Below are 144,179 nucleotides of genomic sequence, written 5' to 3' on the forward strand. Positions count from 1 at the left end.
CATAGGAAGAAACAGATACGGAAAAGTGCAAAGAAAGCGTTGTATGATGTAGAAGCAAGAATTAAGCAGTGGCAATATCACCGCATTTTGGTGAATTCATAAAAAACACTAGGGTATCATAACTCATACTAAGAAAAAAGAAAAGGGCGAAACCATTCACCTCAGAAGTCAAAAAAATCTAATGACTTACACCAAACATTGGTTAACAGTGAATGAAACAACTGACGGACAATTTTACATAATTTATTAAAGAAAAAACTATACTAAGAAAATTGCATAGTGATCTTTCAAAGTGCTCCAGCCATAGACTCATCGTTCTCTGAAAAAAGAAAAAGAAGCTGAATGAGTTAATAGCTCATAAAGTATAATGTAATTGTTTTTTCCAGAATATTTAAAGCTACAAAACATACATCAAAACTGATTTCTTTCAACTAAAGCTCCTTTACATGCTGTACAACCATGCTTTTCAATAGTTTCACGTAGAAAAGCTTCATCATCAGAATCAAAATCTGCGATATTCGGTGGCCATCTGCAAAATCAGGAGGGAATTTCCTAATTAATTGGAGTAATTGTTTGCATTGAGAAGGAATAGGCTTTATCCATCTTTCATATCTAAAAATTCATCTTTTTTAATCTTTTAATTGATTGTACTTCAATTTCAAGAACTATTATCTTTAATTAAAAAGAAACTAATAGTAAATCTTCAGACAAGGTGTCAAACAAAGGAAAGTGCATACAAAAGCGACATCTTAAAAGAAAATGCATTTAACAAGAGTTTAAAAATGAAACTGAATATAGCTGTAGATTAGTAGTAGTGTAGTGTACCTGGAGGATTCCTTGATGAAGAGCTTGAAATCAGCATTTTGATAATATTCAACTTGTGTTTCTCGGATATCCCTGGCCGACCTTTCAACAGATTCGTTGCAATATTCCACCTCAATGGACTTCAGAGAAGAGAATTCTCCGAAATTAGAAGGGATCTCCTCAAGAAGATCGCATCCACACAAAACCGAGTATTCAAGGTTAGGAAATGCATCATCGGAAACAGTCCACTCTTTGAAACTGCTACAATATGTCAGTTTCAAGGCTTTGAGTTGAGGGAACTTGTCACTGCTCACTTCCCATCTTTCATCGTCAAATTCAATGGCTAGCAGTTCTAACAGCCGAAGGTTCTGAAGCTGAGCAATGTTTGATAAGTGCTCCTGAATCGGCGCATCCTTTGAGCTTACCACAAATGTGTAGCGTCTCAAACTGAATCGGAAAATCCATTACTGGGAACTCATGACTGCTGCTAACACCCTCAAATTCGCATATGAGTTTCCGAATATTAGGAGTTTTTCTCAACATCAATTTCGCATCCTCCGCAGAAGAAAAATATGGAGTGCAAAGAGTTCGCAAATCATCAAGTTGTGAATCCTTGAGTGATTCTTCTGCATTTTCTACAATGAAGCTACAGTTTAGAAAAGTCATATATCTCAATTTAACCATCTTCGAGACTGTGATGGGTAGTGACAAACATTCTCCACGACATCCTAATATTAGAGTTTCAAGATTCTAAAGATTAGCTATGGATTATAGGATTGACTCCTGATCAACTCTTGCAAATCAATAACAATGCAGTATCATAAGAAAGAAAGTTGTGTCACAAGACCTACAACAACAACAACAACATCCCAGTATAATCCCACCAGTGGGGTCTGGGGAGGGTAGTATGTACGCAGACCTTACCCCTACACCGAGGGGCAGAGAGGTTGTTTCTAGAAGACCCTCGGCTCAAGAGAGCAACAAAAGACAATATATTAGTACTATCAATAGAGTCATAATAAATAACATAAAATACATAATATAAAATACCAGAATAACAACAATATAAGAAATATAGGAAATACAAAAATGATGGAGAAAAGGGTGTGAGGTATACTAATATCCAACCTACACAACCCTGCATCCGTTACCGATCAGTGGCATCCTAAGACTAACTCCTAAATAGCTATTGTTACTCCAGTGCGTTGTAGTAATACTCACAGACTTCCCCCTAATCTACAACCTTAATGTTCGACCTCCACAATTCCTTGTCAAGGGCCATGTCCTTAGAAATCCTAAGTCATGCTAGGTCCTGCCTAATCGCATCCCCCAATACTTCTTAGGTCTCCATCTACCTCTCCTCATGCCCACCACAGTCAGTCGCTCACACCTCCTCACTGGTGCATCAGTGCTCCTCCTCTGAATGTGTCCGAACCATCTGAGTCTTGCTTCCCACATCTTGTCCTCCATGGGGGCCACGCCCACCTTATCTCGAATAACTTCATTCCTAATCTTGTCCATCCTTGTATGTCTGCACATCCACCTCAGCATCCTCATCTCTGCTACTTTCATCTTCTGGATGTGTGAATTTTTAACCGGCCAACACTCAGTCTCATACAGCATAGCAGGCCTAACCACTGCTCTGTAAAAACTTACCTTTTAGTAACGGTGGCACTTTCTTGTCACACAAGACTCCCATTGCTAACCTTCACTTTATCCACCCTACCCATATACGATGTGTGACATCCTCGTCGATCTCCTCGGTCCCCTAAATAACTGACCCAAGGTACTTGAAACTACCCCTCTTAGGGATGACTTGTGATTCGAGCCTCACTTCCACTCTTGCTTCCATCGGCTCAGCCCCAAAGTTGCACTCGAGGTATTCCGTCTTCGTCCTGTTCAGCCTGAAACCTTTTGACTCAAGGGCATGTCTCCAAACCTCTAGCCTCTTGTTGACGCCGCGTCGTGTCTCGTCAATTAGGACTATGTCATCAGCAAATAGCATGCACCATGACACCTCCCCTTGAATATGATGCGTTATAGCATCCATCACCAGGGCAAATAGGAAAGGGTTGAACGCAGACCCTTATGCAACCCCGTAACAACCGGAAAATGGTCGGAGTCGCCTCCTGCTGTCCTAATTCGAGTCTTGGCTCCATCATACATGTCTTTAATCACCCTAATGTAGTCAACTGGGACCCCTTTAACCTCTAGGCATCTCCATAGGACCTCCCTAGGAACAATGTCGTATGCTTTCTCTAGATCAATAAATACCATGTGGAGATCCTTTTTCTTATCTCTGTATTGTTCCATCATCCTTCTAATAAGGTGGATAGCTTCTTGTAACGACCCGATCGGTCGTTTTGAGCTTTTGCACTTTTCTCACCAGTTCTTGGGCATTACTTGCCCCGTGTGGTGTATTATGACTTATGTAAATCATTGGTGTTGGGTTTCAGGTTAATCAGAATGAATTTGGAAGAATAGTCTCAGTTGAAAGCTTTGAATTTGAAAGGTTTGACCAAGAGTTGACTTATGTGTAAATGATCTCGGATCGGAATTTTTATGATTTGTCTAGATCCATTAGGTGATTTATGACTTAGGAGCGCGATTGGAATTGGTTTTGGAGGTCCGGTGTGGAATTTGGCTTGAATTGGCGAAAGTAGTATTTTAGCGATTTCCGGTTGATAGGTGAGATTTTGATCCAAGGGCCGGAATGGAATTCCGAGAGTTTCTGTAGCTTCATTATGTGATTTGGGATGTGTACAAAATTTCATGTCATTCGGAGGTGATTTGGTCGGGTTTCTGATCAAATGCGTGTTTCGGAAGTTTTTGGAAAACTTAGGCTTGAATTCGATGTGAATTGATGGTTTTGATGTTGTTTTAGGTATTTTGTTGATTGGAAAAAGTTTGAATGATGTTATGGGGTGTGTTGGCATGTTTGGTCGGGGTCACATGAGGCTCGGATAAGTTTTGGAAGAGTTTTTGGAAGATTTTTGCCGTTTTGAGCAGAAGCACGTAATGATCCAAAGGTCAATTTTTAATTCTCGAGATTGAAATTTGATTTCGAGACTTCCGAAATTTTGATAATGAATTATAGGACTGATCTGGAAAGTTTGGTCTAATTTCATCAAGTCGCGATTTGGGTTTTGACGCAAAACATCTGTTAATTGTTTAACGAGCGAAATGGATATCGCACTGAGCAAACGAGCTCCTAATTGAGTTTATACTGAAGCGATATGTTTGTATCATTATTTGTAACTCATAGGAACAAGAATCATCGAATTCCGAGGTCCCAGGCCCGAGAAATGAATTTTTGAGTAAAATTGTTTTTCGAAAATATTTAAGAAAAATGGAAATGAAATTTGATAATAAAGTGATGATATCGGGCCCGTATTTTAGTTACGGTGCCCGGTACAGGTTTTATATATAGTTTAAGCACTTTATGTAAAGTTTGGTTGAAAACGGACGTCATTTGACGTGTTTCGGATCAAAATGGAAAATTTGATGTTTTATGAAATTTGAAAGAATTCTTGAATTTTAAAGCTTAATTCATGGTATATGACATTATTTTGGCGATTTGATCACACGGTTAAGTTCGTAGGATGTTATTGAGTTAGTGCATATGTTTGGTTAGGAGCCCCGAGGGCTCGGGAGTGTTTTGGAGGTGTCTCGGTGTGATTTCGAACTTAGGAAAATTTGGAGAAAAATTGCAGAAATAGTACCCAGTGAACAGTAACCACATGGGGTGAACAGTGACCCATGAAAAGTGCCATGAACGGTAATCCGTGAACAGTACCGGACAGAATGTTAAGTTCGGGAGATTTTTCCATTTTTGACGATTTGGAGCTCGGGTGAGGCAATTTTTCGAGAGATTTTCATGGAGAACAACGGGGTAAGTATTCGTAACTCAATTTTGGTTAGATTACTCGAATCTATTACAAATGTTGGCATTAAATCCATGAATTTAGCGGGAAAAGTTAGAAACCCTCTCGGATAGAATTGAGGATTTGAGGGTTGAAATGTTATGGGAATTTGATAATTTTGGTATGGTTAGACTCGTGGGGAGACAAGGAACCCGTTGATGTCAAAATTTCTGAGTTTCGAGAAATGGGCCCGGGGCTCGGGTTTTGCCAAATTCATTAATTTTGATATTTTTCGAGTGTTTTCGATTGGGTATTGTCCCTTTAGCATAATGTGACATATTCGTTGTGATTTTGAGCAGATTCGTCGCACAAGGAGGCTAATTTGAGAGGCAAGGGCATAGCGAGCTAGAGCTTTGGCCGGTTTGAGGTGAGTAATGAGTGTAAATGATGTCCTGAGGGTTTGAAACCCCGGATTTGCAAATCATAGTGCTATATTGAGGTGAGACACGCGCTGGATGAAGAGCGCGAGGTCCTTTACTACTGAGGATTGTGACTTGGTCCATCCCGTATTGATGATTTTACTGCATATATGATTGAAACTGATTTGTTATCATCATGTTTTGGGTTGTTTGCCATATTTGGGCTTCGTGCCACTTATTTGAATCCTTCGGGAATTTTTGTCACTATTTCCTCACTGTTTTGACTTATATTTAAACTCAGTCCTGTTGATGATTATTGTTTTACAAACTCAGCCACTTTTATACAAATTTGAAACTTAAATGATATTTTGGGCTGAGAACTACTATTTTACAAATGCCCAAGGGGCTTGTGATGATTTTCGGACTGAGTGAGGCGAAGGGCTATATGTGAGGATATGATGAGTGATATGAGGCCGAGGGCCTGAGTTACTATTTATGTCACGCGGTGGCTTGAGTGATGTAAGGAGGCTTTCAGGCCTTATGAGTGATGTGAGGAGGCTTTCAGGCCTTATGAGTGAAGTGAGAAGGCTTTCAGGCCTTATGTTATTATTGCGCTTGGTTTGTAGGAGCCCCTCCGGAGTCTGCACACCCATAGTGAGCGCGGGTACCCATGTGATTTGAGACAGTGGTAACAATGACACTGTGTGATGCAATTTGGTCAGGTAACAATGACTGACCAGGACAATGGTAACAATGACACTGTATGATGCAATTTGGTCAGGTAACAATGACTGACCAGGAATAACACCGTGAGGTCAGGTAACAATGGCTGACCAGGAACTAATTTGTGCCCGAGGGGCTGGTACTATTCTATATGATTGCCCGAGGGGCGAGGTTTATATGTTCATTTTGCATACTCACTTGTCTTTTACTTGTTTAATTGTGGTATTTGTGCTCGAGGGGCGAATTGCTGTGCATAGTGGCACTAATTGTTTTGAAATTATTTCACAACTGTTGAAAAGATCATTTTCAAAAGAGGTTTAAAACTGAGCCAAGGTATTTTCTAAAGAATTCACAGTTTCACTGATTTTTCTCAAGGAGTTTTATACTGCTTCTATATAGCATGTTGGTTGCTTTACGTGATTTCTTGCTACTCAGTTATTATTTACCTTTATTACTCACTGAGTTGGAGTACTCACTTTACTCCCTGTACCTCGCGTGCAGTTGCAGGTATTTGTTCACCTGGTAGCGGGTATTGGCTGCGTGGAGGCAGAGTCGTAGAGGTTTTAGCGAGGTGACTGCCAGCGTTCGCAGCACCACTGTTTTTCTATGTTATTCATTATTCTTGTTCAGTGTATTTCTAGACTGTAAAGTGGAAATTTCATTCTTATAGATGCTCGTGACTTGTGACACCCCGGTTAGGACGGTGTCGGGCTGGACTTCCGCATTATTATCTATATTTGTGTTCATTAACTGCTTTAAAAGATGAATTGGGTTAGACTGGCTGGCCTTGTCTTCAAGAGAGGCGCCATCACGACCGGGTTCGGGGTTAGGGTCGTGACACTTCTATGGTAGATCGCCCCGGCATGAAACCGAACTGGTTATCTAAAATGGACACCGTCCTTCGCACTCTCATTTCTACCACTCTCTCCCAGACTTTCATGGTCTGACTCAGTAAGTTGATACCCTTATAGTTGTTACAGCTCTGAACATCGCCTTTGTTCTTATACAACGGAACCATTGTACTCCACCTCCACTCTTCAGGCATCTTATTAGTCTTGAATATAATATTAAACAACCTAGTAAGTCATTCCAAGCCTGCTCTACCCACACACCTCCAAAGTTCAATTGGAATTTCGTCTAGCCCGGTAGCTCTGCCCCTCCTCATCTTACGCATTACCTTTATGACCTCATCGACCTCAATGTCCCCACAATAACTTAGTTCATGTGGGCTGTTGGCATTCCTCAATTCACTTAGCACAATATCCTGATCCCTTTCTTCATTTAGAAGTTTATGAAAGTAGGTCTGCCATCTCCTCTTAATCTGGTCATCCCCCATCAAAACTTTTCCGTCATCATCTTTTATGCACCTCAATTGGTCCAGATCCCGAGTCGTCCTCTCTCTCACCTTAGCTAGTCGGAATAACTTCTTCTCCCCTCCTTTGTTCCCTAGTTCCTCATACAGACGAGCAAAAGATGTCGTCTTAGCCTCCATTACTGCCATCTTCGCCAAAAATTGCAACTTTCTCAAAGGATATTGTACCTCCCCAACAAAGTACAGAGCCAACAAGTGAGAAAGACAAGCTGCATTCTTTAAGAGTATCCATTTCAAAGAAGGCCAAGCGACGTTGAGCATACTGTTTGTGAGAGTAAATACAGGAAGAAGGATTGCCACTCTAATCCCTGAAAATAAAAATAAAATGAGCAACATCTTAACATTGATTTTCAAATATAACTTGAGTACTTTATAAGTATGAATATATAAGTTAGTATATCATAAAATTAAGGTGTAATGGCTTCCTGACCACTTAAACTTGTAGGGCTTTTGAAAGGCGATACACGAACTTTGGATTTTTTCATTTGAACACTCCAACTTGACAAAATGGGTAATGATAAACACTTTTGACTGTTGACCATGCCTATGTGGAAGCACTGCAACTGACATAGCTAAACTGTGGGAAAATCACTCTGCCAAGGCGCGTGAAAAGTATTATTTTTACTAAAAAAATTAGAATTAGAATAAAATATAAAGAAAAAAGAAAAATGAAAAAGAAAAAAAAAAGACTTTTCCCCTCCCCTTCCAATTCTTTCGTCTTCCTAGCATGTATTCATACAATTGCCTGAATTCATCTCTTAAAGAGCAGCAACAATTCTTCCAGCAACTTGGTCAAGATCACGTTGGCTATTGGATGTGATTCTCCTTCCACCCTTAGGATCAAAGTCAATGATGTTCATGTTCTGTACTTGCTGAAGTATGTTGCGTGCAACTGAACCACTGCTCTTACAGAAATGACGAGGGTGGCTGCCATTCCTCTGGTTACCACCATAGATTCTTCGGAATCCGCCAACACCAATACCACCCCTCAAATAGATCTTCCATTCCATAGAAGCAGCTCTAATGTAGTACCAATCAGGGTCATATGGAGCAAGCTCTTTGAGTTTACCAGTCTTGACGAGATCAGTCCACTCAGGAAGCTCCATCTTGCCGGAACGCTTGAGGTGAGCGGTATAAGCCTTCACAAATTCGTGAGGGGAAACATCTTTCACGGTTCTCGCTGCCTCCATCTTCACTTCTGCTACTATTACGGCACCGATGCAGATCTCTCTTCACGTTCCCTTTTTGTATTTGTAACTTTTTTTTTCTAATTTTGTATTTAAAAATAGGACCCACAAATAACACATGGCAAGTAATAAATGGCTTAGCATGATGTGTTGTACATATCAGTGCAATTGATATGCATGCTCTGATGGATGTGTTTATTAGTATTCATTTTGTCAAGTTGGAGTGTTCAATGAGAAAATCCAAAGTTCGTATATCGGCTTTCAAAAGCCCTACAAGTTTAAGTGGTCAGGAAGTCATTACGCCTAAAATTAATTTTCAAATACAGCTTGAAATACTTGATTGATTGAGCAAATAAAGTACCGCTAATTGGTATATTACCGTTTTATCCATGGTAGAAAATTCTTCTCTATCGCTCTTTTCTTGCAGAACTCGAGTAATATATCATGAATGTGACATGCATTGACCATACCATCTAAATCAGGTGTATGAGAAACCATCACTAGATTTCTTCCGAGAAGATTCTCCATGTAACCTTCTGCTATATCCTCCAAACTCTTGCCTTCACAACTTTTTACAAATGCTTCTGATATCCATAGCCTTATTAATAATGAAGTTTCAATTACTCTATCCTCTAAAAATGCTCCAAAATAAAGGAAGCGAGGCTTAAGATAATAGGGTAAATCCTGATAACTTTGTTCGATAATGCCCTTTGTATCACTATGAATGTGGGAACCTAAAGTTGTAGCCACTTCTTTCCAATTCTTTTCTTTTTTCTCCATCTTTGCCAGAATACAAGCCACCAAAACAATTGAAAGAGGAACCCCTCCACACTTTTTTGCTATTTGTTGGCCAACTTCTTCAAGAGGAAGGGGGCAACTTTCTTTGCCAAAATCCGCATCTTGTAGTAATTTCCAGCTTTCATCATCGTTAAGCATACGAAGATGAAGGGGATCACTAACAGATTTAGCATAATTGGCAACTCCAAGATATCGCGTTGTTAGAATGATTCTACTTCCGTTGTTTTTGTCATGGAAACAACATCTTAAATCATCCCAAGCACTAGCTTCCCACAAGTCATCAAAACAGATAAGATATCTTTTGGGCATCAAAGTTTTACGAAGCTTATCAGCTAATTGATCAGTAGCCACTTCCATATGTCTAGAGTTGTGACGACCCGACCCGTCGTCACGTGAGTTACCGCCCCGTTTCCCCCATTTTATGCTTCTTCATGTTTCGTTATCGGTATTCGGCGAGTTAGAGTTAAATCGGATTGGTTTTGATAGAAAATGAGACACTTAGTCTCTTTTAAGAAGGTTTAAGTTGGAAAAGTCAACCGGATGTTGACTTATGAGTTAGAGGGTTCGGATGTGAATTTCGATGATTCGGTAGCTTCAAGGGATGATTTGTGACTTAGGAGTATGATCGGAAGTAATTTTGGAGGTCCAGTGTAGAATTAGGCTTGAATTGGCGAAGTTAGTATTTTGGCGAATTCCGGTTGATAGGTGAGATTTTGATCCGAGAGTCGGAATGGAATTCCGAGAGTTGTTGTAGCTTTTTTAGGTGATTTGGGATATGTGCGCAAATTTTCAGGTCTTTCGGATGTGGTTTGGTTGCGTTATTGATCGAAAGTGTATTTCGGAAGTTTTTAGAAAATTAGGCTTGAATTCGATTAGTTTTGGGTAATTTGATGTTGTTTGAGGTATTTTTATGATTTGAAGAGGTTTGAATAATGTTATGAATTCTGTTGGCATGTTTGGTCGGGGTCCCATGAGGCTCGGATAAGTGTTGGAAGAGTTTTTGGAAGAATTTTGCCGTTTGAGCAAAAGCATGTAATGATCCAAAAGTCTATTTTTAGTTCTAAAGATCGAAATTTTATTTCAAGATTTCCAGAATTTAAATAATGAATTATAAGAGTGATTTGGATAGTTTGGTCTAATTTCATCAAGTTGCGGTTAGGTTTTTGACACGAAACATGGGTTAATTGTTTAACGAGAAATATGGATATCGCACTAAGCAAACAAGCTCCGAATTGAGTTTCGATTGAAGGATTATGTTCGTATCATTATTTGTGACTCATAGGAACAAGAATCATCGCATTCCGAGTTCGTATGATGGAGTTAGAGACATTTTAGTAAAAAGTAAAGTGGTGCAATTTCTGGCTGCTACTGTATGTTTAAGCAGCGTGAACAGTAACCGCGCGTGAACAGTAACTGCGTGGGTGAACAGTGACCACGCGTGAACAGTAACCGCGCGTGTGAACAGTACTTCCGAAAAACTTTTGTGCAGAATGTTTTAAATCATCTTGTACGCGTTTTTGGGTTTATTTTTACCCATGACTGCCCGTTTCTGGAGATTCTTGGAGGAAATGAAAGAGGGATTCAAGAGGAATTGACGTGAGGTAAGAATCTTGGTCTCAATACTCGATAATATTGTCAAATCATCCTTGAAATTCATGAAAATATAGCCAAATTGTAAGAAATTAGGGCTTAAAATTGAAATTCTAAATTTGGGATTTGAGGGGACATTTGTGGTCCGATTTGAGAGATTTTTATATGTATAGACTCGTGGCGAGATAAGGAACCCGATAATGTAAAGATTTCTGAGTTTCGAGACGTGGGCCCGGGGCTCGGGTTTTGCCAAATTCATGAATTTTGATATTTTTCGAGTGCTTTTGATTGGGTATTGTCTCTTTAGAATTATGTGACATATTTGTTGTGATTTTGGGCAGATTCGACGCACGTGGAGACCAATTCGAGGGGCAAAGGCGTCACGAATTAAAGAAATAGCCGGTTTGAGGTGAGTAATGAGTGTAAATGATGTCCTGAGGGTTTGATACCCCGGATTTGCACATCGTAGTGCTATATTTAGGCGAGACACGCGCTGGATGCGCGCGGGATCTTTTACTACTGGGGATTGTGACTTGATCCGTCTCGATTGATGATTTTACTGCGTATTTTACTGAAACTTATTTGTTATCATCATGATTTAGGTTGTTTTCCATATTTGGGCTTCGTGCCAATTATTTGAATCCTTTAGGAATTTTTATCACTAATTCCTCACTGCTTTGACTTGTATTTGAACTCAGTCCCATTGACAATTATTGTTTTACAGACTCAACCACTTTATACAGATTTGAAACTTAAATGATATGTTGGGCAGAGAACTACTATTTTACAAATGCCTGAGGGGCTTATGATGATTTCCGGACTGAGTGAGGCCGAGGGCCATATGTGAGGATATACTGAGTGATATGAGGTCGAGGGCCTGAGATACTTTTATATGCCACGAGGTGGCTTGAGTATTATGAGGCCGAGGGCCTAGATGAGTGATGTGAGGACGCTTTCATGCCTTATGAGTGATGTGAGAAGGCTTTGAGGCATTATGTTATTATTGTGCTTGGGCTGTAGGAGCCCCTCCGGAGTCTGCACACCCACAGTATGTGCGGGTACCCATTGTTCTGAGTGATTGATACTATGCTCGGGGGGATGATATGAGTGATTGTAAGGTAGCCCGAGGGGCTGATACTATATTGAGTGATTGATACTGTGCCCGCGGGGCTGATACTGTTTTGAGAGTGAGCCCGAGGGGTTGATAATGTACTGAGTGATTGATATTGTGCCCGAGGGGCAAATTTCTATTTGTTATTTACTGCCAAATTACCTGTTTTACTGGTTTTAAAAGAGATTTCATTGATATTTCACCGAATTACTATTTTAAGTGATTTTACTACTTCTGTATAGAATGTTTGTGCCTTTACGTGTTTTCTTGCTTTCAGCCATTATTTATATTTATTACTCACTAGATCGGAGTACTCACATTACTCCCTGCACCGTGTGTGCAGATTCAGGCATAGCAGATTTCCACTCCTGAGAGCTGATCCTTCCAGTCCAGGCGGTGTTTCGGAGACTACGAGGTAGTTGTTGGCATCCGCAGCCCCCGTGACTCCTTTATCTTATTATTTCTATGTTATTCGAACTATTGTATCATATTTCATATTTAGTATACTTGCGTTACGATTTCTTAGTTGCTCATGACTTGTGACACCCCGGTTAGGGCTGTATCGGACTGGGTTTCCGTATTTTATCTATATTTTCCGCTATTTGGTATTATTAAACCATGTTGTACTATAATTGTGTTAAATAACTGTTTAAAAGGATGAATTGGGTTAGACTGGTTGGCCTTGTCTTCATGAGAGGCGGCATCACGACCAGGTTTGAGATTTGGGTCATGACAAGTTGGTATCAGAGCGTAGGTTACTTGGTCTCGCGAGTCATGAGCCGGTTAGTAGAGTCTCGTGGATCAGTATAGAGACGTTTGTATTTATCCTCGAGAGGCTACAGAACCTTTAGCAAAATCTTCTTATTCTTGAAATTCTTGTCGTGCGACTTTGTTGATCCGAGAACTAAACTTTTGTACTCTATTTTCTCGCAGATGGCGAGGACTCGGGCTACTGGACGAGGTAGATGAACACCAGTGCCACCCACTAAGACCACTAGAGGCTGTGGACGCGGTCATAGTCGTGGCAAGGGAAGGGCAGCGAGAGCATCACCTATTAATCCGCCAGCTGCCCCAGCCCAGGATCAGGCACCAGCTGTGCCCATTGTTATTCCGGGTCTTCAGGAGGCCTTAGCTGAGATCTTATCAGTTTGCACTGGTCTGGCTCAGGCGGTTTCAGCCACTACAGCCGTAGCTATTTCATAGGCCATGGAAGGCACCCAGACTCTTGTTAATCGCGCACCTGAGCAGGTAGTGCAGGGACTTCAGACGCTAGAGGCACCTCCAGCCCAGCCAGTTGCACCAGCTCAAGGGTTCATAGTACCAGTTATGCTAGATGATGAGCAGCGCCGACTTGAGAGGTTTCGTAGACTTCAGCCCCCGTCATTCAGTGGTGCTGAGGGCGAGGATGCCCAGGGTTTTCTTGACAAGTGTCAGCGGATGCTCCATACAGCAAGGATACTTGAGACTAGTGGTGTAGCATTTACCACCTTCCAGTTTAATGGGGTTGCCTTCACTTGGTGGGAGGTGTATAAGAGGCGTAGGCCAGTTGATGCAGCACCTTTAACTTGGCAGAAGTTCTCCACTCTCTTCTTGGAGAAGTATGTACCGCAGTCCTGTAGGGAGGAGCTGCGTAGACAGTTTGAGTGGCTAAAGCAGGGAGATATGACTGTATCGCAGTATGAGGCGAGGTATTTTGAGTTAGCTCGTCATGCCGGGTGGATGATTCCGACAGATCGTGAGAGGATCAAGAGGTTCGTGGATTGCCTTAATTATCATCTCCGTATTCTGATGACTAGAGAGAGGGTATTGGGTATTTCATTTGAGGAGGTGGTAGACATCGCTCGGGAGATTGAGACAGCTCGCCGTTAGGATAGAGAGGAGAGGGAGGCTAAAAGGCCTCGAGGTTCTGGCAATTTTAGTGGTGCTCCTTCGAGGGGCTAATTCCAGCATGGTAGAGGTCGTTCATTTAGGCCTGCTTATTCGGCCCGTCCAGAGTACCGTGGGGGATCTTCAGGTCGTGGTTATCATGGTTCTCAGCATGGTCAGCCTTCACTAAGCGCCCTTCCAGCCCAGACTTCATCTCATGCTCCGTCAACTCAGGGTTCTTCTATGTCGAGCGCATTAGCTAGTCACTCCGGTGCGAGGGGTTTCCCTCAGTCCCCTTCTCTAGCACCTGGAAGTTGTTTTGAGTGTGGAGAGTTTGGGAATATATGGAGGTAGTGTCCTCATCGTGTTGCTACTTCATCCCAGCAGAGGGGTCAGCCCTCAACTTCTGCTCCAGTTACTACGCCACCAGCCCAGTCAGCTAGGGGTGGAGGTCAGGCATCCAGGGTCGCCCCAGAGGGGGAGGTCGATCAGGCGGTGGCCATGCTCATTTCTATTCTATTCCAGGCAAAACGGATGTTATTTCTTCAAACGCTGTCATTACAGGTATTGTTCCAGTTTGCCACAGAGATGCCTCTGTATTATTCGACCCCGGTTCCACCTATTTTTATGTGTCCTCATATTTTGCTCATTATTTGGGTACACCCCGGGAGTTTCTTTCTTTACCTGTCCATGTATCTACCCCGGTAGGGGACACTGTTGTTGTGGACCGTGTGTATCGGTCATGTGTTGTGACTATTGGGGGTCTGGAGACCCGAGTTGATCTATTGCTATTGAGCATGGTGGACTTTGATGTTATTTTGGGCATGGATTGGTTATCTCTGTGTCATGCTATTCTAGACTGTCATACCAAGACACAGATACTTTGGCTATGACGGGTGTACCGCGGATCGAGTGGCATGGTATGAATGATTATGTTCCTAGCAGAGTAATTTCCTTCTTGAAAGCCTAGCGTATGGTTGAGGGTTGTCAATCATATCTAGCTTTTGTGCGAGATGTTGGTGCTGAGACTCCTAGTATTGATTCTGTCCTAGTTGTGAGGGATTTTCCTGAGGTATTTCCTGCAGACCTGCTGGGCATGCTGCCGGACAGGGATATCGATTTTGGCATTGACTTGGTGCCGGGCACCCAGCTCATTTCTATTCTACCATATCGTATGGCACCAGCGGAGTTGCAAGAATTTAAGGAGCAGCTTCAGGAGCTCCTAGACAAGGGGTTCATTCGGCCTAGTATGTCACCGTGGGGTGCGCCAGTTTTGTTTGTAAAGAAGAAAGATGGCACAATGAGAATGTGTATTGACTATAGGCAGTTAAATAAGGTAACAGTGAAGAACAAGTATCCTTTGCCTCGCATTGATGACTTATTTGATCAACTTCAGGGAGTGAGGGTGTTTTCAAAAATTGATCTCCGTTCGGGCTATCACCAGTTAAAAATCAGGGACTCGGATATTCTTAAGACAACTTTTAGGACTAGATATGGTCACTATGAGTTTCTAGTCATATCTTTTGGGCTGACCAATGCCTCAGCAGCGTTCATGCATTTGATGAACAGTGTATTTCAGACTTATCTGGATTCTTTTGTTATTGCATTTATTGATGACATTCTGGTGTACTCGCGTAGCCAGGAGGAGCACGCCAAGCATTTGCGTGTAGTGTTGCAGAGATTGAGGGAGGAGACGCTTTATGCAAAATTCTCCAAGTGTGAATTTTGGCTAAGTTCTGTGGCATTCTTGGGACACATAGTGTCCAGCGAGGGTATTCAGGTTGATCCAAAGAAGATTGAAGCAGTGTAGAGTTGGTCTAGACCGTCCTCAGCCACAGAGATCTGTAGTTTTCTCGGATTAGCAGGCTATTATCGCCGATTTGTTTAGGGGTTTTCATCCATTGCGTCGCCCTTAACCAAGTTGACTCAGAAAGGTGCTCCATTTGTATGGTCAGACGAGTGAGGAGAGCTTTCAGAAGCTCAAGACAGTTTTGACCACAGCTCCAGTATTGGTTCTACCATCAGCTACAAGTACATATACTGTATATTCCGATGCTTCAAGAGTTGGGATTGGCTGTGTGTTGATGCAAGAGGGTAGAGTTATTGCTTATGCTTCTCGTCAGTTAAAGCCCCATGAGAAGAACTACCCTGTTCATGACTAAGAGTTGGCTGCTATAATTCATGCCTTGAAGATTTGGAGGCATTATTTATATGGCGTATCTTGCGAGGTATTCACTGATCATCGCAGTCTTCAGCATTTGTTTAAGCAGAAAGACCTTAATTTGAGGCAGCGGAGGTGGCTAGAGTTTCTAAAAGATTATGACATCACTATTTTGTATCATCCAGGAAAGGCCAATGTAGTGGCAGATGCCTTTAGCCGAAAGTCAGTCAGTATGGGGAGTTTGGCGTACATTCCAGTTGGGGAGAGGCCCTTTGCAGTTGATGTTCAAACCTTGGCTAATCGGTTTGTGAGACTGGATATTTCTGAGCCTAGTCGGGTGTTGGCTTGTGTGGTTTCTCGGTCTTCCTTATATGATTGCATCAGAGAACGCCAGTATGATGATCCGCATTTGCTTGTCCTTAAGGACAGAGTTCAGCATGATGATGCCAGGGATGTGACTATAGATGATGATGGCGTATTGAGGATGCAGGGCTGTATCTGTGTGCCCAATGTAGATGGGCTTAGAGAGTTAATTCTGGAGGAGGCCCACAGCTCGCGGTATTCTATTCATCCGAGTGCCGCGAAGATGTATCAGGACTTGAGATAGCACTATTGGTGGAGAAAATGAAGAAAGATATTGTATGTTATGTAACTCGGTGTCTCAACTGTCAGCAGGTGAAATATGAGCATCTGAAACCGGGTGGTTTGCTTCAGCGGATGATTATCCCAGAATGGAAGTGGGAGAGAGTTACCATGGATTTTGTGAGTGGTCTTCCTCGGACTTTGAAGAAATTTGATTCTATTTGGGTGATTGTGGATCGGCTGACCAAGTCCGCGCACTTTATTCCTGTATGTACTACCTATTCTTCAGAGCGGTTGGTAGGGGTTTATATCCGGGAGATTGTTCGGTTGCATGGTGTTCCAGTTTCCATCATCTCAGATAGAGGTACTCAGTTTACTTCACAGTTTTGGAGAGCCGTGCAGAGAGAGTTGGGTACTCAGGTGGAGTTGAGCACAGCATTTCATCCTCAGACGGACGGATAGTCCGATCGTACTATTCAAATATTGGAGGACATGTTGCGTGCTTATGTCATTGATTTTGGAGGTTCTTGGGATGAGTTTTTACCGCTTGCAGAGTTGCCTACAACAACAGCTATCGATCCAGCATTCAGATGGCACCGTATGAGGCTTTGTATGGGAGGCGGTGTAGATCTCTAGTTGGTTGGTTCGAGCCCGGCGAGGCTAGGCTATTGGGGACAGATTTGGTTCATGATGCCTTAGAGAAGGTGAAGGTGATTCAGGAGCGGCTTCACACAGCGCAGTCACATCAGAAGAGTTATGCGGACTGGAAAGTTCGAGATGTGTCCTACATGGTTGGTGAGAAGGTCTTGCTGAAGGTTTCACCCATGAAGGGTGTTATGAGATTTGGGAAGAAAGGGAAGTTGAGTCTGCGGTTCATTGGGCCTTTTGAGGTGCTTAGAAGGATTGGGGAGGTGGCTTATATGCTTGCTTTGCCGCCCAGCTTGTCGAGTGTACATCCGGTATTCCATGTTTCTATGCTCCGGAAGTATGTTGGGGACCCGTCCCATGTTTTGGACTTCAGTTCAGTTCAGTTGGATGGTGATTTGACCTTTGATGTGGAGCCAGTGGCTATTTTGGGTCGTCAGGTTCGGAAATTGAGGTCAAAGGATATATCTTCTGTAAAAGTGCAGTGGAGAGGTCGTTCCATGGAGGAAGTTACCTGGTTGACCGAGCGGGAAATGCGGAGCAGATATCCTCACATGTTTGAGGCTTCAGGTATGTTTCTTGACTCGCTCGAGGACGAGCGTTCGTTTAAGTTGGGGAGGATGTGACGACCCGACACGTCGTCACGTGAGTTACCTCCCCATTTCGCCCATTTTATGCTTCTTCATGTTTCGTTATCGGTATTCGGTGTGTTAGTGTTAAATCGGATTTGTTTTGATAGAAAATGAGACACTTAGTCTCTTTAAGAAGGTTTAAGTTGGAAAAGTCAACCGGATGTTAACTTATGAGTTAGAGGGCTTGGATGTGAATTCCGATAATTCGATTAGCTTTGGGGGATGATTTCTGACTTAGAAGTGTGATCGGAAGTAATTTTGGAGGTCCGGTGTAGAATTAGGCTTTAATTGGCGAAGTTAGTATTTTGGTGAATTCCGGTTGATAGGTGAGATTTTGATCCAAGAGTCATAATGGAATTCCGAGAGTTGCTGTAGCTTTGTTAGGTGATTTGGGATATGTGCGCAAAATTTCAGGTCATTCGGACGTGGTTTGGTTGGGTTTTTGATCGAAAGTGTATTTCGGAAGTTTTTAGAAAATTAGGCTTGAATTCAATGAGTTTTGGGTAATTTGATGTTGTTTGAGGTATTTTGATGATTTGAAGAGGTTTGAATAATGTTATGAATTATGTTGGCATGTTTGGTCGGGGTCCCATGAGGCTCGGATAAGTTTTGGAAGATTTTTGTCGTTTGAGCAAAAGCATGTAATGATCCAAAGGTCCATTTTTAGTTCTAGAGATCGAAATTTTATTTTGAAATTTCCAAAATTTAAATAATGAATTATAGGAGTGATATGGATAGTTTGGTCTAATTTCATCAAGTCGCGATTGGGTTTTTGACACGAAACATGGGTTAATTGTTTAACGAGCAAAATGGATATCGCACTGAGCAAACAAGCTTTGAATTGAGTTTCGATTGAAGTACTATGTTCTTATCATTATTTGTGACTCATAGGAACAAGAATCATCGAATTCCGAGTTCGTATGATGGAGTTAGAGCCATTTTAGTAAAAAGAAAAGTGCTGCAATTTCTGGCTACTGCTGTATTTTTTAGCAGCGTGAACAGTAACCGCGTGTGAACAGTAACTACGCGGGTGAATAGTGACCACGCGCGTGAACAGTAACCGCGCGTGTGAACAGTACTTCCGAAAAACTTTTGTGCAGAATGTTTTAAATCATCTTGTACGCGTTTTTGGGTCTATTTTTACCCATGACTGCCCGTTTCTGGAGATTCTTGGAGGAAATGAAAGAGGGATTCAAGAGGAATTGACTTGAGGTAAGAATCTTGGTCTCAATACTCGATTATATTGTGAAATCATCCTTGAAATTCTTGAAAATATAGCCAAATTGTAAGAAATTAGGGCTTAAAATTGAAATAGTAAATTTGGGATTTGAGGGTCCATTTGTGGTCCGATTTGAGTGATTTTTGTATGTATAGACTCGTGGCGAGATAAGGAACCCGATGATATAAAGATTTTTGAGTTTCGAGATGTGAACCCGGGGCTCGGGTTTTGCCAAATTCGTGAATTTTGATATTTTTCGAGTGCTTTCGATTGGGTATTGTATCTTTAGCATTATGTGACATATTCGTTGTGATTTTGGGCAGATTCGACGCACGTGGATGCCAATTCGAGGGGCAAAGGCATCAAGAATTAAAGAAATAGCCGGTTTGAGGTGAGTAATGAGTGTAAATAATGTCCTGAGGGTTTGAAACCCCAGATTTGCACATCGTAGTGCTATATTGAGGCGAGACACGCGCTAGATAATGCACGCGGGGTCTTTTACTTCCCGGGATTGTGACTTGATTCGTCCCAATTGATGATTTTACTGCGTATTTTACTGAAACTTATTTGTTATCATCATGATTTAGGTTGTTTGCCATATTTGGGCTTCGTGCCAATTATTTGAATCCTTCGGGAATTTTTATCACTAATTCCTCACTGCTTTGACTTGAATTTGAACTCAGTCCCATTGACAATTATTGTTTTACAGACTCAACCACTTTATATAGATTTGAAACTTAAATGATATTTCTAAATGATATGTTGGGCTGAGAACTACTGTTTTACAAATGTCCGAGGGGCTTATGATGATTTTAGGCTCTGATACCAACTTGTCACGACCCAAAATCCCAACCCGGTCGTGATGGCGCCTCTCGTGAGGACAAGGCCAGCCAATCAACAAAATAGTACATCTCTTTATAATTACTTAGCAGGAATAAGTCTAAATCATGGGCAATATAATCTTAAATGCGAAATAAACGTGATAGAACAACGAAAACCCTCCCAACTCAGCCCGAAATCGGGGTGTCACAAGTCATGAGCTACTACAGAGTTTACTAATATTTTACAAAGTCTGGAATTATCATAAATAACAAAGATAAGGAAGAAAACGGGGCTGCGGACGTCAACAGCTACCTCGTTACTCCTAGTCACTGCCTGGTCTGGAAAGAATCAGCGCTCAGGAGCGAACTCAGCTCTGCCTGTATCTGCACACATGGTGCAAGGAGTAATGTGAGTACTCCGACCCAGTGAGTAATAAAAATAAATAACGACTGAGAACATGAAATCTCACAACGGCACAATATAGCGCTATCCCAAGCAGTAAAATCAGTTATACAGTAAAATAGTGAGTATCACATAATTCTTCGTTTAAAACAGTAAAGACAAATAATTTCCACAGTAAGGATAAATCAAAAGCTTGTCCCTCGGTCTCAAAATGTAAATCTCAGTATAGTATCAGCCCCTCGGGCTCACTCCCAGCTAACCAGCACACAACATCAGGCCCTCGGGCTCACTCCCAACTCACCACACACAAGCAACGGCCTCTCGGGCCCACTCCCAACTCACCTGGGTACCCTGCGCTCACTGGGGGTGTGTACAGACTCCGAAGGGGCTCCTACAGCCCAAGCGCAATATCAATAGGCCTGAAAGCCTTCACACATCACACACGAGGCTTGAAAGCCTCCTCATATAACACTCGAGGCCTGAAAGCCTCCTCACATCACTCAACATATCCTCACGTATGGCCCTCGGCCTCAATCAGTCCAGAAAATAATCATAAGCCTCTTGGGCATCAGTAAAACAATAGTGTTCAGCTCAACAACATTATAAATATCATTAAATCTCGAGTTGAGTGTAAATATAGCTGAGTTCACAAAATAATATAATTTAATTGGACTGAGTTCAAATAATATTTCAATTCGTGAGGAAAATAGTGATGTAAATTCACAAAAAATTTCAGATAATTGGCACGAGCCCAAATATGGCAATAAGCCCAATCATAGTGAAAAACAATAAATCTTTATCAATTACGCGGTAAAAATATCAACTGGGATGGACCAAGTCACAATCCCCAATAGTAAATGACCCTGCGCTCGTCATACAATGCGTGTCTCATCTCAACATAGCAGTATGTTGTGCAATCCGGGGTTTCAAACCCTCAGTGCATCATTTAAAATCATTACTCACCTCAAGACGGACCAATATCTACTCCGCTATGCCCTTGCCTCTCGAATTTACCTCTTCGCGCGTCGAATCTGGTCAAAACTACAACGAATACATTACAATAGGCTAAGGGAATATAAACCAATCGAAAAGACTCGAAAAATATCGAAATTCACGAAATTCGCAAAACCCGAGCCCCGGGCCCACTTCTCAAAAAATTACGAAAGACACATCACCGGATTCCTCATCTCGTCAGGAGTCCGTACATATAAAATTTACCAAAATCGGAGTTCAAATGACCCCTCAAATCCCTAGGCCTAAATCTTCAATTTACTCCTCAAAAATATATAATCTAGTCGGATTATTCGATGATAATTCAATATTATGGAGTAGAAATAATCACAAGTGACTTACCTCAAGATTTTTCAAGATTTCTTGCTAAAAATCGCCCAAAATCCGAGCTTGGAAGTCAAAAAAAATGACCAAACTCGGACTGCTGGACACTAAATCTGTCCATAAATTTTCGATACTGTTCACGCGGGGCGCTGTTCATGCGTGTGAGGTCATTGTTCACTGTTCACCCGCGCGGTTACTGTTCACGCGCGGGTACTGTTCACTGCTGCAAAAAATACAGCAGCTTTTAAGAAATTTGCAGCACAGCCATTTTTCACTAAAATGGCTCTAACTCCATCATACGAACTCGGAATTAGATGATTCTTGTTACTATGAGTCACAAATAATAATACGAACACAACACTTCAATAGAAACTCAATTCGGAGCTCGTTTGCCCAGTTCAATACCCATTTCGCTCGTTAAACAATTAACTCACATTTCACGTCAAAAACCCAATCGCGACTTGATGAAATTAAACCAAAATTTTCAGATCAGTCCTATAATTCATGATTTAAATTCTGGAAGTCTTGAAATAAAATTTGGATATCTTGAACTAAAAATGAACCTTTAGATCATTACATTTATGCTCAAAACGGCAAAAATCTTTCAAAAATGACCCGTTGGGCATCCGAAACACACCTGAGGCCCCCGGGACCCCGACCAATAATACCAACCAGTCCCAAAATACATTACAGACTTGCTCGAGGCCTCAAATCACATCAAACAATGCTAAAATCATGAATCAACCTCCAATCCAAGTTTTATGAACTTTAGAATTTTCAACTTCTATTTCCGATGCCGAAACCTATCAAATCACGTCCGATTGACTTCAAATTTTGCACACAAGTCCAAAATGACATAACGAAGCTACAGAAATTCTCAGAATTCCATTTCAACCATCGGATCAAAATTTCACCTATCAACCGGAAATCGCCAAAATACTAACTTCGCCAAAATGAGCTAATTTCTTCACCGGACCTCCAAAATTAATTCTGATTGCGCTCCTAAGTCATAAATCACCCAACAAAGCTAACAAAATCATAAAAATTCCAATCTGAGCTCATATACAAATAAGCCAACTCTTGGTCAAACCTTTCAAATTCAAAGCTTTCAACTGAGACTGTTCTTTCAAATTCATTCCAAATTTTCCTGAAAACCAAAACCAACAATCTACATTAGTCATAATACATTACACGAGGCAAGGCATGCCCGAGAACTGGCGATCAAAGTGCAAAAGCTCAAAATGACCGGTCGGGTCGTTACATTCTCCCCCACTTAGACACACGTTCGTCCTCGAACGTACTCAGAGTTGTTTTAAAAGCCAACTCGTAGTTGAATGACCTTACCATGCATATACCCGGGGGTGATCCCATGTCACCCTATCTCATATAGGTCCGATAGTACAATGAAACTGCATTTCCATATTCCAACCTAGCCCATAAGTCTTTGAACCACATTCCACTGCTGAAATGATTCACAAGATCAGAATCTCACATCTATTTTCAGAATAAGCCTAAACAAGCTGTAATCACCCATACTTGCAGTCTTAGGTGCAATCACTTCATATTCCACATAACTCAAACACTCGTAATGATAACTTCTAATTATAGACGCTGCACACAACTCCCGAATACCGATAGAAAACTCTTCATCCCACGATAAATACTCTAAGATTTCCATGTGCCATACAAGCAACTCGAATATCAGAAGTCGATCTAGCCCTAAAGTGCCGCAATACTATTGAAGTGCCATCAACTTAATCACGTTGGCCTTTTTTCTGAAACATATACCCTCTACAAATCACTATGATTAGAAATACAATTTCCTTAATCATTTGAAGATCATTCAACCTAATCATCTGAAGCTCATTTCTCTAATTACCTAAAGCTGCCCGTACTGCCTATGAATGTTATGAATTTCCATTCAGAACTGAACCATAACCTTACACACGCAAATCTCAATCCTTCACCACATATCGCATATACCACATCATCCTAAGGTAACATGAGGACTTCAACTCCCTTCCGAACCATGAACGTTTACGTACTCCACTAGTCAAGAACTTCCATTGATCCCATCTAGAAGAAAAATCATTACACATCCCATGCTCTGCATGACATACATAGGTCTTGTTCAAATTCTTACAATACCGACACGACGGATGAGATCTGTATAAATTCATAACACCGCCGAATCAACAATTCATTGGGTCTATACTTCTGGCAAGAACTATCACCTTATTATGAACCAAACAATGGTCTTAGCCCCTTAATTTACTTCATATACTTAGATTGCGCTGATCTCGAATTCACTAAGTACACATATTGAAACATGAATAAGCATTTAACGGGGAATACGGGACGAAAATACAGGAAACGACGGTTCGGGTCGTTACATTCTCCCCAACTAAAACAAACGCTCGTCCTCGGGCGAGTTAAGAAACATACCTGGAGTTTCAAATAGGTGCGGGTACCTGCTCCGCATCTCCTGCTCGGTCTCCCAAGTAGCCTCCTCCACGGGCCGACCTCTCCACTGTACTTTCACTGATGCTATATCTTTTGTTAATATTTTTTTGTATACATTCCACTGCTATACACGTTACACAATCACTTAATCTTCCTGAGTCTAAACTCATACTGTAACATGAAATTTACTTCACTCCAAATAGGAGACATAAAATGATTCTTCACGCACCCATAACTTGGGACTACACATCCTATCACAATGGAAATCATACACTCAATAGTTCATCTATAATCCAGTAGACCTCCCTTGTCACTTCCAAGTCATATAGATATATCTCGCAGTACTATCATACTCCTCACGTAGCTATCCAGCCATGATTCCCACTAATAGGGACAATACCGAACATAAAGGTTCAAAACACTTGCTCGCACAATCAACACCTCAGTGTTCAAGCCATAGGCAAGATTCGGCCTCAAGTCCTTCAGACTGGCCCAACATCAATTTATAGAGATCGCATCTTGCCTCTCGATCGGGGAATCACAAGCCGTTATTGCACATCTGATACTGAGCGCTCATACGCGCATACGAACACGTGGAAGGAGTTTCAAGAGTTACTTTTCAAGCTGAATCAAGGACACACGATAAGAATTCAAGAATGTGAAGTTTTTTTTCCTAAAGGTTCTGCAACCTCTCAAGGATAAATACAGACGTCTCCATACCGATCCGCGAGACTCTACTAAACCTGCTCATGACTCGTGAGACCTAAGTAACCTAGGCTCTGATACCAAGTTGTCACGACCCAAAATCCCAACCCAGTCGTGATGGCGCCTCTCGGGAGGACAAGGCCAGTCAATCAACAAAACAGTACATCTCTTTATAATTATTTAGTAGGAATAAGTCTAAATCATGTTCAATATAATCTTAAATGCGAAATAAACGTGATAGAACAACGAAAACCCTCCCAACTTAGCCCGAAATCGGGGTGTCACAAGTCATGAGCTACTACAGAGTTTACTAATATTTTACAAAGTCTGGAATTATCATAAATAACAAAGATAAGGGAGAAAACGGGGCTGCGGACGTCAACAGCTACCTCGTTACTCCTAGTCACCGCCTAATCTGGAAAGAATCAGCGCTCAGGAGCGAACTCAGCTTTGCCTGTATCTACACACATGGTGCAGAGAGTAATGTGAGTACTCCGACCCAGTGAGTAATTAAAATAAATAACGACTGAAAACATGAAATCTCATAACGGCACAATATAGCGCTATCCCAAGCAGTAAAATCAGTTATACAGTAAAATAGTGAGTATCAGATAATTCTTCTTTTAAAACAGTAAAGACAAATAATTTCCAAAGTAAGGATAAATCAAAAGCTTGCCCCTCGAGCTCAATATGTAAGTATACTATCAGCCCCTCGGGCTCACTCCCAACTCACCAGCACACAACATCAGCCCCTCGGGCTCACTCCCAACTCACCACACACAAGCAACGGCCTATCGGGCCCACTCCCAACTCACCTAGGTACCTTGCGCTCACTGGGGTGTGTACAGACTCCGGAGGGGCTCCTACAGCCCAAGCGCAATATCAATAGGCCTGAAAGCCTTCACACATCACACACGAGGCCTGAAAGCCTCCTCATATAACACTCGAGGCTTGAAAGCCTCCTCACATCACTCAACATATCCTCACGTATGGCCCTCGGCCTCAATCAGTCCAGAAAATAATCATAAGCCTCTTGGGCATCAGTATAACAATAGTGCTCAGCCAACAACATTATAAATATCATTAAATCTCGAGTTGAGTGTAAATGTAGCTGAGTTCACAAAATAATATAATTCAACTAGACTGAGTTCAAATAATATTTCAATTCGTGATGAAAATAGTGATGTAAATTCACAAAAGATTTAAGATAATTGGCACGAAGCCCAAATATGGCAATAAGCCCAATCATAGTGAAAAACAATAAATCTTTATCAATTACGCGGTAAAAATATCAACTGGGATGGACCAAGTCACAATCCCCAATAGTAAATGACCCCGCGCTCGTCATACAACGCGTGTCTCATCTCAACATAGCAGTATGTTGTGCAATCCGGGGTTTCAAACCCTCAGTGCATCATTTAAAATCATTACTCACCTCAAGACGGTCCAATGTCTACTCCGCTATGCCCTTGCCTCTCGAATTTACCTCTTCGCGCGTCGAATCTGGTCAAAACCACAACGAATACATTACAATAGGCTAAGGGAATATAACCCAATCGAAAAGACTCGAAAATATCGAAATTCACAAAATTTGCAAAACCCGAGCCCCGGGCCCACTTCTTGAAAAATTATGAAAATCACATCACCAGATTCCTCGTCTCGCCACGAGTCCGTACATATAAAATTTACCAAATTCGGAGTTCAAATGACCCCTCAAATCTTCAAATCTTATTTTCAAATCCCTAGGCCTAAATCTTCAATTTACTCCTCAAAAATATGTAATCTAGTCGGATATTCGATGATAATTCAATATTATGGAATAAAAATAATCACAAGGGACTTACCTCAAGATTTTCCAAGATTTCTTACTAAAAATCGCCCAAAATCCGAGCTTGGAAGTCAAAAAAAATGACCAAACTCGGACTGCTGGACGTTAAATCTATCCAAAAAATTTCGGTATTGTTCACGTGGGGGCACTATTCATGCGCGTGAGGTCACTGTTCACTGTTCACCCTCACGGGTACTGTTCACTACTGCAGAAAATACAACAGCTTTTAAGAAATTTGCAGCACAGCCATTTTTCACTAAAATGGCTCTAACTCCATCATACAAATACGAAATTAGACGATTCTTGTTCCTATGAGTCACAAATAATAATACGAATACAACCCTTCAATTGAAACTCAATTCGGAGCTCGTTTGCCCAGTTCAATACCCATTTCGCTCGTTAAACAATTAACTCACATTTCACGTCAAAAACCTAATCGCGACTTGATGAAATTAAACCAAAATTTCTAGATCAGTCCTATAATTCATTATTTAAATTCTCGAAGTTTTGAAATCAAATTTGGATCTCTAGAACTAAAAATGAACCTTTAGATCATTACATTTATGCTCAAAACGGCAAAAATCTTCCAAAAATGACCCGTTGGGCATCCGAAACACACCCGAGGCCCTCGGGACCCCGACCAATAATACCAACCAGTCCCAAAATACATTATGGACTTGTTCGAGGCCTCAAATCACATCAAACAACGCTAAATACTATTTCCGATGCCGAAACCTATCAAATCACGTCCGATTGACTTCAAATTTTGCACACAAGTCCAAAATGACATAACGAAGCTACATAAATTCTTGGAATTCCATTTTGACCGTCGGATCAAAATTTGACCTATCAACCGGAAATCGCCAAAATACTAACTTCGCCAAAATGAGCTAATTTCTTCACCGGACCTCCAAAAGTAATTCCGATTGCGCTCCTAAGTCATAAATCACCCAAAGAAGCTAACCAAATCATAAAAATTCCAATCTGAGCTCATATACAAATAAGTCAACTCTTGGTCAAACCTTTCAAATTCAAAGCTTTCAACTGAGACTGTTCTTTCAAATTCATTCCAAATTTTCCTGAAAACCAAAACCAACAATCTACATTAGTCATAATACAGTACACGGGGCAAGTCATGCCCGAGAACTGACGATCAAACTGCAAAAGCTCAAAACGACCGGTCGGGTCGTTACAGAGGGCCATATGTGAGGATATGCTGAGTGATATGAGGACGAGGGCCTGAGTTACTATTTATGCCACGCGGGTAGCTAGGGAGGAGGCGAAGATGGCAGTGACAGAGGCTAAGACGATAGCTTTTGCTCGTCTGTATGAGGAACTAAGGAACAAAGGTGGGGAGAAGAAGTTATTCCGACTCGCTAAGGCGAGAGAGAGGACAACTCGGGAACTGGACCAAGTGAGGTGCATAAAAGATGATGACGGCAAAGTTTTGATGGGAGATGACCAGATTAAGAGGAGGTGGAAGACCTACTTTCATAAACTTCTAAGTGAAGAAGGGGATCAGGATATTATACTTGGGGAATCGAGGAATGCCGACAGTCACCATGAATTAAGTAATTGTAGGGATGTTGAGATCGATGAAGTCATGGAGGCAATGTGTAAGATGAGAAGGGGTAGAGCTACCGGGCCAGACAAAATTCCGGTTGAACTGTGGAGGTGTGTGGGTAGAGCAGGCTTGGAATGGCTTACTGCATTGTTTAGTGTTATATTCAAGACTAATAAGATGCTTGAAGAGTGGAGGTGGAGTGCAATGGTACCGTTGTATAAGAACAAAGGTGATGTCCAGAGCTGTAACAACTATAGGGGCATCAAATTACTAAGTCATACCATGAAAGTTTGGGAGAGAGTGGTAGAAATGAGAGTGCGAAGGACGGTGTCTATTTCAGACAACCAATTCGGGTTCATGCCGGGACGATCTACCACAGAAGCTATCCACCTTATTAGGAGGATGGTGGAACAGTACAGAGATAGGAAGAAGGATCTCCACATGGTGTTTATTGATCTGGAGAAAGCGTACGATAGGGTTCCTAGGGAGGTTTTATGGAGCTGCTTAGAGGATAAAGGGGTCCCGCTTGACTATATTATGGTGATTAAAGACATGTATGATGGAGTTAAGACTCGGGTTAGGACAGTAGGAGGCGACTCTGAACACTTTTCCAGTTATTATGGGGTTGCACCAAGGGTCTGCGCTCAGCCCATTCCTATTTGCCCTGGTGATGGATGCACTAACTCATCATATTCAAGGGGAGGTGCCATGGTGCATGCTATTTGCTGATGACATTATTCTAATTGACGAGACACGAGGCGGCATCAACGAGAGGCTAGAGATTTGGAGACATGCTGTTGAGTCTAAAGGTTTCAAGTTGAGCAGCACAAAGACGGAATACCTCGAGTGCAAATTTGGAGTTGAGCCGACAGAAGTTGGAGTTGAAGTGAGGCTTGACTCTCAAGTCATTCCCAAGAGGGGTAGTTTCAAGTACCTTGGATCGGTTATTCAGGGGATCGGGGAGATTGACGAGGATGTCACACACCGTATAGGGGTAGGGTAGATGAAGTGGAGGTTAGCGTCGGGAGTCTTGTGTGACAAGAAAGTGCCACCGTTACTAAAAGGTAAGTTTTATAGAGCAGTGGTTAGGCCTGTCATGTTATATGGAACTGAATGTTGGCCAGTAAAGAACTCACACATCCAGAAGATGAAAGTAGCAGAGATGAGGATGTTGAGGTGGATGTGCAGGCATACAAGGATGGATAAGATTAGGAATGAAGATATTCAAGAAAAGGTAGGCGTGGCCCCCATGGAGGACAAGATGCGGGAAGTAAGACTCAGATGGTTCGGGCACATTCAGAGGAGGAGCACTGATGCACCGGTGAGGAGGTGTGAACTACTGGATGTAGTGGGTACGCGGAGAGGTAGAGGGCGACCTAAGAAGTATTGGGGAGAGGTGATCAGACAGGACATGGCGCGACTTAGGATTATTGAGGACATGGCCCTTGACAGGGAATTATGGAGGTCGAGCATTAAGGTTGTAGGTTAGGGGAAAGTTGTGAATATTTCTACAGCACAATAGAGTAAGACTAGCCAGTTAGGAGTTGTGAGCACGTGATTTTTGCGTCTATTGATACAGGGCTTTACCTGCTAGTTTTACTATACCTGCCATCTATTTCGTATTTCGTATTCTGTATTTCATATCTCTTATATTGCTGTTATTTTATTATGCATTTTTATGGTACTAATATATCGGCTCTTGTTGCTTTTTTGATCCGAGGGTCTCCTGGAAACAGCCTTTTTACCCTTCGGGGTAGGGGTAAGGTCTGCATACATATTACCCTTCCCAGACCCCATTTGTGGGATTATACTGGGTTGTTGTTGTTGGTGGTGGTGGTGGTGGTGGTTTGAGTGATGTGAGGAGGCTTCCAGGCCTCATGAGTGATGTGAGGAGGCTTTCAGGCCTTATGAGTGATGTGAGAAGGCTTTTAGGCCTTATGTTATTATTGCGCTTGGGCTGTAGGAGCCCCTCCGGAGTCTGCACACCCATAGTGAGCGCGGGTACCCATTGTTCTGAGTGATTGATACTATGCCCGAGGGGCTGATATGAGTGATTGTGAGGTAGTCTGAGGGGCTGATACTATACTAAGTGATTGATACTGTGCCCTCGGGGCTGATACTGTTCTAAGAGTGAGCCCGAGGGGCTGATACTATCCTGAGTGATTGATACTATGCCCGAGGGGCTAATATGAGTGATTGTGAGGTAGCCCGAGGGGCTAATACTATACTAAGTGATTGATACTATGCCCTCGGGGCTGATACTGTTCTAAGAGTGAGCCCGAGGGGCTGATACTCTACTGAGTGATTGATACTGTGCCCGAGGGGCAGATTTCTACTTGTTATTTACTGCCAAATTACCTGTTTTACTGGTTTTAAAAGAGATTTCATTGATATTTCACTGAATTACTATTTTAAGTGATTTTACTACTTCTGTATAGAATGTTTTGTGCCTTTACGTGTTTTCTTGCTTTCAGCCATTATTTATATTTATTACCCACTGGGTCGGAGTACTCACATTACTCCCTATACTGTGTGTGCAGATTCAGGCATAGCAGATTTCCACTCCTGAGAGCTGATCCTTCCAGTCCAGGCGGTGTTCCGGAGACTACGAGGTAGCTGTTGGCATCCGCAGCCCCCGTGACTCCTTTATCTTATTATTTCTATGTTATTCGAACTATATTATCAGATTTCATATTTAGTATACTTGCGTTAGGATTTCTTAGTTGCTCATGACTTGTGACACCCCGGTTAGGGCTGCGTCGGGCTGGGTTTCCGTATTTTATCTATATTTTCCGCTATTTGGTATTATTAAACCATGTTGTACTATAATTGTGTTAAATAACTGTTTAAAAGGACGAATTAGGTTAGACTGGAGGATGAATTGGGTTAGACTGGCTGGACATGTCTTTACGAGAGGCGTCATCACGACCAGGTTCGGCATTTGGGCCGTAACAAGAGTCCTCGCCAATAGCATCATGTAGAATGGTAAGTAACAAATCTCGAAGCGTATATACTTGAGACATTCAACATTGTGCACGAATATCAAAGTGAGAGACAACTGACTCGTCAGAATAGAGTTTATAGGCCAAAGTCGTCTTATCCAAACCAGGTATTCCGATGATTGAGATAACATCCAGCTCTTTGGGTTCTTTGATTAATCTTCTTCTCAATTCTTCAGCCACGTCCTCAAATCCCACAAATTTTGCATTCATGCTTCGATTCCTCGTCAATTGTGTTGACATGTGAACTGTAGTGGAAGCATCAATGCTATCATGTACTTTATTTTCCGGAATCTCTACTACATTTGCCCTGATAACTGTAATCTCTTGTATGATGTTCAAGAGCCAATGCTCAAGACACCAGTCAGGAACTTCCTTCCTTGCACAGGCATCAACTATATATTCCACCTCATATACTTTGCTAATCAATTGTGTAGCACAATCTTGATGATGTGTCTTGAGCTTATTGTGTTGGTCTTCTGCAACATCCACTACTAGAATTCCGGAAAAAAGCGACCAAACTTTAGCGACCAAAGTTGGTCGCTAAATTGGCGAAAATAATAAAATAATTATTTGATATACATTAGCGACCAAGGTTGGTCGCTACTTGGTCGCTAATTTTGTCAAAATATTGACCGGACTGGTCAGACTTGCTTGGTCAAAGGTATACTGAGATTAGCGACCAACGTTGGTCGCTACAGGGGGACCCACTTATATAATTATATTAATTATAATATTATTTTTAAAAAATTATAAAATATAAATAAATATAACTTAAATTAGCGACCAAAGTTGGTCGCTAATTAAGGGGTAAGCAGATAGCGACCAACTTTGGTCGCTAAAATGGGACCCAATTATAAAATTTTAATAATTATATTTTTATTTAAAAAAATTTATAAAATATAAAAAAATATAATTCAAATTTAGCGACCAAAGTTGGTCGCTTACGAAAATAGAGACCAACTTTGGTCGCTAATCTGGGATCGAGTTCTAACGTTTAACAATTATATTATTATTTTAAATATTATATAAAATATAAATAAATTTGATTTAAATTTAGCGACCAACTTTGGTCGCTAATTTAAATTTATGTATATTTAGCGACCAAAGTTGGTCTCTTTTCAGGTCAACAATGGTCAAAATTAAAAATCACTTTTGTATTTACTATCTAAATAATATAAATATAACGGGGCTAACACTTTTGTAATACAAAGGATGAATAGACTAAAATATACTCTAACATGCTATATATGCAGTTAAGCAGTACTACGAAGCGTGTGTGTGTGTCTATATATAAATATATAAAAACATGAAACGCTCGGAACACTGGGACAGGTTCTTTTAGGTATTGATACACTTGTAATTTGATTCATCGACTTATAACCTATATATATATTAACAATAAATTAAAATGTCTCGACTTATATCAATTAATATATGTATGTATATATAAGAACATGAAACGCTCGGAACACAGGGACAGGTTCTTTTAGGTATTGATACACTTGTAATTTGATTCATCGACTTATAACCTATATATATTAACAATAAATTAAAATGTCTCGACTTATATCAATTAATATATGTATATATATATATATATATATATATATATATATATATATATATATATATATATATATATATATATATATATATATATATATATATATATATATATATATATATATATATAAGAACATGAAGCGCTCGGAACACAGGGACGGGTTCTTTTAGGTATTGATACACTTGTAAATTGATTCATCGACTTATAACCTACTCATATGCATGTATATATATTAACAATAAATTAAAACGTCTTGACTTATATCAATTAATATATATATATAAGCTATATTCGATATAATATTAGCTAATGCACTAATACTTAGTGCATAGTATAGTATAGTATATATATACTAAGTGTATTATATATACTAAGTGTATAGTATAGTGTATTATATAATACACTATACTATATATATAGTATAGTGTATATATATATATATATATATATATATATATATATATATATATATATATATAAGCTATATTCGATATAATATTAGCTAATGCACTAATACTTAATGCATAGTATAGTATAGTATAGTATATATACTAAGTGTATTATATATCAAGGTATATTCGATATATATAGTATAATATAGTATATAGTGTATATATATATATATATATATATATATATATATATATATATATATATATATATATATATATATATATATATATATAAGAACATGAAGCGCTCGGAACATAGGGACGGGTTCTTTTAGGTATTGATACACTTGTAAATTGATTCATCGACTTATAACATACTCATATGCATGTATATATATAAATAATAAATTAAAACATCTTGACTTATATCAATTACTCATATGCATGTATATATATTAACAATAAATTAAAACGTCTCGACTTATATCAATTATTATATATATATATAGCTTAAATTGAATTAAAATCCTAAATTTATACTACATATGTACATAATTTTAAATTGAATTAAAAGTAATTTAATTTTTCCATGTTAGGGTTCAAAGTTATATATTATTTGTTCAACCATGTTAGGGTTCAAAGTTAATTTCTCCATATTAGGGTTTAATTTCTCCATGTTAGGGTTCAAAGTTAGCTCAACCATATTAGGGTTCAAATTTATATATTATTTGCATTTTTAGGGTTCTTATTAATACATTTTGTCCAAAATATTTAGTTTTACCTACTAATTTGGGGAAGAAATTGTTTGAGGAGAAGAAACCCTAAGAGTTGCACCTTTAGGATTATGTATTGGAATTTTAGTTTATAAATTAAAATTTTAGGATATGACTTGAACTTTTGTGGATATGAGTTGAATCTTTAGGATATGAATTGAACCTTTAAGATATGATTTGAAATTTTTGGTTTATGTATTGGAAGTTTAGTTTATAAATTAAAATTTTAGGATATGAATTGAACTTTTTAGGATATGAGTTGAACCTTTAGGATATTAGTTTATGTATTGGAATTTTAGTTTATAAATTGAAATTTTAGGATATGAGTTGAACCTTTAGGATATGAATTGAATCTTTAGGATATGAATTAGACTTTTAGTTTATGTATTGGAATTTTAGTTTATAAATTGAAATTTTATGATATGACTTGAACTTTTGTGGATATGAGTTGAACCTTTAGGATATGAATTGAACCTTTAGGATATTAGTTTATGTATTGGAATTTTAGTTTATAAACTGAAATTTTAGGATATGACTTGAAATTTTGTGGATATGCGTTGAACCTTTAGGATATGAATTGAAATTTTTGGTTTATGTATTGGAATTTTAGTTTATAAATTGAAATTTTAGGATATAACTTGAACTTTTGTGGATATGAGTTGAACCTTTAGGATATGAATTGAAATTTTTGTGTATGAATTGAACTTTTAGGATATGAATTGAAATTTTTGTGTATGAATTGAACTTTTAGGATATGAATTGAGCCTTTAGGATATGAATTGAACTTTTGTGGATATGAATTGAAATTTAGGATTGCGGGAGGATTTTGTAGAAGGGGTTGATGATTTTATTAGACATGCAATGCAACTTCCACCAAGAATAACTTAGGCATAGTACCTGACATAGTGTGTCTTTAATTGTTGTTCTCATTAGCAACAATGATGATGAGAAGACAATGGCATGTGTTTCAAATAATGATGGTGTAGGTAGGAATTTAACATTTCCTAAATTGATAAAAGAAAAGGTTATAGAGGAATTCTCCACTTCATTTTCCAATAACCTCTTTTTTTATCTGCTTAGGAAATGTTAAATTCTTACCTACATCATCACTGTTTGAAACACATGTCATTGCCTTCTCATCATCATTGTCGCTAATGAGAACAACAATTGATCAAAGACACACCTTGTCGGGTATTGTATCCAAGTTACTCTCTGTATCTAAGTTCATCCCGAGTAATAGTATCACGAGGATAATCACCAAAGCCACCAGACAACTTTATGATGCCAATGAAGTAAGATGAGTTATTCAATGAGACTCGTATTGTAAAGAAGAAGAAAGAGACTGATCCAGAAAGGTGGGACGAGGGTTGAGCCTCGACTATACATGTAGGTTTTTTACTTTTTATTAAGTATTTTGATTTACTTTTATATAAATTTTGAAATACTAATTCAATATAATTTTTCTTATAGGTTCGCTTCAGAGCTGATGTGGGGGAATTCATACGCAGTCAGCCACCTAATGAGTCGGGCGAGGCAATCCAACTTTCGGATGAGGATGCTGAAAGAACACTCCTTGAGTACTTTATATACTTTGAACTAGACAATAGAACCAGTTTTCGAATGGGCTTGTAATAAGCGTTAACTTAGTTTTGTTAGCTTAATGTGTTAGTTCTATTGAACTTTATACTTTGTTGCTTTTTATTGTTGTTGTTGTTTATTGTTGTTGTTGTTGTTGGCATAAAATGCATGTTTAGGATTTTTGGTAAGCTGGCAGGTGGTGTAGCTTTCAAAACAGGCATTTTCTGGCAAAAATATACCAAGAAAAGCGACCAACTTTGGTCGCTAATTGATCACTTTTCCCTTTAAAAAAACAATTTTCTGGGCAATAGCGACCAACCTTGGTCGCTATTTAACCCAGATTTCTCAAAAGCGACCAACTTTGGTCGCTATTCTATTTAAAAATAATAATTTCTGGAAATATAGCGACCAAAGTTGGTCGCTTATAATTAAAAAAATTATTTCTTGAAGTTAGCGACCAACTATGGTCAAAAAAATTTAAAAAATTAATAAAAAAGGACCAATCTTGATCTCTATTTTCCAGATTTTAAAATATAATATTTGGATTAGAGACCAAAGTTGGTCGCTTTTTTATGATTAATAATAAATAAAAAAAATATGTTTTACATTTAGAGACCAACTTTGATCGCCAAAATTATATTATTAAAATAATAAAGCGACCAAAGTTGGTCGTTATAGTTTTTACCCGGAATATTTGGTCCTTTTACCTTAGAGACCAAAGTTGGTCGCTAATTACCGACCAACTTTGGTCCCTAAAATAAAGGGACCAGCAATATTGCGACCAAGCATGTTTGGTCACTTTTTGGTAGCGACCAACTTTGGTCGCTTTTTGTGGTCGTTTTTTCCCGGATTTCTAGTAGTGATCCCGAGAAAAGGTTGCAAGCTCTCAAATTCCTTTTCAATTATTTGAAGTTGATTCTTGAGAAAGCAAGCGAATCTGCATAACGGCCTTGAAACCCCTTCAGGACGGTTAAAAAGAAATCAATATAGCCTAGCCCATGAATCCTTGGCAAGTCATATTGAAACTCCTTTCGAATGATGAGGTAGATCATCACCTTGATAGGCTGAATGTTGCTCGGAAGGTCAAAACCAAGTGCTTGGTTCACGTCATCCAACCTAGCGTGTTCTTTCTCACCCTTGATATCATATAACGAGTAAATTAGAAGTCCGGCATCAACAATAACAGTGTCCATATCTTGAAGATGAAATCCATGCTCTAGAATTGGCAGATGGATTAGAGTGTCTCTTAAAAGGCTGATTATCTCCTGAAGGTTAGCCACTTGATCATAGAAAGAAACTATCCGACTAGGATTACTAATAGCTGGCGGTAGCTCCACCAAGTTGTGTGCAGGAGTCTCTACAAAGCCACCACTGTCAGCTGCATGCTTATCTTGAATATTGGGATGCCATCCTGATTGTATTGTCGGCTTCAAAGCTTGCAGAACACCAATAAAAATTTCGCGAATGCCCGGCTGAATGGGCTTAATCTTCATTTTCTGGAGATGAGAAAGCAAAGCATTCATATCACTTTGAGAGGAGTCTTGAATTTTGTTGCCATGGATGGGCAAACACAACCATGCAACCATTGCTGTCTGGCCGACTAAAACTAAAATGTGGCTGAAAAAAGAATGCCGGCTTTGCGGCTCCATGCATTTGTTTGAAACAAAGCTGACAAAAAATCGGAGTAATTTCATCTCCTTTGAAAGATCTTCTATTTGTTCCTTGAGTTCCGGAACATATAGTAGAGAGCATGGATCATTGATCTGCAATAGAACATTGAGATTTTGTGCAACAGCATCCATGAATTCCAGTATAAATTTTGGGGTAGGAATGTCTTCCTCCTTGGAATAAGGTGGTATTGGTATTTTGGGAAAGGAGTATTTTCCTCTGAATTCCAGCTTAGTCTTCCAAATTTCTGTTTGCAGGGAAAGGGTAATGGGACCGATATTTGGATTAATTAACTCGTCCAACATTTTCCAAATTTCGAACATTTTCTGTGTGAAATCTCGAATGCCGCATTCACCTGCGAAGGCGAAGCTCTGCAAGCCGAGAAAACTATCCAGGAAATTTAACTCCCATACACAGAAATTGAAAAGGTCCCTTGAAATACCTGCAGTGAGTTGCAGAAGTTGAAGGAGATCCTGCAGTGACTCTTTCAGTTCCGAAAAATCTTTGGCTAAAAACATCCCTAGATCTCCTCTTACAGATCAGAGAAGCAGTTTAGGTAAAACATGCCTAGACAAAAAGTTCGGAAAAAAAAAAACAGTTATCGATACTGCCTTTTATAAATTCTTTCTCCACTTTGGTTTCCACAAATATTTTTGTTGCGTCAATTAAAATAAACTTATTGTAAGTAAGTCCACATTATTAACACATGGGTAGATTCCTTTCCTTTCTTCTTTATCAATTTTCGTACTCCATTAAACAGAACCATTTGATCTATCACACAGATTTAGATCATCTTATTGTTGTTATTGTTGTTGTTGTTTCTTGTATAGTACTTCTGTGACGACCCAAAGGGTCATCACCGTAATTCTTCCTAGTTCCGTGCTTTCGAGGCCCTGAAAATCTCGCTTTAGTTGCCTCGATTGGCGTGCGCAATTCGGACGCGTAGCCGAAAAGTTTTTATGTTAGAATATGTGAATTATGTGAAAAATTTGATGAATTACGATATTAATATGCATAATATTGACTTCGGTCAATATTTTGGGTAAATGGACCCGGACCTGTGATTCGACGATCCCGGAGGGATCCGTAGAAAAATATGGGACTTGGGCGTGTGCCCGGAATTAAATTCCGAGGTCCCAAGCCCGAGAAATGAATTTTTGTGTGAAATTGTTTTCTGAAATTAATTAAGGAAAATGAAGAAGAAAATTGATCAGAAAACTGTGGTATCGGGCTCGTATTTTGGTTCCGACGCCCGGTACGAGTCTTAAATATGTTTTAAGCACTATCTGTAAAGTTTGGCTAAAAACGGACGTCATATGACATGTTTCGGACTTAAAATGGGGAATTTGTGTTTTTATGAAAGTTGAAAGAAAATCATGTATTTTGAGGTTTGATCCTATGTATATGATGTTATTTTGGTGATTTGATCGCACGAGTAAGTCCGTAAGGTATTTTCGAGATCATATGAATGTTTGGTTTGGAGCGCCAAGGGCTCGGGTGAGTTTTGAATGGGGCCCTGGAGGTCTTGGACTTAAGAAAATGCAGGTTCAGGCGTTGCAGACACCAGCGCGGCCGCGGTCATTTCCGCGCGGCCGCGATGCCTTTATGTGCGGTCCGCGTGGCTGAGTCTGAGGGCTAGGGTTTTAGGTTAACCAGTGTGGCCGCGCACCAAAACAGTGATGTCCACGCTGGAAGGGTTCAGAGAAGCCCCAATTTTTTCTCCCACTCGGCGCGGCCGCAACACATTTTTGTGCGGTCCGCGCCAGGTCCTCAGAAAGGTATACAAGTTCGGAAATCTCAGTCATTTTTCACTTTTCAAAACCCAAAACCTAAGAAGCGATTTTCCAAACAACTTTTTTTCTCCAAAACGATTGGTAAGTGATTTCTAACTTAATTTCTTTATCCCTTAACATCTTTTAACATAATTTCAATTTCAAATCAAAGATTTTCAGGGGTGAAATTGGGTGTTTTGGGTAGAACCTAGGTTTTCTACAAATTGAGAAGTTGGACCTCAATTTGGGGTCCGATTTCAAAACAAATCATATTTTTGGATTCATGGGGGAATGGGTAACCGAGTTTTGGTCCGAACCTCGAGTTTCGACCACGTGGGTTTGGGGGTATTTTTGACCTTTTTGGGAAAAACCTTGAAAAATCTATTTTCATGCATTGGGAATGATTCATTTAGTAATTATTAATGTGATTAAGTAACTTATGACTAGATTTGAGCGGATTTGTGGTGGAATCAAGAGGTAAAGCTATTCTAGAAGCGTGAGCTGAGTTTGGAGCATTCGAGGTAAGTGTTTGTTCTAACTTTGGCTTGAGGGAATAGGATTAGGATGTTAATTGCTTCTTGCTAATGTGGAGTACGGTGTATAGTCATGGTGACGGTTATCTATGCACCAGAGTCTAGCATGACCGTGAGTCTTAATTGTTTTTAATTCGAATAACGTGACACAACCTCCTTGTTTATTTGATGAGTTTCTTATAATGTGAACAGTTGAGGTGGAATTGTGATTGGTGTACTTTTGGAGCGTTGGCTCGAACATGAATGTGTTATTTGAGGAAGAATGTTTTAAAAAAAAAGAATGTGTTGTGAATACTCCTTTGCCGGGATGTGTAGACTGATATATATTCTCCCTTGTCGGGATATTTTGGGCTGTTAGTTGCACCCTTGCCAGGTTAAAGGTATTGAGTTGTTATTCTCCCCTGAAGGGGTCTACTATAAGAAGTCAGATATTATGGGATCCTGCGGCACGCCACCCACTTATATATGATATTATGGGATCGTGTGGCACGCCGTCCACTTGGTTATTGGCCTATGTTGCCGGTGACATATTGTGCACTGTGATAAAGATGAATTGGGATCGTGTGGCATGCCTTCCACTTATATATGATATTACGGGATCGTGTGGCACGCCTTCCACTTGGTTATTGGCCTCTGTTGTCGGTGACATATTGTGCACTGTGATAAAGATGAATTGGGATCTTGTGGCACGCCGTCCACCTATATATTATTAAAAGGGATCGTGTGGCACGCCGTCCACTTATATACTATATTATGGGATCGTGTGGCACGTCATCCACTTATATATGATATTATGGGATCGTGTGGCACGCCGTACACTATATATATATATATATATCATGGAAACCGGAGTTTCTTCTGTTTATTTCCGATATTTCATTTTTATCTGTTACTCCCTGATAGCATGTTCCCTCCCAGTTTTACTTTGTATTATGCTGTTATTGTTTTCTTGCACTTGTTGTATATATCTGTACAGGTTAATTGTGGTAGGTACTGTTTAGCCTCGTCACTACTTCGCCGGGGTTAGGCTAGGCACTTACCAGCACATGGGGTCGGTTGTGCTGATGCTACACTCTGTGCATTTTTGTGCACAGATTAGGGAGCAGCTTACGAACCGTAGCAGTAGGACTTCTGGGAGCTATCTTCAGTCCAGGGACTCTCGAGGTAGCCTAGCTGGCATTCGTAGGCCGAAGTCCCTTTCCATGTTTTTTCGTTTGTTTATCTTGTATCAGACAAACATGATGTATTTTCCTTTCAGACATTGATTGTAGTATTCCGTAGTAGTCCGTGAGCTAGTGACACCAGACTCTGGGTAGCATTTTGGTTCAAACTTCCGCACTTTTGGTTCTCAGTTGCTTTAGATTTAATGTCTTCCGCTTAAATTTTGTCTTTTTTATTATATTGTTTGGAAGAAAGTAGGAAAAATGTTTTATATATTTGGGTTGCCTAGCTCCGATAGTAGGCGCCATCACGACACTCGATGGTGGGAAATTCGGGTCGTGACAAGTTGGTATCAAAGCACTAGGTTACTTAGGTCTCACAACTCACGGACAAGCTCAGTAGAGTCTGAGGGATCGGTACGGAGACGTCTGTATTTATCCCGCAGAGGCTACTGAGTTAGGAAAACTTTACCTTGTTCATTCCTGTCGTGCGATTCTGTTTCTCAAGTACTGATTGTCTTTCTACTCTGTTCTTTCGCAGATGGCGAGGACACGTGCTTCCTCTTCAACCGCGCAACAGCCTGATCCCCCAGCAGCAGCCCCTATTAGGGGCAGAGGGCGAGGCCGAGGTCGTGCCAGAGGCCGAGGCCGGGGTAGAGCTCAGCCCCGAGCAGCATTTCCAGCGACGGAGCCTCAGGTCGATTTTAAGGAGGAGGTTCCGGCCCCAGTTGTTCCAGTAGGCTCAGGTCCCAGAGGGTTTCATAGCCACTCTAGTGCTTCAGGACGCTTTGGTCCGACTGGTAGGCTTTATGGAGGGCATTTCTAGAGCGGGTTTGCTTCCCGTAGCTCCAGCTACATCTCAGGCTGGGGGAGGAGTTCAGACTCCCGATACTCGTACTCCAGAGCCGGTAGCTCCTCAGGCTCAGGTTCCAGCAGTTCAGCCAGCCGTGGTAGTTCAGCCAGCTGTGGTAGCCCAGCCAGGTATTGTGCCTCAGTCCAGCGATGGTACGACTATGTCCGCAGATGCTTTGTGGAGGCTTGATCGTTTCACCAAGCTCTTCACTACCACATATAGTGGCACTCCCTCAGAGGATGCTTAGGATTTCATATGCAGCTGTCATGAGGTTCTTCGAACTATGGGTATTCTAGAGACCAGTGGGGTCGACTTCGCCACTTTTCGCCTAGCAGGATCTGCCAAGACTTGGTGGAGATATTTCTGTTTAGCCAGTCCAGCAGGGTCGCCATCATTGACCTGGGATCAGTTTTCAGAGTTATTTTTGGGGAAGTTTCTCCCAGTTACTCAGCGGGATGCCCTTCGCTGGCAGTTCGAGCGTCTCCAGCAGGGTTCTATGTTAGTTAGCCAGTATGAGACCCGGTTCATATATCTTGCTCGGCATGGCATTGTGATACTCCCCACCGAAAGAGAGAGGGTACGGAGGTTTGTTGATGGGTTGATTCAGCCGATCCGTATTCAGATGGCCATGAGTGCCGGGAGTGAGATTACATTTCAGAAGGCGGCAGATGGTGCCCGCCGGATAGAACTAGCACTTTCTCAAGGGCGTGGTCATGGGTCCAATAAGAGGCCCCGTCATTCTGGTAGATTCAGTGGTATCTCGTCTGGAGGTAGGGATTCTTATGGTAGAGGCCATCCTTCGAGGCCCTTTCAGTCAGCTCTCCAGGCTTTTCATGGTACACCAGGTGGTCGTGGTTCTCAGCCGCAGTATTCTGACCAGCATTTCTTCAGTTCACCATCAGTACCTATTAGTGCACCACCACTTCATTATTCTCAGCAGCCGAGGGCTTGTTATACTTGCGGCAATGTGAGTCACATTGCCAGATATTGCCCTCGAGCTTCCAGCAGCTCGCAGCAGCAGGGTCCTCGCCTGATGATCCAGGCACCAGTTGCCCCACAGCTTGCCCAGCCAGCTAGAGGCGGGGGTAGAGGACATAGAGGTGGAGGTAGAGGTATTAGAGGTGGAGCTCAGACCGCTAGAGGTAGGGGTTAGCTAGCAGCAGATCGTCCCAGGGATTTGGTTCAGGAAGGTGGGGCCCAACCCCGTTGTTATGCTTTGCCAGCCAGGCCAGAGGCTGAGTCATCAGATGTTGTGATTACAGATACTATTCTGGTCTGTGATAGGCATGCTTCTGTGCTATTTGATCCCGGATCTACGTATTCATATGTGTCGTCCTATTTTGCACCCTATTTGGTTATGCCTAGTGACTCGTTGAGTATTCCTGTTTATGTGTCAACACCGGTGGGTGATTCTATTGTGGTCGACCAAGTTCATCGTTCTTGTATCGTAGTGTTTGGGGGTCTTGAGACCCGTGTTGATTTGTTACTTTTGGACATGGTCGACTTCGATGATATATTGGGGATGGATTGGTTATCCCCGTACCATGCTATCTTGGATTGCCATGCCAAGACCGTGACCTTAGCCTTACCGGATTTACCCCGTTTAGAGTGGAGAGAGACTTCTGGTCATTGTACCTGCAATGTTATCTCGTATGTGAATGCTCGGCGTATGGTCGTGAACGGATGTTTGGCCTACTTGGCGTATGTTCGCGATTCTAGCGCGGAGGCCCCTTCTATTGATTATGTGCCCGTTGTTCGGGAGTTTCCTGAGGTTTTCCCTTTAGACTTGCCGGGTATGCCGCCCGACAGGGATATCGACTTTTGTATTGATTTGGCCCCGGGCACTCAGCCCATTTCTATCCCGCCATATCGTATGGCCCCGCCGGAGTTGAAAGAGTTAAAGGAACAGCTGCAGGATTTGCTTGAGAAAGGTTTCATTAGACCCAGTGTTTCGCCTTGGGGTGCGCCGGTGTTGTTTGTTAAGAAAAAGGATGGTTCGATGAGAATGTGCATCGATTACCGGCAATTGAACAAGGTTACAATTAAGAATAAGTATCCACTGCCGAGGATTGATGATTTATTCGACCAGCTTCAGGGTGAGAGGGTGTTCTCGAATAGATTTGAGATTTGGTTATCATCAGCCGAGGATTAGGGCATCTGATGTCCCTAAGACAGCATTTCGTACTCGGTATGGGCATTATGAGTTTTTGGTCATGTCATTTGGGTTGACCAATGCCCCAGCAGCATTTATGGAATTGATGAACCGAGTGTTCAGGCCCTATCTGGATTGGTTCGTGATTGTTTTGATTGACGATATTCTGATATACTCCCGCAGTCAGGAGGAGCATGAGCAATACCTCAGAGTGGTTCTTCAGACCCTGAAGGGTAGTCAGTTGTATGCTAAGTTCTCAAAGTGCGAGTTTAGGTTAAGTTCGGTCGCATTCCTGGGTCATGTCGTATCAGCATCAGGTATTCAGGTAGACCCGAAGAAGATAGAGGCAGTCAAGTACTGGCCTCGACCAGCTTCAGCTGCGGAGATTCGGAGTTTCTTGGGGTTAGCAGGTTACTACCGTCGGTTCGTGGAGGGGTTTTCATTCATTGCAGCCCTCAGTTCAGGTGGTCGAACGAGTGTGAGGTGAGCTTTCAGAAGCTCAAGACGGCTTTGACTACGGCACCGGTATTGGTTTTGCCCATAGGTTCAGGGCCATATACGGTCTATTGTGATGCGTCTCGTATTGGGCTTGGTGCAGTGTTGATGCAGGAAGGCAAAGTCATTGCCTATGCTTTGAGGCAGTTGAAGATCCACAAGAAGAATTATCCGATTCATGATCTCAGGTTGGCAGCCATTGTTCATGCCTTGAAGATCTGGAGGCATTACTTATATGGCGTGACGTGTGAGGTTTACACTGATCACAAGAGTCTTCAATATCTGTTCAAGCAGAAAGAGTTGAATTTGAGGCAGAGGAGGTGGTTAGAGTTGCTAAAGGATTATGATGTTACTATCTTATACCACCCGGGGAAGGCCAATGTGGTGGCCGATGCATTGAGCAGGAAGTCCGCCAGCATGGGTAGTCTTGCTTATATTCCAGTCAGCCAGAGATCGCTTGCTTTGGATGTTCAGGCCTTGGCCAATCATCTTGTGAGGTTGGATATTTCTGAGCCTAGCAGAGTGTTAGCTTGCACGGTTGCTCGTTCCTCACTATTAGAGCGTATCTGTGAGCGGCAGTTTGAGGATCCCCATTTGTGTGTCTTGAGAGACACGGTGCAGCGTAGAGGTGCCAAGAAAGTAACCTTAGATGATGATGGTTTATTGAGATTGCAGGGGGGCGTTTGTGTGCCCAATGTTGATGGGATTCGAGAGGTGATCTTAGCGGAGGCCCACAGTTCTTGGTATTCTATTCACCCGGACGCCGCGAAGATGTATCAGGATCTGAGGCAGCACTATTGGTGGCGTAAGATGAAGAAAGACATCGTTGTGCATGTGGCTCGGTGTTTGAATTGTCAGCAGGTTAAGTACGAGCATCAAAGACCTGGTGGTCTATTTCAGAGGATTGCACTTCCCGAGTGGAAGTGGGAGAGGATTACGATGGATTTCGTTACTGGACTTCCGATGACTCGGAAAAAGTTTGATGCAGTTTGGGTCATTGTTGATAGGTTGACCAAGTCAGCGCACTTTGTTCCTGTTGCAGCCACCTATTCGTCCGAAAGGTTAGCTGAGATTTATATCAGGGAGATTGTTCGCCTTCATGGGGTGCCGCTATCTATCATTTCGGATCGGGGTACGCAGTTTACCTCACATTTCTGGAGAGCGGTTCAGCGAAAGTTGGGCACCCAGGTTGAGTTGAGTACAACATTTCATCCCCAGACGGACGGGCAGTCCGAGAGGACTATTCAGATTCTTGAGGACATGCTCCGAGCCTGTGTCATTGATTTTGGAGGCTCGTGGGACCAGTTTTTGCCTTTAGCAGAGTTCGCCTACAACAATAGCTACCAGTCCAGCATTCAGATGGCTCCGTATGAGGCGTTGTATGGTAGGCGATGTTGGCCTCCAGTTGGATGGTTTGAGCCGGGAGAGGCTCAATTATTGGGTACGGATCTGGTTCAGGAGGCCTTGGACAAGGTCAGGATTATTCAGGATAGACTTCGTACAGCTCAGTCCAGACAAAAGAGTTATGCAGACCGCAAGGTCAGAGATGTTGCTTTCATGGTTGAGGAGCGGGTATTTCTCCGTGTATCGCCTATGAAGGGTGTGATGAGATTTGGGAAGAAGGGCAAGCTCAGCCCTAGGTTCATCGGTCCATTTGAGATTCTTGATCGTGTAGGAGAGGTGGTTTATAGACTTGCCTTGTCACCTAGCTTGTCAGCTGTGCATCCCGTGTTTCATGTATCTATGCTCCGAAAGTATCACGGAGATCCATCGCATGTGTTAGATTTCAGCACTGTCCAATTGGACAAAGATCTATCATACGAAGAGGAGTCGGTGGCTATTCTAGACCGGCAGGTTCGACAATTGAGGTCGAAGAGTTTTCCTTCGGTGCGTATTCAGTGGAGAGGTCAGCCTCCTGAGGCATCGACCTGGGAGTCCGAGTCCGATATGCGGAGTCGCTATCCTCATTTATTTCCCGACTCAGGTACTTCTTTCTTTTGTCTGTTCGAGGACGAACAGTTATTTTAGAGGTGGAGAATGTGACGACACAAAGGGTCATCACCGTAATTCTTCCTAGTTTCGTGCATTCGAGGCCTTGAAAACCTCGCTTTTAGTTTCCTCAATTGGCATGCGCAGTTCGGGCGCATAGCCGGAAAGTTTTTATGTTAGAATATGTGAATTATGTGAAAATTTTGATGAATTTCTATATTAATATGCATAATATTGACTTCGGTCAATATTTTGGGTAAACGGACCCGGACTTGTGATTCGACGGTCCCGGAGGGGTCCGTAGAAAAATATGGGACTTGGGCTTGTGCCCGGAATTAAATTCTGAGGTCCCAAGCCCGAGAAATGAATTTTTGTGTGAAATTGTTTTCTGAAATTAATTAAGGAAAATGAAGAAGAAAATTGATCAGAAAAATGTGGTATCGGGCTCGTATTTTGGTTCTGACGCCCGGTACGAGTCTTAAATATGTTTTAAGCACTATCTGTAAAGTTTGGCTAAAAACGGACGTCATATGATGTGTTTCGGACTTAAAATGGGAAATTTGAGTTTTTATAAAAGTTGAAAGAAAATCATATATTTTGAGGCTTGATCCTATGTATATGATGTTATTTTGGCGATTTGATCGCAAGAGTAAGTCCGTAAGGTGTTTTCGAGATCATATGAATGTTTGGTTTGGAGCCCCGAGGGCTCGGGTGAGTTTTGAATGGGGCCCGGGAGGTCTTGGACTTAAGAAAATGCAAGTTCAGGTGTTGCAGACACCAGCGCGGCCGCGGTCATTTCCGCGCGGCCGCGATGCCTTCCTGTGCGGTCCGTGTGGCTGAGTCTGAGGGCTAGGGTTTCAGGTTAACCAGTGCGGCCGTGCACCAAAACAGTGTGGTCCACGCTGGAAGGGTTCAGAGAAGCCCCAATTTTTTCTCCCACTCAGCGCGGCCGCAACACATTTTTGTGCGGTCCGCGCCAGGTCCTCAGAAAGGTATACAAGTTCGGAAAATCTCAGTCATTTTTCACTTTTCAAAAACCCAAAACCTAAGAGGCGATTTTCCAAACAATTTTTCTTCTCCAAAACGATTGGTAAGTGATTTCTAACTTAATTTTTTTATCCCTTAACATCTTTTAACATAATTTCAACTTCAAATCAATGATTTTCAGGGGTGAAATTGGGTGTTTTGGGTAGAACCTAGGTTTTCTACAAATTGAGAAGTTGGACCTCAATTTGGGGTCCGATTTCAAAACAAATCATATATTTGGATTCATGGGGGAATGGGTAACCGGGTTTTGGTCCGAACCTCGAGTTTCGACCACGTGGGTTTGGGGGTATTTTTGACCTTTTTGGGAAAAACCTTGAAAATCTATTTTCATGCATTGGGGATGATTCATTTAGTAATTATTAATGTGATTAAGTAACTTATGACTAGATTTGAGCGGATTGGTGGTGGAATCAAGAGGTAAATCTATTCTAGAAGCGTGAGGTGAGTTTGGAGCATTCGAGGTAAGTGTTTGTTCTAACTTTGGCTTGAGGGAATAAGATTAGGATGTTAATTGCTTCTTGCTAATGTGGAGTATGGTGTATATGCATGGTGACGGTTATCTATGCACCAGAGTCTAGCATGACCGTGAGTCTTAATTGTTTTTAATTCGAATAACGTGACACAACCTCATTGTTTATTTGATGAGTTTCTTATAATGTGAACGGTTGAGGTGGAATTGTGATTGGTGTACTTTTGGAGCATTGGCTCGAACATGAATGTGTTAGTTGAGGAAGAATGTTTTAAAAAAAGAATGTGTTGTAAATACTCCCTTGCCGGGATGTGTAGACTGATATATATTCTCCCTTGTCGGAATATTTTGGGTTGTTTGCTGCACCCTTGCCAGGTTAAAAATATTGAGTTGTTATTTTCCCGTGAAGGGGTCTACTATAAGAAGTCAGATATTATGGGATCGTGTGGCACGCCGTCCACTTATATATGATATTATGGGATCGTGTGGCATGCCATCCACGTGTTTATTGGCCTCTGTTGCCGGTGACATATTGTGCACTGTGATAAAGATGAATTGGGATCGTGTGGCATGCCTTCCACTTATATATGATATTACGGGATCGTGTGGCACGTCGGGATATTTTGGGCTGTTAGCTGTACCCTTGCCGGGTTAAAGGTATTGAGTTGTTATTCTCCCCTGAAGGGGTCTACTATATGAAGTCAGATATTATGAACTATATTATGGGATCGTGTGGCACGTCGTCCACTTATATATGATATTATGGGATCGTGTGGCACGCCGTATATATATATATATATATATATATATATATATATATATATACTTATATATGACATTATGGGAACGTGTGGCACGCCGTCCACTATATATATATATATCATGGAAACCGGAGTTTCTTCTGTTTATTTCCGATATTTCATTTTTATCTGTTACTCCCCGATAGCATGTCCCCTCCCAGTTTTACTTTGTATTATCTTGTTATTGTTTTCTTGCACTTGTTGTATATATCTGTACAGGTTAATTGTGGTAGGTACTGTCTAGCCTCGTCACTACTTCGCCGGGGTTAGGCTAGGCACTTACCAGCACATGGGGTCGGTTGTGCTGATGCTACACTCTGTGCATTTTTGTGCACAGATTAGGGAGCAGCTTACGGACCGCAGCAGTAGAACTTCTGGGAGCTATCTTCAGTTCAGGGACTCTCGAGGTAGCCTAGCTGGCATTCGTAGGCCGAAGTCCCTTTCCATGTTTTTTTCGTTTGTTTATCTTGTATCAGACAAACATGATGTATATTCCTTTTAGACATTGATTGTAGTATTCTGTTGTTGTCCGTAAGCTAGTGACACCAGACTCTGGGTAGCATTTTGGTTCAAACTTCCGCACTTTTGGTTCTCAGTTGCTTTAGATTTAAAGTCTTCCACTTAAATTTTGTCTCGTTTATTATATTGTTTGGAAGAAAGGGGGAAAAATATTTTATACATTTGGCTTGCCTAGCTCCGATAGTAGGCGCCATCACGACACTGTTGTTGTTATTTCCTGTATAGTACTTCTTATCTGGTATAAATATGGAATGATGGAAGATCAAGTTTTAACTTTTCCACTCTTAGATATATATTATCCTCTTTATCAGCTACCTACAGCAGTAACATACGTAAATATAAATGATATAACTGAAACAAAAATTAATTCGAGCCCACTGAATTCACAGTGTTTCCTTAAGGAATTTAATCCCCTCCTAGTACCCAAGGTTATGGATTATTTCCTCCCAGGATAGAACGAATTACACACTGGTGTAGCGGTACTTCAAACCCCAGTATTTCAGCGAACGCAAAGTTCGGCAGCAAATCACACTTACAGTTGCTTTGTTTGTAGTTTTAAAACAATGCAGAACAAGGGAGGAGAACTCAGAAGTCGAATGGAAATTCTGAGAGGAAGGAATGCGGCTATATCACGAAAGTATGCATGAAAAACTTGTGTGATTTGCAAGCAAGAATTAAATGCATCTGGATAAGTAGGTTTCCCTTTGAACTTTCCGTAGTGAACTTATGTTGGATATACTCGGTCAATCGGTAGATTTGATATCTTTGAACCGTCGAACTTTAGTGTATACCTAGACAACCATAAGTCACACAATCAATCCCTTAACCGTCTTTGGTTCTCATTGTTGTGTTTGTTTCAGCCATGAACACTGGCTGGTTTCATAAGTGCGTAGAGAATTGGCCTTGCAAAATTCTCCTTGAAACGGCTAACACTTCACACTTACATAGGTGATTCCTAAACGTGTCATCCCGTAGATACACTATTTGATATACCCTGTATCAAATTTAGAAATCATTAAAAAGCCTTAATGTTTTATCCTTGGTATTGAACATCGTCTCATCACGAGAATGGACTAAAACATTTTGTTGACAATGTTGAACCGTCATTAATGACTTTGTTTGATCTCCTTGAATCTAGATCTTGGGATCTCCAGTCTTCTAGGTAGAGTTACTGCCACAATGACTTGTTCTCGGCCATAGTCTCATTCCCCTCGATGATTTCTCAACTACCTCTCTAGTTAGGCCTTTTGTAAGTGGATCCGATACATTATCACTTGACTTTACATAGTCAATCATGATAATTCCTCTAGAGAGAAGTTGTCTAACGGTTTTATGTCTTCATCGTATATGACGAGATTTACCGTTATACATAACGCTCCCAGCCCTTCCAATTGTCGTTTGGCTATCACAGTGTATGCATATTGGTGCCAACGGTTTGGGCCAAAATGGAATGTCTTCCAAGAAATTCCGGAGCCATTCAGCTTCTTCACCGACTTTATCTAAGGCTATGAACTCAGCTTCCATTGTAGAGCGGGCAATACATGTTTGTTTGGATGACTTCCAAGATACCGCTCCTCCACCAATAGTGAATACATATCCACTTGTGGGCTTCAAATCAGTTGAACCGGTGATCCAATTTGCATCACAATATCCTTCAATCACCGCAGGATATTTACTGTAGTGCAAATCAAAGTTTTGGGTATGTTCTAAGTATCCCAAAACTCGTTTCATTGCCATCCAATGAGATTGACCTGGATTGATCGTGTATCGACTTAGTTTACTTATAGCACAAGCTATATCTGGTCGTGTACAATTCATGATGTACATTAAGCATCCCAACACACGAACATAATCCAATTGTAATATGCTTTGGCCTTTATTCTTTGCTAGTGCAAGATTTACGTCAATTGGAGTCTTTGCAACTTTAAAGCCCAAGTGCTTGAATTTTTCAAGTACTGTCTTACTATAGTGAGATTGTGACAATGCCAGACCTTGAGGAGTCTTTTGGATCTTAATCCCCAAAATTATATCCGCAATTCCCAAGTCCTTCATATCAAACTTGCTAGTTAGCATACGCTTAGTAGCATTTATGTTGGCAATGTTTTTACTCATTATCAGCATATCATCCACATATAGGCAAACAATGACTATATGATTTGGAACATTTTTAATGTAACACATTTATCACATTCATTTATCTTAAAACCGTTTGACAACATTATTTGGTTAAATTTCGCATGCCATTGTTTGGGTGCTTGTTTTAGTCCGTAAAGGGACTTAACAAGTCTACATACCTTATTTTCTTTACCTAGAACCACAAACTCTTCATGTTGTTCCATGTAAATTTCTTCCTCTAACTCTCCATTTAAGAAGGCCGTTTTAACATCCATTTGATTAATTTCAAGACCATACACTGCAGCTAATGCTACTAACATCCGTATGGACGTAATCCTTGTAATTGGGGAGTATATATCAAAGTAGTCAAGACCTTCTCATTGTCTATATCCTTTGACAACAAGTCTGCCTTAAATTTATCAATAGTGTCATCATCTTTCATTTTTCTCTTAAAAATCCATTTAAAACCCAAAGGTTTATTTCCAGGAGGAAGATCAACCAATTCCCATGTATGGTTGTTCAATACGGATTCTATTTCACTATTGACTGCCTCTTTCCAGAACAATGATTCCGAAGAAGACATAGCTTCTTTAAATGTTTGAGGCTCATTTTCCAATAAGAAAGTCACAAAATCTGATCCAAACGAAGTAGACATTCTTTGACGTTTACTACGTCTTGGATCCCCCTGATTAAATGTACTTTCTTTTGTTTCTTCCCGAGGTCATTTAGATCCTTCACCAATCGACTCGCATTCCTTTTTATACGGATATATATTTTCAAAGAAATCAGCATTATCTGATTCTATAACCGTATTATTATGAATGTCGGGATTTTCTGATTTATGAACCAGAAATCGATATGCTTTACTATTAGTCTCATATCCTATGAAAACACAATCAACTGTTTTCGGTCCTATTTTTACCCTTTTGGGTTTAGGAACTTGCACTTTTGCCAAACACCCCCACACTTTAAAATAATTCAAGTTGAGCTTCCTTCCTTTCCATTTTTCATATGGAATGGATTGTGTTTTGCTATGGGGTACTCGATTTAGTATTTGACTGGCCGTAAGAACGGCTTCCCCCCCACAAGTTCTGTGGCAAACCAGAACTTATCAACAATGCGTTCATCATCTCCTTTAATGAACGATTCTTTCTTTCCGCAATCCCATTAGATTGGGGCGTGTAAGGGGCTGTTGTTTGATGAATAATTCCATATTCTAAACATATTTGTTTAAAAGGAGATTCATATTCACCACCCCTATCACTTCTTATCATTTTGATTTTCTTGTTAAGTTGCGTTTCAACTTCATTTTTGTATTGCTTGAATGCGTCTATTGCTTCATCTTTACTATTAGGTAAGTAAACATAGCAATATCGAGTACTATCGTCAATAAAAGTTATGAAATACTTCTTTCCACCGCTAGATGGTATTGACTTCATGTCACAAATATCTGTGTGAATTAAGTCTAAAGGATTTGAATTCCTTTCAACCGACTTATAAGGATGTTTAACATACTTAGATTCCACACACATTTGACATTTTGAATACTTGCTTGGTGGGAGGAGCACTTGGCCATGGTGGGAGGTACACTAGGCATCTTATTGTTTTCTTGGTGCAACACAATACACGGATTGGAAAACATCCATTACAAACACGGATTATATCATGGTAATACACTATTAACAAATAAATTTGGTCCAAATAATTCATCAATCGATCGATCATTTGATCAAATCCGAATCCAAATCTAAATCCAAATCCCATTTCCTATTTACTCTCATTTTAAGACTATTTCATCTTAAACAAAAACTCAACAATCTAAAACTCAACACTTATCACATGGTTGTAATTAGATCTACCTACAAAGTGTAATATGATAGTACTTGTAAGATGTGATTAATCAATCAAATGATCGTTTAAGAGATCTAAGACCCAGGTTACAAATTAAATTATGATGTTGTCTAAAAAAAAAAGAGCCAGGTTACACTTCAACTTTATTAATCACCAAGTTGGAGGACTTGAAAACATATGCATTGAAATGCGGAAGACAAATTATTACTCCCTCCGGTCCAAAATAAGTGATTTTTTGGATGTTTTCACACAGACTAAAAAAATCCACCTTTTTACCATTAATTAGCAATGGAATTGACCATATTAATCTTTATTATCTCATATAAACACTCCTAACACATGTTCCAACACTATTTACTCCAAGGACAATGTAGGAAAAAAATAATTAATTCATTCTTGAAATTTGGAAAAATCACTTATTTTGGACCACAAGAAAAAGGCCAAAAAATCACTTATTTTGGACCGGAGGAAATAATTAATTTGCCCTTTTTTTTAACTCCGCTGTTTCTGATGGCGCATGTGACTTAAGAGGGAGGACAGGAGAGTGGGACATGTTTTGAAGTAAAAGTTTTACTCACTCCGTCTCATATCAACAGTCATCGTTACTAAAAATAATTATCTCAAATTATTTATTGTTTTAGAAGTTCAAGATAAAATTGATTATTTTTTTTCTTTTTTACCCATAGTAATAATTGTTCTTGAAGATGGAGATAACACATAAATAGAATAAATATTCAATGAACAGAGATTATATCTTATAACATAAATAAAGGTAGAATAGTCCAATCCCTTTTCTAATTAATATTTTTTAAGGGATGTGTAAAATAGAAATACGACACATAATATGAGACGAAGGGAGTATATTCGTACCTATAGTGATACTTTGCTTTTTTTTCTTTTTTTGTTAAATTTTTTTTTACGGTTGGTCACTAAATTTCTTATTTGTAACACTAGAGTCACAAATAAGTAAAAGAATTGTCTATTTCTTTTCTTGTTCTTGAGTTTTCAGGTGTTTCAACATAATTCATGCTTAATTATAATATCGATATTTTATGGTTAGCCATAATAAGTGTCGGAGTCGACCCATCGTCACTACTTCTTCGAGGTTAGACTGAATACTTACTGGGTGTGCGTTAATTTACGTACTTATACTACACTTGTTGTAGATTTTGTGCAGGTACATATATGTCTAGCGGTCTTGTGGGCGCAAAGGCGCGGTTATTGCTGGGACACAGGTAACCTACATCAAATGTTATGAGCCCGCAGTACACATACTCTGCATCAGACTTATTTACTTTCTCTTGTCTAATTGTATTCCAGACAGATGTTGTATTTTTATATATTTCTTAGTTGATGCTCATGCACTTGTGGCATCAAATTTTGGAGGTAATTATGGGTTGTTCAGTATTGTAGTTGTGAAAATATTATCATTTACTCTTTAAATTCTATATCTTATTAATTAATTAAAGGAAATTATAATTTCAAACACACTAAAATGAGTAATTAAGATAATCATTTATTGTTGGCTTTCCTGATAGTGGTGTTAGGCGTCATCATGATCTTTAATGGATTTTGGATCGTGAAAGCTTGGTATCAGAGGGCTAGGTTCACTTGGTCCTCACGAGTCATGGGCAAGTCTAGTAGATTCTTGCGGATCAATACGATAACGTTTGAACTTATCTTCGAGAGGCTACAGGATTGTTAGGAGCACTTCCTTTCTTGATTCCTCATTGTGTGATTTGATTTCTTTGAGGCTTATGCCTTTATTTCATTCCTATTCAGTCTTATACGACGTGGAGCGCTAGTTATCAATTGGGAATCGAGGAATCATAATAGTACAACAGATGTGGTGCAGGATGTTTTTCCCTGCGTTTATTGGGCAATTGTCGTCGCCATGCGGAAGGGTGTTCCGTCGTTTTAGCTTAGTATCAGTATTGACTATGGTTTTGAGATTTGGCACTGATTGTTATGATGATTCGTGTGTTGCTATGGTACAATATTTGTGTAATGGTAGGGTGTTTGTCTATATGTCGAGGAAGTGAATGACTTGAAAGGAGGTTTTACTCAGTGCATGATTCAGAGGTTTAGCATTTTATTTCTAGCAGAGGAAAGGCAATCAGACAATACATGTTCAGGTTTGGGTTAATGGAGTGACGAGACTTGGTATTTTTTAGCGTGGTAGAATTCTCAATTGCAATATGCTGTCACTACCCTTGTTGAACTCATTAAGGTTCGTCGGTATTATGGTCTTCATCAATTTTCCTTTGGGGTAGGGTACTATGAAATGGTGCCTAAGAAACGGTTGTCAGATATAGCAGAGTGTAGCAATTTTGGAATCAAATAGATATTTCTAATGTTGATGGTTCGAGAAGGATGATCTTCTAGAAGGCTTAGAGTTGGTGGTAATTTATTAGTTCAAAAGCTACAGAGATGAATTTGGATGTAAGGCAACAATTGGGCAGCGAAGGACGAGGAAGGACATGTGGGAGGTATTTTGCAGTGGTTGAATTGCGAGAAGGTCAAGTATGAAAAGTATAAGTCAAGAAGTCGGTCAAAGGAGAGGGTTTAACCAAAGTGAGAGAGTGGAAGAGGTAGCATATGGGTTCTGCAGTAGGATAGCTACATGCCTTGAAGAAAATTTAGAGTGATTTGGGATTAATGGTGGGCGGTGACTAGGTCTATGGAATATTGGCTACTATACTTAGGAAGATTGGATACGATAGAAAGGAGTTTCTTGATATGAAGAGGGATGCAACATGACTTCGGATTGGAATGTATTGTCTCACCTGTAGTTGATGTCGATGGGGAGTGAACAAACTTGTACAGCTGGTGAATGAACACGGGCTCATGATGGTTTATTTATTTTGTAGTAATTGTACTCAGTGCAACGTTGTTGGAAGGTGTCGACATGAATCTTCTACAAAGAATTCTACTGGCTATCCAATAAGAGGTCGAATACGTGAATGTGGCTAGTGATTTAGAATGTTCACGAAATGCTTAATAGGAAGATCTCGAGAAATTTGGTGGGTCGATTGTGCGAGATCATATCAATGAGGAATAACGAATCTTGGTGGGTTCCAGGGTTATGTAATAGTAGATTCAATCTAAGTGGGAGAGCCTCACCGTCTACGATTGGATTGTACGGTTGTCTACTTGTAAGGTTTCTAGTTATCGACATATTTGTGGGTTATTACGACTAAGGAAAGAAAATATCAGTGGTAATTTGAGCAAAAGATTTGGGGAATGTGTGCTATATTTGGCCTTATCGATTCATGTTCAACTTTGGGAAGACTCAAAATTTATGCTTCATGTGGATGTGATGTGCAAGGAAAGTAATTCAGCTGGGTGATTCTTTGAGAGGGTGTTCATGTGCTAGTAGAGCCTCAGAGTTGATTATATTCGGGACCAAGTCGGAGTAAGTGGCTCACAACAACGGTCCTAGTGGATTCAAAAATTAAAGTGTAGTGCCTAAAGATTTCGAGTCCGTAGTATGGTTAAGTATCGAGCTTCTGCATCAGATTATAAAAATGGGCTTGGAGTATTCTATATTATATTCGGTCTGTGGTGTAGAATTGGAGGAGTGGGAGAAAATAATTTTGGATTCATAGAGGAATTATCAGAATGGGTATACCAGTTGAAGATGCGAATATGCGCACAAGGAGGGTATGAGATGGTTCGTGGGTTTTGAGACAACGTGGTCTCGTAAAATAAGGTCACTCGGGATGAGTACATATTTGGGTTCGTTATGTTTTGAATAGAGCTATTATTATTCATAAGGCAAGTCCAACGTAAATTAGAAGAAGTCGGATCGGTTAACAATGGTTGAATTGGCACAATGGTGGCAATGACCAGTTTTTTCAGCGTGTTAAGTTATACATGTGATTTGTGGCGGTACGTGCGAGGCTTGACGACCACCGTAATTGATTTTATTTGGAGGCATTTGAGTATTATGGCCTATTATGTGTAGATGGATCCCGGAAGAGTTATGGTGGTCTAGACCACTACTTGAGGATTGCATTTTCTGTGGTTATGGGTATTCAGTCGCGTGTTGCAATGGTTCTCCTGAGATGAGTTGGGTGAAAGGTTTCTATGTGATGGAGTGTTTATTCTATTAGTGGATCGGGAGTTATGATGGAATTCTTGTACTCTCATGTATTGGTATGTTAGGTGCAGTGAGCGGCATGAGAATTGGAAGTTGAGGATCAAGGTTGCAGTTTGGTGTTGACAAGAATGTCACGAGCTCGGATGAGCAGGGAAGAATTCAGATGTTTAGAGTAAGATGGTATTATCTTTGGCGTCACCTAAGATCGGTGTCAAGAGTAAGAGGCTTGGTGTACTGATTTGCAGATCCTCGATTCACTTTACAACATTAGTATGGCCAGTGGTATGGTGATGCAGACTTGTTACCTGGTGCAGAAGGTTGTGGGAGCGTATCCCACAGAAAGATTGTATAAGTGTGACATGTAGTAACTTGATTAATTGAAGATTGAAATCAAGTCTGGAGATTGTGGTACTATCGCTAATATGAGAAATTATGCCTGAAGGACGCTCTGTTCATTTGGTTGTGAACTGTAGAAGTTTGTTCCGGATTTGACAGCTATTCTTGGGTGTCATGGGAAAAAGGTTGTTGTGGATACTTGAAAGGTTATTAACTCAATACAGTATGATCAAATCCGCTTGAGGTTCATGGATGATCCAAATGTGAATATGTGCTCTGTATCATGCCGGATGTGTACATTTCGGCATAGTGTTGCTTATGGAAGGGTATTCGAGCCTTGGATATTATTTCTATCGTCAACTATTCCATGTTATCTCTATTGTGCCATGTGGGTTGTGATACGGTATGATTATTTGCACTCGTATTGAGATCCTATGTAATTTGTGGTGTTGTGAGAGCAGGATGGCTCTCGAGATGCGGGTCATTTATCACACCTTAGTTGTATTAGAGTTTCGTAGTGTACGACGCTATTCGTCTCCCCAGGATTTGTATTATGCACTTCGTGTGCTTGTGGTTGATACCTGGACATTTTGTGAGTATGAGCGTTACGGCTTGTGTATGTTTCCTTCTTAATTATTATGTACGGATTGTCACACCTCCTTTTTGCGCGCCCGCCCCCGAAGGGTTAAATGCGCGTTGGGAGTTTTTCCAATTTATGTGACAATATTTGAAATGGGATTATTTATTTAATTCAGAGTCGCCACTTGGAAAAGGTTTGGCTTTTGGTGTCCCAAGTCACCGGTTTATCTTGAATCCCAAATCGAGGAAATTTTCGACTTTTCCAAATGAAGTCTGCGAACCAGAAATTCTAAGTAAAGAATTCTGTTGACCCGAGGGAAGGTGTTAGGCACCCTCGAATCCCGTGGTTCTAGCACGGTCGCTTAAATTGTTATAATGGCTAAATATCTGATTTAAATACATGTTATGACTTACGTGCTTTTATTAAGTTTAAACCGCTTTTATCATGATCACTTATTTTTATAGCCACGTCACAATCAATGCGCCCGTGATCGTCAACACATTTTGACTTCGTTGAGATTTGGATTTGGGTCACATCAATGTACACCCGAATTTAAGAATATGATTTAATTAAGCCGCGCCTAAAGAGTCTAACGCGTTATTATTTTTTGAGAAGGCCATGAGATTCACTAAACGGCCTAGCCTGAATTCTAAATATTATGATTAGTTGTTGAGGGCCCCGCAATTTGCATTTTTATTTGGCGAGGCTCGTCTCATTATTTTTAAAGAGGATATCCTAAAGTGACTACATTTCTATTATTTTTGTTTCCAGAAATAGAAGAAAGAAAGATGTATGCTAATTGAAGTATATGCTTTGGCCTAAACCGGATTCCTATCAATTTCTAATTACTTATAAAGTGAAAAGACGCCATACCTTACGAAAATGCTTTGGTTGAACAAAGAAATTACATGTGAGATTGATGAAATGCAATACTTAATCCGACAACATCCTTAAGTCGAATCTAAATCAAATTGCTTAAACAGGATTAACAGAGTTCTTTATTAAAAGATGTTACTGATAATGTTCAAAACTAGTCCTATAAACTGCCTAAAGAAATCGAAACTGGATGATTCAAGACTGTATTATATTTGGCTAGATTTAACAGCCATTTGCCCCTACATATTCAAACATAACTGGAAGAAGAGTTTGAATTAACAATTCTACCAAATGATAGCTCATTCCATAAATTATATGACTACATCACGTGTACTGCCAACAACCATATCGCAGTTTTAGACTAGAATATTTCCAATTAAGTACAAACTTACTAATGTGTTTTCTATTGGACTACAAATAACAGAATTTATACAACTTTAACAATATTCGCAAAGATGTAAAGTAAGGCAACAGATCATTAAAAATTCTTCAGATCTTTCAATTCATGCCTCTCATGATTACATCAGTATGAAATGTGTACCTGGATGTTGAATATGACAGAAGAAAAGGAAGAAGATAGAGAAAATCAGCAGCAGCAGGAACAAAGTAACAGCAGCAAACAAAACAACACAGCAGAACAGGCTCGAGTGCAAGAATACAACTATAGCCGATAGAAAGAGTGGCCAAATGACAGCAGCACACAGTGGAGTAGAATTAGAACTTCAGGCAGACCAAACCAGTAGTAAACCAATGAAAACACTCGACTAGTAGACTCAATTGGAACTTCAAAGAACCACAATTGATTGAACAGATTGAACAAATGAAAACCAAACAGCAATAGGAAGAAGCAGTTTCTGATTGTTGACTGTATGCTTTCTATCTCTTAACCTCTCTCTATCTGTTCTGAAAATTCCAAACCCCAGTCCAGTCTGAGTTCCCTATGTGTGTTCCCTAATATCAGATGTATTCCTCTCCTCTCTCTGTCTCCTATATGCTCTGTGTGTATTAATATCTATGTATTTCAGCTCTCTCCTCTCCAATCTCTTATATGCTCTGTGTGTATTAATATCTATGTATTTCAGCTCTCTCCTCTCCAATCTCTGCCCTAAAACTGAGGGAAGTCCTCCTCTTTTATAAGCCTAAAGTCTACCCTTTAACAGCCTGTTAGACCAAAAGAACACCCTTCTCATGTGCCATCTTCTTTTCAGTTTCCACTCAGCTATTTAAGTATTAACCCCCATGACATTCCCTTGCAGGCTTAACTTTTTAGTAATGTTTATTATTTCTGAAACTTAAAGCAGAATATGGGCAGCAGGATGTAGTCTGACAGCACATGCTGTCAAACTATTTAATTCAAAAGCACTTAGGCAGGGCACAGGCTGTGCACAAAATGCACATGTTGTGCATAAGTGCACATGCCCTCCAATTTCAGAACTGTGACTAAACAGAACATCGATTTTTACATTTCTGATTCAAATTACCAATTATAAGCACTAAACTCAGTTCCTAAGTGATTCAAGCCATGCTTATCAAAAGTAAATCGATTTGTTATTGTTCAGGCAGCTGAAACTAATTGACGACACATGTCGACTCGACTATATTAGTTATAACACATACAATCGAAACCAAAATCAGACATTTAACAGTATAGGACACATGATTCGAATTGTACTGACTAAGCAGAATTGTACTCGAGGAATCAGTTAATCAGTTCAAATTTGGAATTCAACTAATTGCACAACAAATACATATATATTATCAGAACAAGTAGAAGAAGAAACTCAATCAAACAACAAAGGTTCAGGCAAGGTGGACAGGACACAGTTGGTAAAATTCGAAACACCCATTTCACAACAATAATAACAGCCTTTTAAATAAACATGGACTAACAGAACAAAGAAAAACTCACCTTAAATCCCGAAAAAAAATCAAAACCTTAACTCGGACTCGGATAGACCTTTCTTAAGGCTGAACGGACTTTAATCGAAGTGTTTCTCAGATGAGAAACACTTCGATTAAGGTCCATTAGACCTTAATCTCTTCGGCTCGAACAAGACAACGGACCATCGACGAGGAACTTTAAAGTTCTGAAAATTAGATCCGGGATTCGTGCTTCCCTGGTCAGATTCGGACCAAACCAAGCATGGTTTGGTCACGAGGGGGGTCTGGGGAGTGTCTGGTGTGAAGCTGGGGTTAAACGGTGTAGATCGAGTTTTGACTCGAATCTTCAAATGAAGATTCGAGAAGGTGGGATGGGATTCGAGCTGAACGGTTGGTGGATCCATGTTCGGGGTGTCAAGGTGGTCCTAGGGTGTTAAGGTGAGGGTCACCGGCGTTCATGCCGCCGGGTTTCTGGTGAAGGGAGATGGGGGCGGCTAGGGTTTGAAGGGGAAGGGTTTGGTGAGGATGAAGGCTGGGGTATCGGATAGGGGGGCAGGGTATGGTAAGGGGCTTATATATGGAATGGGTGGGTTGATCTCAGCCGTCGGATCAATCGAAATCAATGGCTTGGATCTGAAGGCTTAGGGGAAACGGTGTCGTTTCATCTAAAGGGGGTTTGGGTTGGTCCGGGTGGAAATGGGTCGGGTTCATCATGGGTTGTGAGGAGGTGATCTTGGTCGTTGATCATTCAGAGATCAACGGCTCAGATCAAACTCAACCATTACAACGTCGTTTGGACGTCCTTGGTGTCAGCTGGACTGGACTGGGTTGCACAGGGGTTTTGGGCTGAGTTTGTTTGGGCCAATTTGTTTAAAATTGGCCCAAGTCCGAAAAGATTTCTTTCTTTCTCTTTTTTTTTTATTATTATTATTTTATTTTCTTCTTTATTTTAAAAAAAACAAAACCTAAGTAAATCAAATTAAAATTAAATAAACACTTAATACAATTGTTTTCACATACCTTAAAATATTTTAAAACAGGTAAAATCAAGTAAGAACAAAATCACGGACAAAGATGCCTATTGATGATTTTCTATTTAACAACCGGATTACGGTTCAAATTATGCATGACACATACATTTTTTTGTATTTTTTTTTAAAAAAATAAAATGGGCAAAAAATCATAAACAATTAACAAAGTGCCATGTAAAAATCCAAAAATTGTACAACAGGATCAATTGTTATTATTTTTTTTATTTCTTTTGGAGCGATTGTCGCGTGAAGCAAAAATCACGTGCTCACAGCTGCCCCTCTTTGTTCGGAAACACGAAGAGTTTTCGTGCAAAGATAAAGTGAGCGTGTATGAGCGATTTTTGCCTATGGACTACTCCGTGTGAAGCATGTTTTTGAAAGATCTGACCGAATCTTGCTTCAAAGATTTCCTACATATCCTGGGTTAAACAGGAATTAGGTCAATGTAGTTCGGGAAGCTTTGGTAGCTGGGACTACCATGGGATTGCAATGCTTGTTGTTACTGCTGTTGCTGTTGTCACTGCTGTGTCACTGACCGCCTTATTACAACCAAAGGAAAATTGGCACTGAACTAACTACTTATATACATGTCAACCGCGAGTTACAAGATTCCTATCTATGATTCTTTTGCGACTTGATCTTGGGTCTTAGCTGATTGTGCTTGGAGACTTTGATCCGAATCTTGATGCTTGCGAGTTGCGGCGACTTGTTCAATCTTTGGGATACTGAGTGAAACGCGACTGGCAGAGTTCAGGACCTTAGTCAAATGTTGGAGCCGATCCGCCTTCCATTTACTCTGATATTCTCGGGACATCTTCTTTTGTCTTTTTTTTTCTTCTTTGATTCTGAGTTGAGACTCATCTCGTGGGTCATTTCGAATCGTGTGGCTTGAGGTTAGACCTGCGGGAGAAAACAAACAAACGAACGAAATTTTCTGCCCCAGTTTCACTAGGAAAATTTCGTGAATTATTCGCCAGGAAGTTCATAAAATTGATGAAGGAAGATAAAAATGTTCAGTTCAGGGTTGGAGCCCTAATACCGACTAGCTGGGGAGAAGTTCAGTTTCAGAGTTGAAACTCTAATACTGACCAACTGGGGAAAAGTTCAGCTTAGGGTTAAAAACCCTAATGCCGACTAAAGGGAAAATACAGTTTAGGGTTTAAAACCCTAATGCCGATTGCATGGAAAAGCTCAGTTTAGGGTTTAAAACCCTAATGCTGGCTGAATGGAAAAAGTTCAGTTTAGGGTTTAAAACCCTAATGCTGACTAAAGGAAAAATTCAGTTTATGGTTTAAAACCCTAATGCTGACTGCATGGAAAAGCTCAGTTTAGGGTTTAAAACCCTAATGCTGGCTGAATGGAAAAAGTTCAGTTTAGGGTTTAAAACCTTAATGCTGACTAAAGGAAAAATTCAGTTTAGGGTTTAAAACCCTAATGCTGACTGCATGGAAAAGCTCAGTTTAGGGTTTAAAACCCTAATGCTGGCTGAATGGAAAAAGTTCAGTTTAGGGTTTAAAACCCTAATGCTGACTAAAGGAAAATTCAGTTTAGGGTTTAAAACCCTAATGCTGACCGTATGGAAAAGCTCAGTTTAGGGTTTAAAACCCTAATGCTGGCTGAATGGAAAAAATTCAGTTTAGGGTTTAAAACCCTAATGCTGACTAAAGGAAAAATACAGTTTAGGGTTTAAAACCCTAATGCTGACTGCATGGAAAAGCTCAGTTTAGGGTTTAAAACCCTAATGCTGGCTGAATGGAAAAAGTTCAGTTTAGGGTTTAAAACCCTAATGCTGACTAAAGGAAAAATTCAGTTTAGGGTTTAAAACCCTAATGCTGACTGCATGGAAAAGCTCAGTTTAGGGTTTAAAACCCTAATGCTGGTTGAATGGAAAAAGTTCAGTTTAGGGTTTAAACCCTAATGCTGACTAAAGGAAAAATTCAGTTTAGGTGTTAAAACCCTAATGCTGACTGCATAGAAAAGCTCAGTTTAGGGTTTAAAACCCTAATGCTAGCTGAATGGAAAAAGTTCAGTTTAGGGTTTAAAACCCTAATGCTGACTAAAGGAAAAATTCAGTTTAGGGTTTAAAACCCTAATGCTGACTGCATGGAAAAGCTCAGTTTAGGGTTTAAAACCCTAATGCTGGCTGAATGGAAAAAGTTCAGTTTAGGGTTTAAAACCCTAATGCTGACTAAAGGAAAAATTCAGTTTAGGGTTTAAAACCCTAATGCTGACTGCATGGAAAAGCTCAGTTTAGGGTTTAAAACCCTAATGCTGGCTGAATGGAAAAAGTTCAGTTTAGGGTTTAAAACCCTAATGCTGACTAAAGGAAAATTCAGTTTAGGGTTTAAAACCCTAATGCTGACTAAATGGAAAAAGTTCAGTTTAGGGTTTAAAACCCTAATGCTGGCTGAATGGAAAAAATTCAGTTTAGGGTTTAAAACCCTAATGCTGACTAAAGGAAAAATACAGTTTAGGGTTTAAAACCCTAATGCTGACTGCATGGAAAAGCTCAGTTTAGGGTTTAAAACCCTAATGCTGGCTGAATAGAAAAAGTTCAGTTTAGGGTTTAAAACCCTAATGCTGACTAAAGGAAAAATTCAGTTTAGGGTTTAAAACCCTAATGCTGACTGCATGGAAAAGCTCAGTTTAGGGTTTAAAACCCTAATGCTGGTTGAATGGAAAAAGTTCAGTTTAGGGTTTAAACCCTAATGCTGACTAAAGGAAAAATTCAGTTTAGGGTGTTAAAACCCTAATGCTGACTGCATAGAAAAGCTCAGTTTAGGGTTTAAAACCCTAATGCTAGCTGAATGGAAAAAGTTCAGTTTAGGGTTTAAAACCCTAATGCTGACTAAAGGAAAAATTCAGTTTAGGGTTTAAAACCCTAATGCTGACTGCATGGAAAAGCTCAGTTTAGGGTTTAAAACCCTAATGCTGGCTGAATGGAAAAAGTTCAGTTTAGGGTTTAAAACCCTAATGCTGACTAAAGGAAAAATTCAGTTTAGGGTTTAAAACCCCAATGCTGGCTGAAATGAAAAAAAGTTCAGTTTAGGGTTTAAAACCCTAATGCTGACTAAAGGAAAAATTCAGTTTAGGGTTTAAAACCCCAATGCTGATTGCATGGAAAAATTCAGTTTAGGGTTTAAAACTCTAATGCTGACTAGCTGGGGGCAAAATTCGAGAACAAACAACTGACCTCTATTTTTTGAATTTTCTTGTTTTAGTAAAAAACAAAAAGAGAGTTTCGCGGAAACTTACCTTTCGAGTGAGTTCCTTATTGCCAAGATATTTCTTGTACCCATGTACCTTCTCCTTTGGGCGACACCTGCTTCTTGCATGGTTGTCTTGGATTAAACGTGTTCCAACTTTTCAGACAAAGAACATTTGTTAGTTCGGAAATGACGGTCGGTTTGGTGACCTTGATCGTTCCCCGTTGCTTTGTTGCGTCTTTATTTCTGTTGCGAAGTCCCGCCATTGATTTGATTCATATGTCGAATCCCTTTAGATCGCTCAAGCTTGCATTTCCAGGTTCTGTGATTATTTGCCTCGTAAGCCCCCCCCCCCCCTTTTTTCTTTTTTTTTTGTATCTCGTTTTGCTTGGAGGTTCTCAACGGGGATTTTATTGGGGGTATTCTGTGGGGATTTGTACAAAAGGAAGTCCTATGGGGGAATATTTACAAAGTGTATTCTTTGTGTGGATCTTTGTACAATGGGGCACGCTGGGTAATTGTTTCGCAACGGGCTTTCTAGGCTTGGTTGGAGTAGGATCTTCGGGGAATTTTTACAAAGGGACTCGCTGGGGATGTGTTGGGGAAATTCCAACGGGGTTTTTTTTTTTTTTTTATTCATATTGGGGAGACTCTGTGGGAGATTGTACAAGGAGAGACTCTGTGGGGATTTGTACAGAGGGAGACTCTATGGGGATTCGTCCGAAGGCGGACTTGCTGGGGAAGATTTCTCTCTTTCCTCTTTACTTTAAACACCATCAAACATCATGATTCATTAGGCTTGGGCAATCGTAACAACGAAATGAGGCGTTTTCCTTCATGAAACGGGATTCCGTGCAAATAAACCTGCCACCTGCCCTTTCCGGTGTATCCTGAACTTGGGGTTAAAACATAAAAGAGATTCGAAAAGAAACAAAGAAAGGAGAAAACAAATTTCAGGAAGGCAGTGTCCCTTTTGGGACGAGAAAGACTTATCTGAGGAAGATAACGCTGGCTTTAAATGACATGACATGCTCTTTGGACTGGACGCCTGACCTTCCATGAACTTGCGTTTCCCTGAACCAGAACGGATCTGTGATTCCAAACCGGTGGAACTTTGCCGAGACCTCCTTGGGGTGGAGTCATTCTTTTCTGCCAACAGCGCCCTTTGCGGGTTTTCGCCGGCTGACCTCTCTCATTTCTCTTCCTGCCATCGCTTGATAGCACTCTTTGTGAGTTTTTACTAAACAAGCTCTCTCATTTTGGTTTCTCTACTCCCGTCACCTCGTGGTGCCCGAAGGTTTTCACCGACGAGACTCTCTCATTTTATCTCTCTCAATTCAGAGTGTGCCGGTTTCTATTTGTGACGCTTATTGGTTTCCCACTATCTTTGGTAATTGATCTGAAGGCTTGTGCTTGGTAAATAGAGGTAGATGAGTTTGCACAGGTGGACTGGACTGGGTTGCACAGGGGTTTTGGGCTGAGTTTGTTTGGGCCAATTTGTTTAAAATTGGCCCAAGTCCGAAAAGATTTCTTTCTTTCTCTTTTTTTTATTATTATTATTTTATTTTCTTCTTTATTTTAAAAAAAACAAAACCTAAGTAAATCAAATTAAAATTAAATAAACACTTAATACAATTGTTTTCACACACCTTAAAATATTTTAAAACAGGTAAAATCAAGTAAGAACAAAATCACGGACAAAGATGCCTATTGATGATTTTCTATTTAACAACCGGATTACGGTTCAAATTATGCATGACACATACATTTTTTTGTATTTTTTTTTAAAAAAATAAAATGGGCAAAAAATCATAAACAATTAACAAAGTGCCATGTAAAAATCCAAAAATTGTACAACAGGATCAATTGTTATTATTTTTTTTATTTCTTTTGGAGCGATTGTCGCGTGAAGCAAAAATCACGTGCTCACAGCTGCCCCTCTTTGTTCGGAAACACGAAGAGTTTTCGTGCAAAGATAAAGTGAGCGTGTATGAGCGATTTTTGCCTATGGACTACTCCGTGTGAAGCATGTTTTTGAAAGATCTGACCGAATCTTGCTTCAAAGATTTCCTACATATCCTGGGTTAAACAGGAATCAGGTCAATGTAGTTCGGGAAGCTTTGGTAGCTGGGACTACCATGGGATTGCAATGCTTGTTGTTACTGCTGTTGCTGTTGTCACTGCTGTGTCACTGACCGCCTTATTACAACCAAAGGAAAATTGGCACTGAACTAACTACTTATATACATGTCAACCGCGAGTTACAAGATTCCTATCTATGATTCTTTTGCGACTTGATCTTGGGTCTTAGCTGATTGTGCTTGGAGACTTTGATCCGAATCTTGATGCTTGCGAGTTGCGGCGACTTGTTCAATCTTTGGGATACTGAGTGAAACGCGACTGGCAGAGTTCAGGACCTTAGTCAAATGTTGGAGCCGATCCGCCTTCCATTTACTCTGATATTCTCGGGACATCTTCTTTTGTCTTTTTTTTTCTTCTTTGATTCTGAGTTGAGACTCATCTCGTGGGTCATTTCGAATCGTGTGGCTTGAGGTTAGACCTGCGGGAGAAAACAAACAAACGAACGAAATTTTCTGCCCCAGTTTCACTAGGAAAATTTCGTGAATTATTCGCCAGGAAGTTCATAAAATTGATGAAGGAAGATAAAAATGTTCAGTTCAGGGTTGGAGCCCTAATACCGACTAGCTGGGGAGAAGTTCAGTTTCAGAGTTGAAACTCTAATACTGACCAACTGGGGAAAAGTTCAGCTTAGGGTTAAAAACCCTAATGCCGACTAAAGGGAAAATACAGTTTAGGGTTTAAAACCCTAATGCCGATTGCATGGAAAAGCTCAGTTTAGGGTTTAAAACCCTAATGCTGGCTGAATGGAAAAAGTTCAGTTTAGGGTTTAAAACCCTAATGCTGACTAAAGGAAAAATTCAGTTTATGGTTTAAAACCCTAATGCTGACTGCATGGAAAAGCTCAGTTTAGGGTTTAAAACCCTAATGCTGGCTGAATGGAAAAAGTTCAGTTTAGGGTTTAAAACCTTAATGCTGACTAAAGGAAAAATTCAGTTTAGGGTTTAAAACCCTAATGCTGACTGCATGGAAAAGCTCAGTTTAGGGTTTAAAACCCTAATGCTGGCTGAATGGAAAAAGTTCAGTTTAGGGTTTAAAACCCTAATGCTGACTAAAGGAAAATTCAGTTTAGGGTTTAAAACCCTAATGCTGACCGTATGGAAAAGCTCAGTTTAGGGTTTAAAACCCTAATGCTGGCTGAATGGAAAAAATTCAGTTTAGGGTTTAAAACCCTAATGCTGACTAAAGGAAAAATACAGTTTAGGGTTTAAAACCCTAATGCTGACTGCATGGAAAAGCTCAGTTTAGGGTTTAAAACCCTAATGCTGGCTGAATGGAAAAAGTTCAGTTTAGGGTTTAAAACCCTAATGCTGACTAAAGGAAAAATTCAGTTTAGGGTTTAAAACCCTAATGCTGACTGCATGGAAAAGCTCAGTTTAGGGTTTAAAACCCTAATGCTGGTTGAATGGAAAAAGTTCAGTTTAGGGTTTAAACCCTAATGCTGACTAAAGGAAAAATTCAGTTTAGGTGTTAAAACCCTAATGCTGACTGCATAGAAAAGCTCAGTTTAGGGTTTAAAACCCTAATGCTAGCTGAATGGAAAAAGTTCAGTTTAGGGTTTAAAACCCTAATGCTGACTAAAGGAAAAATTCAGTTTAGGGTTTAAAACCATAATGCTGACTGCATGGAAAAGCTCAGTTTAGGGTTTAAAACCCTAATGCTGGCTGAATGGAAAAAGTTCAGTTTAGGGTTTAAAACCCTAATGCTGACTAAAGGAAAAATTCAGTTTAGGGTTTAAAACCCCAATGCTGGCTGAAATGAAAAAAAGTTCAGTTTAGGGTTTAAAACCCTAATGCTGACTAAAGGAAAAATTCAGTTTAGGGTTTAAAACCCCAATGCTGATTGCATGGAAAAATTCAGTTTAGGGTTTAAAACCCTAATGCTGACTAGCTGGGGGCAAAATTCGAGAACAAACAACTGACCTCTATTTTTTGAATTTTCTTGTTTTAGTAAAAAACAAAAAGAGAGTTTCGCGGAAACTTACCTTTCGAGTGAGTTCCTTATTGCCAAGATATTTCTTGTACCCATGTACCTTCTCCTTTGGGCGACACCTGCTTCTTGCATGGTTGTCTTGGATTAAACGTGTTCCAACTTTTCAGACAAAGAACATTTGTTAGTTCGGAAATGACGGTCGGTTTGGTGACCTTGATCGTTCCCGGTTGCTTTGTTGCGTCTTTATTTCTGTTGCGAAGTCCCGCCATTGATTTGATTCATATGTCGAATCCCTTTAGATCGCTCAAGCTTGCATTTCCAGGTTCTGTGATTATTTGCCTCGTAAGCCCCCGGCCCCTTTTTTTCTTTTTTTTTTGTGTCCCGTTTTGCTTGGAGGTTCTCAACGGGGATTTTATTGGGGGTATTCTGTGGGGATTTGTACAAAAGGAAGTCCTATGGGGGAATATTTACAAAGTGTATTCTTTGTGTGGATCTTTGTACAATGGGGCACGCTGGGTAATTGTTTCGCAACGGGCTTTCTAGGCTTGGTTGGAGTAGGATCTTCGGGGAATTTTTACAAAGGGACTCGCTGGGGATGTGTTGGGGAAATTCCAACGGGTTTTTTTTTTTTTTATTCATATTGGGGAGACTCTGTGGGAGATTGTACAAGGAGAGACTCTGTGGGGATTTGTACAGAGGGAGACTCTATGGGGATTCGTCCGAAGGCGGACTTGCTGGGGAAGATTTCTCTCTTTCCTCTTTACTTTAAACACCATCAAACATCATGATTCATTAGGCTTGGGCAATCGTAACAACGAAATGAGGCGTTTTCCTTCATGAAACGGGATTCCGTGCAAACAAACCTGCCACCTGCCCTTTCCGGTGTATCCTGAACTTGGGGTTAAAACATAAAAGAGATTCGAAAAGAAACAAAGAAAGGAGAAAACAAATTTCAGGAAGGCAGTGTCCCTTTTGGGACGAGAAAGACTTATCTGAGGAAGATAACGCTGGCTTTAAATGACATGACATGCTCTTTGGACTGGACGCCTGACCTTCCATGAACTTGCGTTTCCCTGAACCAGAACGGATCTGTGATTCCAAACCGGTGGAACTTTGCCGAGACCTCCTTGGGGTGGAGTCATTCTTTTCTGCCAACAGCGCCCTTTGCGGGTTTTCGCCGGCTGACCTCTCTCATTTCTCTTCCTGCCATCGCTTGATAGCACTCTTTGTGAGTTTTTACTAAACAAGCTCTCTCATTTTGGTTTCTCTACTCCCGTCGCCTCGTGGTGCCCGAAGGTTTTCACCGACGAGACTCTCTCATTTTATCTCTCTCAATTCAGAGTGTGCCGGTTTCTATTTGTGACGCTTATTGGTTTCCCACTATCTTTGGTAATTGATCTGAAGGCTTGTGCTTGGTAAATAGAGGTAGATGATACTAACTTCTCAACTGCTCGACGTGCCCCGGTTTCAATTTCATGGCGAATGGGATTTTATTGTTGGTGTGACTGAACCTCAGGGAGAGGCTGCCTACGTATCCTTTCGTAATCAAGTCAAACGTAGTTCAGGCCTCAATCAATGTTTTTGTTTTTTTTTTTTGTAAGCGGCTCAAAGGTTTGTAGAGAGAATTGGGTAGTGTTTGGGGAGTAGTGGGAATAAAACCTTCATCATTTCGAATGTGTCAAGACTACTGGAGTATAATTCAGACGTAGTATCTCTTGACTGCATCCGCATTTACTGCTGTGTCGGGGTCATTTCCTTCGATATCACCTAAATACAATGCTCCTCTCGGCAATATCTTCCTTATGATGTATGGGCCTTTCCAATTTGGGGAAAACTTCCCTTTTGCTTCCTCATGATGCGGCAGAATACGCCTCAGTACCAGCTGACCTACTTCGAAATTCCTGGGTCGGACTTTCTTGTTGTAAGCACGGGCCATCCTTTGTTGGTATAACTGTCCGTGACAAACTGCGGTCATTCGCTTTTCATCAATCAAAGTCAATTGCTCTAACCGAGTCTTGACCCACTCGCTGTCTTCGATTTCCGCTTCGACAATGGTTCGAAGCGAAGGAATTTCTACCTCTGCTGGTATTACAGCCTCGGTCCCATAAACCAAAAGATAAGGAGTCGCTCCTACTGATGTGTGTACCGTAGTGTGATACCCCAACAATGCAAATGGTAACTGCTCATGCCACTGTCGGGAACTTTGGATCGTTTTCCTCAAAATCTTTTTGATGTTTTTGTTCGCCGCTTCCACAACACCATTGGCTTTCGTCTGATAAGGAGTAGAATTCCTGTGCGTTATCTTGAATTGCTCGCATACATCTCCCATTAAGTGACTATTCAAGTTTGCTGCGTTATCTGTAATGATAGTCGCAGGAATACCGAAACGACAGATAAGATTTGAGTGTACAAAATCCACTACAGCTTTTTTAGTGACCGACTTGAGAGTGACAGCTTCTACCCATTTTGTGAAGTAATCGATGGCAACCAGTATAAACCTGTGTCCATTCGAAGCCTTTGGTTCGATTGGTCCAATGACGTCCATGCCCCAGGAGACAAATAGCCAAGGTGCAGACATAGGATGCAGCTCTGTGGGAGGTGCATGAATCAAGTCACCGTGCACCTGACACTGATGACACTTCCGAACGAAGCTAAAGCAATCCTTTTCCATGGTCATCCAGTAATAACCTGCTCGAAGGATTTTCTTCGCTAAAACATACCCGTTCATGTGAGGTCCGCACACACCTGTGTGTACTTCGTGCATGATCTTTCTCGCTTCCTCGATATCGACACATCTTAAGAGATTGAGGTCCGGGGTCCTCTTATATAACAATTCACCGCTCAGAAAGAAACCACTTGCATGTCGCCTAATGGTCCTCTTTTGATCTCCAGTAGCGTGCTCGGGGTATTCTTGTGTCTTCAGGAACCTCTTGATGTCATGGTACCAAGGCTGCGTATTTGATCCCGCCTCGATTACATTGCAGTAACCGTGTCTTTCCTTGATTTGGATTTCCAAAGGATCGACGTGGGTGTTGCCCGGGTAGGGCAGCATTGAAGCCAAAGTAGCAAGTGCATCTGCCAGTTCATTGTGACACCTCGGGATATACCTGAACTCTATTGATGTAAAGCGCTTGCTGAGGTCCTCTACATGCTGTCGGTACGGGATAAGTTTGACATCCCGAGTTTCCCATTCGCCTTGGGCTTACCGGATAATCAGGTCAGAATCTCCCATAATCAGTAAGTCTTTGACATCCTGATCGATTGCCATATGCATGCCCATGATACAGGCTTCATACTCAGCTGTATTATTCGTGCAAAAGAAACGAAGTCTAGCTGTGGAGGGATAATGCTGACCAGAAGGCGAGATTAAAATTGCCCCAATCCCTACACCCTTGGCGTTCACGGCTCCATCAAAGAACATCTTCCAAACATGAGCATCCTCTGAGACTACTTCTACAGTATTTACCTCTTCATCTGGGAAGTAGGTATCCAATGGTTGGTATTCCTCATCGACCGGATTTTCGGCCAAATGATCTGCTAACGCCTGGGCTTTCATTGCCGTGCGAGTGACATAGACTATGTCGAATTCCGTAAGCAAGATTTGTCATTTAGCCAGTCTCCCAGTAGGCATTGGTTTCTGAAATATATACTTCAAAGGATCCAACCTGCTTATGAGGAACGTAGTGTGGGCTTGGAGATAATGTCTCAACTTTTGAGCAACCCATGTGAGAGCGCAGCATGTCCTTTCCAGCAGAGTGTATTTGGCCTCGTAGCCGGTGAATTTCTTGTTCAAGTAGTAGATTGCTTGCTCCTTCTTTCCGGTTACGTCGTGTTGCCCGAGGACGCAACCGAAAGAGTTCTCCAAGACTGTTAGATACAAGAAAAGTGGCCTTCCCGATTCTGGAGGGACCAAGACCGGGGGATTCGAAAGGTATTCTTTGACTTTATCAAAAGCTTCTTGACATTCAGTGGTCCATTTAATCGCTGCATCTTTCCTTAACAGCTTGAATATGGGCTCACATGTGCTTGTCAGCTGGGCAATAAACCGACTGATGTAATTCAACCTGCCCAACAGACTCATCACGTCTTTCTTTGTTCTCGGGGGAGGTAGATCTCTGATGGATTTTATCTTAGTTGGATCTAGCTCGATTCCTCTCCTGCTTACGATGAAGCCCAAAAGTTTGCCCGACGGAACTCTGAAAGCGCATTTGGCTGGGTTTAGCTTCAAGTCATACTTCCTTAATCTCTCGAAGAATTTCCTCAAGTCTTGGATGTGATTATCCTGCGTCCTGGACTTGACTATCACATCGTCCACGTACACCTCTATTTCCTGATGAATCATGTTATGGAAAATGGCAGTCATGGCCCTCATGTAAGTAGCCCCCGCATTCTTCAAACCAAACGGCATGACCCGGTAACAGTAGGTGCCCCAAGGCATGGTGAAGTCAGTTTTCTCGGCGTCCTCTTCATCCATCAATACCTGATGATACCCAGCGTAACAATCTACAAAAGACTGTATCTCGTGTTTGGCATAATTATCAACGAGGATGTGGATGTTGGGCAGCGGGAAATTATCTTTAGGACTTGCTCTGTTCAGATCTCGGTAATCTACACATACCCGAGTTTTCCCGTCCTTTTTTGGTACTGGAACCACATTCGCCAACCATGTTGTATATTGGACTACCCGAATCACTCCCGTTTTCAGTTGTTTGGTGATCTCCTCTTTAATCTTGTCACTGATCTCAGTTTTGAACTTTCGTTGGTTTTGTTGAACTAGAGGACAATCAGGATGAATCGGCAATTTATGAACCACTAGATCAACACCTAGTCCCGGCATGTCATCATATGACCAAGCAAACACGTCTTTAAATTCAAAAAGAAGTTGAATTATCACCTCTCGCGTTTTCTTGTCCGTGTGAATGCTTATCTTGGTCTCCCGGATTTCTTCCGGGGTTCCTAAATTTACCAGTTCAGTGTCATTCAGATTTGGCTTAGGTTTATTCTCGAAATATTCCAACTCTCGGTTTATCTCCCTAAAAGCCTCTTCCGCATCATATTCTGGTTCTGGGTTCATTAATTCGCAGTTAAATAACTCATTGTGATCTGGGCGTGAAGTCCGCAAGCATGTCATATTTAAAGTCGCATTATTATAATTAAAAAGAAAGGCAAAAGGAAAAATAACAAAAATCAGAACAAAAGAAAGAATGGGAAAGCAACGATGATTTTTTTTCATTTTCTTTGGAAAGTTGGAAGACAACAATGTTTACAACTTAGGAATTCAAAACAACAATTGAAAGGAAGAAAACGTTCAAGTTATGTCCTGGAGACAACTTGTGACGCGGGAAAGGTGGCAGGACAGGTCTACCCGGACTTCCGTCTAGTTGGGAATGGCGTGGCCTCCCAGTTTTGAAGTTTGGCATTCGGCCCCATGTACAGCATCTCAGCAGTGCTTGTGCCTTCACCTGTTTGAACCATGTGGACCTCGTAGAGCATCTCTCTCATCGCCCCACATATCTCCTCGATTTCCTCAGCTGTGAAGACCTCATCATCTTCTTCTTCGGCGTACCTTGGCCTGATGAAAGTTGCATATAAATCCGGCATTGGTCGAGGTAACTTCCAACCCTCATTTTTCCTTTTCTTTGCCCACTCTTCGTCTGCTGGAGTAGGTTTGAAACCTAGTCCAAAAGGTTTCTTGGTGACTGGCAAGGTAATGGGTTCTGTTATTCCCTGAAGGGTTCGTCCAAGCCCCTTCCCTAGCCTAAATCCGTGTCGGATCATCTCTTTGGCCACTATAACCGAGGCGTTAGACAAGAAAGGCTGGGGGCAGGGTATTCCCTCTTCATGCTGCTCTGCCAGTATAATCTCAAAAGCTTGATAAACCGTATGTTCGCTCCCTTATCTCGGTTCCAGATATGGGGTGGATGGGTCCCGATAAATAGCATGCTCATCTTCCCCATGGACCACGATATCTCTGTCTTCGTACTCGAACTTCACCATCTGGTGAAGAGTGGAAGGGACGGCTCCTGCCGCATGGATCCAAGGTCTGCCAAGGAGAAAATTGTAGGATGTATCCATGTCGAGCACCTGGAAGGTTACTTGAAATTCGACTGGTCCTATGACCAACAACAGGTCTATTTCTCCCATGGTATCTCTCTTGATGCCGTTGAAAGCCCTTACGCAGACATTGTTGGGTCGGATTCTTCCAATCCCAATTTCCATTCTTTGTAGTATGGAGAGCGGGCAAATGTCAACGCCTAAGCCTCCATCCAACATTACCCGCTTGACATAATAGTCTTCGCATTTAACTGTTAGATGCAAAGCCTTGTTATGTGCCGCTCCTTCCGGGGGTAGATCGTTCTTGCTGAAAGAGATTTGGTTGACGGCGAAGAATCTTTCTGTCATCCGCTCTAATTGCTCAACCGAGGTTTCAACTGGCACATATGCTTCATTCAGGGTCTTCAGTAAGATCTTTTGATGCTCGGCCGACCTCATCAATAATGATAGCATGGACACTTGCTCGGGGTACTTGCGCAGTTGATCTATCACTTCGTAATCCGGCATTTTCATTTGTTGGAAGAACACTTCCGCTTCTTCAACACTTACGGGCTTCTTTGGCGGGAAGCGCCTTTGTGTGGCGTTGTTCAATTCTCGGGTGTTTGAATACCTTCCAATGAAAGTATTTTCTGGAAGTTCTCCCATGACCTCTTTACCTTTGTACATTACCAAAGTCTTTTGATAATTCCACGGCACTGTGGACGGGTTGGTCATTGGCTTTTGTGGCACGCGTCCGATAACCACTGGCTCATTCAGCCGAGGTGGTTGAATCGTCCCCCGGACCACATAGGCCCCTTTCGGCACATACATAGGTTTTGTCTTTTTGATTGCGAAGTTCTGCGTCTTCTCAGCTCGACCTCGTGGTATGTAAAGAACTCCATCCCCTACCGGTACCACTTTCTTCTCCACCTTCTTTTCAAGTTCTTTCTTTATAGCCTTGGCCTCCTCCCCCTTTCCCGGTTTCTGGTCTGTTTCGGGCCTCTTCCCCGTGTCGACAATGGCAATTATGGCTTTCAGAGCAGGGTCGAATTCTTTGTCTTCGCAAATCATTCCGATCAGCGGCCCATTGTTGTGAGCAGGCAATGGATTGTTAGTCACATTTGGGATCTCTTCGTCCCTTAGCACTATTTTCCCTTGCTCTATCAAATTCTCGACCACTCTTTTCAACGACCAGCAATCATTTGTATCATGTCCCTCGGCCCCTGAATGATAGGCGCATCTGACTCCAGCTTTGTAAGAAGGTGACGTCGGGTTTTGCCTTGTTTGAGGGATTGGTTGCAAGAAACCCAATTGGACTAGCTTAGGGAACAAAGTAGAGTATTGCTCTCCGATGGGCGTGAAAGTCCGCCGTCGAGGTGGCTCCTGAGGGCGAAAGTTATTCTGCGGGGGTTGTGGGTTATAGTGGTTGCGGTAAGGAGGCTGATTTCTGGGAGGTGGAGCTGGGCCTCGGTTGACTTGTTGTGGTGGATGGGCATAAGGTTGGGCATTCATGACCATATAAGGTTGATGAGCATATGCCAAATTGGAGTGGGGGAAATAGTGTTGTGGGGTTCTTTCCGGGAAACGGGGCCTGGGATGACGATACTCCCTTGCTTCCGAGGCTGCCATAGTTGTTTCTTCTTTCTTCTTCCCTCTGGTCATTCCTCCGGACCCGCTTTGGACGGCCTGGGAGGTTGCCCTTATGGCTGCTTGACTCAGAATCCTACCTGTTTTCAGACCATTTTCTACCATCTCTCCAATCTTGATCGCTTCCGCGAATGGCTTACCCATGGCTGACATCATGTTTTGGAAATAGTCAGATTCTTGAGCCTGGAGAAAAGTAGTGACCATTTCGACTTCATCCATGGGAGGCTTCACTCTTGACGCCTGTTCACGCCACTTAATAGCATATTCCCTGAAGCTTTCTGAAGGTTTCTTCTTCAAATTCGACAGCGAATTTCGGTCTGGCGCAATGTCGATGTTATACTGGAATTGTTTCACAAAATCTCTGGCGAGATCATCCCATATATTCCATCGGGACATTTCCTGGTCCATATACCATTCCGAGGCTATCCCTACTAGACTTTCCCCAAAATATGCCATTAGCAGTTCTTCTTTTCCGCAGGCCCCTCGCAATTGGTTGCAGTATTTCTTAAGATGTGCAATGGGGTCACCGTGCCCATCGTATTTCTCGAACTTCGGGGTCTTGAAACCCGCTGGCAGGTGCACGTGAGGGAACATGCACAGGTTGGCATAAGAGACGCTCTTCTGTCCGCTCAATCCTTGCATATTTTTCAAACTTTGTTCAAGGCTTCTCATTCTCTTGGCCATCTCATTTTGTTCTGCAATTCTGGGTTCTGATCCTGCCCGGGTGCAAGTTCGCACTGAGGCGGTAGAGGATTAGTGCCGGTAGCGAACCTAGTTGGTTCTATTGAGAACGATGGTGCTTGGAATGTAAAAGAGGATGAGTCAAAGCTTGGTTTGTACGTGGTAGGCTGTGCCGTAATCGGGCAAGGCGATGCAGTAAAGATGTTCATGCTTGCATCAATGGATGACATTCGGGGATGAGGCTCAGAAGGCGATCCAGCGGAGAAGGCTGAGGTGGCTAGGTACCCGAATGGGGTAGCAGGATAATTTATGTGGACATTAGAAGTCCCACTTGTCCTGGAGAATAATTCAGGGAATTCGGGGACGACACTTGGCGGCTCTTTCCCATTATTCCAATCGTCCAGCATTTCCAACATGCGGAGCCGTAGGATTCTATTTTCCTCCGCAGTTGCGGATTCAGGTGTGAGGATGGCTGAGATCGAGCTTTCCTCGGAAACAGGGATTGTTTGCAATGGAATTTCTGAAGACATTTCCACACGTCCTTTTGACCTGGTGAAGTAAGTGTGAGTACTGCTTCTGGTCCTAACAACAGGTAGTTGAACACTTCTCCTTGACCTCGTGAAGTATGAGTGCGAGGCCAGACTTTCACCAAACCAACCGTCTTTCCAAAAACCCTGGAATACTCATCGACAAACGCACGGTTAATTTGCAGCAAATAACAGATAGTTAATCTCACGTTGGGCATGATGCACCTATACAGTTAAGTGGATTACTATATGTTTGCTACGAGAGCATGCGTCATTCCGGCATTTTTCCTTTTATTAGTTTCTCCCCTTCTTTTCTTTTTTTTTTTCTTTTTTTTTTTGTTTTGTTTTTCTTTTATGTTTTTTTTTTATTTTGCAGTAAAAGAAATGAGACCGGATCCGATGAGGATTGCCTACGTATCACGATGCCTCCGTGAATCAGATCATTACGTAGTTCGAAAAACACAAATGAGCGTAAAAGAAGCAACCTCTTTATTGTTGAAATGGTCTATTACAAACTACATTTTGCCAAAGAAAAAGCGAACTTTGAAAATAAACCTAGACTCAAAATAGACTAAAAATCACCCTGATGGGAAAACAAGCAGAAGATGTCAAGATACAGATTTGACCTATGAGTGCATTATGGTTTTGAAAATTGGTGTCCGCGGGGCATCGTTCGGCCTCACCGCGGTCCTAGGCGTGAGATCCCTCTCAAGTTGCTCCAGCTCGTGCATAGTCTGCTTGACATGACCCATTACTGCCAAGAGGATGGTAACGCTGGACATGTTCTCACATCGTAAACATCGTCTGGTGATGGCATGGGCAATGGCCTTGATCCTATCTCTGGTTTGCTTCTTCTCTACGAGTAGGCGTTTTATCTGATCACTGCATATCTTGAAGACTTGAGCATCCTGTACATGCTGATGCTTCAGTCGCCGTACTTCCAACTTCATCTGGGCTATTGAGTCGTACCAGTATCTGCTCTCAATTTGGAAATTCTTGGCCTGATCAGTTGCTTTGATCTCAAGTATAGCCATCTCTTTCTTCATTTTGGCAACAGTTTTCTCGTGGTCGCTTTTCGATTGGTTCAAATACCGGCGATGCTTCTCTATTCTTATCCCCCACTGTGCCTTGAGCTTTGCCATAATCTCTCCCGATTCTTCTAAACCATCTCGCCACTCCGCGATTTCTCTTTTTAAACCCTTAATCAACTGCTGGTCTGATCGACTTCTGGGCTGTTCATCAAGAGACAATCTCAATTTTTGGATTTGGGCCTTGAGTTCTTCATTCTTTTGGACCAAGTTATTCTTTTCACTTTGATCTGTCGCGATTTGTATACTGTTATTGAACTTCAGACTATCAATTTGTAGCTTCAAATCACCGATCTCTGCCCGATACTCTTTTTCTTTTGCTAACCAATTCCATTGCTCTTGGGATGATTCTACAAAGTCTTTGAGATGCGGTCTCTTAGCTGGTCTTTCGCAAGACAGGTCGCCTCTGAACCAAGTGTGATACCCTGGGGCAACTTCCCCTTTTGCTATATCCATCACACAAGTTCTTGCCGTCAGATGTTGGCACTCACTCCAGATTTGGCGAACTTCTTCTTCGGGGAAACGACCATCTGGACTGATATCAATCACTTGGGTACTCAGATCTTCATCTTTCGGCACCACTTGATACCTCCCCAGTTGCCTTAGAACCCGATATGGGGCGTAGGGTTGGATGCTTTTAAGTCCCATCAACAGAAAGTGGGGCCTGGTTGCGGGCATGTATATGATTTCCTCAACAGGCGACCATCCGAACGTCCATTGGATTTGGCTAGCAGTGAGAGTTCGGAAAAATGAGGTCCATGATGTGACGCCCTCAGGTAGATTGAAACCTTTGACTCTAGTGCAGAATTCTTCAATGCAAGTCTTCTCAGGCGAACCGTAACCCAAGAGCTGAGAGCGGCGGCATAAGTGATCTGTCACCATATTTGCAACAGTAGGTTACATCCTTCGAAAAAGTCGCCCCTGGCTCGACAAGCAGTGAGAGCCCAGAAAATGTCAGCCATAATCATAGGCGCTAGAGTACTCTTATCTTGGGTGAGCAAAGTACTGACAACCCCAGTTATTTTTAGATCGATGTTGCCGTCCTTCCTCGGGAACACTATAAGACCTAAGAAGGCCGTCATGAAAGCCAACTGCCTGTGTTCGTCCCACTTTTGTCGGTTGCCTTTACTACATAGTTTGAAATCCGGCTTATTGAACCCGCCTTCATGACCGTATCTAGCATACATGAGATGGAGACTGCAGAAACCTTTGGCAAGATCTGGATGGTGAAATGTTCGGGGTATTTTCAGAAAATCCAAAAATCGGTGTACCGTGACGGCCCTAGGTGCAATCAAGTACTTGAACCTTAACGGAGCTTCATCACCCCCAATGTATCCCGCTATTTCCTCCAACGTCGGGGTGAGTTCGAAGTCTGAAAAATGGAATACATTGTGCGCTGAATCCCAGTAAGTGACCAATGATCTGATAATATCACCCCGAGGCTGAATGTCTAGTAAATCCGGGAGATTTTTCAGATATTTCCTCATTTTGTATTGTGCTCATCCTGCACATTTATTTAGGGTGATAAACTTTATTAGACTCAAAAATTAAAATTATCTAGATTTTTTTTTAAAATTTTTTTTTTTGCAAAACGGGAGGTTGGACCCGCCGAGGGAGGTCACCCCGTGCGAGAATCAAACCGGCGTAGTTCGGTCAGATCAAAATAAGGGAAACAAAAATAAAAATCCTTTAAAGAAAAGAAGAATAACCCTTTTTTTGAAATTTTGTTATATGTTTTGTTTTTCATTTTATTATTTTTTTTGAAAAGAGACCAAGGAAATATTTACACATTTTAAACTTCCTTTTTTTTTAATGAAATTTTGAAAATCTTTTAAAGCGGTGTTACAAATGAAACAATAAAATTTTTGATTTTTTTTTATTTATATATTTTTGGATTTTGAAAGTGATTAAAAGGAATAGTCAAACCGAAAGGCGAGCTTTTTTTTTATATCTTAGAAAATTCCGGTTAGGTTTGACATCACTCGGACGTGTTTTTTTTTTCAAAAGAATAAGTAATTATCTCCCTATCCTGCTATTCTTTTTTTTTGAAAATTTTTCGGAAATCGGTCAACATGGAGATCTGAAACAAATAGATGCGCCCAACAAACGGGATGCAGCAGGATGGTCTTTTCATTCCAGGTTGCCTGTCCTAGACGGACCCAACCCCTGTGTTGAGTCCCCTATGTCAAATGCAACATGATGCAGATAAGCGTTCCTACTAGGGATCCGTCATGAGGTTTCGTTATACTAGGTTTATAACCTGGGTAGATGTTCTAGACTGTGTACCCGAGCGGACAACTCGAGTCGAGGAGGGGCAACTTACCGGGAACCAAAAGGTCGTCCGGCTTCGTAACTTATCCGTCCTCTTTCTTATTTCAGGTATCGACACTAACAGAATAGGGAGCCTCGACCAGCGAGCTTCTCCCCGGTGGTGAAGAGAGAAAGGTTCGGCACAGTTTATATACAGTTCAGATAATATCAAAGCAGTAAAAAGCAAACATTGCAGCACGTTATGTCAGAACATGTAATAAATATCAGATAATAAAGCCAAATATAACAATTATTCTAAGCTCGAATTCTTGAACCCTGAACCGGAGGTTCTGGGTAAATCTTTCCCAGCAGAGTCGCCAGAGCTGTCACACCTCCTTTTTGCGCGCCCGCCCCCGAAGGGTTAAATGCGCGAGGGGAGTTTTTCCAATTTAAGTGACAATATTCGAAATGGGATTATTTATTTAATTCAGAGTCGCCACTTGGAAAAGGTTTGGCTTTTGGTGTCCCAAGTCACCGGTTTATCTTGAATCCCAAATCGAGGAAATTTTTGACTTTTCCAAATGAAGTCTGCGAACCAGAAATTCTAAGTAAGGAATTCTGTTGACCCGAGGGAAGGTGTTAGGCACCCTCGAATCCCGTGGTTCTAGCACGGTCGCTTAAATTGTTATAATGGCTAAATATCTGATTTAAATACATGTTATGACTTACGTGCTTTTATTAAGTTTAAACCGCTTTTATCATTATCACTTATTTTTATAGAATTGCAACGTCGTGAAAATGCATCTCGAACCACATCACAATCAATGCGCCCGTGATCGTCAACACATTTTGACTTCGTTGAGATTTGGATTTGGGTCACATCAATGTGCACCCAAATTTAAGAATATGATTTAATTAAGCCGCGCCTAAAGAGTCTAACGCGTTATTATTTTTTGAGAAGGCCATGAGATTCACTAAACGGCCTAGCCTGAATTGTAAATATTATGATTAGTTGTTGAGGGCCCCGCAATTTGCATTTTTATTTGGCGAGGCTCGTCTCATTAGTTTTAAAGAGGATATCCTAAAGTGACTACATTTCTATTATTTTTGCTTCCAGAAATAGAAGAAAGAAAGATGTATGCTAATTGAAGTATATGCTTTGGCCTAAACCGGATTCCTATCAATTTCTAATTGCTTATAAAGTGAAAAGACGCCATACCTTACGAAAATGCTTTGGTTGAACAAAGAAATTACATGTGAGATTGATGAAATGCAATACTTAATCCGACAACATCCTTAAGTCGAATCTAAATCAAATTGCTTAAACAGGATTAACAGAGTTCTTTATTAAAAGATGTTACTGATAATGTTCAAAACTAGTCCTATAAACTGCCTAAAGAAATCGAAACTGGATGATTCAAGACTGTATTATATTTGGCTAGATTTAACAGCCATTTGCCCCTACCTATTCAAACATAACTGGAAGAAGAGTTTGAATTAACAATTCTACCAAATGATAGCTCATTCCATAAATTATATGACTACATCACGTGTACTGCCAACAACCATATCGCAGTTTTAGACTAGAATATTTTCAATTAAGTACAAACTTACTAATGTGTTTTCTATTGGACTACAAATAACAGAATTTATACAACTTTAACAATATTCGCAAAGATGTAAAGTAAGGCAACAGATGATTAAAAATTCTTCAGATCTTTCAATTCATGCCTCTCATGATTACATCAGTATGAAATGTGTACCTGGATGTTGAATACGACAGAAGAAAAGGAAGAAGATAGAGAAAATCAGCAGCAGCAGGAACAAAGTAACATCATCAAACAAAACAACACAGCAGAACAGGCTCGAGTGCAAGAATACAACTATAGCCGATAGAAAGAGTGGCCAAATGACAGCAGCACACAGTGGAGTAGAATCAGAACTCCAGGCAAACCAAAACCAGTAGTAAACTAATGAAAACACTCGACTAGTAGACTCAATTGGAACTTCAAAGAATCAGAATTGATTGAACAGATTGAACAAATGAAAACCAAACAGCAATAGGAAGAAGCAGTTTTTGATTGTTGACTGTATGTTTTCTATCTCTTAACCTCTCTCTATCTGTTCTGAAAATTCCAAACCCCAGTCCAGTCTGAGTTCCCTATGTGTGTTCCCTAATATCAGATGTATTCCTCTCCTCTCTCTGTCTCCTATATGCTCTGTGTGTATTAATATCTATGTATTTCAGCTCTCTCCTCTCCAATCTCTTATATGCTCTGTGTGTATTAATATCTATGTATTTCAGCTCTCTCCTCTCCAATCTCTGCCCTAAAACTGAGGGAAGTCCTCCTCTTTTATAAGCCTAAAGTCTGCCCTTTAACAGCCTGTTAGACCAAAAGAACACCCCTCCCATGTGCCATCTTCTTTTCAGTTTCCACTCAGCTATTTAAGTATTAACCCCCATGACATTCCCTTGCAGGCTTAACTTTTTAGTAATGTTTATTATTTCTGAAACTTAAAGCAGAATATGGGCAGCAGGATGTAGTCTGACAGCACATGCTGTCAAACTATTTAATTCAAAAGCACTTAGGCAGGGCACAGGCTGTGCACAAAATGCACATGTTGTGCATAAGTGCACATGCCCTCCAATTTCAGAACTGTGACTAAACAGAACATCGATTTTTACATTTCTGATTCAAATTACCAATTATAAGCACTAAACTCAGTTCCTAAGTGATTCAAGCCATGCTTATCAAAAGTAAATCGATTTGTTATTGTTCAGGCAGCTGAAACTAATTGACGACACATGTCGACTCGACTATATTAGTTATAACACATACAATCGAAACCAAAATCAGACATTTAACAGTATAGGACACATGATTCGAATTGTACTGACTAAGTAGAATTGTACTCGAGGAATCAGTTAATCAGTTCAAATTTGGAATTCAACTAATTGCACAACAAATACATATATATTATCAGAACAAGTAGAAGAAGAAACTCAATCAAACAACAAAGGTTCAGGCAAGGTGGACAGGACACAGTTGGTAAAATTCGAAACACCCATTTCCCAACAATAATAACAGCCTTTTAAACAAACATGGACTAACAGAACAAAGAAAAACTCACCTTAAATCCCGAAAAAAAATCAAAACCTTAACTCGGACTCGGACAGACCTTTCTTAAGGCTGAACGGACTTTAATCGAAGTGTTTCTCAGATGAGATACACTTCGATTAAGGTCCATTAGACCTTAATCTCTTCGGCTCGAACAAGACAACGGACCATCGACGAGGAACTTTAAAGTTCCGAAAGTTAGATCCGGGATTCGTGCTTCCCTATTCAGATTCGGACCAAACCAAGCATGGTTTGGTCACGAGGGGGGTCTGGGGAGTGTCTGGTGTGAAGCTGGGGTTAAACGGTGTAGATCGAGTTTTGACTCGAATCTTCAAATGAAGATTCGAGAAGGTGGGATGGGATTCGAGCAGAACGGTTGGTTGATCCATGTTCGGGGTGTCAAGGTGGTCCTAGGGTGTTAAGGTGAGGGTCACCGGCGTTCATGCCGCCGGGTTTCTGGTGAAGGGAGATGGGGGCGGCTAGGGTTTGAAGGGGAAGGGTTTGGTGAGGATGAAGGCTGGGGTATCGGATAGGGGGGCAGGGTATGGTAAGGGGCTTATATATGGAATGGGTGGGTTGATCTCAGCCGTCGGATCAATCGAAATCAATGGCTTGGATCTGAAGGCTTAGGGGAAACGGTGTCGTTTCATCTAAAGGGGGTTTGGGTTGGTCCGGGTGGAAATGGGTCGGGTTCATCATGGGTTGTGAGGAGGTGATCTTGGCCGTTGATCATTCAGAGATCAACGGCTCAGATCAGACTCAACCATTACGACGTCGTTTGGACGTCCTTGGTGTCAGCTGGACTGGACTGGGTTGCACAGGGGTTTTGGGCTGAGTTTGTTTGGGCCAATTTGTTTAATATTGGCCCAAGTCCGAAAAGATTTCTTTCTTTCTCTTTTTTTTATTATTATTATTTTATTTTCTTCTTTATTTTAAAAAAAAACAAAACCTAAGTAAATCAAATTAAAATTAAATAAACACTTAATACAATTGTTTGCACACACCTTAAAATATTTTAAAACAGGTAAAATCAAGCAAGAACAAAATCACGGACAAAGATGCCTATTTATGATTTTCTATTTAACAACCGGATTACGGTTCAAATTATGCATGACACATACATTTTTTTGTATTTTTTTTTAAAAAATAAAATGGGCAAAAAATCATAAACAATTAACAAAGTGCCATGTAAAAATCCAAAAATTGTACAACAGGATCAGTTGTTATTATTTTTTTTATTTCTTTTGGAGCGATTGTCGCGTGAAGCAAAAATCACGTGCTCACACGGATCGAGTGGCACGCCACCACGGGCATGCCGTTTGGGTCGGGTTGCACGCTGCAACAGTATCATGTGTGGATCGGGTTGCACGCCGAAACGATATCATGTGTGGATCGGTTTGTATGCCGCAACGGTATCGTGTGTGGATCGAGTTGCATGCCGCAACAGAGAGACGTTGAGCACGGTTCCTTATATTTATTTTGTGTGTCCTATTTCTTTCCTCTGAGAAGGGCCCATAATATCGATGGTCATTTCATTTGTTACGCGGACTGAATAGTTCTTTCAAAGGTTCATTCTTCCTTATATTTGCATTAACTAGGGTTTAGAAAAATAATTTTTATGTTACTAAGAAAAGGGGCATTTATGTTACAAATCTTGCATTGGGGTTTCTATTTTTGAGTTGATTAATTTAAGCAAAGCTTAGCCTGTTTTTATTTTAATATAATTATTTGTGTTTAATCTTTTTGAACTCTTTTTAGTTACTCCACGCTTCTAGTCAATTTTGTTAGTTATAAGTTTTAATGATGAAAAATAATATATTATATTTGATGTAGGATCACAAGGAATCAAGGGAATAAAGAAGCAACATTGGACAGGAATAGATTAAGAAACATAATTCAATGATCTGCGATACAAAAAAAAGATGTAGTAAAGATCCAACAAGAATAAGTCAATCAAAGATTGACGTAAGCCAACAAGGTAAAGAATAAACAATCGGCAAGGAAGAAGTAGCAGAAATCTGGGAAGAGAAATCAATCAGAGATTGACGAAAGCTATTACTGGAAGGCCCCAAAATCAGAAGAAATCAAGATCACTAGAAATCAATGAAAGCGGAATTCAAGGGATCCAGCGGATATGCCTAGCGGATGGAAAGCTCGTCAAAGCCATTACAAGGGAGATCAACGAGAATTTAACCTTATTCTTGGAAAGAATCAATCTATGATTCCCTTCAAGGATTAACTCCTTTGAGTTTGCAATCTCTCAAGACTCTTGAAGGCCTCATAGGAAGTATATATACAGATGCCTCCGATGTGACAAGATATACTTCGATCGAACCATCTATCCTCCTTTTGTTCTACTCCAAACAAGCATTGTAGCTTATTTAGATCTATTATGTAACTAGTGAGAGAAGAAAAAGAGATAAACATTGGTGAGGCATTGTATGAAGAAAAGAAAAGAGACATAGAGACGGAGCTATTGGTGTAAAGCTACGTCATTCATTCTGTACTCAAAAAACATCGATCATTGAAAGAGAACACCCCTGCAACCCAAGGGGGCTGGACTAGAATTCACATTGAATCAGAACCAGTATAAAAATTCTGGTGTTTTTATTTCCTGCATTACAATTCTGCATTTATTGTTATTATTCTGCTCGTATTTCAACTCGACTAATTGGTAAACTAGTAAATTAACTATAAAAATTATTAAAAATAAGCAATTCACCCCGTTGTACTTTCAAATTTGATTAACTCACATGCACCATCAGAAGCAGCAGAGTTGAAAAATGGCCAAATATGTTGTCTTCAGCATATCTATCAACGCATTTGATGGTTAAAAATGGAACCTAGCTCTTAATTAGATCTCATAATTGATGATCACTTGATTTATTATTCACAGATCTAAGGATTAGTCTATTATTTTGTGTACCTATCACTACCAGTACCCATGTGATATATATGTCAAATGGTTCTGTGAATTGATAAAGCAGAAAGACAAGGAAATTAATAAATCTCTCGTCACATGCATACTGTAGAGGAAGCGTGTCAAGATAATAGAAGGAAAATGATATTTAGGAGAGAAATAATAAATTGCACAAGACAAGATTTACGTGGTTCGGCAATTTTTGCCTACTCCACGGCCACACAAAGAATAACTCTTTATTAATTGAAGAGAGAAAGAAGAAGTTTTGGGATGTTCTACAAATGAAAATGTAGACCCCTATTTATAAGCATTTGAATGCCCTGCCGAGGTAAGCGCTTACATCATAAGAATGCTGATGTAAGCGTTTACATAATAAGAATGTTGAGGTAAGCGCTTACATCACAAGAATGTCGATGTCAGCGCTTACATCATATTTTCATCTCTTTTTTATTTTTCTTTCTTTTGTTTTGTCTACTTTCACATACAACAATAGGTTTGGTCCTATCAATCTCCCCCTCAAACCTATGTTACATCAAGAAAGAAAATAAAGAAAGATTTGCAATTCTCTGGTGGCGCCTTCACTCTATCAGTCTTGAAGGTTAACTGAGGCAGTGCACAGCCTCAGTTTGTCAACACCGACAACTTTGGTCAACATGTCTGACGGGTTCTTTGATCCTGGTATCTTCTGTAGGGAAAGAGTTCATTCATTTATCAACTCTCGGATATGATGATACCTCCATTGGATATGCTTCGATCTTGCATGAAACACTAGATTCTTGGCAAGATGAATTGCACTTTGGCTATCGCTGAAAAGCTCACAATTGTTCTGCTCTTTACCTAGCTCTTTAAGAAAATTCTTGAGCCAAATCATCTCTTTTCCAGCTTCTGAGATTGCCATGTACTCTGCTTCAGTGGTAGATAGAGCAACACTTTTCTGAAGTCTGGACATCCAACTAACAGCAGTACCACCCAAGGTGAACACGTAGCCCGTGGTACTTTTTCGACTATCCAGATCGCCACCTAAATTTGCATCAGCAAAACCTTGTAAGATAATATTGCTCTTTTTAAAACAAAGTGTCATACCTGAAGTGCCTTTGAGATATCGCAATATCCATTTTACACCTTCCCAATGCTCCTTTCCTGGATCTGACATGTATCTACTGACAACTCCAACTGCATGGGCTATGTCAGGTCTAGTGCAAACCATAGCATACATCAAACTTCCTACTGCTGAAGCATACGGAACTTTGGACATGTACTTTCTTTCTTCATCTGTCTTAGGTGATTGGTCCTTTAACAGATTTAGATGGCTTTCAAGTGGAGTGTTTCTGGTCTTTGCATCATGAAGACTGAACCTGCTTAGTACCTTCTGTATGTACTTTTCTTGAGACAACTTTAAGGTTCCTTCCGACCTGTTTCTGCTAATCCTCATCCCAAGCATTTGCTTAGCTGGTCCTAAGTCTTTCATTTCAAACTCCTACGCCAGTTGTTGCTTAACCAAGTTGATCTCATTTATGCTAGATCCTGCAATTAGCATATCATCAACGTACAACAATAAAATGATATAGGATTCATCAAATTTTTTGATATAACAGCAATGGTCCATCTCACATCGTGTGAAACTATTTTTATGCATGAATCCATCATATTTCTTGTACCATTGTCGGGGAGCTTGTTTGAAACCATACAAACTCTTTTTCAACTTACACACAAGGTTTTATTTACCAGAAACTTGAAAACCTTCAGGCTGCTTCATGTAGATGCCTTCTTCAAGGTCACCATGCAAGAAACCAGTTTTAACATCTAGCTGCTCCAAATACAAATTTTCTGCAACTACGATACTTAGCACCAACCTGATAGTAGTTAATTTGACTACAGGAGAGAATATCTCAATGTAGTTAATTCCTTCCTTCTGCTGAAAGCCTTTTACTACTAATCGTGCTTTGTATCTCTTCTTACCATCATGCTCTTCCTTGACTCTGTACACCCACTTGTTCTGCAATGCCTTCTTTCCTTTTGGTAACTCTGTAAGTATCCATGTTTTATTCTTTTGAAGAGAATTCATCTCTTCTTTCATGGCTAGCTTCCATTTATCAGAGTCTATCACCTGCATTGCTTCAACAAAATGCTCTGGTTCTGCAGCATCAGTAAGAAGTTAATAGTGAAGAGAGAGAGTTAACCTATCTGGAGCATTCGTGACTCTTTTAGATCTCCTCAATGTAGGTTCATGAGTAACAGAATCTGAATTTGATTCAGGTCCTGATTCCAGATTTGGTTCTGGATTTGATTCTATCTCTGGTTCCGCTTCAGGTTCGGCTTCTAGTTCTTCTTCAAATTCGGCTTCTGGTTCTTCATCTTCAATTTCAGAATCAGTTGTAATCCCTCTAGCTACTTCATTTTCTGAGATTTCTTCTAACTCAACTGTTTTATACATTGTCTGTTTGTTGGTGTTGGTTGGTTCTACTTCAAGTTTGTCCTTGTACATCACATTTTCATTAAATGCGCTTGTACATCACATTTTCATTAAATGCGACATTCCTGTGTCTTAGGGTCTTTCTATTTTGATCATCCCAAACCTGATAACCAAAATTATCATCACCATAGCCAATAAAGAAACATTTCTTTGCTTTAGGATCAAGCTTATCTCTATCATTAGAGTTTACATGCACATAAGCAACACAACCAAAAAATTTCAGATGTGAGAGAGTTACCTCCTTTTCTGTCCATACCTCCTCAGGAATTTCAAAATTCAGCGGTACAGAGGGTCCCCTGTTTATGAGGTAAGCTGTCGTGTTAACAGCCTTAGCCCAAAAATACTTCGGCAATCCAGAATGTATTCTCATACTTCTGGCTCGTTCATTCAGGGTTCTGTTCATCCTCTCAGCAACACCATTTTGTTCCGGTGTTCCAGGAATTGTCTTGATCATTCTGATCTCATTCTCCGAGCAAAATGCTTTGAACTCTTGGCTATCATACTCTCCTCCATTGTCAGACTTCAGACATTTTAACTTTAGATTTATCTGATTTTCAACTTCAGCTTTCCATCTTTTAAAGGTAACAAATACATCAGATTTATTTTTCAGAAAATAAACTCATACCTTTCTTGTGGAATCATCAATGAAAGTGACATAATAGCGTGAGCCTCCTAGAGAAGTTACAGGAGTTGGTCCCCACACATCTATATGCACTAGTTTCAGCTTCTCTTTCTTTGGCGTCCTTCCCACCTTTGAGAAACTAACTCTCTTTTGTTTCCCGTAAATGCAATCTTCGCACAAACCTAATTCAACATGTTTTAGGTTTGACAACTTCTTTTTGGATGCCAAAAGTTTCATTCCCTTCTCACTCATATGCCCGAGCCTCCGGTGCCACAATGTTGTATCACGACCATGATCAACTGTTGCTATAGTATCTCTTTCTATTGCAGTTGCATACAGTGTTCCCCTTTTGAAGCCTCGTGCCACAACCAAATTCCCTTTGGTTATCTTCCACGATCCGTTGCCGAATGTTGTTGTATATTCTTCATCGTCAATCTGTCCCATAGATATCAGATTTTTCTTGAGGCCGGGAACATGTCGTACATTTTGCAATTTCCATAGCATCCCTTGTGAAGTCTTTATATGAACTTCACCTTTTCCGGCAATGTCGAGAGGTTCGCCGTCTACTAGATAAACTTTCCCAAATTTTCCAGCAATATAATTATGCAATAATTCTTTGCATGATGTAGAGTGAAAGGATGCACCTGAGTCCAGAATCCAAGATTCGACTGGACTGTCTGCACAATAAATTAGTGCATCACCGACTTGTTCAGCAATTACATTTGCTAAATTTTCTTCCTTCTTCTTCTTTGGTTCTCTACATTGACTATTGTAGTGACCCTTTTTATCGTAATTCCAACAAGTAATGTCCTTGCAATTTTTGGATTGCCCTCTTCTCCTTGACTTTGATCTGCCACGACCATAAATCTATCCTCTTTGGTTGATTCTCCCCCTGCTTTCGGTACTAAAAGCAGATCCTGGGGAATCACTTGATTCTCTTCGGCGAATATCTTCGTTTAGAACCAAGTCTCTAATATCATTCAATTTGAGTTTGGTACTTCCTGATGAACTGCTAACTGCAGTTACTGTTGCAGACCAACTCTCCGTTAGAGATGATAGTATAATCAACGCCCTGATTTCGTCATCAATTGTTATATTAACAGAACTTAACTGAGTTAATATTGTATTAAACTCATTGATATGTTCCGTGACTGATCCACCTTCTGTCATTTTTAAGTTGAACAATCGATGCATCAAATAGACTTTATTTGAAGTAGATGGCTTCTCATACATATTTGATAACGCCTTCATCAGGCCTGTAGTGGTCTTCTCGTTAATGATGTTAAACGCCACATTTCGTGTTAGCGTCAAACGAATCACACCAAGAGCTTGGCGATCTAATAGATCCCAATCCGCTTTGGACATAGTCTCCGGTTTCACCTCGGTCAGAGGTAAATGTAATTTTTTCTGGTACAAATAGTCCTCTATTTGCATTTTCCAGAATCCAAAATCTTTGCCATTGAACTTGTCAATCTTAACCTTTCCTTCTTCCGATGCCATTTTTCATAAAAACAATTTATGTGAATAGTGCTTGTGAATAGTAACGATGATCAATAGTGTCGCACTATTCTTGTGAATAGTACCTGCACCAATACTGTACTTTTCTACTAGAATTACACTGTCTTTGCTCTGATACCAGTTGTTGGGAAACGTATCAAGATAATAGAAGGAAAAGGATATTTAGGAGAGAAACAATAAATTGCACAAGACAAGACAAGACAAGATTTACGTGGTTCGGCAATTTTTGCCTACTCCACGGCCACACAAAGAATAGCTCTTTATTAATTGAAGAGAGAAAGAAGAAGTTTTGGGATGTTCTACAAATGAAAATGTAGACCCCTATTTATAAGCATTTGAATGCCCTGCCGAGGTAAGCGCTTACATCATAAGAATGCCGATGTAAGCGCTTACATCATAAGAAGGCTGAGGTAAGCGCTTACATCACAAGAATGTCGATGTAAGCGCTTATATCATATTTTCATCTCTTTTTGATTTTTCTTTCTTTTGTTTTGTCTACTTTCACATACAACAATAGGTTTGGTCCTATCACATACATACAACATATCGTTAGCGGGTTCAAAAATAATGCTCTCGTCACATGCATACAACAAACAAATAATGCTGGTTGTAATTGATGCACCAGAAGTTAAATATTTGTGGAATATTAGTAATTTAATGCTGAGCAAGAGGAAACAAGGGTGAAGAAAAAAGGATGTGTGAAGCCATCTGATTTATACCTCAACTGCTCTTCTTCTTAATTTGATTCCCTTGCGCGCAGTTTAAGTTCATAACAGTTTAATTCTTTTGTCTCAACTTCTGAGAGTGATGGCTTTAGACGAAGATTTGTCTAAAATGAAAGATGAGATCCTTACAATACTGCCAGATGTCGATTGCGATGTTACAAAGGATCGATTGAACTTCTTTGTGTGGGAGTTAAATTTTCTGGATAGTTTTCTCTGTTTGCGGAGTTTTGCCTTCGCAGGTGAATGCGGCATGCTACATGTCATTCAGAAATACAAGAAATTTGGAAGAGGTTGCATGCTATTATCGACGGCCCAGATCCAGAAGCCTACACTAAGGAGTTCCTTACTACATCCTGAAAGGATGAGTTCATTGATTCAAATACTGATCCCTTCACCTTTCATGTCCCAACAGAAGTTTGGAAGATTAAGCTGGAATTCAGAGCTAAATACTCCTTTCCGAAAATATCATCGATATCACTTCCAGCCAACAAGGATGATGATATTCCTACCCCCAAATTTGTGATGGAATTCATCGATGATGTTCTAAAGATTCTTGGTGATCTAGTGAAAATTGATGATCCATGTTCGCTACTTTATGTTGGCAGACTTAAGGAACAAATTGAAGATGTTTTTAAGGAGTTGAAGTTACTGAGACTCTTTATCTGCTTTGTTTCTAACAAATGCATAGAGCCACAAAGCCAACATTCTTTCTTCACTCACGCTTTAATTGAGGCTGTTCATACAGCAATGGTTGCATGGTTGAATTTGCCAATTCATGGAAATGAAACTCAAGACTTGTCTCCTAGTGAGGTGAATGTTTTGTTTTCTGATCTCCTGAAAATGAAGATTAAGCCCATTCAGCCAGGCATTCACAAAATATATATTGATGTCCTGCTAGCTTTGAAGTCGACAATACAACCTGCAGGATTGCATCCCAATATTCAAAATAAGCTTGTGGCTGACTGTGGCATTGTGGAGAATCCCACACACAATTTGATGGAGATTGTTCCGGAAGCAAAATGTATATAGTGTGAATAAGTCACAACTACTATACCAAAAATTATGACAGCCACCAAATAATAAATAAGTCAATAAAGCAATAACAAAGGGAACACCAGAATTTACGAGGTTCGGTTAATTTTGCCTACTCCTCGGACACAACCAATATTTTATTTCACTCCAAAAATACAAGTGAAATAATACTAAAGAGAGAAGATACAAATGCCTTAAACAGATGAGAAGGCAAATGAGAGGTGTGTTTAAATCCTAAATATTAGGCCTTCTTTTATAGGGGGGAAATCCCCCCAGACTCAAGAGCCCACCGATGTGGGACAAAGAATTTGCCAAACTTCAACAAATCTCCACCTTGGCAAAATTTCATATCTTCAATTTTCTCTCAATAACAAATTTCAAATTTTTGATTGTGTCTAAATCTTCAATCTTCAGTGTTCAACAATGTTGATCAAATCCAAACAATGTTGAAACTTGATCGCAGTCACCACCTTTGTCAGCATATCAGCAGGATTCTCCGTAGTATGAATTTTCTTCACCGTGACTCCTCCTTCTTCTATGATTTCTCGTACGAAATGATACCGAACATCAATATGCTTCGTCCTTGCATGATAAACTTGGTTCTTCGCTAATTGAATAGCACTTTGACTATCACAAAAAATTGTGATACCTTTTTGTTCAACACCAAGCTCCTTTAGCAATCCTTGAAGCCAAATTGCCTCCTTCACAGCCTCTGTAATAGCCATATACTCTGCCTCTGTTGTAGACAAAGCAACTGTTGACTGCAAAGTAGACTTCCAACTAACTGGTGCCTTTGCAAAAGTAAACACATAACTAGTGGTTCATCTTCGTTTGTCTAGATCACCCGCAAAATCTGAATCACAATATCCAACTACAGACTGATTGTCTTCCTGCTCAAAAACTAACCCGACATCTACAGTATTATGAATATACCGTAGAATCCACTTCATAGCTTGTCAATGCTCCTTTCCTGGATTATGCATATATCTGCTAATAACTCCAACAGCTTGTGAAATGTCAGGTCTCGTACAGACCATTGCATACATCAAGCTACCAACAGCATTTGCGTATGGTACCTTTGACATATACTCTCGTTCAGTTTCATCCTTTGGTGACATAGTAGTACTCAGCTTAAAATGGGGAGCAAGTGGAGTACTAACTGGTTTAGTCTTGTCATCTATGCCAAAACGTTGTAGTACTCTCTTCAAATATTCTTTCTGAGATAAACAGAGTTTCTTTGAACGTCTATCTCTTATTATCTCCATGCCAAGAATTTTCTTTGCCTCACCCAGATCCTTCATCTCGAACTCCTTCTTCAGTTGAATCTTCAACTTATCAATTTCTTCTGAATTCTTGGAAGCTATCAACATATCATCAACATATAGGAGAAGATATACAAAGGAACCATCTTTAAGCTTGCGCAAATACACACAATGATCGTATTTGCTTCTCTTGTACCCTTGCCGCAACATAAACTCGTCAAATTGCTTGTACCATTTTCTGGAAGATTGTTTCAATCCGTACAACGATTTTTCAAGTTTGCATACCATATTTTCTTTTCCAGGAACTTTAATCCTTCTGGCTGAGTCATGTAGATTTCCTCCTCCAAGTTTCCATGTAAAAACGCAGTTTTTACATCCATCTGAACTAGTTCCAAATCCAATTGTGCTACCAAAGCCAACATAATTCTAATAGAGGAATGTTTTACAACTGGAGAAAACACTTCATTGTAATCAATTCTCTCCTTTTGAGCATATCCTTTGGCCACCAATCTTGCTTTGTAGCGAACATCTACTTGGTTAGGAAATCCTTCTTTCTTTGCAAATACCCATTTGCACCCAATTGCTTTCTTTCCCTTCGGGAGATTGGTCAATCTCCATGTATGATTCTGATGAAGGGACTGTATTTCATCATTCATGGCAATCCTCCACTTATCTTCTTCTGAACTTTGGACAGCGTCTTTATAAGTGGTAGGAACATCATCAACTACAATTGAGGTTGCACAAGCAACCGTCTCTATGAGAATAACATGTTTCGTTATTGTTCTTTTTGGCTTGTTGGTTGCTATTGATTCAAGTTGTTGTTGAGGTTCCTGAGTTGGAATCTCCTCTACTGGCTCTCCTTCCAGAGGGTAATCTTCATTAGTTTCCTCCTCTACTTCTTGTGTAGGAAAAATAAATTTTCCCTCAAACTCCACCTGCTTAGAAGCACCTTCATTTTGTTTGGTATCTTCTGTTACCTTATTTACCATAGCAGATTCATCAAAGGTAACATCCCTGCTGAATATTACTTTCTTTTTCATAGGATACCATAAGCGATATCCTTTGACTCCAGAAGTAATTCCCATAAAAATAGCCTTCTTTGCCCTTGGATCCAATTTTGACTCTGTCACATGATAATATGCAGTTGAGCCAAACACGTGCAAAGAGTCATAATCTACAGCAGTCTTTCCATACCATTTTTCAAATGGTGTCTTGCCATCAACAACAGCAGATGGTAAGTGATTAATGAGGTGGCATACATATGTAACTGCCTCAGCCCAAAATTCTTTTCTCAAGCCAGCATTGGACAACATACACCGTACCTTCTCCAGCAAGGTTCGGTTCATACGTTCTGCCACTCCATTCTGTTGTGGTGTATGTCTGACAGTGAAGTGTCGGATGATGCCATCATTTTCACAGACCTTATTGAAATGATCATTTTTGTATTCACCTCCATTGTCTGTGCGAATACACTTGATCCTCTTGCCTAATTGATTCTCCACCATCGTCTTCCATTTGAGAAAAATTGCCAACACTTCATCTTTGTTCTTCATTGTATACACCCACACTCTTCGGGAAAAATCATCAACAAAGGTTACAAAATAGTGTTTCCCACCCAATGAAGGTGTTTTGGAAGGACCCCAAACATCAGAGTATACATAATCCAAAATGCCTTTAGTATTATGGATCGTTGTACCAAATTTAACCCTTGTCTGTTTCCTTTTGACACAATGCTCACAATACTCCCAGTTGCAAGGCTTTACTCCTTTTAACAATCCTTGATCTGATAGAGTTTTCAAGGATTTTCCTCCAGCATGTCCCAAGCGCATGTGTCATAGCTTGGTTGCTTCTGCCTCTTTGTCGTCACTGGATGTCACTGTCGCTGTCCCAATAACTGTACTGCCACGATAGCGGTACATATTATTGTTCTTCCGCTTAGCCTTCATTACCACTAGTGCACCGGAGCATACTCTCATCACTCCATTTTCTGCAATGATTTTGAACCCTTTTGATTCTAGGGCTCCCACAGAGATGAGATTCTTCTTCAAGTCCGGTACATATCGAACATCTGTTAATGTTTTGATCATTCCATCATGGTTCCTTAATTGTATTGAACCAATTCCATATGAGGTAAGAGGGCTGTTGTCCATTGTGTGGATGACTCCATATTTTCCATCTTGAAAATCCATGAACCAGTCCATGTTGGGACACATATGATAGCTACAAGCCGAGTCCATCAACCATATGTCTGATGATGTTGATGACTCTGTTGTAACTAATGAGAAGTCTGAATCATCACAATCAGCTACATTTGAATCCATAATGGCCTTTCCATTGTTATGTTTGGCCTTATTCTTCAACTTCAGACAGTCTTTCTTCTAGTGCCCTTTTTCTCGACAAAAGGCACATTCATCTTTACTGGGTCTGGATCTTGACTTGGATCTTCCCTTCTTTGTCCTCGTTTGATTTTGAGTACGACCCCTCATAAATAGTGCTTCTCCTTCTCCGCCCTTCTGTTTTTCTCGCTTTCTTTATTCATAGCTGTACAAAGCCGAACAAACTTCTCTAAGAGAAACTTCGTCATTTCCATGGAGTAGATTAGTTTCAAGGTGCTCATACTCATCAGGAAGTGACGCCAACAACATCAAGGCCAAGTCACCATCATCATAAGTTGTATCCATATTTTGCAAATCTGTGACCAACTTATTGAAACTGATGATATGTTCATTCATCGTGGTACCAGGAACATAGGTGAAGTGAAACAGTCTCTTCTTCATGTATAATTTATTTTGACTATTTTTCTTCAAAAATTTATCCTCCAGTGCTTTCCATAATTTACTTGCAGAAGTTTCCTTTGTGTATGGATATTTCTGCTCTCTAGCAAGATAGGATCGAATGGTACCGCAAGCAACACGGTTGAGAATCTTCCAATCTTCTTCTCCAATAACATCTGATTTCTTTTCTTCAATGGCCAGATCTAGCCCTTGTTGAAAAAGGACATCTAGAACCTCGTCTTGCCATATCCCAAAATGTCCAGACTTGTCAAATATTTCTACTGCAAATTTTGCATTTGACACAATTCTTGTCATAATCGAAGATGCCAATGATGACGTATTGTTGACATTTGATGTAGATTCTTCTTGTTTATTGTCTCCCATCCTTGACACAAATATTATTTAATAGCTGACGACACAAATCAAGATTATTTCCTTTCTGATGTAGAAGATCAGACTAAGCTGCAACTACAGAGCATACTCAGACAGAACCTTAACTCAGTTACCAAGATAAATTTTTTCTGATGTGGAAGATCAGACTATGCTGCAACCACAGAGCATACTTAGACAGTACATTGGCTCTGATACCAATTGTTGCGAAAGCCAAATGAATATAGTGTGAATAAGTCACAACTACTATACCAAAAATTATGAAAGCCACCAAATAATAAATAAGACAATAAAACAACAATAAAAGGAACACCAGAATTTACGAGGTTCGGCTAATTTTGCCTACTCCTCGGACACAACCAATATTTTATTCCACTCCAAAAATACAAGTGAAATAATACTAAAGAGAGAAGATACAAATGCCTTAAGAAGATAAGAAGGCAAATGAGAGGTGTGTTTAAATCCTAAACAATAGGCCTTCTTTTACAGGGGGAAAATCCCCCCAAACTCAAGATCCCACCGATGTGGGACAAAAAATTTGCCAAACTTCAACATTCTCAAAGATATGGAGAAGAACGAAGAATCTTGGGAAAAGATGGCTGAGAATTTAGGTTCTCATTCACGGTGACTCAAAGGGCATTATTGAACAAAGTCATCCGAATTTGCCCTAGCATATCAGGTCTTGCTTCCTTTATTTTGGAGCATTTTTGGAGGACAAAGTGATTAAAACTTCAAAGTTAACAAGATTATGGATCTCAGAAGGATTTGTAATAAGTTGTGGAGGCAAGAGGTTGGAGGATATAGCAGAAGGTTACTTGGAGAATCTTATCGGACGAAATCTTGTAATGGTTGCTCAGAAGTCCAATTTAGATGGTAAGGTCAAAGAGTGTCACCTTCATGATGTATTGCTTGACTTCTGCAAGGAAAGAGCATCTGAGGAGAATCTTCTACTATGGATAAAATGGTAATATGATAATTAATTATACTTTATTTATTCAATCTTTCAAGTTCTCCAAGTTATATTTGAGAATTAATGATATGATTTTACTAATATATATATTTACAGCGATCAAGTATATAAGTTATATTTGGGATTCAATGTTATGGTTTTGCTAATTTATATATTCGATAGGGATCAGAGTGCCAATCCTTTTTCCTATGTTTACTCTCACAAGCAGCATGCTCAACGTCGTTTGGCCTTTTCTGAAGTGGATAATCTTGTAGACTGGAGCTCGTCTTGCTCACTTGTTGGCTCTGTACTTTTCAAGAATGAAGCAGCAGACTTGTACCCTCGTGGCTTACCCGCACATGCTTTGGCGATTTCACGCATTTTACAGAATTTCAAGTTCCTAAAAGTGTTGGATTTGGAGCACTACGTTGTTATTGATTCTTTCCCAAGCTATCTAGTTTACTTGAGATATTTCTCTGCACAAATTGATCAGACGTCAATTCCTTTATTCATATCCAAACTCTGGAACCTTGAAACTCTGATATTAAAATGTCGTAAATGAGAGTATACAACTCTGCTACTACCCATTACAGTTTGGGAGATGGTTAAATTAAGACATCTGCATATTTCTAAGTTCGGTATGTATGAAGAAGAATTACTTGAGAACTCTGCAGAACTTTATGATCTGGAAACTTTTTCTGCTCCATATTTTTCTTCTGTCGAGAATGCGGAATTGATGTTGAGAAAAACACCTAATCTGATAAGTTCAGCTGCTGCCAACTACCAATTCTAGAAGTCCACCATTGTTGAAGCCACCAACCCATTCTAGAAGCCACCATTGTTGAAGCCTCCATTGTTGAATGAAGAATTCAACCACCAACCACCTTCTTTAAGGCTATAAATAGAGCCTTATGTTTTACACAGAAACATCAATCCAGAGAGATTGAAATACAATCCAGGAAGAGATTGTGAGAACAAAAAGAGAGTTTGGTGAGGTTTTTTGTAGAGAGAAATTCTTGGTGTAAATTCTCTATAATTCTATTCTTGTGAAATAGAGTTGTTTTTCCTCCCAAATAATCTTCATATTGATCCGAGAATCACAACAAGTGGTATCAGAGCCTTCGATTCTGTGTTCATCGAGAAATATTGGAACACTGAAAATTTCAACCCGGATTTACGTTTTTCGAAAACGTGATCTTCGGTGTGTTTTGATCATTTCATTAGATTCCTTGCGTCGATACGAATTCAACGCAATTTTCCGGAGGCCAAACAAAGCTAAAACGAAGAAGTTATGGCAATTTTTTTTCTTCTGCCCAAGGAAGAAGATGATGAATAGTAACTGCCCAGTCAGTGCCACATCAGCATCCAGTCAGCACCACATCATCATCCAGTCAGAGCCACGTCAGCATCCAGTCAGTGCACGTCAGCATCCAGTCATCGCCACGTCAGCATCCAGTCATCGCCACGTCAGCATCCAGTCATCATAAAAATTTTAGAAATTTATGAAATAACCCCTGAAGTTACTGAAATTATAAATCTGCCCCACAAGTTCAGTATATTTTCGATTTAACCCCAAAAGTTTGGTGTAAATTTTGAAAATTTTCTGGAGGCCCTATTTTGACCCAAGAAGAGTCAATCCTACCATTTTTCACCATTCCGGACGTGTTGGTGAGTTCCGTTTGGTGAGATTCTGCTCCAAAATTTTGACCAAGCCATTTTAAAGACATAATAGAAGAGTCATCATCATCTGGAGCTATGATAAAGCTTACTGCCACAAATTACACATTGTGGAGACCTCGGATGGAAGATCTCCTCAGTTGTAAAGATTTGTTTGATCCCATAGAAGCAAAGGGTAGGAACCCCGATTCCACCAAAGAAGAAGAGTGGAAGAAATTAAACAGAAAAACTATCGGTCAAATTCGACAATGGATTGATGATAGCGTTTTTCATCATGTTGCACAAGAGACAGATGCGTATGCCCTCTGGGTGAAGTTAGAAGGGATGTATCAAGCCAAGACCGCTAGGAACAAAGCCTTGTTGATGAGGCGTTTGGTAAATTTGAAGTTAAAGCACGGAACTTCAGTTGCCGAGCATACCAGTGAGTTTCAGAGCTTGATAAATCAATTATCGTCTGTTGACATGCCGCTCGGGGATGAGATGCAAGCCCTACTACTTCTTAGTTCTCTTCCTGATAGTTGGGAGACGCTGGTAGTCTCTCTCAGTAATTCAGCTCCTAGTGGAAATCTGACCATGTCTATGGTTAAAGATGCCTTATTTAATGAAGAAGCCAGAAGAAAGGACATCGATCATGGTGAGTCGCATGCCCTTATTACAGAAAGAGGGAGACAATAAGAAAGAAGTCAAGATAAGAGGAGAGGCACAAGCAAGAGTAGGGGAAAATCCACGGATGGTAGGAAGTCATCATATGCGTGCTACCACTGTGGAATAAAGGGTCATTTAAAGAAGAACTGCAGAAAATTGCATAAGGAGAAGGAGCAGTTGAAGCAAAAGGATGGAGATGCATTAGTCACTACCCACGGAGAGGTAGCCATTTGTTCCATCCAAGAAGAGGCATGCCTTCACGTCTCAAGTCAAGAAGAAAACGAATGGGTGGTAGATACTGCAGCATCATACCATGCCACATCCAGAAAAGATTTCTTCACAACATACAAAGCAGGAGACTTTGGAGTAGTGAAGATGGGGAACACTTCTTCCTGTGAGATAGTTGGAATTGGTGATATCAAAATACAAACAAATATCGGGAGTACAATGATATTGAAGGATGTCCGTCATGTGCCAGATCTTCGTCTAAACCTAATATCAGGTATAGCTCTTGACAAACAGGGCTATGAAAGTTATTTCGGAAAAGGCACATGGAAATTGCTGAAAGGGGTTATGATTCTCGCTCGAGGACATATTTGTGGCAACTTATATAAAACTCATGTGAAGTTATGTTCAGACAGCCTCAATGTTATGGAAAAAGAGGCGTCTCAAAACCTGTGGCACCAGAGACTCGGTCACATGAGTGAAAAGGGGATATCAATTCTAACGAAAAAGCAGCTTATCGGAATGGACAAGAATGTTGCTTTAGAGCCTTGTAATCATTGCTTATTCGGAAAGCAACATAGAGTCTCTTTTACATTTTCTTCAACCAGAAAATCAGAGTTACTCAGTCTGGTACACTCTGATATTTGTGGTCCCATGGAGGAGAAGTCACTTGGCGGCAATAGGTATTTTCTGACTTTCATTGATGATGCTTCTCGAAAGGTGTGGGTGTACTTCTTAAAGACAAAGGACCAGGCTTTTGATTATTTCAAGATATTTCATGCCATGGTAGAGCGTGAAACGGGAAAGAAATTAAAATGCCTTCGCTCAGATAATGGAGGCGAGTATACTTCCAAGGAGTTCGATTCCTATTGCAAGAGACAAGGGATTCGACATGAAAAGACGGTCCCACGCACCCCACAACACAATGGAGTAGCCGAGAGAATGAACCGGACAATTATGGAAAAAGTCAGAAGTATGATCAGTATGGCAAAGCTGCCTAAGCCATTCTGGGGAGAAGTTGTTCGCGCCGCTTGTTACCTAATCAACCGGTCACCATCAGCCCCGTTGAATTTTGAGGTTCCAGAGAAAATATGGTCGGGTAAGAATCCCTCATATTCTCACTTAAGGGTATTCGGTTGTTTAGCACATGCACATGTATCCAAGGAGCTCAGGAAGAAGCTTGATGGTAGAACTATACCATGTATCTTCATAGGCTATGGAGATGAAGAATTTGGGTATAGATTATGGGATCCAATACAGAAGATGGTGATCAGAAGTAGGGATGTTGTATTCCACGAAAACCAGACAATTGAAGACATTGAAAAGCCCACAATGTCTTATGAAAGAGGTTCCAGTGCCCAAAAAGTTGGTCCAGATCCACTACCATTGCAGTTTGACACAAATAGCATGGGGGAGCATGAAACAGTACCAGAAGCAGAACAGGAGGATGTTTGGAAGGGGGAGGCACAAACCCCTCAGGAAACTACAGAACCATCACAGGGGAACGATGATGGTACACATCCTGAAGCTAATAATCAACAACCTCGTCGATCTGAACGAGGTCAGATTCCATCAACTCGATACCCAGAAACCGAGTATATTCTACTTTCTGAAGATGGAGAACCAGAGAGTTTCCATGAAGCTATATCTCATACGGATAAAGAAAAATGGCTGCAAGCAATGACCGAAGAGATGAACTCTTTACAGAAAAACAACACTTATGAGATTGTGAAACTTCCACAAGGAAAGAAGGTACTGAAGAATAAATGGGTATTCAAGTTGAAGAAAGATGGCAGCGGAAAGGTGGTGAAGCACAAAGCCCGGTTAGTAGTCAAAGGATTCCTACAGAAAAAGGGAATTGACTTTGATGAAATATTTTCACCAGTTGTAAAATTGACTTCAATCCGCATCATCCTTGGATTGGTAGCCAGTTTGAATTTGGAGCTTGAACAAATGGATGTCAAGACAGCATTTCTTCATGGTGATCTAAATGAAGAAATCTATATGGAGCAGCCAGAAGGTTTTGAGGTTTCAGGAAAAGAAAACCTCGTCTATAAGCTTACGAAAAGTTTATATGGCCTAAAGCAAGCACCGAGGCAGTGGTACAAAAGGTTTGACTCATTTATGGTAAGTCAAGGATATAAAAGGACTGTTGCAGATCAGTGTGTTTACATTCAGAGATTTTCGGATGGCAATTTTGTTGTACTTCTACTTTATGTAGACGACATGTTGATCGTCGGACAAGATGCAACAAAAATTAGACAGTTGAAGAAAGAACTCTCTAAGTCCTTTGAAATGAAAGACTTAGGTCCAGCTCAACATATTTTGGGATTGCAGATAACTCGAGATAGGAGAAACAAGAAGTTATGGCTATCTCAAGAAAATTACATTGAACGGGTGATCAAACGGTTCAATATGAGTAATGCCAAACCGGTAGGTGTCCCTTTGGCAAATCACTTCAAGTTGAGCAAGAGTTTGTGCCCCTCATCCAAGAAAGAGATTGAGGAGATGTCTACAATTCCATATTCTTCAGCAGTTGGAAGCCTGATGTATGCCATGGTTTGCACGAGGCCAGATATCGCACATGCGGTAGGTGTGGTAAGTCGTTTTCTTTCTAACCCTGGAAAGAAACATTGGGAGGCAGTTAAGTGGATTTTCAGGTATCTTAAAGGTACTTCAAAATCAAGTCTGTGCTTTGGGGGAGTTGATCCAGTCTTGGAAGGCTATACAGATTCAGATATGGCCGGAGATCCTGATGGAAGAAAATCAACCTCAGGATATGTTTATACTTTTGCAGGGGGGCTGTGCCATGGCAGTCAAGATTGCAGAAGTGTGTTGCACTATCCACAACTGAAGTAGAGTATATTGTTGTAGCGGAAGCTGGAAAAGAAATGTTGTGGCTAAAGCGGTTTCTCCAAGAACTAGGGATAAATCAAACAGAGTATAAGATACATTGTGATAGTCAAAGTGCAATTGATTTAAGCAAAAACTCAATGTATCATTCTCGGACAAAGCACATCGACATTCGCTATCACTGGATACGCGAGGTGATGAATCAACAACTGTTGAAACTAGTGAAGATCCATACGAAGGAGAATCCAGCAGACATGTTAACAAAGGTGGTCACTCAAGAAAAGTTAGAGCTGTGCAGAGACATAGTTGGAATAACTTTCAAATAGTAGCTGCGTTGGAATGCAGCTGAAGGGGGAGAATTGATAAGTTCAGCTGCTGCCAACTACCAATTCTAGAAGCCCACCATTGTTGAAGCCACCAACCCATTCTAGAAGCCACCATTGTTGAAGCCTCCATTGTTGAATGAAGAATTCAACCACCAACCACCTTCTTTAAGGCTATAAATAGAGCCTTATGTTTTACACAGAAACATCAATCCAGAGAGATTGAAATACAATCCAGGAAGAGATTGTGAGAACAAAAAGAGAGTTTGGTGAGGTTTTTTGTAGAGAGAAATTCTTGGTGTAAATTCTCTATAATTCTATTCTTGTGAAATAGAGTTATTTTTCCTCCCAAATAATCTTCATATTGATCCGAGAATCACAACATAATCTTCGAAAACTGAGTTGTGAAGTCGAGGGTGAGTTAAGCGATGGGTACCATATATTGGATTTTCCAACACGACTTGAGATACTACGGATTTATAAAGTACGATATTCCAGTGAGAACATACCCTTTTGTATATCTGCCCCAAATCTCAAAAGCTTGACAATATCTGGATTTCGCCTGAATCCTCAAAACTTATCAGCAATTGCTCAGCTTCAGAACCTTCAGGTACTCAAACTTTACTATGTTAGATTTGGCTATCCTAGTAAATGGAAGGTGAACAATGGCGAGTTCCCTCAGCTCAAAGTCTTGAAACTACAAAGACATTGTCCCCTTGAAGAATGGACTGTCGCGGATGATGCATTTCCTAACCTTGAACAGCTGTTTCTGGATAGTTGTCGATCACTTAAGGAGATCCCTTCTAGTTTAGGGGACATCTCTTCCCTTAAGTACATTGAGGTAACGGAATGCAACGAATCTGTTGCCAAGTCAGCCAGGGAAATCCGAGAAACACAAGTTGAAGATTATCAAAATGCCGATTTCAAGCTCTTCATGTGGAAGAATAATTCAGGTACACTACTGAGAAAATACATCTGTATTCAGTCTCATTACAAACTCTATAAACTGCAGATGAATGTTTTCCAGATGATGATTTTGCAGATGATTTCTAAGGCGGGGTGGAGGAGCTGGCTATTGGAAGCTGGGACCTAAACTTGGAGACATGTCCGAATGGATTTGATTTCTTGGCTCATTACAAAACGAGTCTATTACTCAAATGGTCACTTAACTATTTCAAATTATCTTCCAAAGTCACTTTTCTTTCGTTTGTAACAACAAAGTCACTTAACTATGCCTATTGCACTCACAAGGTCACTCAACTAGATTTTTCAAATTTTGAATTGCCAAACACCTATTTTACCCTCTAAATTATAAACATTTATCTTCTTTTTATTTTTTTGAACTTTTTAATATTATAATTTTTTTCCTTTTTAATTTACATTATGGACTTGCCTATAGAATAAATAAATATTATTTATAAATTAAAAAAATAAAAAGTATTTAAGCATATATAATGCTGAATAACAAAATAATGAGCATAGTAAAAATTAGAATAGTTTGTTAGTAATAATAATTTTAGTATTAACAACAAAAATTTAAAAATTTATTCACACAATTCGGAATGAAAGAAAATAAAGGTTGTAAAATATATATTCCATGCACGTAATATAAAAATAATTATTTAAATAATGGTACTTTTATAATATACATTATATATTCTTGAAAATTATACTCAATTATATTATATATATTCGCTGCACGACTTAATATAACATATTTTACCCTATACAGATAGTCTCCCTACTTTTCGGTGACATAAACTTTGTGTCGTCTGAAAGTTAAAAAATAAATAAAAAGAAGATAAATATTTACTTAGCGGGTAAAATATGTATTTGGCAATCCAAAATTTGGAAAATCTAGTTGAGTAACCTTAGGCATAGTTCAGCGACTTTGTTATTATAAACTAAAGAAAAGTGACTTTAGAAGATAATTTGGGATAGTTGAACGACCATTTGAGTAATTGAGGTTCAAGATAACAACAAAAGAAATTATTTCTGACACAATCAAACAACAGATTTCAAACAAAGAACCTACAGAAAAGTCCTTCTACCTCTTCATATTGATTTTCAGGATCTTGCTCAGAAATACCGCATAACTTCTCGAGTCACGTTACATACATTGTATTCCTAGCGAATGCTCTAAATTTGAATTCATACAATCGTTTGTTGGCATTATTGTATCCTAAAGACAATTTCCAGGAACTTTTAATTTCTTGTGCATCAAATTAAGGTTGTATTGTGGCCCGGGCCCGGACCAATCGGGCCGGCCAACGGGCCTGGGCTTGAGGCGGGCCGGGCCGAGGCGGTCACGTGCCAAACGGTCCCAATGTGTGGAACCGGCCCACGGCGGTCCTAAGCCCACATGGTCCCGGGCTAAATGGGCCGGGCCCGCGGGCCTAAACGGGTCTAACGGGCTTTTTTCGTTTCAGGCTGTATTGTGGTCCGGGCCCGGGCCAAACGGGCCTGGGCTTCAGGCGGGCCGGGATGAGGCGGTCCCGGGCCAAACGGTCCCAATGTGTGGAACCGGTCCACGGTGGTCCTAAGCCCACATGGTCCTGGGCTAAATGGGTCGGGCCCGCGGGCCTAACGGGCTTTTTTGTTTCGGGCTATCTTTTTATTTTTTTTATCTAAGGCACTTTCTTGTAAACTATATATGTATATACTAGTATAAATTGCTTATATATAGCTATATAAATATATATAGTATATATAGTATGTATAGTATGTATATATAAGGGTGTATTATGTGTATATATAATTATATATATATATATATATATATATATATATATATATATATATATATATATATATATATATATATATATATATATATATATATACATATATATACCCGGGCTAAATGGGCCGGGCCTAACAGGCTTTTTTCGTTCCGGGCTATTTTTTTAAATTTTTTTTATTTAAGGCACTTTCTTGTAAACTATATATGTATATACTAGTATAAATTGCTTATATATAGCTATATAAATATATATAGTATATATAGTATGTATAGTATGTATATATAAGGGTGTATTATGTGTATATATAATTATATATTGCCTTATGTAATATATATTGCCTTATATATATGTATGTATATATATATATAGTTTATATGTATTAGATATATAATATATATACTATATCAAATTTAAACACAAAATAAATTGCAAAGAAATATTCAAGGGAATGTCTTATATATTTTACTATTACGACATTAACAAAGAATGACAATATCTTTGTTAGTCTTCCTCCCCCCAATGGAATGAGCACAACAAGGTATTAATACCACCATTAAAAGGAAAAAAACTAAGGAAGATGTGCCAAAATACAAGTTACATGTTACACTACTACAAAAAAGACCTTTAGCGGCAATACAAAACGGCTTTAGCGGCAATAGCCGCTAAATCTTTTACCAGCCATTAGGGTTTTGCCGCTGATGTTGGGGTCGGCAAAGCCTTTAGCGGCGTTTCTCGCAAAAGCTGGTAAAGGGTATGGTTTATTGCCGCTAAAAATTATTATCTTTAATGGCAATTGTTTGCGGCAATTATAATGGCTACTAAATCCAATCCAAAACGGTCAACTATACCTCTTTAGCATCTATTTTTATAGCCGCTAAATTCAAACTAATTGCCGTTAAAGGTTCGCATTTCTAACGGCAATGGTTTGCGGCAATTATAGTGGCCACTAAATCCAATCCAAATAGCTAATTATACTTCTTTATCATCCATTCTTATAGCCGCTAACTTCAAAATAATCGCCGCTAAAAGTTCGCATCTCTAACGGCAATTGTTTGTGGCAATTATAATGGTTACTAAATCCAATCCAAACGGCTAGCTATACTTTTTTACCATCCATTTTTATAACCACTAAATTCAAAATGGTTGTCGCTAAAAGTTCGCATCTTTAATGGCAATTATTCTATTGCAATTAAAAAGGCAATACTATCCCTTCTTAAACATCTTAGTTTGCCCTTTAGAGTCCATTTTAATAGTTAATATGTTTAACTAAATTGCCGCTAATAATCAATAGCTTTAAAAGCCATAAGCGATAATAGCAATAATTTGGCCACAATTAATAATATATAGTTACTACATTTGTATAGAATATGACCCAAATAATAAAATATATTAATATTAATTAAAAAAATATAATATATCTCATAAAATCTTAACAAACAAAAGAAAGTAGTAATCAAAAATATTAATATCACAGTAACTTAAAACATAAAAATATATTGTTTGGACTAAATAGCAATGTCATCATTGTAATAATCCAGAATGATGGTCTTTAAATGATTTCCGCAACTTTTCATCATTTTGAAATCTTCCAACCGCTAAATCATCGAACATCATACTGTATGACCTGAAATTATAAAATAATTGTGTTAAAGGTTAAAGTATATACATGAAGTGCTGAAATAAGAGACTAGTGTTATAGCTAACAATGTAGATTTTATAGCTACCAGTGCATTTTCTTTTGCAGGAACAAATGAATTTCATTCTTTCTCACAGATTCCTAGTGCTGGAAGGAGCTACTAAACCTAGACAAGTCAAAATCCTAATCTAAGGATTAGAATTTCTAAAAGAAGATCACAGATTGAGAATTCAGGGTGAGGGCATTTACACGACATGTGGAGCACCACATGAAAGGAAGATCTTAACTCGAAAGCTAAATGTTCACTGCCAGATATCTCATCACTCCACTGAGATACTCAGATTCAGAAGGAGAAGAACCTAAGAACATTTGGGAAAATTTGGAAATCATATGAGCAAACCAATTGTGCAGTGTCCGAGCACTCTTAAACCATTCAGCTAAATCATGCAACTGAAGCAACTATACAAGAACCAAATAAATTAGTCCCAAATTGTAGCTCAACAAACCAGTTTGCTAGAAACTTTAAACAATGCAGAATAGAACAGACTTATAGTTATTAACTTCCCGGAGTAGCCACAAAAGTGCAGAAAGTCTTATTGTCAAAGCAAGCAAGAAGCCAAAATTCCTTTATAGTTTTGGTCAGCCCAAAATGTGCAGAAATTTCAGCTTCAAGCTGTGCAAAATTGCTGTCAAATACTACTCAAATCTTGATCACAAACAGCTGAACATTAGGCTTTTCAGAAGCTGCAAAAACTGGGCAGAAACTTCCAACAGAAACAAAAATTGAATTCAGCAAACAGAGGCCCTATCTAGCTGACACTTTGTGATATTAATTCATATGAGCAAACCAGTTGTGCAGTGTCCGAGCACTCTTAAACTGTTCAGTTGTGTAGTGTCAGTTTTAGAAGAGCTCGTATTTCTTCCTTGCCATTCTAAGGAAACAGTACTCTTCTTATAGTTCTAATATCTAAAAGGCTATCATGTTTCATCACCAGAATCAATTTAGTTTGTTTTCTTCCTGATGTCTCATTGTATAAATTACACTTCTGAAATATGAATTTTCTACTTACGGACTTCTTTTGGAATTTTCTTTTTCTAATGAAGTAAAACTTGCACTTATGGGCTGAGGTATAGTAGTAATTCATAGGCTTCCTTTTATATGACACTATCTGACATGCTAAAGCAATTTCTTTTTCCAAATATGTCAACCAAATGGCTCTTTGCCCCAACCTATTTTTCTAGTAAATTACCAACAACCCCGACAACTTCCATAACATACGGCAAACACGGTAGATAACTCACTATCATCTTTAAGAATGACATATCAACTTTTTGAGGAGTCATAGGAGCAAAGCTAGAAATAGAGTAGCTGGTAGCTTTTGGGACGGAAATTAAACAAGACTGATTCACCAAAGAAGATGAAGAAGATCCTGCGAAGGTGGCCCTGGAAGTTGAAAAGCTTGTGCTATTTCTATTGAACATGAGAGGAAGTTGTTCTTCGAAAGGGATAATTGCATAACTTACATGTACTGTCTAATAGCTCACCTAATTTGTACTCTTAAGTGTTCATTGCTCGTTATATGGCAGCAAACAACTAAACAAATAAGAACGAAATCAAATTGTCAAACTCTTTACCCACGTGTATATCTTTTTAGTAAACTCTTCACCCACGTGTTTTGTCAATCTAAATCTACAGAATAAGTTGTGGCCTATTGAGTCAATAAATCAGAATGACCATTAATATTGTTCTTGTTCCAAGGGACAATACACGAAAATGCTTTAATCTAGCATGTTATCATGTCACTCATAGGATCTGTAAAGTAATCAAATTAGGAAGGAGGAAAGAGAAGAAAATTGACAACAGAAGACATACTCTACAACACCCTTTCCCTAACTAAAAGTAGAAAACAAACTCACAATTACTACAACAAAATGCCTCTAGTAGAAAGTTGAAAAAGTAGTTCCAAACTGGTTCAAGAAAGCTGGTACAAGACTGGTGCACAGCTGGTAACCAAACTTAGTTCAAACACTTGGAGATTAATTGCCGAACTCAAAACAATCCACACTTTACTAAGATACTGTAGTGGTGCAAATTAAGAAATATCTGCTGAAGAACTAAATAGCCTGAACTCAACAACTACCTACTGAAGCATGAAACAGTCTAATGAGTAATAGAATTAGTTAGGGAATTGACTCCTCCACTGTTCTATGTACAAAATGCATGTGACATGAATTATAAGCCCAAATACAACAACAAATTAATAAAAATCGAAGGAGGAAAACTCAAACAATAGTGACAAAGGACAAAGATGAGTAGTACCATGAGAAGGTTGAGCATTTTCAGCAGCACTATGTATTCTTGATGTTTGTGGTACTCGTTCATGTCCACTTTTGGCATCGGGAATCTAATAAATATTAACATGTTAGATTACAATACTTTTATATGATTATAATTTCATTTAAAATACCTAAAGTTTATGAAATGGAGTTACCTGTTCACCTAAGGTGACATTGCTACTTTGAGTCATAGATGCATTAGGAGCATAATTGCGCATTAATTATCTCATTTGGAGTAATTCTGATTGCATATTCTCCTGATTTTGTTTCATAATATTCATTTCTTCATTTCGTTTCTTCTTTAACTCGATCATATGTTGTTGTAACCTTTGTATAACCTCATTAGAAGAATCATCTGCAGCAATATTTCCTAAGGAAGACCTACTACCCCCACAGAACAAAAGGAGTTGGACCAAGTCCTAAACCACGAACATACTCACTTTTTTCATTTCCCAACACCTGGGAATACACACGCCTTCCCAAGCAACGTTACAAGGAGGTTGCTCAGTAGATCTCTCACTATTGCTCATCCTTTCATTTATCATTTCCTGACCATAGAATACACAATAAATCCATTTTGGAATTCATGAATAGGAAAAAATACATATTGTTTGACGTAGTCATCAAACCAAAAAAAAAAGAATAAATCTTACGATTGTCTTGACAAAATCATCAACCGGTGGCCTACCATCCTTACTTTTTTATGAGTTAATAGTACAATTTCTGCTCGTGTAGGCACTATCCCGTTTACAGCCTAATACAATAAAAATGATATCATATATGCATAACAAGAAAAGCTTAAAATATTATAGTTTGTAGTTTTTACAGGTTCACCTGCTCATTCATCAAGGTGGCAATACTTTTTGATCCTCCTGTATGAGGCATCGTTTGCTTGGCCCTATTGTTTCTATTTGCTTGCGTACGTCTCTGTCATTGAAATATTAAAATGATATCTTATAAATTTTAAACAAAAATTGAGCATACCTAAAATCAAAATGCTTTAAAAATGTGCAGACTAGGAGAATTTTCAAGGTTGATACCTTAGCTTTATCAGAAAGCCAATAAGAGACAAGATCACTCCATTGATCCCTCGGCATACGACTTGGTCTATTTTTTAGTAAAGCGTCTTTAGTCTTATATTTTTGCGCATATTCACCCTTTAAATTGCACTTGAAATTCAACAACATGACAATACAGGTGGGCAGACAATGCTATGATTTTTGGACAAGCAATACACGTGATCAGATAATTAATCTCAGTATCCATAAACTGTGTAACACCTCCAAATGCATCATGTATCATTCCTCGCATATCGTCGCCCCTTAGAGTTGACTGGTTGCAGTTATTTTCTCTAGCATTGTTTGATCTCGTTAGAGATTTCCCATGACAAAACCAAGTATCATATGACGGTATAATATCATTAACCACAAGATGATCATATGATGTAGCCCGATTTACTTGATGGATAATCACACAGTCCATACAAGGACATGCAATTTTTCTCCAGGTTTTTTTCCAGAAAAGGCATGATTTAAAAAATCATCTACTCCATCCAAATATTTTATACTAACTCTATCACAATACATCTATCTTTTATTTCTAAGATTGTCCATGACGTTCAAGAATATTCCTTTCTTTTCTGTAATTACTGCAAGAGCTACATATTTGTTAGTAAAAAGGAGAAATTAATCAAAAAGGTAGTTCAAAATAAAATAACCATCCTATTAGTAGGTAATTCCATAGCTCAAAGATATCATTTTAACAATTGAAACTATCAAACATAAATCTATTAAAACTATCTTTTTAACAATTAAACTATTAAACAGTTAAACTATTTTAACAATTGATTCATAAATCTTTTAAGAATAGAATTATTAAAGTTATATTTTATAGAAGAACCATATATCATATATTTAAAATTATCAAAACTTACTACTCATATTTGTTGAATATCCAGATATATACTCCATTTTTACCAATTTGTTTTTAGCTTTTTTGTTTATTGGGCGCCAATTTAACTAGTTCTAAAGCTAAATGGAATATAAGTTAGTTTATATATTAAAAGTATACAAAGCCTAATATAATTGTGATGAAATCATCCATCTAAAGTTTAAGTTAAAGACTACTTAAACTAAACATGACAAGAAAGAGATAGAGTAAATAAACTTGAAAAATTTAATAGATTATGCAAAGCCTAAAAGGGTGTGAACTTTTTTAACAATAAGACGATGATTGCAGTGATATGGGGCTACTACATAGGGGGCTCAATCGATATGGAATATTTTGTTATTTATAAACAGATCATAGTCATCATAGAATAAACATGTAAATGAGAAAGAAATCTAGCCAAAGATAACTTGCCAATTTTCAATATATTGGTTCATAAAATTTTTAAAAATGGAATTATTAAACTTATAAATTATAGAAATTTTAAGGCTGGACATTATGACTATAACTAACAAGAAACTAATGGGTACTGACTGTCGAATGATTCTATATATTGCAAACAACCCAAGTTGTTTCTTAACAAACGAATGAATTACTGTGGTTGGCAGTCCTATTGGCTTTTGAGCTTTTAGATGGTGAAAAGTAGCTTTAGAAAACATACAGAGGAACCAATTCACAAAATAATACCAGAACAGAGGAGGAAACAATTCAATCAATCGACTATCAATCTAACAGCAGCCAGATATCACAAATGACTTAGCAAAAACATAAAAAGCTATACTTTCACAAATTATTACTAAGTTGTTGTTCAACAGCCCTTGGCATATCGCTCTTCTTCGTCGAACATGTTCCACGATACCAGAGACTAACATGGATATACAAGAGATGAATATGCCAATTTCTATTCTTTCTATAGGTCTAAGCCTTACTTGTCTTCCTTTTATTTTAGATGCCAATGGAATGAGCATGCGGTCATAGATAAGTATCCTAATTGTTGTAGTTCATTCATAGTATTTAAGGTCATATTATTACTAAAAGATTCACTCGCACATCGAGCTCCGAGCTAAAAAAATGCATATCGTTACCTTCAAATAGTCAAACAGAATGAGACTTTAAACCAAAACGTGGCGCCTAAAAGTAGGAACTTTCAGCTGAGACTAAAATAACGATCGAAAATAATACGCCATTAAATTTGGCAATGTTGGAGAATAATGAAAAAAGGTAAGGGACAATCGTGTGAAGAATGGTGCACAAAAAAATCTAGTACAAGGTCAAACTAGTAAGGAAATTGTTCCAGTGATTTCTAACAGTGTGCAACAGGTTCAAATTACTGAAGGTGTTCATCGAGCTATTGAGATTTCTGGAAGGGAGATTGTGCTAATTTCTGGCCAGGTCCAACAAGATCAAGGTCACATAAGGAATGAAATAGTCATAGCTACTGGGCAATTGCAGCAAAATGATGTTAATACAAGAAAGGAGATGGCCCTTGCAGGTGTAGTTAATAATCAGCAAATCCAAACCTCTAACAAGTTTGCAATGTTAGAGGTTCAAGATGATGATGAGGAGAACAATAACCAATTGGTTATGGTAGAAGGAAGTGTTGAACCTAGTAGTCCTACTACTAATCTCAATGCAGGTGGGAGATTAAATCCTAAAGTAGTTGTTTTTACCCTAAACCTACTGGGGTTGGGAGTACATCAAGGGAAGGAAAAGCTGGAAATATTATTGGGAATGAGAGTGCAATAGTTGAGGGTGTACAAAAGGAGTCCACAACAGCATGGCTTAATAGAGCTTTTGTAGGCAATCATGTTACAACCAATCAGTCCTGTCAAGAAATCCCTTCTCAGGCTACTGATATAGATGCAACATTGAAGGTCCAATGTTAATGAAAGATTACAATTAAGTGGAGGGAAACTATGGAGTCAGCAAGTTGAAGAGGATCCAGAAGAAGGTGAACTATCGAGAACCATAAATTTACTACTTGTAAGATATTTTATGTTAAAGGTTGTCATTATATGAATTCGAATAAGTCGTCATTCCTAACCATAATGACAGAAAAGAAACAAAAATACTACAAGACAAGTTGCTTAGTCGACAGTGACAAAGTTCCAATTTGGATTAATTTCTAGTCAGCCTTTCGAATACAAAATACCATCATGCACCTAACTGTAATATAAAAGACGAAAGCCTCTTAACTATATTGCTTTCTACAATTGCTTCCTGAAGACTGAAGTGTAGCCAAAAATGCAACCAGAAAAGGAAATAGATAGGAAGCAGATCATGTCCAAACGTATCGTCTTGTGCTTTACACTTATAATACTCTGTCACATATGTTTGTTTTATTTCATTAAATAAAGTCATTAAACGAGAGTTTGTTGGAAAAGGCAACACCAATTTAAACAATCAAGCATCATCAATCAATTGTAAATAAATCTATATAAAAAATCGAGCAAAAGGATCCACTGTAAAACAATCCATATAATCATTCGAGCAGCATCAACCATCAATCCATTGTAAATCAATCCAAATAAACAATCGAGCAGCATCAATCCACTGTAAATCGTTCAATTCATATAAAAATCGAGCAACTTCAATCAACGATGTATTGCAAAACAATTGCAATCGACCAATTTAACAGGGGAAGAAGAGAAATTAACAGGGGAAGAAGAGAAGGTCACAGAAACGAGAGAACTTACCTGGAAAATAATCGACGACAAGGTACTGAAAATTGACGCAACAACAATCTAGGTTTTCCTATCGTTCAATCCATATAAAATTGAGCATCATCAATCAAGAATGTATTGCAAAACGATTGCAAGAAACTAATTTAACAGGGGAAGAAGAGAAATTAACATGGGAAGAAGAGAAGGTCATAGGAACGAGAGAACTTACCTGGAAAAAAAATCGACGACGAGGTACTGGAAATTGATGCAGCAGCAATTTAGGTTTTCTTATTCAATTGACGGTATCTGTTTCTATTAAAGGGAAATATGTTTTCCTAGTTCCTACAAGTTTCTGATTGGAGGGAATGATAATTCTCGTCCAAAAAATTTGGAGGGAACGATGTTTTTCTTTTTGTGGGGAGGGAAACGTTAAAATAATAAAAAATTAAATTCAATTAGTAATTTTTAGTGGCAATTGTATTTTTATTGCCGGTAAAATGATATCTTTTACTGGCTAATGCTCATGTTCCGCTAATTTTTCATCTTAAAGAATTTATTAGCAATAATTGCCTTATTGCCGCTAAATAATTGCCGCTCAAGGTCTTTTTTGTAGTAGTGTTAGTCTATGTATTATCTCTAACAAATCTCATAAATCCTTCAAGAGATGGAGGAATTTCCGTTGGTGGTGGTGGAAAAGAAGCTTGTTCATCACCGCTTCCGGGCGAAGCAGCATCCTGCGCAAGTTCCACTAGCATTTCTTCATAAGCTTCATCTATATCCGGTTGTGATTCTGCAAGTCCAAAATTTCTTCTTTCCGAACGGATCCAATCTCTACAAGTGCTGCAATATAAACTAAACAGTTAGAAATAGTAGGATAATATTGGCCAGATAATTCATTTGTAGCAATATGAAATTGTTCTAAAAAATCTACAAGCATTTTAACATTACTCCAATCTTGATTTGTAAGGTGCTCATCATCATCATCATCACCATCACCTACACGAGCATTATACGTTGCGCTTATTGGGTTCCTATATTCATATGCAACAACTAAACTTTCATACATGTAATTCCATCTAGTCGGACAAGGTTTAGGAACCTTTCTTTCTCTAAGGCCAAATTCATCACATTTTTTAAAATAGTCTCTAAGTCTACTTCTGTGGTTTGAATAAAAAAGCCAATTAAGAGCCATTTTAACCTTTTCAATTTCTACATTTAAAACTTTCATACCAGCACCGACGATTAAATGGTAAATATGACAAATACATCTAATATGAAAAATATTACTAAATGCAAGATTTAGTGTAGTTGTAAGCAAGCCTATAGCGTTAGTATTACTAGAAGCATTATCCATTGAAACCAACATAATTTTATCTCTTATGCAAAAATATCTACAAATATCTGCAACTGTGTTAGCAATAAACTTACCTGTGTGGCGTGAATTAATTATTCTATAAGCAATGATGCACTTTTGCATTATTTACTCCTCATTTATCCAATGACTTGTAACAGTTAGATAATCACAGTCATTACCACTTCTACCAATATCAGTAGTAATAGCAATGCGACAATCTATATGAGTAAATAAATAGCGCAAATATTGTTCATATTCATGTTTATATTTATAAATATCACTCTTTACGGTTGCGCGAGGCCATCCTTTATAAGTAGGATTAAAAACTCTTCTAATATAATGCACAAAATGAGGGTTAGAAGGAAAACTATATGGTAAGCACATAACAGTAACCATTTTTGCCAATTCTTCACGATCTTTATTTGGATCATAATATAAAATGCCACCGGTAACAGTGTTAATTCCCAGTTGAACTAGATTTGAACTTGTACTAGGGTTAACCGTAGTATCTACACTTGTCCCCTCTTGCGCAGCTTTCATTTGAAGATATCTAGCTTTATCTCTAGGGTGTTTCTTTATGTGTCTAGTCAAACTACCCGTACCGCTACGGTCTCCAGTAAATTTATGAACTAGTTGAGACCCACAAGTTTTACACTTAGCCTTACTTTGTTCTGTTAGTTGAGTAAAAAAAAATGCCAAACAAGAGATGTTTCGGGCCGTTTAGAAGGTTGTCTATTAAAAGTAGGGGTTACTACAGGAGGGTCAGGCGGGGCATCAGTTGGGTTATTAACAGGACTAGTAGGGTTATTAACAGGACTAGTTGGTGTATCATCTAAATCCAGTTGCGTTTCATTTTCCTCATCATTTTCAAAGATAGTTTCATTAGGATAAAGAGCATTCATAACTTCTTCATTTAATTGTTGACCCGGTGCAACATCATGGCAAAATTGACTATCGAAAAATTGAAAACAAGGATTATCACTATCAAGAATAATGGGTGGAGGAGGACGGGTAACAGGTCTGGGCCGGGGAGCCGGGGGAAGAGTAGTAGCTTGGCGACTAGATTCACCAATTTTAGATTTTCCCTTACCCTTACCACCAAAAATATTTTTCAAAGAAAATGCCATATTAATTATAATTATACTAAATAAAACTAACAAAACTATAATATTAAAACTTAAGAGTTGGAACGCGTTTACCGAATTGACGAACAACTTCTTGAAAATTGAATATCGTTGAAGACTTGAATACTTCAATTCACCAACTTCACAAATTTTCACGAAATTGCAATAATAAAGCAAGCAATTATAGAAGAAAATTAGAGAGAGATTGAGAGAGATTGATGAATTTGTGAGTAAAAATGAAAGAATGTGGGGGTATTTATAGTTGAGAATTGGGAAAAAGTGTAATTATAAAAAGTTTGGGGTTAAAGCAAAGTTTGGGGGCCAAATGGCTATTTTTTAAAGTGGGCAACGGATAAATTTTGAAGGCCAATGGCTAGATTTTAAAAATTTGACCGTTGGTCTTTTTAAAAATTTTTTTTTTTAAAAAAAATATTAGCCGTTGGAGCCCGTTAGGCCCGGTTGAACCGGCCCAAGCCCGCCTGCCGGTCCCGGGATCATGGGCTAAATGTGTTGAACCGGCCCACCACGGGCTTTTATACCACTCGAGCCCAGGCCCGATTGAACCGGCCCGTTTGGTCCGTTAGGCCCGCAATCCTGGACCGATCCCGGGCCACAATACAGCCTTAGCATCAATATGTTGGTAGTGGCTGGTGATCAATTTAGTCTTTAAGGAAAGAGATGTTTTTACTCTTCATATTGAGTTTGATCATCTTGCCAAAGAGAGACCGCAAAACTTCTTCAAGTTAGATATTTTCGGTTTCCTAGTGAATGTAGATGATTGGCGTTTATTGTATCCTAAAGACAATTTACGGGAGCTTTTTTCTTACTATAACCATGGTGTTCGGGCCAGTTTATACGCATCTCAATTAATTTTACCAGCAACAAGTATCAAGTAAGTCTATTCACCGAGACTTGGACAGATGAGAAGAAATCATCTTGTATTTTTTCTCTCTATTGAGAATTGAACATGTGACCTCATCGCTCCAAACTCACTTTGTTGACCACTAATCCGCATCCTTGAGTTCAATTTACAGTAACTCTTTTGTACATCAATTTGTTGGTAGGTAAATGCCCTAAATCTCCATTAGAGAAAGATGAAACCCCACCCCACCCCCCACCCCCAAGTTAAGTTGGTTGAGAAATTCAAAAGAAGAGAAGAGGTTGATGTTGTAGCAAGAACAAGTTGAGAAAGCGGTGAACTTAGAGAAGACGAAGAAGCTAGTGAGATTTTAAGAGTGATTTGAGAAGTAAAAGATGCAAAAATTGTGAAATTAGACTATTTATAGAGGCCGCCGTAACAGTTTGGGAAAACGAGCAGCCGACCATGTTTGAAAACTTTCTAGAAGTGTAAAGTGTTCAGTACTAGAAATTCCACCATGTTTGAAAACTTTCTAGAACTGAACGACTTCTATATTGTAATTTGTGAACATTTTTCTGAATTTCCAAGGGTTTTGTTATGTTTCTGATCTTGGCTCGATCGGCCGCAGGGTAAGCGTCCGATGGCTACAGCAATGGACTATTTGATTTGAGGTATCTTAACATCATCTGATGATAAGCTACAACGGCCGGCAATTTAATTAGCCTACACATTGGATTAATTTCCTTACAATTTTGTGTTAAATATTTTTCGAATTTTTGAGTTATAATTTGCTTCTAGTTAATTTATTTACTACTTAATTTTTCCGTTTTTATCTCCTCTGCTCCCTCTTAAATCATAAGCACCAACAGAAACAGCAGTTGAAAAATGGCCAAATACGCTGTCTTCAGCATTTCAAGGTATCTTTTAAGTTTATGTAACCTAGCTCTTCGATTTCTTAAAGGTCGCTTAATTGATTATTCACATCTTTGATGATTATATTTAACTAGTATTAGTACTTGCGCGATGCGCGGACACAAATCATGTCGGGTTGTGATTTTGATTATTTGAATTATGTATAAATAACTTTAAAATATAAACCTTCCAGATAAAATTTATTGATAATCATTAGATATTAATTAAGAAGCAAGACATGAAACCATTTCGCAAATCTCATAGTGGATAACATGTTTTCTTTTTTTATATTTATATAATCTAAGAGGATAATTTTAATACTTGAATTTCGTTTCGTTATCAATATTAAAAATTACTAACTATGTCATGTGGTGATTTGTCTCGTCTGAACATATTAAATTATATTATTTTAATAAAATTTTCAGTATTAAAGTAAGGTCGTACCACCTTATCCTTGAGTTCTAAGAAAACAGAAAACCATCCAGTTTAATGAGGCGTGGCTATGTGACCAGAGCGACATTAACAGCCTTCCATGTCAACTTGTGGCATTGTAGCAGTAGAGGATCGTTCTCAGTCCAAACATTTTTGGCGAGAGTAGGGATGCGATCATACAACCAACTATACTTGCTTAACTATTTACTGAAATATAATTACATAAACAGTAATATGAGTTCTAATAACAGAAAGGACCATGAAAAGTTTTAACTATCTTGTCCATTCAAATCTCCACAGTAAGTAAAACTGAAAAGTTAAACATTAGGAAGAAAGGTGAAATGATTCAAATATAATATTCATAACTAATAAGAGTACTAATAATATACTAAAGTAACTCAACAAATAGTTCTTGATTTCTCCAACTGTAACATTCCCAAACACCTTATGTTGTTTTCTTCTTCTTAAAAACTCTTTCATTTTATTTCCTGACAATTGTGCATTAGGATCTTCTTCAATCATTGTTGCGGCATTAGTTATATCTATCTTGGCAGGTGTATGTGTAATATCGATTAAGTCGTTATCTTCAGTGGAATCCTGCATATATAAAATACTAAATTAGTGTAAATCAGTAATGATCATATAGTTACTACAAATTTATTAATTTATGCCCTACAAATAATTTAATCAAAAGAATGAATAATCTAAAAAATATTAATACTATGTTCATAGATTCCGATAGGAAAAACAAAGTGAACAAATAGAACTTTAAAAGTTATAAAAAAACAACTACAAATATGAAAAAAAAATTCATAAAGAAATCCTTCAAGATATGTAAGTAGGTTTAATGTTAAAGGACAAATTAGTTATGTATTTACCTCGCATTCTTTCTCTCCATCCAAGACTTGATTATTATTGAAGTCAGGTTCTTATCAAAAAGTAGTAAATAAATGAGTTTGAAATTATGATTAAAATTATCCAATATAAAAGAAATTTGTAATATAAATATGTTATGAAGTTTGTGAAAAAATATGACATACAGTTAAGTCATCTGAAGGTTGATCAGGACTATATTTGTTTATCAGTTGCTCCTCATCCGTAAGCTTAACAACACTATAAACTTCCTTTTGCAGGTGAATGTTCTCTCTCTTGATAATAACCTTAAATATGAATTTTCTATGGAGAATATTGTCCAGCTCTACTGGATAGGGATACTTATCAACAGCTTCAGTATTCTAGAATGAAATTTTGAGTTGGAATTTTGGAAATAAAAAATATAAATTTAATTTGTTTATATACCTCAAGAAACCCTTCCTTCAATTCTTTTGCTGATTTGCCTATGAGAAACATGGTTTTACGGTCCCAGAGCAATAGGAAAACAGATCCAGTATTATCAATTACACGAACCTGAAGCTTGTACCTAAATGCACAGTTGATTTAAAATATAAATGTAATATTTTGATGGATTAAGTAAATAGATCTGCTGCTTTTACCTAATAACTGTTGAGTAATCTTCATGTTTACATTTGGGGTTTGGGCATTGATAAATGTTTCCTATTTTATCCACCTTCTTTGACACTTCTTGCAGCTGACGTACGACCATCCTTTTCCAAGTTCTAAATTTTCAATACTTGCGACAATCCAACATGGACCTTCCTGTTGAATAAATAGATAAGACAATTGTTGAATAAATTGATAAGACAAATGTAATGAAAAGACATAGAGAATATGGTCTATCAGAATATCAAAGAAATAATATATTAGATATATCCGTCATAAATAATGAGTTAGTGATTGAATAGCCATCAAGCCAATAATGCAAAAAATAACGCACATTTGAACTTGGATATTGTTTTCTTAATTTGTAAAACCACTACCTTTGTGTTTGATGACGATAATAATAATAATGAGACAAATGAAAAAGTTTCCAAAATCCTTCAGGGAATTCTTGACTTGCTACCTATGGGAGAGAAATCAAGTAAAGTAATACTTGTTGGATTTTACTTCTCTCTGCTTTCAAGATCACTTCAACTCGGTTTAAGAATTGAAAGTAGAGAAAAGTTGGAAGATCAGATTGCCTGTCTACTATACTTGGCTCAAGTGGAAGATTTTCTCCTTCCAGAAAGCGATAACGACTCCATTTCTTCGTGCATTGACTTAACAATAATGAAGAGCATATTTTCAAAATATGTAATCTTCGGAATGGAGTTACCTCATACACCTTCACCAAGAAATTACGTCGTTGCTGAACTTTGGGATGCATATTTAACCAAGAAAGCCACTGATCGAAAATGGAGTGCTAAATGATTCCTGGAACTCATTGAAACTGTTCCATTGTCCAGCAGACAAACACATGATCATCTCTATAGAGCTTTAAGCACTTTTGTCATGGTAAGTTTTCTATACGTCTAGCCCTAATGCATTGCTGTACAATGAGGTCATATGTGCTTGCAGAAGGAGAACTACCGATATTTCTTAAGTAAAAGAAGTCTTCACTTGGATTCTATCTTTATAGGTATGTAGGTTTGTTGATTTGTAATAATTTCTGTATGATGTTATTAAATTTGATATTCATGCTGGTTGATTAACAGTTGCAGGGTTGCCAAATATCAGGAAGCAAATCCTGGTGTTTACACTATTGTCACATTTCCATTCCTTTTCACAATGATGTTGGGTGATTGGGGTCATGGCATCTGTCTGTTGCTGCGACTCAAATCTTATTAATCAGAGAGAAAAAACTGTCCAGTCTACTTGTTGCTGCATTTTTAGCTACTTATGGATTACAAATCACCTACATAGAATAGCCTATAGACCAAATTGGCTATATCTATACTGTCTGTTACATCAATTTGCTAAAAAGTTAGGAATCACCCGTTACATCCCCTTTTTTAGAAGGAATCATCTGTTATTTCCCTCGTAAGACTTTATAAAATATAAACCCTTTGTAATAAAGCTCAGGAGTTCCCTCAACAGTTTTACTTTCCATTTCTTTCGTCAAGAAGTTATGCATCACATCTAAATAATAACAATATATACTTGTTAGCTAAATTCGGATATTAGACATTGTTAATAGTTTTCCCATATAAATTTTAACTTTAATTTCTTGCACATATAACAATGTTAAATTAATTTGTTGCAGTTCGGGTGGCTTCTCTTATGTGGTGGGTTGTTTTGAACTGGTTGAAGATGCAGTGAACAATGCAGGTTTAGTAAAGGATGCACTTCATAGATAGGGTATTGGAAGAAAATTAAGATGTGCATTTTTCAAACCATAAAATGAGAGAAACAAAGATGTGCATTTTTTCAACTTTCAACATGAAACACCAGTTAAATTAAAACTACAGAAATTAGTTCACTCACTTGCATGGACTCCACTAATTGGCCAATTATTTTAACTTGAACAATGCCCTTCTCCAACTCATCCGAGACAGAGTAACTTTGTTGAGAAATGGTTTGTGTCAGCCTCTCGAAGTTATTATCCCGAACAGAAAGTAATTTGTATTTATGAATAACTAAAACAGTTAGATGTATACTTGGAAAATTTGATTTGAGTATAGAAGCAGTGAAATTTTATATAAATAAATCAATATATATATATATTGAACCGTGTTTTAAATTCATCAGATTGAGGAAAATTTGGATTAATCCACAGCTTTGATGCATTCCATGTATTGCGCACAGAATATGAATCTACAAAACAACGTTCGTGTAAGATATAATGAATAACTTTCACAAAGTAATGATAAATTGAGTAATTGTATTTTACCTTGATATTTATGGGCTTTTATGAGCTGCATAACAACAATAATAGGCTCGTTGTTAGCACTTAGTAGATGAAGAACAATTTCATCAACAAACTCGCCCCAAAATGTAGCAGACAACTTCTTCCTCCTGTCAAATAGAAATAAGAATGTAATTTTACCATATGTAATTATCAAATCAATCCTTAATTTGTAGATGAATATTTATTCTTATTCGTCATCTTCTAGTTCAATATCCATAAACTTCCTAGAATTTCCACCTTGGTTTTGCGTTTGTACCTCACTGAAATTGACAATTTCTCCGATGACATCTAAAGAAAAAGAAATTGTTAAAATAAATAGTAGAAAAATTCATAATTAGAAATTTAACGTAAAATCTATATTTACCAAATAATTCAGTCTCGTTCACGTCAACCTTAGTTATCAATTGATCATATGCTCGCAAATCAAAGATATTCATTGGGAAAAGTGGATCAGTTGTTTCAGCCACTGTTGTCCGTTGAGTAAACGTCAGCCTCAACCTATGTTTCGTGGTGTTGAACTTCTCCTTATTATGACAAACGATAAAGTTCGCCATATTATATAATCCAAGCTCAGCAATTTGTGTTTTGAAAAGATGCAAAACTGACTTGCCAATAGAAGCACTTATCCAATCGCCCTACAAAAAAATGACATTACATAACAGACAGAATTATCTCTGCAATATCAGAATATCTCTTTCCTTTTGCATTCAGATGTGCATTAAGTTAGTCAGTTTTGCTTAAGTTTGATGCTGCACTAAGTTGAATCCATTCAAATCTTTAGATGATTCAGTGATAGAGTTGCTTCTTACTTGTGAAAACCTCTTAATTTTACATGGCGTATTCCTGTTGCGGAAGCATAGATTGATGTTTTTGGCAGTATTAAACAGCGTGATAAGTACATAATGTTGCATCGTGTTACCTGTCTTCTGGTGCAACCTTTATGCCGACTATACAATGTTATGCTTTTTATTAATGGTAATTTATATTAACGATTAAGTATAGTCGCAAACGGTAGAGTTAAATAAATTAATCACTTGTACTAATAGAGAAAAAAAAATCAGATTTGCAAGTGAAACTGTTGTGAACACCTAATTTTGACAACATTTAATTTTTTATCACTTCTTTTATGTAAATATTTTAGAGGGTTTTAACCTACTATTATTTTAACTTTATTACACTTTTTATTATAGGATAAAAATACCAAAACAAATTAAAAGGTGAATTATCACTATTAATATTTTTTATTTTTTTTTTGTTTTTTATATATAAAAATAAATACGAAAATATTTTATTTTATTTTTTAAAAAATAATAATAATTTCGGGAATGATTTAAAAAATAAGAAAAAGGGAAGTATTGAATCAAAAAATATAAAAGTAAAAATAGGTGGAATTCTCTTTTAAAAAAAGTAAAAGAATGTAGAAAATTAAAAAAATAAAACGTTTTGTGGAAATTTTAAAAAATTAAAAAGTAAAAGAAGGTTGGAATTAAAAAATAAATAAAAAAGTATCTGAAGATTTAAAAAATTTAAAGTAAATGAAAGTAACATTTTTAAAAGAAAAAGAAAAAGAAAAAGAAAGTGGTTTGTTTTTTTTAAGGAAAAGTTAAATAGAGTGAGATTCTCTTTTAAAAAAAATAAAAAGTGGGATTTTAAATAAGATAAAAGTAATTAAAGTTGGAATTTTAAAAATAAAAGTAAATAAAGGTGGGATTTCTTTTTCTAAAAAAATAAAAGCAATTTGTAAGTGGGATTTCTTTTAATTAAAAAATAAAAAAATAATAAAAAAACAAATCTAAAAATTTTGCTATAAATAGAAGAGAAAATTTAGGAAGAAGGGGGTTCAAAAAAAGAGGAAAAAATAGATAGAGAGAAGAAAAAAAGAGGGGGCGGAGAGAGCGGTATACACTCGATATACACTATGGATACACTGGATATACAGGGACAGAATTCATTTTGAAGAGAGTAAAAAAGATAGAACTAAATTTTCTGAAATATTGAGAGCGGAAGAACACCAGAGAGAGTTCAAATCTAGAAAGAGAAAACAAAGAGAGATTTCCGGACTATTTTTCTTCTCCATTTTTACTAGTTTTCTCCGTGTTGCTGGGATTTCTGGATTGAGGTGTTGAAGCTACTGTATTGGGCTTTCTGCTGCTGTATTTTGTTGTGTTACTACTGTTGCTGACTGCTCCTTCATCTTCTTGTATTTCCATTATCCAGGTACATGTTCTAAAGCTCTCAAATTTAATGGAAAGGCAGTAAAGAGTTGTTGGAATGGATTTCTGAATGTCTCCTGTTTCTTTGTGTTTAATTTAATGTATAAGCAGTAGTTCACTTGATATCGCATAGCATGTATTAGAATGACTTTGGAATGCATAAACTGGACTGTTGAATCTATTTCTACAAACATGTGAATATCAATTGTAATTAATCTTAGTTTGTGATTACTAGTTATGAAATATAGTGTAGTTAATTCTTTTTTTAGTAGTCGTGTAATAGTTTCAAATAGGTTATGCCACAAAACAGGTTCAAATAGTTCATGGAAATCAGCATGTTGGTTTAATAGGGTTAGTTCTGAAATTGCGAGTTCGCTTGAGTAAGTAACATCATTTTAAATAGCAATGTGAATAATGTTAGTAACTAATATTCTCAAATGTTAGTGATTGATGTTAGCCTAATATCAGTTTTTTTAAGTATTGACGCATTTCTTCGACAAGTCGTAAAAAGAGTAAAAAAAATGGCTTTGTATTACACATAGTTAATTCTAATAGTTCAATTCATCTAATAATGTTAGTTTAAATTAATCAAAGAATAGTTAGTTTGTTTTGATATTACTGGGTGTCAATCTCGTGTCTATTCATAATCTCAACTTTAGTGTTATTAACTAAAAGAATAAGGAACAATACAATCTCCCTTGAGTAAGCTCTGTTGCAATTTTCCGTTTGCATTTGTCTTAATCTAATAAATAATAAGAGGCACGAGCTTATAAACATGTAACTAATTAGGACCTCTTCTCTTTTATTTTAGAGACGAACATAATAGAAAATGGAGTCACTTTAGGATTGTCCTTTCAAAATAAACGAGATGAGCCTCGCCTAGTAAAACTCACCGATTGCGGGGCCCTCACGATTGTATATATATTAAATACTTAGAACTCGGGATCGGCATGCTTAGCGAATTTCACGGCCTTTTTCCCCAAAGTAATAACGCGTTAATCACTGTTAGGCGCGTACTTTTAATAATTTACTTTCTTAAACTCGGGTGCACATTTATGTGACCCAAATCCAAATCTCAACGAAGTCGAAATGTGTCGTTAATCACGGGTACATTGATTGTGACGTGGTTCGAGATGCATTTCCATGACGTTGCAAATTCCATTTAAAAAAAATAATGAATAAGACGAGCCTTGACAAACAAGAATACACAAACTGCGGGGCCCTCGACGGACAGTTATTTCAAATGCTTAGATTTCGAGACAGGTCGCATAGCAAACTTTACGGCTTTTCTCAAAATAACAACGTGTTAGTATCTTTAGGCGCGTATTTAATAATGTTATCTTCCTAAACTCGGGTGTACATTTATGTGACCCAAATCCAAATCTCAACGAAGTTGGAACGTATCAAAAATTGCGGGTACATTTATGTGGTGCAATTCGAGATGCATTCTCACGACGTTGTAATTCTTTGAATAAATAATAACAAAAGTGGTAAACAATTAAAATTTGCACGTAGATTCATAATTGTATAAAATCAGATAATCAAGCCGAATATGACGGTTGAGCGACCGTGCTAGAACCACGGAACTCGGGAATGCCTAACACCTTCTCCCGGGTTAACAGAATTCCTTATCCGGATTTATAGTGCGCAGACTGTAAATTAGTGTCATTCTTTTCCTCGATTCGGGATTCAACCGGTGACTTGGGACACCATAAATCTCCCAAGTGGCGACTCTAAACCTTTAAATAAAATCCTGTTTCGATTGTCCTTTAATTGGAAAAACTCCCTTTACGTCCCTTAGCGGGGGTGTAGGTGAAAAAGGAGGTGTGACAGCTCTGGCGACTCTGCTGGGGACCGAACCCAGAATCTCGGGTTCAGGGTTCAGAATTTGAGCTTAGATGAATTGTTATATTTGGCTTTATTTATCATCTGATTTTATTACATGTTTTGTCCTAATGTGCTAAAATGTTGCGTTTTACCTCTTTGATATTATTTGAATTGTATATATAAACTGCTACGAAATCCTTCTCTTCTCTCTCTTGAGGAGTGCACGCTGGTCGTGACTTCTTTCTGTTAGTGTCATATCCCAAAATAGAACGAGGATTGGAGGAGTTGCAAAATCGGATGATCTTTTGGTTATCGGTACGCAACTCTCATCCTCGGCTCGAGTTGTCCGCTCGGGTAAGCCAGGTCTAGAACGAACACCCAGGATAAACCTAGTATAACAAAACCTCATGCCGGATCCCTAGTAGGAACGCTTATTTACATCATGTGCACTTGACTTAGGGGACTCAACACAGGGGTTGGGTCCGTCTAGGACAAGCAACCTGAAATGAAAAGACCATTCTGTTGCATCCTGTTTGTTTTACGCATTTATTTGCTGCAGACTTGCATGCTGACCGGCTTCTGAAAATACTGGAATATTCAAAAAAAAATAGCAGTGTAGAGAGATAATTACCTATTTTTTTTAAAAAACAATGACCAAATAGCAAACTCTGCCAAAATTTTGAGAAAATAAAAAAAAAAGTGTTTTTAGTAAACAAGTCTTGTTTTCAGAATTAGTTTATTTTCGTTGCCCGAACTACGCCGGTTTGATTCTCACCGGATGTGGGATACGTAGGCAACCTTCATCGGGTCCAACCTCCCCTTTTGCAAAAATAGCCAAAAATGTCAAATTTTAATTGTCAACATAAATAAGTCGGGTGATGCCTTTTTTGCAAGAATAGTCGAAAGTTCCCGAAAGGGACGCCGGAAGGCTGACTTTAGAGTTTTGGTCGGTTATCCCTCACAGCCTTAAAATCTTCATTCCCGAAGTGCTGAAAGGCCGTGTTCGGAACCGGATCTTTCTTTTAATCTGTGAAAAATTAAAAAAAAATAGCCAATTGGTTGAGTTAAATAAATTTTATTTTTGCTTAGTCACCTTAATAAATGTGCAGGATGAGCACAATGCAAAAGGAACCTTTTTGTTTTCAATAAAGATTTATGTCCACCAGGTTATGGAAGATTTAAAAGATCTGTAAATTGATCTCGCACCTAAGCCCGCGGCAAGGCCGAACATTGCCTCGCGGGCACCAACTTTTGGAGCTTTAATGTATTCATAGTTTGAGTCAGTGTTTTTGTTTTTAGAGTCTGTTGTCTGTCTGTATATTCTCTTTTGCATCAAAATGTGTCAGTAATTTTTTAGTCCATAATTGGTTTTACTTCGGGTTTGTTCTCCCTTCCAAAAAAAATGTCTAGTTTGTATTATAATGTTTCAGTAAAGAAAATGGAAAATTCCCAAAATTTGCTTTCGCACTTATGTGGCAGAACTACGCCCGGTCTGATTCATGCGGGGACATGATACGTAGGCAATCCACATAAGATTCGACCACCACTAAAAAGAAAAAAGAAAAGGCAAAGTGAATAAAAGAAAGGAAAAAAAGGACATAAAAAGAGAGATAAAGAAAGTAAGCCGGAATGACGCATGCAGTCGAAGCAAATACATGTTAAAAATGGTTAAACTGCCTAGGAACATTGCATCTCTAACGTGAAATTGCAATATGTGTTAACTCTAACTCTAACAAGTTTCTTGTTAATCCAGAGATTTCAAAACAGTTAGCTCGTTAGAACGTCTGGCAGATTACCATTACCACACAAGATCTAAAAGGCCCATTCCGGAAAGTATGTTTGGTTCAGACAAAAGTGTTGAGGAGGAAAAGACAGAGATGCAAATAATGAAGGAGGAAGTAGACAGGTTGAGACAAGAGATAGCTGGGATGCACCTAGCCTGGGCTAGGGGACAAACATCATCAATCCTTCCCCCTACTCCTACCCTCTCACCGGCTAGACTCCGGAACACCCTCTCACTGGTCCATCAACGAGTTTCCCCATTGCCCAATACTATCAAGGGGAAACTTCCTATAATCCCCAAGCTCCACCACCCAAACAAAATCCTCTTCCACCAACTATTCCTGTTTTCGTGGCACCTCCACCCGCCACGTTGCAAAAATCAGCCGATGAACCAGTGTTTCAGGTTCACGACAGCCAATACTATCCTCCCGAACTCACCTTCAAAGTACCCAAGCCATATACTTACACCCCTCACCTTCAGCTCCCGGTAGAAACTGAGTGGCTGGCTAAGAATCCGGAGCAGGACGAAGTGCTTCGTAAAGTGAAAAGCCTGGAGCAATCCTTCAGGAATATGCATGGATTGGGCAGCCAAGTTAGTGTGGCCTATAAAGATCTGTGTCCCTTCCCCGATGTTCAGTTGCCGGCAGGTTTTAAGATGCCAAAGTTTGATCTATATGAGGGACATGGTGATCCCATGGCACATCTACGAGGTTTCTGTAGTAAGATGAGGGGGGCAGGTGGAAAGGATGAGCTGCTAATAGCTTATTTTGGTCAAAGTTTAAGCGGGTCCGCACTGGAATGGTACACGAGGCAGGATCCTAGCAGGTGGTATACCTGGGACGATCTAGCACAAGCATTTGCAGGTCACTTCCAGTATAACCTTGAGATCGTCCCTGACCGTCTCACACTGTTGAAACTTGAGAAAAAGCCTGGAGAGAGCTTCAGGGAATTCGGATTCCGTTGGAGAGAACAAGCAGCAAGAGTCGATCCACCAATGAGGGAAGGTGAAATGGTGGACTACTTCTTACAAACTTTGGAGCCAACTTACTTCGGTCACCTGGTGACGTCAGTTGGTAAATCTTTCAACGAAGTAATAAAAATGGGCAGTATGGTTGAAGATGGACTCAGGTCCAACAAAATAATGAGCTATTCGGCAATCGAGGCCACAACTCAGGCTATCCAAAGCGGCACGGGAGGTGCGCTCGGGAAAAAGAAGAGAGCGGAGGTCGCAACAGTCGAGGCAGGTACTTGGTCCAGATTCAGAGGTTCCCTCGTCACTACCAGCCCAGACCCCATTACTCAAATTACCCATACATCCCGTATGGCCTTCCACAACCTTACTACCCACCATCAGAGCCACGCTTTTCCGCCCATCACGCCCAAGCATATACCCAGCCTCCGGCTCAACCGCAATGGCATGCACCTCCCCCACAAAATACATACCCACCTCCACAAAACACATACTCACATCCACAATACACATATCCACCTCCGAGGGCCTATAGAAATCCTCCAGGGTCAGGTTTCCGTGGGAATCAAGCTTTCAAGAATGAGAGGAAGCATAAATATACTCCGCTGGGAGAATCCTATACTACTATATTCCACAAATTGAGGCAGTTAGGCCTGTTGAATCCTATTGAGCCCAAATTGCCAAATCCCCTTCCTAGAAATCTTGACCCGTCAGCGAGCTGTGAATATTGTTCGGGGGCTTCCGGACACGATACTGAGAAATGTTGAAAGTTGAAGAATGTCGTGCAAGAGCTTATTGATACAAATAGGATCGAGGTTCAGGCTCCAGAAGCACCAAACATTAATCAGAATCCGCTACCAGCGCACCATGAGACCCACATGATCGAACTAGTACACAAGGGAGGGGATCTTAAGAAGCCCTCACAAACGGTAATGACGATCTGTGCCAGTGAAAATAGTTCGAAAGAAAAACCGACTAGTGGAAAAGCAGTGGTGCAATGTGTAGATGACAAGCCAGTTATGGTGATGGGGGAAGGGTCCAGTAAGGCGGATGTACAGTTTGTGGGGCTGAAAGTAAAAATCAACAATTGAATGGCTACTTCTCTTCCTATCTGAAGGGAGTCTTAGTAGTGGGCTCTGATTTTCTTTCTCGCTGTCTGGATTAATCCAGGGTTGTAATCCAGATTTGTTTTTGTGCTCGCCAAAGTGTGAAACCTTGTTATCCCGTATTTTAATAAAGTGAAAGTTATTTTTTCTTCATTCCTTATTTTGTTTTAATTTTTCTTCTTCTTTTTCTCTTCTGAACAGTTCTCTTTATACTGGTGTAGACACCGGATTTTTGACCCTCCCCGAGAATTTTCACATTTTTAGCGTGAATATGTGAAATTGGGTCTAATATAGCCATTTTAACTATTTTACTTTATTTCGTTGCAAAAAGAAAAAATCACAAAAATACATATATAAATTTTAGTTTATGTATTTCTCATAAACTTGAAAAAATACAAAAATTGTACTTTATTTTGGTACTTTATATAAATTCGAAAATTACAAAAAAATATAATTCTATTAATGTTTTGTAGTCATTTTAATTTTGGAAAAATACAAAAAATATTACTTTATATTTTGTCTTTATTAAAAAACGAAAATTACAAAAAATAATTTTATTAATATTTTGTAGCTATTTTAAATCTTGAAAAATATTTAAAAAAGATATAGTTTTGTTTAAATATTAGTCTTACTTTTGGTAGTTATTTTGCTTGCATAGGACTAGTTAAGCAACGTCGTGTCCTTAGTTGGGTCCGAGAAAAAGAATAATATTAGGGTTCAAACTTACCCGCTTTTAGGCCTAATTTTCGGACCTAGCCCATAATAATCCGAGTCCGCCACACGTGGGGAACACGGACGGAATCTCATACACGGGGAACCCCACCACGCGTGGGGAACACAAGTCTCGAACCCCACCACGCGTGGGGCTCATTTTTCTTGGCAGAAGCTTACAAATGCACGGGCAAAGCTACACAAAGGGGAGGACTTGGAAATTTTTTAAGAACTGATGCACTGTTGATCTTCTTCTTAAAAGGAAGAAGAACCAAACGACCCTGGAAGACCACCCAAAACCACCATTCCTTACGTCCCGTCCAGCTAACCCCTCTCCGTCTCGCCACCTCCGTCAACAACCAAACAGGCACGTCGACCACTGTCCAAACGAATGCCGGGAAAAACCACCATTCCTCCTCCTCCTAGCTCCATCAAACCAGTCCGGCGATCCTCCATTAAACCCGGCATCCGCTGTTCATCGTCTTCCTCCTCTTCCTGAAGAAAACCTAGGAAAAAACCCTAGCGACCATAACCCAAAACCACCAGCTCCCTCATCGTCGTCACTATCCCGTCGCCACTGCCCCCTACTCCCTCACGTCCCAAAACGCCATAACCACCAGCTCCACCCCCTCGTCGTCACTTTTCAGTCAATAACTAAACGACCAGCGAACACCACCGGAAAACCAGCGGCTTCGCCATCGAGCAGTAGCTGTGACGGCGCTGCTGCATCGCGCCACCAGCTCCTTCCATATCTGATCCTTTCCTCATATCCAAACGACCCCTTCTGCTGCAGCTTCACGTACCAGTTGCTGCGTCGGAAAATACAACAGCAACCCAACAATCTCTGGTCGTTGACAGTTTTTGGGTCCGAGCTTTCTATTTCCATCGAGGTCGTCTTTGGTTCGTCGAGGTCCGGTACGTCGAGGTGTTTGTCCGAGGTTTCGTCATTGTTCCTCGTTTAGTGAGGTCAGGTTCGAGTTCCGTCGGGGCGCTGTTGGTCGTTCTAGGTTTGTCGAGGTTCGAAGGTTAGTGTTCTTCGTCCTTTGTTTCATTCCGTTCGTTTCGCATATTATGGTTCAAGGTGAATGTCAACAATGCAATTTTTTGTCGTTTTATTAAAAAAAATGTTTATCTTATGGTTAGTTACTGCATGTGTTTAAAGTAAATGTGAGAACATATCGTGAGCTTAAGTTTTTTACGAGAATGTCTACTTCCATGCATATACTTGTGTTTATTAAGGGAACAATTTGACATCCTGTGAATTGTTGCGAACATATGTACTCGCGTATATTATGTACTCTCATTGTAATAGGTATGTGAACACCCGAATGAAAAATCATGACTACTAGCGTTTAAGCCTTATTCCTCGATCTTTAGTAATAGAAGTCGGATTTAATAACAATAACAATACGTTAGCAAAGTTGGGATTAATAGGAGCCTTATTAAAATACTTAGAATTCGGGACAATCCGTTTAGCGAAATTCCACGGCCTTACCTAAAAATAATAATACGCTAGTCGCTTTAGGCGCGTATATAATAATTTAATTTTCTTAAGCTCGAGTGCACATTTATGTGACCCAAATCCAAGTCTCAATGAAATCGAAATGTGTCTCTAATCACGGGTACATTGATTGTGACGTGGTCTGAGATGCATTTCCATGACGTTGTAAATCCTTTTAATAATGAATGAGACGAGCCTCGACAAACAAAAAATGCACGACTTGCGGGGCCCTCTAAATGTGTATATATTAAAACACTTAGAATTCGGGACAGGCCGTTTAGCGAAATTCCACGGCCTTACCTAAAAATAATAATACGCTAGTCGCTTTAGGCGCGCCTTTAATAATTTAATTTTCTTAAGCTCGGGTGCACATTTATGTGACCCAAATCCAAGTCTCAATGAAATCGAAATGTGTCTCTAATCACGGGTACATTGATTGTGACGTGGTCTGAGATGCATTTCCATGACGTTGTAAATCCTTTTAATAATGAATGAGACGAGTCTCGACAAACAAAAAATGCACAACTTGCGGGGCCCTCTAAATGTGTATATATTAAAACACTTAGAATTCGGGACATGCCGTTTAGCAAATTTTACGGCCTTCCCCAAAATAACAATACGTTAGTTGCGTTAGGCACGCCTTTAATAATTTATTTTCCTTAACTCGGGTGCACATTTATGTGACCTAAATCTAAATCTCAACCGAGTCGAGATATGTCAAACAACCACGGGTGCATTGATGTAACGTGGTTCGAGATATGTTTTCGCGACGTTGCAATTCCCTGTAAGAAATAATAATAATAATAATTATGAAAGCGGTAAAAGTTAAAATTTGCACATAAGTTCATATTTGTATAAAATCAGATAATCAAGCCGAATATAACAGTTGAGCGACCGTGCTAGAACCACGGAACTCGGGAATGCCTAACACCTTCTCCCGGGTTAACAGAATTCCTTATCCGGATTTCTGGTACGCAGACTGTAATATGGAGTCATTCTTTTCCTCGATTCGGGATTAAAATTGGTGACTTGGGACACCTTAAATCTCCCAAGTGGCGACTCTGAAATAAATAAACCAATCCCGTTTCGATTGTCCTTTAATTGGAAAAAACTCCCTTGCACACTCGCGGGTGCGGAAAAAGGAGGTGTGACAGCTCTGGCGACTCCGCTGGGGATTAGTGACCCAGAACCACTGGTTCAGGGTTAGAAATTCGAGCTTAGAATAATTGTTATTATTTGGCTTTATTTATTATCTGATTTTATTATATGTTTGGGCTCAATGTGCTAAATGATGCTTTTACCGCTTTGATATTATTTGAACTGTATATAAACTGTGCCGAAACCCTTCTCTTCCTACCTCCGGGGATGTGCTTACTGGTTGAGACTCCCTATTCTGTTAGTGTCATACCCTAAATAAAAGAGACTCGGAAAGTTTCTAAGCCGGCTGGCCTTTTGGTTCCCGGAAAGGAGCTCCTTCCTCAACTCGAGTTGTCCGCTCGGGTACACTGTCTAGAACAAATACCCAGGTTATGAACTTAGAATAACTCAGCTTCATGCCGGATCCCTAGTAGGAACGTTTATTTGCATCATGTGCATTTGACTTAGGGGACTCAACACAGGGGTTGGGTCCGTCTAGGACAAGCAACCTGAAAATAATAGACCATCTTTGGCATCCTATGTGCTACATGTTGTATTTATTCAAGGGTGAATGGGTCATTTGGCGGACCAATGATATTTGCGGACAAATGACACTCCTTATCATGCTGATCACGTTAAATAAGAAAGTTGCACGTTTTTCCAGCATGGTGTTATTTTAATCAAAAGCATGGGGAACAATTGTGGAGTTCAAGAAGTCTTGGAATTCCCTACGTCCCCCATGCTTCATTTTTGGGAAAAGCCCATGGGGAACATTTGTGGAATCCAAGAAGTCTTGGAATTCCCTATGTCCCCCATGCTTCATATGTTGGGAAAAGCGCATGGGGAGCATTTGCGGAATCCAAGAAGTATTGGAAATCATTATGTCTCCCATGCCACATTTTTGAAAGTAATAATAAATATAAAAAATAAAAATACATATAAAACAAAGCATGAAAATTCAAAAAGATTTTGTATGTTGTCATCATTTTCCACAAATTAGAAAATCGTGAAAAGATGAGAAAATGACAGTGTAGAGATATAACTACTTATTTTTAGAAAAAAAAAATTAATGTCCGAGTAGTATCGAAACTCTGCCGAAATTTTGAATTAGTTTGTTATATTAAAAGAAAAGGAAAAATAGAAGAAAAAAAATCATCATTGTTATGTCTTGTTTTTTTTTCAAAAAATATAGAAAATAAAATAGTTTGTTTTGCCATTAAATGAAAATGAAAAAGAGTCTGGTTTTTAAAATATTTTATTTTATTTTGTTTGTCTGTGAAAATGCCAAAAATAAAAACAAAAAGAGTCGGGCGTTGAACGTGATTTTATTATTTGTTCCAAAATAAATATATATATGATCCAAAAAAAAAAATCAAAAGAATTTTTTTTTTTTTTTAAAATAAAAAATAAAAAATAAAAAATCCGAAAATATTTTGATTCTTCTTTAAAAATTCAAAATTCAAAAATATGTTTTTTAAGCATTTCTTTTATTAAAGGTAAAAATTCCAAAAAAAAAAACATTTTCTTTTTTCTTTAGAATAAGAAAACAAATAAAAAAAAAGGAATGTTTTATGTTTTACGTTAGTTTGTTTGTTATGAATGAAAAATAATAGTTTGTTTGTTTGCCATATATAAAAAAAAGGATAGAAAATGGAAAAGGGTCTTCTCAAAAATAGTTTATTTGCCCGAACTACGCGGGTTTGATTCTCACCGGATGTGAGATACGTAGGCAACCCTCATCGGGTCCAACCCCACCTTTTGCTAAAAAGCCAAAAACAAATAAATAATAATATGTCAAATTTTTAAGAAATCGGATGACGCTGTTTTATCAAGACATAGCCGAATGTTCCCGAAAGGGACGCCAAAAGGTTGACTTTGCATAAACAGCCACCTTTGGGTCATTTTTTAAGATTTGGTCCAGTTGACCAACACAGCCTTAAAAATCTTCGTCCCCGAGACGTTGACAGGCCGTGTTTGCAATATTGAGTTTCCTATTTTCGAAAAACAATAAAAGAGTCATAACTAAGTCAGGAGATGTTGTTTGTCATAAATAGCCGAATGTTCCCGAAAGGGACGCCGGAAGGCTGACTTTGCATAAACAGCTACCTTTTGGGTCATGTCTAGGAGTTTGGTCCAGTTGACCCACACAGCCTTAAAAAGCTTCGTCCCCGAGATGTCGAAAGGCCGCGTTTGCAACACAAGGTTTTTATCGTAATTTGAAAAAAAACAAAGAGTCAACGGGTCAGGTGAATGCCATTTGGATGTTTAGTCAAAAAAAAATGAAAAATAAAATAAGCCGAGCCAGCTTCGGCCGCGGCTTAAACCGTTCTTGCCGAAATAGCCTTAGAGTATCTTTCAGTTGTCGAAAGGTTATTTTCGTAAAAGGACGGACAAGTTTGTAAAGTGTTATAAAATAACCCTTCCCGGCCTCAAAATTCATGTGAAATTTGGAAGGGGTCACATTTGCAAAAATAACTATTTGGTTGCATTTGTCGAACAGAGAAAGGGAGCTAGCCTTTTGTTTTTGAGTTTATAAATCTTTAATTAGAATATGTGGTTTGTTTGATTTTTTTCAGTTTATTTTAATATGTAAATTGAAAAAAAATGATTAGTATTGTTTATCTTTTATTGGTCCGAACTACGCTCGGTCTGATTCATGCGGGGTCATGATACGTAGGCAATCTCCATAAGATTCGACCACCACTAAAATAAAATAAAAAATATAAAAAATATAATAATAAATAAATAAAAGAGAGTGTGGAAGATTTTCAGGGGGCACAATTGTCTAACTGCTTAGGTACATTGTATCTCTGATATATGATTGTCTGTCCAATGCCCTAACACTAACGTGATGGCTTCCCTTTGATGTGTCCATATATAGAAAGTGGTTGGTTGTGGTAACTCCTCCCTGCAAAGCAAAATCAAAGGACAATGGCTCAGAACCGCAGAACCGGGTGGGTCGGTACTGATGACCGACAACAATTGGTCGAACGGAACAACGAGTTGGTAGAAGAAGTGAAAATGCTGAGACAGCATGTGGCAGACATGTATCAGGCATGGATAACGGGAAAAGCACCACCCCCTCAACCGCCAAGTCTCTTGAACTCGGTCATTTCCCAAGCACCCAACACCATAATGGAAGATCCCCCATACTCTCCATCCCAACCCACTTATGGCAGCTTTCCCAGCTATCCGAGTAGCTCCATCACTCCTCAATGCTTCTCCGCTCCCCAACACCACTTCTTTCCCCGTGACCTCAAAAGCCATACCTCACTTCCCAGGTACCCGACTCCACGAAATGCTTACCCACTCATACAAGCCTACCAAAAGCCATCTGGATCAGGTTTCCGACCCTGTCAACATACAAGAATGAAGAGGTTGCTGAAACGAGGAAAGGCTCTCACCCCTATCGGGGTATCTTATGCCAGTCTGTTTGAAAGGCTAAGGCATGCTGGCTCGATTGAGCCACTCCCCGCATGTACTCTAAATCCACTTGCAAGGAGCTTTGATCCTGCAGCGCGATGCGCCTACCACTCCAATTTCGTAGGGCACAACATTGAGAGTTGTCATAGTTGGAGAAGGGAAGTAGAGAAAATGATCCGAGAAGGGCGGGTTGTGATTAATAACAGTGACATGGAGCACTCGAACCCCCTCGAGAACTTGCCGACGGAGGTTGATGAGGTTGAAGCTGGTAATGGTCTCGGCAGTATTGATGCAAAGCTTAGTGGCTAAGATGCCAGTTTTGATAAAGTGGGAAGATACTTCGTTCCTTGGTTAGCAAGAGAGAAGCCTGTGGTGGCTTATTTTGTTGTCATTTCTGTTGTTCGGATTATTAGGGTTATAAGTCGGATATCGTCTTGTGTCAGACTGTCTTAACTTTCCGTTTTGACGTAGCGGTTGTTTAAATTTTGTCCAGTTTGTTTTAGGATTTCGTTCTGGATTGTTTTGTTTGTTTTGTTATTTAAACCATTTCACCAGTAGTCCAATGCAAAATCCGGTCTTTTATCATTTCCAGTCATCTTTTTGTTTAGTCCTTTATCATTTTGTTCAGTGCCGATTCTAGTGACATGACATGCACACACAGTTTGGGCCTAATCTTAAAAGTTAATCATAAAACCCCACAAAGGTGATCAGAGCATTTAAAGGAAATAAGAACGGTTTGAGATTATTTAGATCCCGAGTCATATGGAACTGGGGCAAGTTAAGCACAAAGAAAACCGTTAAAAATCAAAGATTCGCCAAATTGGCATGAGGGTCGTTCATAATAATGAGAATGAGAGTGTCGCCCAACGGTGCTTTATAAGTGACAAATGAACAAACAGATGTGGAGTATAATTGTCAAGTCCAGCACCATCAGAAGAGACTACAAATTTAAATTGTAGTGTTTGCACTTGGCATGTTTTGAAGACTTGAATGATGAAGGCATTTTGTTCTGCTACCCAAACACTTTATCCTTCGTTACCCCTTTTGAGCCTTATTTATTTTCTTTCATACCCCTCGTTCGGAATCAGTGACAACTAAGAAAAAAAAGAGAAAAAAGAAAAAAGAAAAATCAACAAAACGACAAAAGAAAAATGAAAAGAAGGAAAGAAAAATGATGAAAAAAGAGAAGAGAAAAAAAGAAGAGGAAAGTCAAATGAAAACCGAGGAATTGGGAACTACGTTTGACCTGATTCCTCAAAGAGGATACGTAGGCGCTTCACGGCTCGGTCATAGTTTTGAAAAATGAAAAATAATCAATTAAAATATCCCTAAGCAAGAAACTGGGGCAAAAGTTGCGTTTGTTGTAAATAAATCTAATTCCGAAGGTTGTAACTAATAACCCAAAAATTAATGTATTTTTGAGCCTTTTATACCCTTTCTTTCTAGCCTATCCAAAACCCATATTACGGTCTAAAGAAAGACCTTCCGATCAGTCTTCAAAAGATGCCAAGTCAGACAAATGAAGAGTCTTACCGGCGAACCTAACATTCTGTTCCACAGCAGAAAAGACTCTAATCTCCAACAGAGGGAGTCATACCGGCAATACTCCAAATCCCCAGCTGGAAAGTGATACAAATGAGAGAGTCTTATTGGTGAAAACCTTCACAGGCACCGTAAGGCGATGAAAGCTGAGAGAAAACCAAAATGAGAGAGGCTTGATAGTGAAAACCCTTCGGGCACTACAAGTCGAATAAGATTGAGAATCAGAGGGGGAATCGCCAATGGAAGATCTTAAAAGATGATTGACGGCAGAGGATAGGCCACATACGCATGTCATGGCCATTAGAGTTGGTATCTGCGTTTGATAGATTTTTATTTATAGTTTCTTTTGTAAAAGAGTCATCGTTTCCTTTGTCTTTTATTTTGTTTCTTTTATCTTTCTCCTTTCATAGAAAAATTCCTCAATAGAGTCTGTCTGGTCAGAACAAGTATGAAATGACTTCAAATATGCCATCAGCTTTTCAAGATGAGATCTGACTAGTACATCCAAATGGTATAGTCAGCAAGGAACAAGCGCGAGGCCAGTATCAATAAAGATATCCCCAGCAAAAGGGAATTGACAAAAGGATTGACGAGCGTCAAGAGGGATATCCTTGCCAAAACCAAGGTTATAAACCTCAAAGACAAGGCCCGTGAACAAAGCAAGGAGAGTAGTGAGCATGATTTGGCGAAATCCATACTAGACTAAAGGTCGGGGAAATGCCAGTTTCCAAGCTATGCCACAAAAGAAGAGGGATATCCCCAGCAGGAAGGGATTATCCCCAGCACATAATATCATCCCCAACAAGTCGTGGAACACAGCGCAGGGAAAAGCCATCCCCAGTAGGAGTATCACAACCAACCACAATGTTTTAAACTAACAAATTTTGTTTGATTTGAAGCAGGTAAAGGAAATGGCATTGATGCCGGAACTGCATGCCACAAGGGATATTATCAAACTGGGGCAGAAAATTTTCCTTCCATTTAGAAAATTTTCTGGAAGTCAGGTACCCCCAGCTGATAACATTTTATCCCCCCAGCAAGTAAGTAAATAATCCCCAGCAAGTGTTGAGGTAAAGCATTTTCAAGTTTTAAAGGATATTTTGGGTTCATCCGCCCTCGAATAGGATATTTTGGGTTCATCCGCCCTCGAATAGGATATTTTGGGTTCATCCGCCCTCGAATAGGATTTTATTTTCTAAATTGTAGTTTAAATAGGCGCCCACCTGTATAACGAGAGGAATACTTTTCATGTCTTAGTTTAAATAGGCGCCCACCTGTATAACGAGAGGAATAATTTTCATGTCTTAGTTTAAATAGGCGCCCACCTGTATAACGAGAGGAATACTTTTCATGTCTTAGTTTAAATAGGCGCCCACCTGTATAACGAGAGGAATAATTTTCATGTCTTAGTTTAAATAGGCGCCCACCTGTATAATGAGAGGAATAATTTTCATGTCTTAGTTTAAATAGGCGCCCACCTGTATAACGAGAAGAATAATTTTCAGTCTTAGTTTAAATAGGCGCCCACCTGTATAACGAGAGGAATAATTTTCATGTCTTAGTTTAAATAGGCGCCCACCTGTATAACGAGAGGAATACTTTTCATGTCTTAGTTTAAATAGGCGCCCACCTGTATAACGAGAGGAATAATTTTCAGTCTTAGTTTAAATAGGCGCCCACCTGTATAACGAGAGGAATAATTTTCATGTCTTAGTTTAAATAGGCGCCCACCTGTATAACGAGAGGAATAATTTTCAGTCTTAGTTTAAATAGGCGCCCACCTGTATAACGAGAGGAATAATTTTCATGTCTTAGTTTAAATAGGCGCCCACCTGTATAACGAGAGGAATAATTTTCAGTCTTAGTTTAAATAGGCGCCCACCTGTATAACGAGAGGAATAATTTTCATGTCTTAGTTTAAATAGGCGCCCACCTGTATAACGAGAGGAATAATTTTCATGTCTTAATAGGCGCCCACCTGTATAACGAGAGGAATACTTTTCATGTCTTAGTTTAAATAGGCGCCCACCTGTATAACGAGAGGAATACTTTTCATGTCTTAGTTTAAATAGGCGCCCACCTGTATAACGAGAGGAATAATTTTCATGTCTTAGTTTAAATAGGCGCCCACCTGTATAACGAGAGGAATAATTTTCATGTCTTAGTTTAAATAGGCGCCCACCTGTATAACGAGAGGAATAATTTTCAGTCTTAGTTTAAATAGGCGCCCACCTGTATAACGAGAGGAATAATTTTCATGTCTTAGTTTAAATAGGCGCCCACCTGTATAACGAGAGGAATACTTTTCATGTCTTAGTTTAAATAGGCGCCCACCTGTATAACGAGAGGAATACTTTTCATGTCTTAGTTTAAATAGGCGCCCACCTGTATAACGAGAGGAATAATTTTCAGTCTTAGTTTAAATAGGCGCCCACCTGTATAACGAGAGGAATAATTTTCATGTCTTAGTTTAAATAGGCGCCCACCTGTATAACGAGAGGAATAAATTTCATGTCTTAGTTTAAATAGGCGCCCACCTGTATAACGAGAGGAATAATTTTCATGTCTTAGTTTAAATAGGCGCCCACCTGTATAACGAGAGGAATATTTTTATGTTTTAGTTTAAATATTTCAGGTTTTGAGAGCAGTAACCCCACCGGAAGGTAGAAGGTTACAACAGGAATATCCAGCAGGGAACAATAAAAATCCCCAGCACCGGGAAGCAGAGGGCGGCAAACTCAGGCACACGAGTCAAAAGGACGCGTAAGGACGCATTTTGAAAGAAGCAGCTTGTGAACAATGAGTCATGCCCAGCGTGGCAAATCTGATGAAGAGAGCCATACCGCCGAAGGAACCATTGAAAGGCTTGATGAAGAAGGCCATGTCCCCAGCGGATCAAGCAAAATGAAAACTGGTACTCAGAGGAGCAAAAGGCCCGTACCATCCCTCAAGTTCACAAAATAAAAGCATCGGAGGAAAACGCAAGCCGACAAAGAAGAAATCAGGCGTCCACCTGGAGAACAAGGACAAAGAAAGGAAGAAATCAGGCGTCCACCTGGAGAACAAGGACAAAGAAAAGAAGTAATCAGGCGTCCACCTGGAGAACAAGGACAAAGGAAGGAAGAAATCAGGCGTCCACCTGGAGAACAAGGATAAAGAAAAGAAATAGAAATCAGGCACCCACCTGGAGAATAAGGGAATACAATTGAAGTATTGAAGCCAAAAGCCTGCTCATATGAGAAAGGAGCACACTTACAATCAATAAAGCAGAGGAATACAATAGGGATCCCCCGCAGGAAACAATAAAAATCCCCAGCACCGGGAAGTAGAAGGCTACGGCTAAAGTCCCCAGCATTCAACCAAGTTATAAATAGCAGAAGCTCGCCTCAAGAATGCGAGTCAACAGTCTGAGATGGTCAACAAAAGCTGGACACAAAAAAGGTATCAAGGTATGCTCAAGGATACGTAGGCAGAACAAATATGGTCTATTCAAGAACTAGCACCTACAACTAGCAAGTAGCAAGGTTCAAATCCAA

General features: G+C 39.3%; 1 protein-coding gene, 1 non-coding gene and 3 pseudogenes across 2 annotated transcripts; 3 read left to right on the forward strand and 2 right to left on the reverse strand.

Moving 5' to 3' along the window:
* Nucleotides 1-287: 287 nt before the first annotated feature.
* LOC107808009 (late blight resistance protein R1-A-like) lies at nucleotides 288-89,605 on the reverse strand (annotated as a pseudogene).
* LOC107808011 (small ribosomal subunit protein eS19x-like) lies at nucleotides 7,914-8,384 on the reverse strand. The gene has a single exon (XM_016632490.2). It carries the CDS (start codon nucleotides 8,369-8,371, stop codon nucleotides 7,940-7,942), a length of 432 nt encoding a protein of 143 aa, XP_016487976.1. The 5' UTR covers nucleotides 8,372-8,384; the 3' UTR covers nucleotides 7,914-7,939.
* Nucleotides 89,606-92,500: 2,895 nt separating the features above from the next.
* Nucleotides 92,501-93,780, forward strand: LOC107795419 (late blight resistance protein R1-A-like; annotated as a pseudogene).
* Nucleotides 93,781-98,532: 4,752 nt separating this feature from the next.
* Nucleotides 98,533-109,183, forward strand: LOC107824740 (putative late blight resistance protein homolog R1B-16; annotated as a pseudogene).
* Nucleotides 109,184-125,228: 16,045 nt separating this feature from the next.
* LOC142175018 (small nucleolar RNA snoR137) lies at nucleotides 125,229-125,368 on the forward strand. The gene has a single exon (XR_012704214.1). It is a non-coding gene; the product is annotated as a small nucleolar RNA snoR137 (small nucleolar RNA).
* Nucleotides 125,369-144,179: the final 18,811 nt, after the last annotated feature.

Source organism: Nicotiana tabacum, chromosome 20 (genome assembly GCF_000715075.1).
Source record: "Nicotiana tabacum cultivar K326 chromosome 20, ASM71507v2, whole genome shotgun sequence".
Taxonomy (NCBI): Eukaryota; Viridiplantae; Streptophyta; class Magnoliopsida; order Solanales; family Solanaceae; genus Nicotiana; species Nicotiana tabacum.

Excerpts from the sequence above, each read along its gene's own strand:
- LOC107808011 (XM_016632490.2), bottom strand. The coding sequence starts at position 8,371 with ATGGAGGCAGCGAGAACCGTGAAAGATGTTTCCCCTCACGAATTTGTG.